We start from the raw sequence: 144,179 nt of genomic DNA, 5'->3' as shown, positions 1-144,179 counted from the left end.
ACTTACCTCTTGTACAAGGTGGTCTCCACCCCAGCCAGAAACAGGTCCTTCTTGAAGAAATACAGCGACTCAGCGTTCTCTGCATGAATTGGCATTCCACAGGAGAAAAATAGAAACTAGTTCTGTCATTATATAGCTTGTAATCATGACCACTGATCCTCCCTAACCTATCCAGTTGAAATAATTAGTCCACATGAACACAATCTAGCCCTTCTTGGTTTCATAAACCTCAGTCATAATCGAGCCTGAGTCTACACTTTACTAATATATACAGGCCCAGCTCTTGCAGCCCACCTGGGTAACCAAGGTGTTTTAGACTGGGAATTAATCTTGTGTCTGACCTCTATACTCTCTGTAACCTCCCTACAACTCCCCGCGATCCCTGCACTCCTCCAACTCTGGCCTCTTGCGCATGCCTGATTTTAATCGCTCCACCATTGGCGGCCATGCCTTCAGCTGCCTGGGTATGGAATTCCCTCCCTCAGCCTTTCTGCCTCTTTACCACTCTCTCTGTCTTTAAGATACTCCTTAAAACCTACCTCTTTTATCAAGCATTTGGTCATCTCTCTTAATATCTCCTTATGTGGCTTGGGGACAAATTTTGTTTTGATAACACTCGACGTTTTACTACGATAATGATGCTATATAAATGAAAGTTGTTGTTGTTTCGAAAGCATCAATATTCCCTACCATGTGAGGAGACCAAAACTGGACACAGTGTTCTAACTGAGGCCTAACCAAGGTCTTGTACAGGGACAAAATCGTATGCTTTACTTTGTAGTGAACTGCCCTGTGAATACAACCGAGAACACTGTTTACTATCGCATTGGTCATATAGCAACACCCAGATCTCTCTCCTTCACCACTAGCTTCAATTCTGTTTCCTGCAGAGTGTATGTACATTAAGCATTAGACCTGCCCACGTGTAAAACACTACATTTTCTAAGTTAAACATAATTTGCCAAACACTGGCTCAATCCGCCAGCAGAGAGAATCTGCTTGCAGTTGTTGAGCATCATCTACAGTCCTAACACTCACATACATCTTGGTATCGTTCTCAAACTTGTGGATCATTCCCCCAACACTGACATCTAGGACATTAATGAAAATAGTAAATAGCAAGGGGTCCTTTGCGCTTCCTGTTAGTGCCTCCGGGGGGCGATACTGGGGTGCTACCGGCTCTGCGACCGGGTGCAGCGAGAGTACCGACACCTGCGAACTTCCCTTGCAGGTTAGCGGCGGTGGTAAACCTTAACGCCACGATCTCCTGCACCCCGGATAGCGTGACGTTATCCGATGCACCGTGCCCCGGTACCGCCTCAGATGCGAACTTCAGTTCTGCCCCCTGCAGTGTCGCTGAGCGTCAGAACAGCAGCTGCAGGAGGCCTATGAGGGATTGCTCCACCTCACTGTCAACAAGCTCCCCGCCAGAGTGGAACTAAACTACAGAACCAGTGGGCAGCTGTTTAACCTACGCTGCCTCCAGGCCAGGTCCAAGACCACCCCAACCTCTGTTGTTGAACTGCAGTATGCGGACGATGCCTACGTCTGCGCACATTCGGAGACTGAAGTCCAGGATATAGTCAATGTATTCACCGAGGCATATGAAAGCATGGGCCTTACGCTTAACATCCGTAAGACAAAGGTCCTACACCAACCTGTCCCCGCCACACAGCACTGCCCCCCAGTCATCAAGATTCACGGCGTGGCACTCGACAGCATGGACCACTTCCCATAACTCGGGAGCCTCTTGTCAACAAAGGCAGACATTGATGCGGAGATTCAACATCGCTTCCAGTGCGCCAGTGCAGCCTTCGGCCACCTGAGGAAAAGAGTGTTCGAAGACCAAGCCCTCAAACCTATCACCAAGCTCATGGTCTACAAGACTGTAATAATTCCCGCCCTCCTATATGGGTCAGAGACATGGACAACTTACTATGGGTCAGAGACATGGACAACTTACAGGAGACACATCAAGTCGCTGGAGATATATCACCAACGATGTCTCCACAAGATCCTGCAAATCCCCTGAGAGGACAGACGCACCAACATCAGTGTCCTCGCCCAGGCTAACATCCCCAGCATTGAAGCACTGACCACGCTAGATCAGCTTCGTTGGGCAGGCCACTTAGTTCACATGCCAGACACGAGACTCCCTAAACAACTGCTATATGCGGAGCTCCTTCATGGCAAATGAACCAAAGGTGGGCAGCGGAAATGATACAAGAACACCCTCAAAGCCTCCCTGGTGAAGTGCGACCTCACCACTGACGCCTGGGAGACCCTGGCCAAAGACCGCCCTGGGTGGCAAAAGTGCATCCGGGAGGGCGTTGAGCTCTTCGAATCTCAACGCTGCGAGCGTGAAGTGATCAGGTGCAGGCAGCGGAAGGAGCGTGTGGTAAATCAGTCCCACCCAACCCTTCCCCCGACAACTATCTGTCCCACCTGTGACAGAGTCTGTGGCTCTTGTGTTGGACTGTTCAGCCACCAAAGAACTCACTTTAGGAATGGAAGCAAGTCTTCCTCGATTTCGAGGGACTACCTATGATGATGAAGGATTGGTTAAAGGGATTGGTGGTTAGGTTGGCCAAAAGAGTTCTATCACCCCTCTCTGCTCGTTTTTTACATTTTCTGCTGCCGCGATTGATCAGCCTGCACTCGGTCAGAGTGCTTGGGCTGATTGTCACAGATCGCAGGAGCTGTCGCTGAGCAGTCGATCAGTTTCCTTGCAGCGCCCTCAGCAATGGCCCTTCCCTTTAAGGAAGGGAAGGAGCCTGTGATTCCGGCAGCGTTGCACGGGACATTGTGTAGCACTCTGCCGCTAACGCCCCTCTTGCCTGGTTTAGCACATCAAGGGAAGTAGTAGTAGCACTCCACTTCCCTCCTGGAACTCTAAACCAGAAATTCGCGTCCGCTGGAATTGGGTAGTGTCCAGCGGTACTTTTGCACTCCCCCAAAAGTTATCGCCCCAATACGCTGCGCTACGCAATTTCCATCCCCAAATATCCTAATACCAATCCCTGCGAGACACTATTGATAAGCAGTCTCCAAGCAGATCCAAATTTTTCTGCATAAGGGCATTCAGCCTGTTCTCAATCCACTGCAGCAGATTACCACTAATTCCACAAAATTCCATCCTGTAGAGAAGTCCCTTGAGAGGTACCTTACCAAACGCATTCCAAAAGTATAGCTGGACAACATTTCCCCTCATCCATTCAACAGGTGACTTATTCAAAAAATGTTATCTAATTTGAAAAATACAACCTTCTTTTTCAGATGCCATGTTGGGTGTCCCTGATTTTTTTTAAATTTGGTTATGGGATGTAGGTATCACTGGCAAGGCCGGCATTTATTGCCCATCCCTAATTGCCCTCGAGAAGGTGGTGGTGGTGATCCGCCTTCTTGAACCGCTGCAGTCCGTGTGGTGACCTTACTCTCAATGACTTTGTTGCAGCGGTTTGGTACAACGGAGCGGCTTACTCGGCCATTTCAGAGTCAACCACATTGCTGTGGGTCTGGGGTCACATATAGGCCGGACCGGGTAAGAACGGCAGGTTTCCTTCCCTAAAGGACATTAGTGGACTAGTTGGGTTTTTACAACAAGCTTTTACATTCCAGATTTTTTTTTTAATTAACTGAATTTAAATCCCCCAGCTACAGTGGTGGGATTTGAACTCAAGTATCCAGATTATTACTCCAGACCTCTGGATTACTAGTCCAGTAACATAACCACTATGCTATCGATATACTCACATAAGGCATCTCTAATGTTAACTTCAAGCATCCTACATATTACTGAACTTAAGCTAATGGGCCTATAGTTACCCCGCTCTGCCTTATCAGCCTTTCTCCAGGGAGCGAGGGGTAAAAGACACCCAGCACCACTCCACCCCACCGCACTCCACCCGGTTACTTGCATTGGACATTCCGCCTTCTCCGCCATGGCAGGAACTCTAGATGCACACCTAGTGGAACAGACACCTGTCATTGGCAGAGTGATGAAAGGACTTCACCTTGACCTTGCAAACGTTAGTGGGCTCAACATCAGAGGTCTATGGATTCCCGGTGCCCGTGTGTTGTTTCCTGACCTAAGTGAGCTATTGGGAGCACTGCTCTTTAATTAAAACTTTTTAAATAATGTAACTGGACTTCACCTAATTAGTCTCCTAATTTCCCACATCTATCTTCATTGCAAACACAGTTCCCTTTATTCTCTCAGTATCTTTTGCAGATAACCTCAGCATATTGTTAAAAACACCTTGTCACTACCTACAGTTCTGAAACTAAACTTGACGGGATTTAAACCTCTCTGACAGCCTTGCTACCTGATTCTTTGTACTTCCTCTCGAGAAACCACTTTAAAAAGTTATGCCTCAGGTAATTAGATGCTCTTGTTCTTTAGGCATAGGCAGTAGTTAATCTACTTGTCAGCCGTAACCATACCCCATAGCTAGATTGGGTGGGAAGCGGTTTCTATCCCTGTAAATGATACATGAGCAGTACAGAATTTCTCAATCCCCTGTTCAACTCAGTGGTGATGGATGATGAGTAATTGTTCTCTGTAGCAGGGGAGCTTCTCAAATTATTTGGCAAACTGGATTCAGCTGAGTGACTCTCAAGGACACACAAGTCAATTAAAATGGATTCGCGGTAGGATGGTAGATGGTACAGAATGTTAGTGCTCCAAGCATATTGCATTCCATTTTTGAAGCATCTTTCTGTGCACTTTAAAAAATATGTTTTGCAATGGAACATGCTAAGCTGCAAATGATATGGAGGCTTAAGCTGATATCATTTTGAATTAACAGTCTGGGTAAGCTGAAAGAAAATATTTTGACACTTTCTGGTCTGGATAGGTTGATTGGCATTGCAGGAACATAAATCTCCTCATTCAAAAGGTACTTGCACTGGTAAGTACTAGCCCCAACTTTCTGTGGAAAGTTTAATGGGCAATTAATGTGCAAATGCACCAACTTCATGAAACGCACAGGGAGATTTAGAACGAGCTGCCGTTTCCACGAGGCTGACGGCAATTCACAGGGTATCTCTTCCTCGCCACAAGTTGCAGGTCGATTTATGCATTAATAACGCTCTGCACCATTAAACTTGCCGTTATTTTAGCAGCAAATTCTGGCCCATTATAGAATCAGAGAATCATAGAATGGTCACAGCACGGAAGAAGGCCATTCAGCCCGTCGAACCCAATGCCGGCTCTCTGCAAGAGCACTTCAGCTAGTCTCACTCCCCCACCCTTTCCCCGTAGCCCTTCATATTTTTTTCCTTCAGGTAATTATCCAATTCCCTTTTGAAAGCTGTGATTGAGTCTGCCTCCACCATCCTTTCAGGCAGTGCATTCCAGATCCTAACCACTCGCTGTGTAAAATAGTTTTTCCTCATGTCGCCTTTGGTTCTTTTGCCAAACACCTTAAATCCGTGTCCTCTGGTTCTTGACCCTTTTGCCAATGGGAACAGTTTCTCTCTATCTACTCTGTCTAGACCCCTCTATCAAATCTCCTCTCAGTCTTCTCTGCTCTAGGAGAACAATCCCAGCTTCTCCAGTCAATCCACATAACTGAAGTCCCTCATCCCTGGAATCATTCTTATAAATCTTTTCTGCACCCTCTCTAAGGCCTTCTCATCCTTCCTAAAGTGCGGTGCCCAGAATTGGACACAATAATCCAGTTGAGGCCGAACTAGTGTTTTATACAGGTTCATCATATCTTTCTTGTTTTTGTACTCTATGCTCCGATAATGAAGTCCAAGATCCCGTATGCTTTTTTAACCGCTTTCTCAACCTGTCCTGCCACCTTCACCAATATATTTAACATTTTGCAAATCATTGAGTGGAATTCTCGATCGATGGGTACCTTCTTGCCAGTGGTACTACTGTGAGTGGCAACTGAAGAATCTCATTCAGTCCCAGCTCAGAAATCATCTGTGTGCTTTTCAGACAGTCTTTAATACTGGCACATTTAATACTGGCACATTGTGCACTATTTGCAAGAGTTTGTTTATTCGTGCAGAATGGTGCAAATATTTACTCCTAAGACGACCAATGCATTCAATTGAAAAAGAAAAGATTGCATGGCTATGGGGAAAGAACAGGGGATTGGGACTAATTGGATAGCTCTTTCAAAGACCTGGCACAGATACGATAGGCCGAATGGCCTCCTTCTGTGCTGTATTATCCTATGGTTCTATGATATGCTCCATGGTGGCCCGCAATGCCAAGATGCCATCCTACAAAGGTACAATCAGTCAACTCCTGGCCATCAACTTCTGCACTGCTTTCCTTTGGGAAGGATGCCCTAGAGTGGTAACCAGGGAAACCCTCCAGGGATTTCAGTGGTTAGAAGGGGTAAGTAATGCAGGACTTCAATTTAACTTTGTGAAACTGATCGCGAACTGGCAGTTAACAGTCGTTAGTCTTATAATTAACTACTGTGTAGTTGGGCTGACTGAGCAGCTGAAATTGTTACCTAGTTTGATAGGAATATAAAGAGAGGTAGTAGTGAGAACGCACACCACATAGTGAGCTGGGGATTGAATGGAAATAATCCTTCTGTTAGAGCAGCCGGGTAAACTTTGCACTGCACCAGGTTTGTGGGGGTCGAGAAGCAACGCTGGAGGCATCTGCCTCAAACAGACGTCATTAATGTATGCATGTGGAGATGGTGATGTCCTGCAAGCCATTTTCTAATGCTCAGGTTTGCAGGACAGCGAGTCTGAAGGACATTCAAAGCTGCCACAGAATGGTCTGTGGCATTGGCTGATTTAAAAGAGCTGGGGTAAGTAATGTCATTCCTTAATATTGAAGTCATTGTTATCTGTTTGGTTCTACTAACACTTGGGTTCTCATGTTATCTGAGGTGTTTGGAAGGAGAGGATCGAGAGAAGGTTCTCAGGAAAGTCGCAAGAGATGCCACTTGCAGTGACTCTCACACCTACATCTGCCAATAAAGGTGGCCATACTACACTTTGACAGACAATCAGTGCCCGACTAACCACAATATTGTACTAACCATAGAAGCATCAGAATCACAGTAGATCATGCTTTCAGTGGCACAGGTTAAAGAACGGATGTCAGGCTGATCAACAGGCTAGCATACCTTGATTGGCTTCACCTCCTAAGTTTCCACCAACCAAATCTACAGACCCCAGTAATAACCCATGGTGAACTGGGTTCACAGGGTCAGGTTCAGCAGACAGCCCGATACAGAGCCGTAGCATTGGCTGCAAGGGCATCTGCAGGTACCATACAGCAGAGGGCCTTGCAGCCCATGGTGGTAACTCTCAGCTTAGGTCTGAAACTAGGCTCCATCTCCTTGCAGGTATGCTGCAATGCTGCCCTTTGGGGGATGGTGTCATGGAGTGGCACAGAGGGGCAACCTTCTGTGCAACCACCTCAAGTACCAATACCTTCACTTCTGAAGCCATCAAACAGGACCTCAGTTGTTGGGCTGCTCTATCACGTGCCTGCAGAATCGTGCTGTTTTCGTGGGCTTCCTTTCCCTTCATTTTTGAGCCCCATCCGCCGTTCTGTCTTGGCAAGGGCTGTTAATCTGTTGTGATGCCTCTGGGCCTTTCCGAAAGGCTTTTCAATTTCTTGCCGTTAGTTATCTTCGTCCTCTTAAGTTTAATTTACACACAATTTTCTGCTCCTACCCCCAATGTTCTTCCTGCAGCCATCCAAATCTTCAATGAAAGCTGTGCAAAATCAGCTCCACCATGGAAAACTGGGTTGAAGGATCACATTTCAATTTGAGTGAGCCTAAAGCACAGCACTAGCCACTCGGGTCGAAGCTACTCCACAGCAGAAAATCTAGGTTGCAATCTCTGAACCATAAAGCTTTCAGGTTTGATGTCTGGTCTGTGCTGATTTAGCTGTTCTCAGTCAGGGTGGTGGTGGGACCACTACAGTTGGCCACACTGCTTGTCAGTTAGGGAAGGTAGACAGAAACAAAAATGGCCAATGTTCCTGGTCGTTACACGGAATGTTGGTCTTTATTGCAAGGGGGGTGGAGTATAAAAGCAGGGAAGTCCTACTACAACTGTACAGGGCGTTGGTGAGGCCACACCTGGAGTACTGCGTACAGTTTTGGGTCTCCTTATTTAAGAAGGGATATATTTGCATTGGAGGCAGTTCTGAGAAGGTTCATGAGGTTGATACCTGAGATGAAGGGGTTGTCTTATGAAAAAAGGTTGAGCAGGTTGGGCCTATACTCCTTGGAGTTGAGAAGAATGAGAAATGATCTTATTGAAACATATAAGATTCTAAGGGGGCTTGACAAGGTAGATGCAGGGAGGATGTTTCCCCTCATGGGGAAATCTAGAACTGGGGGGCATAGTTTCCGAATAAGGGGTCGCCCATTTAAAAAGGAAATGAGGAGGAATTTCTTCTCCTCAAAGGGTTGCGAATCTTTGGAATTCCCTACCCCAGAGAGCTGTAGAGGCTGGGTCATTGAATATATTTAAGGTGAAGATAGGCAGATTTTTGAGCGATAAGGGAATAAAGGGTTATGGGGACCGGGCGGGAAAGTAGAGTTGAGTCCATGATCAGATGAGCCATGATCTTATTGAATGGTGGAACAGGCTCAAGGGGCCAAATGGCCGACTCCTGCTCCTATTTCTGATGTTCTATGTTCTTATGTATACAGTGACCCCTTTTGAAAGTGATCATGTGCGAACACCAGATGAAGGCAGGATCAGGCTCGGCTGTGTTGTTCTCAATGGCTGGATAGTTTGCCGACACTCACAGATGAATAATGGCACTTGGGTGAGGTACTGGAGGGGACTACCGTCCAAGTAACAATAATGGAGTCAATGTCTTCAGAAGGGGAGTGGTGGAAATTGGAGAGGAAAAAACCTATTATCTGATGTAAAAACCCTGAACCAAAACATTAACATAAGGCATACATTTTAATATCAATCTGATAATGAATGAAAAGCTTGAACCTAAATGATTACTTAATTTATGTAATTATTCAGGGTCAAGTTAATTTCAATATTAACAAATTCAAACCTGTGTGGGAGATAATTACAATGTACCTTTACAGAAGAGGAATTTTGCTGCAAGCTAAGTAACAACTCAATTGAATATATTTTCATATAATTTATAATTCATGATGTGGCTTTGTATGCACGACAGAGAATAATTAATTTTTGTCAACGTAACAAAAACTGATGTCGACTGTTTCTTCACCTCTGCTCATTTATTGATCATAAAGAGCATTTCATGGCTAATTAATGTTCATAATGGAGCAATCTCGAGGATTCAGTTCTGTTAATCTACCACTATGCCAAGCATCCATATTTTCTGCAAAGTGACAGTAAATTCGGCTTTTAAATCTTACTGCTACTGATAATTTAAGAGTTAGAACTGTTTTACTCTGGTTAGGAAGGGGCAGATTTTCTTAGTCAGCTGCCAAATGGGCATTAATCATGGTGATAGTTATTGTATTGACCTTGTCTTGTTTAGTACAGTCAGCTTCACTAATAAAGTTTGGGAAAACTCCCAGATTATACAGGGCCTGGCATTGGAGGTTTGGCAGAGGTGAATGGCTTACAAGGCATGGTGTGTTAATTTAAAGGGATACAACCACTATGGAGATAGGTTTGTAGGAATTACGAAGACTGCTGGTATTTCTTAATCGATTGTGTTGATTTCCCGTGACGTTGCACACAGAGAGTCAAGACCAAGTCAACAGGTCAAGCAGGGTTAATGGGTGAGGGATAATTGGATCCAGGCATGAGAGGGGAGAAGAGGAGGGAGATGGGATGGGGGAAGAGCAGAAAGGAGGAGGGAGGCACAAGGGCTGATAAGAGGAACAAGATGCAAGTGAGGAGAATTGGGGTGAGAGGGAGGGATGGGGGAAGAGAGGACAGATGGTGATGGAACAGAGAATGAGGAGGAGAATAAGGGCAGAGGGGGACAAGGGGAAGGAAAGCGGGGAGAGGCAGAAGGAAAGAGGAGGGTAGGGTAGGGGAGAGGAGAGGAGGAGGGGAACAGGAAAATAAGTTTGGGGGAAGGGCGTAGAGAGGGCAGGAGAAAGGATGTATGCAAATGATGGTTCAGAGATCAAAGACCAGGAAATGATTTGGGGAGGAGACCCTCCTGTGTGTTTGATGCTCAGTGATGGAGGCAGAGAACTACTAAGGGTAGTTCTGTTATTCAATTGGGTGGAGGTGGTGGGGAGCTTGTTGCAACAGGGGATATTTTGGAAATGAAGCCGTGGAATTGAAAATTGTGTGCTCTCTATATCAGGTGCTGCTCAGCAAAGTCTGCTTGACGCCCGGGCAGTAAGTTGAAAATCCGCCCGAATGTGTCACAAAATGGTTGGGCACAGTTTGCATCCACCAAACTCAGACATGGCATCACAGGGAGGCACCAAGTAGAGGCCATAATCTGCTCACAGGAACAGAGACAAATGCAAAGAAAAGTCCCCTCAAACTGCCCCTGTGAACTGATTTGTAACAGATCAGAAACAGCATTGGCAGTGGTGCTCAGTATAAAAACCTAAGGAGGGGAAAATGAGAACAGAATATCTTATTTTGTGTAGATGATGCTTATCCAATTTATGTTTATACAATAAAAAGTAATATAAATATTTTGATTTGCATTTTGCAAAAAAAATGTGAAATGTACATATAAGCATCTCATGCATGTACATGGAAACGCAGAAACTAATATAGACAAGAAAGCAAGTAATGGAAAAAATAGAGAGAGATTTCTGCAACTAAAGATTATCAGCGAAGTATTGCTCCAGTCACTATGTGTAGCAACATTTTAAATGTTTTAGTGTAGTCGTAAAGCTGGAAATTCCGTGGCGCTCTGTTTGGGACGATAACTTTTGAAATCTCGGGAAAGTAGTGCCAGGCAATAATGATTTTATGCTCCCTAGAAATTCAGCTTTAGTGCTCCAAGAGAAAAGTGGAGCGCTAACTCAAGTGCTAACCGGTTCTCTCAAGACGCTAAAGTCCTAGAGTGGGGCGATAGCAGCAGTGCTGAACAATGTGGAGTGCAAAGCTACCAACACCAGAAGTTGCTTCACTCGCTTAAAGGGAAAGGCCAATGATGGTGCACAACATAATTCTTGGGATTTCTGCATTGAAAGGGGGCCTGCGCGACTGCCATTACAGCCCCGATCATTCTCAGAAAGTGGAGGACTTGGGCATCTTGCAGCAATGCAGTATGGAAAACTTTCAGCAGGCACCAGACTGGAGCAAAGAATAAAGTTCGGCCTACCCGAAAACCACTGCCTTTAATTAGCGCTCCCCAAGCGGCCAGCTCAGTTCACAATGCCTCCTCTTCCTGCCATTGTTGACACCCAGCGATAGAGCAGGGGGGGGCGAGAGGCAATTTCACATCCGGGGCGGTACCGGGATGCTGCACATTTTCTGATGTCACGATCTGCGAGGCGCTAGAGGCCAAGGTGGTAAGTGTTAGCGCCAGCGCTAAACGGGCACTGAAGTTCGCGGGCATCGCTGAATTCGCCGCGCCTGGACTCTAAACCCTTAGTGCCCTGTTACTGCCCCCCCCCCCCGCAAGCGCTAACGGGAGGCGCAATGCAGCCAAATTCCTCCCCCGTTCTTTCTTGACCAGAGCAAATCTTAATGAAAGCATTTAAGAAGTCAATACAGTTAGCGACCAGATCAATCCTTCTCCCATAAGAGTAAAAGTACTAAAAAACATACTTAAAGAATGGTTATACTACTCCCTATCAAATTGCAAAATAAAACTTCATATCATTTAAGCCTGAGTCGGAGAGCGTAAGTGTAAACTCCATGAGCTACACGCCCCCAAATAAACAGCTACTCTTCTGACAAGAAACATTTAATTCAGTTTATAATTATGTATATTTTAATAAAGAATAATAAATATGTATGACTTTATTTAAACATTGTAATATTTTCTGATAATTAACCATTGGCCTTTAATTAATCCATTTGTAGTGATAGTAGTGATGCAGTTGTCATCAGCTATGAATTATAAGGGATACATTGGCCATTGGTACTGAGGCCCGTGCCAGCAAAACAACTGGTCCAGACTGAACAGTGCCAATGAACTTTGGTATATGTAAGCACTACAAAAAAAAATCAATGCACTGCAACAATTTTAAGTCTGTAATCTCACTGACAGGATCAAATGATGGTTATAAAGCTCCCCTGCTTGCTCTTGTGGTTACTGATATTGTCTGAACATCTTAATCCGAATATAGACTTAAAATCATTTCTAATATCAGTTATTGTGCACAGAGCTGCAAATAATGGCCTTTGTGTTGCGACGTAATACCAATAGGTCTGTGCGTGATAAAAACAAATTTATGAATTCAAATGAGAAGTTCCTAAAAGAACAAAATTAAAAACTATCAAGATCATTTTTTACCATTTTTTAAGAAAAGCATTTATAGTTACCTGGTCCATTACATATTTTGTGAATGTCTATAACCACTTAGAAGAATGAGTAGCAAGTACTTGCTTGATGGGCTTGAAATCCATCTTGATGCAGCCCATATCCTGGTGAACCTGAAGGCTCAATAACTTGTCCCTTGCAATCTAAGTAATAAAAGCCAGATTCAGTTTTATTGGCTTAACAGAGACAAGCTGCTATTAATTTTCTATATACAATTAAGTTAATGCAGTCAAGACATAAGCTATACTGCTATGATACACGCCAGATGCCCAAGAGTACCGAGTGTATAAAATCATGCATTTTCCATCTCTCAGTCCTCACACCAATGGATTTACTATCCACTTTGAAGAAAAATGGTGGTAACTTATGTGGAATAAATAATAATTATAGATGCTAGTTGTACTGAATATGATGTAGAGGGTATACTATTCTCCTGCTAAATGCAGTGAAATAAAGTCTGATACCACCACAGTTCAAGTCATCTCAAATGCTCAATGTGTTAAGGCTTCACAACACACCGCAGGCAATGTTAGCTTTTATATTCGATATTTATTCGATGTTCTTCTGTGTTTAAACATATATGTCTCATTACTCAATATTAACTGCAATTTTTAAAAGAACTCTACTACAAGTGTGTATGCAAGGCTTTGTCTCCTTTTTATCCCCGATGTAGGTTTTTTTAATAATATTGCGATAAATTACAGAAATTCGTTATCTATTGAAAAATCTACCCATTGCAAATGATATTACGGAGATCTGTTTTAATGCACAAGTGTTCATTTCATTAATAATAATGATAAGCCCGCACTTCCACTCCGCAGAAAAGATGTCAAGAGCTGCCGAGCTGGTCTCCCATTTCATACTGTTCCTGTCTGAATGAGGGAAAATCGAGTAGGTTCGGTAAGTTGATTTGTTGAGGGCACGGTTACCAGCTGATGACAGATGGGGTAGAAATGGATATGGGTGGTGGCCGTTCTCCGAGCACAAAGCATACCAATTTAGCAGTGGGACATCCTTCACCCAATCTGCGGGTGAGGTAGCCAGACTGACATTGATGCATTGGCTTGAGCGAGCTGCCTGCACATGGGCCCACAGCTCGTGCCGGTGTATGCTGATGAGACTCGTGGACCGATTCCCATCTGCTGTGCCTTCAGCTGCCTGGGCCCTAAGCTCTGGCACTCCCTCCCTAAACCTCTCCGCCTCTCTTTCCTCCTTTAAGACGCTCCTTAAAACCTCCCTCTTTGACCAAGCTTTTGGTGTCAAATTTATCTGTTTTCTCTTATAACACAGCTGTGAAGCGCCTTGGGACATTTTACTATGTTAAAGGCACTATATAAATACAGGTTGTTGTTGTTGTTGATCCTTGGGCCCCTCAGTTCGGGCATGCGCTGGTCACGCAGTGTCGATTCTGAGCCTGATAATGGGGCCCAGACCAAAATCTACTCCCCTTGCATCTTAAGTTGTGTTTTTTGTCATCTCACCAGCTCCTTTGGATTAGAGAAATTTTCTCTCTGATTCTGAGACTGAACCACAGCTAATACTATTATTATGCATAATCGGCTTCAGCCTTGCATCAAATTTAACAGCTCCAACATTAATTGCCAGATATTTATTTTTCACCGCAGGAATCAGAATGCATTTTTTGATCTGATAACAGTAATCTTTTAAATCTCCAACAGGGTCACGGTCACAAGTGATGACAGGATTCAAAGAAAAGTCTATTATGGCACTAGCCATTTTTCCTGTGCACCTAAAAAACAAAATGGATCAATGAATGAGATCACAGTTGTGAACAGTATTAATATTGAATGAAGATGCACAAATAAGCTCCATTATATCTTAAAATTGGCTTGCCATTACTCAAGTGTACACAAAATATGCACTTTTATTACACGAGTGTAAAAACCAAAGCAGTTTTAATATAACTTCAACTGACTGTCTTTCGGTGAAGTCATTTCCTGATCAGAAACCTTGCAGCGGGCCTGCTTAGCTAATAATTAACTTCGGGCAGGGAAGATTACTGTAATTCAGTGACTGCATTTCTGTCCATCTTATGCATCCAATTTGCTTTACCAGCTGGCTTATAATTTTATTTGAAAAATTATTTTGGTCTTAAGACTAACCTGAGCCCAATTTTCAGCGACATCATCTAATTTTATAATTTTTTTAGTATTTATTCGTTCATGGGATGTGGGCATCGCCAGCAAGGCCAGTATTTATTGCCCATGAGAAGATCCACTGTTCTTTTTGTAGCAGTTTGGTACAACTGCGTAGCTCGCTGGGGCATTTCAGAGGTCAGTTAAGAGTCAACGACCTTGTTGGACATTCAGCAAACCAGGTAAGGACAGCAGATTTCCTTCTCTAAAGGAGTGAGCCAGATGGGGTATTAATGTTCATCATTACCAGCACTAGCTTTTTTTATTCCAGATTTATTTTATTAAATTCCCCAGCTGCCATGGTGGGATTTGAACTCATGTCTCTGGATCACCCATCCAAGCTCCTGGATTACTAGTCCAGTAACATAACCATTATGCTAGCGTATCTGATTATAAATTCACTGAAAAGTAGCTGACAGTTCCTAACTCAAGTCTGCTTCACAATTGGAAATTGCAACAAAAAAGAATTTAGAAAACATTTTATTTCTTCGCCAATCGAAAGGAGTACAAAAAGCGAAAATAAAAATGTTTAGAGATAAATTTAGAAAAAGTCCTCCAGAGATAGGAACAGAGGAACAGGAGTAGGCTATTCAGCTCCTTGACCCTTTTTCACCATTCAATTAGATCATGGCTGCTCTGTATCTTAAATCCATCTACACGCATTGGCTCCATAACCCCCAATACACTTGCCTAACAAAAATTGATCAATCTCAGTTTTGAATTTTTCAATTGGCCCCCAGCCTCAACAGCTTTGTGGGGAGAGAGTTCCAGATTTGCACTACCCTTGAAGAAGTGTTTTCTGATATCACCCCTGAATGTTCTCGAATTGTTCTGGATTCCCCCACCAAAGGAAATAGTTTCTCTCTGTCTACCCTATCAACTCTTTTGATCATCTTAAACATCTCAAATGGATCATCCCTTAATCTTCTATATTCAAGGGAATACCCACCTGTTGGTATAGCACCAGCCTATAGCAGCACAAACTGCTATCACGTGGATTAGTCCCTATAATTTTCCCACTGTAGCTCCTAATTTCAATCAGGACAAGTCAGTGTGCAGTATGTAAACCAGAGGTGGGGACAAAAGACTGGCACAAGGCAGTATTAGTGAACTCTGGGAGGATAAATGCTACCATCTTTCAGTCAGAGAATTATGCATGACACAGGGGAACCGAAAAGAATGGTGGAAATAATATACAGATGGGGCGTAGCTAGCCACTGTTGGAGATGAAGGAAAGCGGTTTCGGTACTAGAATGGACTTGCGCAAGGAAACGGAGCTCTGGGTCAAGCAGAATACCAAGCGTCTGCACATTTTGATTCAGCTTGAGATGATACCTAGGGAAGTTAATGGAATCCAGACCTGAGACATGGAGGTGCTAAAGTTGAGTGGCAGAGTGCAGAGTTCGATTGAGGAAAAGAAATAGGTGGGATTGAGGGGCACAGAGAATGTGGGGCAGTTTGCTGGGGAGAGCTTTGTGTGTATAGAAGCAAAATGCTAGCAAGGGGGTGAAAGATGGGGAGGCAGCACAGCACAGGAAGGAGATGGAAATAGGAACAGGAGTGCTCGGTTTCAGGGCATCTATTATACACCATTCATTTCTGCATGGAAACATGACAGAGCAATGCACTTTTTTTTGTGTCACAGGTTTCCTTGAGACAATAACAAGGTAAGGATTGAAAAGCAAAGGATACCAGCCATGAGTGGAGGATGGCCCCTTCCCTGTAATGAATGCACCTGTGCGTATGCTCAAACAGTTTGTAGAACTGTTGCCTGTCTCTCTTCCGCGGTTACATCCGAGCCAGGGTATCCTTGGAGATGGAGCACGCGGTGTCCACCGGTACACTCGCGGCCTTCCGCGGGAGGTGGGCGCTGGAGGGACTGGAGAGCATCATCACCACCGGCAACCAAATTTTAATTCGATTTTATATGTTTTAACGTTCAATTTGTTTTATTGCCAGGTTTTTTTAGTGTCCCCCAAGTCAGGGAGGCACTTGTATAATTTGCCTCTCGGTGCCCTAAAAATAACCACAAAAAAAAACACAAAAAAGGGCACTTGAAAAATGTTTGGAGCGTCCCCCCCAAAGGGGGCACTTGATTTATTGGTTAATCGTGTACAACCAAAAGAGTTGTAGAGCTGCTGCCTGCCTCTCTTCTGCGGTTACATCCGAGCCAGGGTATCCCTGGAGATGGAGCACGCAGTGTCCACCTGTACACTCGCGGCCTTCCGCGAGAGGTGGGCACCAGGGGGACTGGAGTGCATCATCACCCCAGCAAACAAATTTTAATTTGAACCACGTAATGTCTAAAGTTTAATTTGTTTAGGTTTGCCCCCCGCCCCCTTTAATCAGGGGGCACTTGATTTAATGATTTATTGTTTTACAGATACAACAAAATAGTTGTAGAGCTGTTGTATTATGAGTGGCTTAGCCAGTCACGTGATGTTCACAAGACTCAATAAAACCCCAGTCAGTTGGGTCTAGGTCATTCACGATGCGGTATGCAGTTGTGAGCCTAGTGGATGAACTGGTAATGTGTAGTGTGATTGTTAAACCTTTGTTAATAAACCATTAATTCTTAAGCAAAAAATCCATGAAGCAAATACATTACATTCCCCACATCTTGAATTGCCTTGACTCTCATAATCTCCATGGCTCTCTTCTCAAAAGGAGTCAAGCTTCACAGCTTTAGTGATCCCACTTCTGTCTACACATGATGCCTCTTGTTATTTGTTGGCCTTCTCCTACAAGCAAATATAAATAGCACATATGGCAGAAGGAGGCATGTGAGAGATCTGTGCCACTCAAATGGCCAGCCAACTTCTGTGTGTAAACATGCAGTATTCGGATACCTTGTGCTGGCACCATAGTTAATGTTTGTTGCTTGCTACATGGACAATACATTGATATTGTGACATTACCTGATGCCCTGCTGCCACTCTGTCTTTTTCCATTCTGTTATGGTATTTTTATTTCATGGTGAGCCTCATCTCAAAATAGCTACCATCCTTTGAAAGACCTCCAAAGCAATGTCAATGAATGGTACAGTTCTCTGCACTTGTCTGCCTCCGACCATGTGTTCCTCTTAATTGCTGGACAAGTTAAGGGCAACCAGCAGCCTTTAAGAGATTTTGTTCCAGATAATCCATGCCCTGCCCCCCAACACCCGTGTTGCTCCAGGCGAATCATTCATTGTGCACTGAAAAGTAATATTTATTATAATGTGCTGATCTCGCATTATAGAGCAGGGACTTCAGAGGCGAGCTCAATACCTGAAGGGAAACAGACCTGGTGCCACTGCACCAGCACCGCAACATCCATCTTTATTACCTTTTCCCCTCCAGTGGACTCCACATGTGGGCTGGACCTTGGCCAAGAAAGGTTTTTTTTAAAAAAAAAAGCAAGCTATAACTGTAAACAGACTGTAAAGAACAATCAATGTCCACTAGAGAATTCAAAGCAATAATTCAATCTTGGGCTCTGCTTATCTGGGTTCATATACTGCTTGAGCTTTGTTCTTATGATTTATGATTTCATCAAAACCAGTCCATTAATATACAGCTTTTTATTTGACACATGCGGACTGGAAGCTAATGTTTTACTTGTAGTCATTTACTTTTCACTGGTGCTGTTTTCCAATCCTCATGGCAACAAGAATGGTCAGGCCTCTCAGTGTCGAACTGTTCAAATGTTCATATCAATGCAGGAGGTGAGTAGACACAACATATTCTCAACTATTTCCTTTTTACCATGAGCACAACATTTTGTATTGTTTAAAAAAAATCCTCAAATTGAAATCCCAATTCCATGCAACGAAAACAAGATTGACAGCAGAGCTGATTTTATACAGCTCGGCTGGAAGCGTAGAACTTCAGTAGACACGAGTTCGGGGCACACACAGGCTACGGCATTCCAGTAGGCCGCATTTTGCAAAGGAAAAAAGGACATTTTTAATGCTGCTCAGGTGACCAGCACAAGCTTCATTAAAGGCTCCAAATTGTATTTAAATAGGTCCTACTCTGAATCTAGTAACTTGCTCACCAGCAATACTACCGATTTATTTGAATTGTGCACAGCAACATATGGACGGCTAGCCTAGGGGTGTAGGCATCTCAAATGTCAGCATCACTTTTTGAGTTTTAGTTGTCAAGTTTGTTTTTTTTACTTAGTATATTGCTTTAGTTGCATTTTCATTACTACATTAACTGTTATTGCTGCTTCCAGCTACCACTTCATTTGCAGCAACCAAAGTGGTGGTATGTGAGTTCCAAAGCCACTTCTAGATCTAGAAAAGGAAGAACAGTTCTTTACGGAAGAAGTGACTGCCAAATGCATTATGTATGCACCTATCCTTACTCTCGAGTCTGTACCTATTCACCCAGACAAGTCCATCCTGGGCATGCCAGAGGAGATCTGTCTTTAGCACTTTTAGTTCATAAAGAAGCTGTCATACAGCTTTGTCATCTCTTGGAGGCCAATATGCAGACAACTTGTACCATAGGGATGAATTCTGGTGACACATGCCAAATCAGGCAATGCGTTGTCAACAGGTGCATCATGTAAATGACTGAGGCTTTGTTTCCAAAGGGACATATTTTCATCACTTTCCCTGTGAGAAAGCTTAAAATGACAGAATGTTTGCCAGGTTCCAAAATTCCCAAGAGTACAGAGAATAGTAGATGGCAGCCATTTACTGTACAAGACCATCAAGTCTGGTCTCCTCACAGGCAAAGTGCATCTTGCAAACTGATAAATTCCCCTACATGTGGAAATGTCAACGTCAAAATCCTTTACCAATGGCACATTCAGATTTTTATCTTTCTCCTCCTTAGGCATAACAAATGACCATTCAGACTGCATCAGAAATGTGCTCCAAGATTCCACATTTTTCATATTGAGGGATCAAATAAATGATCATGGGCAGTTAGGAAATGTTGTGTCTTTGAGCTTTGTTTATTTTCACTTTATGCCGCTGATGAAATTTCAGCAGTACATGTTAACTCCCAACATGAACTGGTACTAGACGTATAAGATACCAATCGACTCTAAATCTGGTAAGTTATTCATAGTCACTAAACACTATACGTATGTTGCTGCAGAACAAAGAAGTTCAATATCTGAAAATGTTTATACTACCTGTTAAATAATTCAGATAAAAATGTTTTAAATAAAAAGATTCTGCTCTCATCGACCTGTACAATAATAAAACCAGACCCCCCCCAAAAAACTACTCGAATAAAAAATATCTTTCAAGAACAGATTTCATTTTCCCAATTTATAAAAATATTTTCTCTCCCTCTTTGAGATCTCGACAATGTAGCAACAAAAAGACTGTCCAACTTGCTCCACCACTTCGATCTATTCTCGGGACCCAATCTGACAATTTTCTATCTTTTTCAAACCTGAAGCAGCACCCTTCTGCTCATTGTTAAATTAGAAATCTAGTCACATTTCTTTCAAGTGTGTCCCAAGTCACCATTTACTATGCCATATAGGAACCTAGGAACAGGAGTAGGCCGTTCAACCCCTCGAGCCTGCTCAGTCATTCAATGTGAACATGGCTGATCTGCGGCCTAACTTCATATGCCCACATTTGGTCCATCTCCCTGAATACCTTTGGTTAAAAGAAAGCTATTCATCTCCAACTTAAAATTAACAATTGATCTAGCATCAATTGCCATTTGTGGAAGACAGTTCCAAACTTCTACCACCTTTTGTGTGTAGAAGTGTTTCCTAATTGCACTACTGTAAGGTCTGCCTCTAAATTTTAGACTATGTCCCTAGTCCTCGAATTCCCAACCAGCGGGAATAGTTTCTCTCTATCTACCCTATCTGTTCTCCTTCATATCTTGAAAACTTCAATCAGATTACTCCTTAACCTTCTGAATTCTAGGGAACACAACCCTAATTTGTGTAATCTCTCCTTGAAGTCCAGGTATCATTTCTGTAAACCTACGCTGCACTCCCCTGGGCCAATATATCCTTCCTAAGGCGTGGTGCCCAGAACTGCTCACAATGCTCCAGGTGTGGTCTAGCCACCGTTTTGTACAGCTGCAGCATAACTTCTACCCTCCTTTTTTTCTAGCCCTCTAGATATAAAGGCCAGCATGCCATTACCTTTTTGATTATTTTCTGTACCTGTTCATGACATGTACCTATGTACCCAAATCTCTTTGGACACCCAATGTTTTTAACTTTTTACCATTTAGAAAGTACCTGATCTATGCTTTTTAGGTCCAAAGTGGATAACCTCACATTTGCTTGCATTGAAATCCATTTGCCACAGTTTTGCCCATTCACTTCAACTATCAATAGCCCTTTGTAATTTTATGCCTTCGTCTACACAGCCTACAATACCGCCAATCTTTATGACATCGGCAAATTTGGATATATGACTTTGTATGCGATCATCTAAGTCGTTAATAAATATTGTAAATAGTTAAGGTCCAAACTCAGATCCCTGCGAGATACTACTAGTCACATCCTGCAAATTTGTGTACCTACCCATTATCTACCCAATTTCAGTACCTACTCATATGACTGTTCAGTCCACAAGTGAACAGATTTAAATTCCTCAGCAACTGCCTGGGTCTCTTCTTTCAAAACCCTCATCCATTCACCCCATATCCCTCATGGTCTCTCACCCCCACCGCCTCCTCCTATTGCAACACACACCTTTGCAACTTCAAATCCAAAGGGCACAAACTTAAGTGTATATGGTCCATGACTGACCTGATCATTCACTTGCCACATTTGGCTCAGCCACTTTAAGCACAACTGTCTTGCTGCTTTCCCTGACAGCGTCACCTGGTGTGGTTGTTGCAGCAGAAGCCCCATTCAGGAGTGGGTTCAAATGCAAACTGGGGTCCCTTGTACGCCGTGGGACCCCGCTTCGCATTTATTAATGAGACTCCCTCCCGCCGAAATCTCCAGCGTTAAACCATGGAATTAGGCAGGAACAGAACACAAAATGGAGCACTCCATTTTAAATGTTGCCCCTCTGCTTTCCGACCGATTGTGAGGGGTTAAAATTCCATCCGTTATACATCACCCATGCACCCCGACAGGAAGAGCAGGAGGCAACTGATAATGCCAAGCCCGTGAAAATTCTGGATTGTAACTGGGCATTATGTGAATATAACTCAGGGTGGCTCACTCTCCATTTTTCTCTCCTGACTAGCTTCTGCATAGCAAATATCGGGACAGTTAATCCAACATATTGTGCCAAAATTAAACAGCAACACATTTAAAAAGCAACGGTTAATAAGCAGCTATGTTATTTGAAGAACATGCATCTGTTCAATGCATATGTTTCCTACGAATCTCTGCCATGGTGTTTCCCATTGCAGTAAACACATTCAGCAAAGTGATAAAGTGAGTCCACAATTCTTACAACAGTATTAGCAAGATCATTAGAAATTTATGTGATTATATTTGTAGCCAAGTTTTGTTGCAGATTCAACGAGAAAGCAAATGTCAGTAAATAAAGCATGTAAGTCAAATGTATAATGCCACTGCTGTCAATTTCAAGCACATTTAACATAGTAGATTCATAAACCGAACACCATAAAAGGTCACCAAAAGATTCACCAAGGCACTTTTCATTCAGCATTTCATAGAAAAATTCTACTTAACTTGCACTGGATTACATGTGTCTAGACACGATTTATGCACGTTTTAGATATTATTCAATCATATTAACTCTTTACAAGCAGTTATTTTGCATGTAAAATATTAATATAAATGAATAGCTAAAAAGTGCACGTAACTATTTTTGTCACTTTAAATTGATAAGAACTTGTTATTGCACAAAGTGAAAGTGAAAGGGCAAAGTAAAGAAAACAAATTATCAGCATTATTTTTGTGAATAATATCCACTGTAATAAATATGCTCATAGAAACATAGAAGCATAGAAACATAGAAAATAGGTGCAGGAGTAGGCCATTCGGCCCTTCGAGCCTGCACCACCATTCAATAAGATCATGGCTGATCATTCCCTCAGTACCCCTTTCCTGCTTTCTCTCCATACCCCTTGATCCCTTTAGCCGTAAGAGCCATATCAAACTCCCTCTTGAATATATCCAATGAACTGGCATCAACAACTCTCTGCGGCAGGGAATTCCACAGGTTAACAACTCTCTGAGTGAAGAAATTTCTCCTCATCTCAGTCCTAAATGGCCTACCCCTTATCCTAAGACTGTGTCCCCTGGTTCTGCATTTCCCCAACATCGGGAACATTCTTCCTGCATCCAACCTGACCAGTCCCGTCAGAATCTTATATGTTTCTATGAGATCCCCTCTCATCCTTCTAAACGCCAGTGAATAAAGGCCCAGTTGATCCAGTCTCTCCTCATATGTCAGTCCAGCCATCCCGCGAATCAGTCTGTTGAACCTTCGCTGCACTCCCTCAATAGCAAGAACGTCCTTCCTCAGATTAGGAGACCAAAACTGAACATAATATTGCAGGTGAAGCCTCACTAAGGCCCTGTACAACTGCACTAAGACCTCCCTGCTCCTATACTCAAATCCCCTAGCTATGAAGGCCAACATATCATTTGCCTTCTTCACCGCCTGCTGTACCTGCATGCTAACTTTCAATGACTGATGTACCATGACACCCAGGTCTCGTTGCATCTTCCCTTTTCCTAATCTGCCGCCATTCAGATAATATTCTGCCTTCGTGTTTTTGCCCCCAAAATGGATAACCCCACATTTATCCACATTATACTGCATCTGCCATGCATTTGCTCATTCACCTAACCTGTCCAAGTCACCCTGCAGCCTCTTGGCATCCTCCTCACAGCTCACACTGCCACCCAGTTTGATGTCACCTGCAAACTTGGAGATATTACACTCAATTCCTTCATCTAAATCGTTAATGTATATTGTAAATAGCTGGGGACCCAGCACTGAGCCCTGCGGCACTCCACTAGTCACTGCCTGCCATTCTAAAAAGGACCCGTTTATCCCAACTCTCTGCTTCCTGTCTGCCAACCAGTTCTCCATCCACGTCAGTACATTAGCCCCCAATACCATGCGCTTTGAGTTTGTACACCAATCTCTTGTGCGGGATCTTGTCAAAAGCCTTTTGAAAGTCCAAATACACCACATCCACTGGTTCTCCCTTGTCCACTCTGCTAGTTATCTCCTCAAAAAATTCTAGATTCGTCAAGCATGATTTCCCTTTCATGAATCCATGCTGACTTGGACCGATCCTGTCACTGTTTTCCAAATGCGCTGCTATTTCATCCTTAATGATTGATTCCAACATTTTCCCCACTACTGATGTCAGGCTAACCGGTCTATAATTACCAATTTTCTCTCTCCCTCCTTTTTTAAAAAGTGGTGTTACATTAGCTACCCTCCAGTCCATAGGAACTGATCCAGAGTCGATAGACTGTTGGAAAATGACCACCAGTGCACCCACTATTTCTAGGTTCACTTCCTTAAGTACTCTGGGATGCAAACTATCAGGCCCCGGGGATTTATCGGCCTTCAATCCTATCAATTTCCCTAACACAATTCCCCGCCTAATAATGATATCTTTCAGTTCCTCCTTCTCACTAGACCCATTGACCACTAGTACATTCGGAAGGTTATTTGTGTCTTCCTTCGTGAAGACAGAACTGAAGTATTTGTACAATTGGTTTGCCATTTCTTTGTTCCCCATTATAAATTCACCTGAATCCGACTGCAAGGGACCGACGTTTGTCTTCACTAATCTTTTTCTCTTCACATATTTATAGAAGCTTTTGCAGTCAGTTTTTATGTTCCCTGCAAGCTTCCTCTCATACTCTATTTTCCCCCTCTTAATTAAACCCTTAGCCCTCCTCTGTTGAATTCTAAATTTATCCCAGTCCTCAGGTTTGTTGCTTTTTCTTAGCCAATTTATATGCCTCTACCTTGGATTTAACACTATCCTTAATTTCCTTTGTTAGCCACGGTTGAGCCACCTTCCCCATTTTATTTTTACTCCAGACAGGGATGTATAATTGCTGAAGTTCATCCATGTGATCTTTAAATGTTTGCCATTGCTTATCCACTGTCAACCCTTTAAGTATTATTTGCCAGTCTATTCTAGCCAATTCACGCCTCATACCGTCAAAGTTACCTTTCCGTAAGTTCAGGTCCCTAGTTTCTGAATTAACTGTGTCACTCTCCATCTTAATAAAGAATTCAACCATATTATGGTCACTCTTCCCCAAGGGGCCTCGCACAACAAGATTGCTAATTAGTCTCTTCTCATTACACATCACCCAGTCTAGGATGGCCAGCTCCCTAGTTGTTTCCTCGACATATTGGTCTAGAAAACCATCCCTAATACACTCTAGGAAATCCTCTTCCACCGCATTGCTACCAGTTTGGTTAGCCCAATCAATATGTAGATTAAAGTCACTCATGATAACTGCTGTACCTTTATTGCACACATCCCTTATTTCCCCAACCTCACTACTACTGTTTGGTGGTCAGTACACAACTCCCACTAGCGTTTTCTGCCCTTTGGTATTCCGCAGCTCCACCCATACCGATTCCACATCATCCAGGCTAATGTCCCTCCTTACTATTGCATTAATTTCCTCTTTAACCAGCAACGCCACCCCGCCTCTTTTTCCTCCCTGCCTATTCTTCCTCAATGTTGAATATCCCTGGATGTTGAGTTCCCAGCCTTGGTCACCCTGGAGCCATGTCTCCGTGATGCCAATCACATCATATCCGTTAACTGCTGTCTGCGCAGTTAATTCGTCCACCTTATTCCGAATACTCCTCGCATTGAGGCACAGAGCCTTCAGGCTTGTCTTTTTAACACACTTTGCCCCTTTAGAATCTTGCTGTAATGTGGCCCTTTTTGTTTTTTGCCTTGGGTTTCTCTGCCCTCCACTTTTACTATTCTCCTTTCTATCTTTTGCTCCTGCCTCCATTTTATTTCCCTCTGTCTCTCTGCATAGGTTCCCATCCCCCTGCCATGTTAGTTTAACTCCTCCCCAACAGCACTAGCAAACACTCCCCCTAGGACATTGATTCCGGTCCTGCCCAGGTGCAGACCGTCCGGTTTGTACTGGTCCCACCTCCCCCAGAACCGGTTCCAATGTCCCAGGAATTTGAATCCCTCCCTTCTGCACCACTCCTCAAGCCACGGATTCATCTGAGCTATCCTGCGATTCCTACTCTGACTAGCACGTGGCACTTGTAGCAATCCTGAGATTACTATTTTTGAGGTCCTACTTTTTAATTTAGCTCCCTAAATTCGTCTCGTAGGACCTCATGCCGTTTTTTACCTATATCGTTGGTACCTATGTGCACCACGACAACTGGCTGTTCACCCTCCCTTTTCAGAATGCCCTGTACCCACTCCGAGACATCCTTGACCCTTGCACCAGGGAGGCAACATACCATCCTGGAGTCTCGGTTGCGGCCACAGAAACGCCTATCTATTTCCTTTACAATTGAATCCCCTATCACTATCGCTCTCCCAGTCTTTTTCCTGCCCTCCTGTGCAGCAGAGCCAGCCACGGTGCCATGAACTTGGCTACTGCTGCTCCCCCCTGATGAGTCATCCCCCTCAACAGTAACCAAAGTGGTGTATACCCTGTATTCCACAAATGTTGTGAAAATGGGACCCAACAGCATGCTATTTAAGGTACTCCCTTATCCGGACCCACCCCTCATCTGGAACCATATCCGGCCACCGGGTGGCACATGCGCAGAACTCCGACAAGACCAAATTGATATCCTTCCCCGCTGCCGACTCCCGCAATTGCTGGCCTGACTCTTTGATCCACCACCCCCTCCATGGATTTCTTTTCTGCACTCCCAGCCCCAAGCCAGCCAGCTCCGAAATCCCCTTGCTCAGTACCTGTACCATCCAATTTAACGTGACCACCACTTGTACAGAAATACTCCTTATCCAGAACAGGCCAGGTCCTGAGGGTTCCGGCTAAGGGAGGTTCAACCTAGTACTGGCTAATGCATACATCGGTTACTCATTTTTGTATATTACTTCAGGTCCCAGATCTTTCACTGGAAGGAGTGTTTTGCCAAAGTGCAGAGTTTCACACTCAGGAAAACCAAGCGTATATATCGCTCTTAGTTAAGAGATAAACACTGGCTTCAGAAGTTGGTGACCGTGAAGTAGAAAAAAGACACTTAAAGATCAAGCTGCAAGGTAACGAAAGAGAAAGTGAAAAATTGCTAAAGGCAATTTAGAACATTTTGTCCCAAAAACACTTAACAGGTCAGGTAGCATCTGTGAAGAAACATAGGGTTAATGCTCCAGGTCAATCCCCTTTCGTAAGAACACAGTATATCTTTTAAATGTGCTGATTTCTTTTTATACCTGATTCTTTTCATAGTCTGGCCTACATGTGACTCCAGTTTCTTTTAATTATTCATTCACGGGATGTGGGCGTCGCTGACAAGGCCAGCATTTATTGCCCATCTCTAATTGCCCCAACTAAGAAGGTGGTGGTGAGCTGCCTTCTTGAACCACAGTAGTCCATGTGGCAAAGGTACTCTCACCGTGCTATTAGGGAGCGAGTTCCAGGATTTTGACCCAGCGATGATGAAGGAACAGCGCTATATTTCCAAGTCAGGATGGTGTGTGACTTAGAGGGGAACTTGGAGGTGGTGGTGCTCCCATGCACCTGCTGCCCTTGTCCTTCTGAGTGGTAGAGGTCGCGGGTTTGGGAGGTACTGTTCTACATCCACATGGTGGACTATTAATGCCCTCAGGGCACCTAGGGATGGCAATAAATACAGCATTGCCAGTGATGCCCACATCTCAAGAATACATTTTTAAAAACAAGCATAATCTGCCATGTATTCTAAACAAAAAATTTAACTTATTGACTTGAACCAAGTTTATCAAACAAAAAATAGACTTTTGTCAACTTGAAGGACACAGCTCCACCTCAGCAGAATAGTAAACTGGATATTTTTTATTTTTTTTAATTTTTATTAAAATTCATAGCCAATCGTTCCAATTCTTTGTCAAATCACAAATGCCAGAGGTCACCTTGCACACATCAAGGATCACTCTGCGCCAATGCTCTTAGCCAAAAGGCCTAGAGCCACTGCACCGTTCCTGGAAGTACTGCAATACCAGGTTCGTGCCATGGAGATGGGTGTGTGACCCCCACACACCTCCATGGAGGTGGATGGGTCAAGCCACCCCACCCACCTCCTATTTCCAAAAAGCAAGCATATACCTTCCTGATCCAGGGAGAACCACCTTGGGGTCATGGTGGCTACTCCCCTGTCAGGTCAGTTGCGCATGATCTTAGCCAAAAGGCCGAGAAGCGATAAGAAGCGATAGTAAACTGGATATTGCCCAGTAATAATCCAATTTACTGTGAACACCATGGGAGATCTGATAATGTACAAGAATTTATTTTACATTTACCTCGCACCCATCACACTGCAGACGTCATACATCAGAGGTCACATGCCAGATGCAATATAGTCTTTAAAAAGTGAAAAAAAGCACTTCATCCTGGGTTCTGATCTGGAACCAGAAACACACAAGCAACTTACTGACCTCTAGGTATTTACAATTGCTATCAGAACCTGGATTTCCAGGGGGTCTTAACCTGTAGCCTTAAAGAGGTAGTGAGTCCATGAGTTAAACATCATAATTGTGCCTCAGACTACCCAAGGGAGATGTGCTAATACAACCATAAATTCATTGTCTAAATTTGATTTACCACTACTGTCAAGTTTGTGCAATTCACATTCTAAAATTTGCAGAATAATTTATAATCACTTTAAAACTGCAAATTTAACTTCCATTGGTCTGAACTGTGATCAAGACCAAACCAGTAGTGCAGCCAATTAGGTTGCCAGAATGTATTTTCCACTTTACAATACTTTAAGCATAGTCAGTTTGGAAAAAAATACAAAATCTCTCCCTTTTTAAAAATTAGTAAGATCACACATATTGCAAGTGTTTAAAAGATCACAGCAGAATTCATTTCATGAAGTAAGACTGACCTCTAATGGTCATTTTGATTAATTCAAGATGCAGCGCTTTTTTTACTGCAGAGACTGCAACACCTTCCTAAAAACGATTCTGACAATTTCAATCAGTCGATTTATAAAATTGATCGCTTTGAGAAAAAATTAGGGTGTAATGAACTACAAATCTACTACACCGTGTTAATATATCTCTCTCCTAAAATGGCAATTTTCCATTATATGTTCAATTTTTCTGGTCCACATGGAAATTTTAAATGCCATTTATGAACCTTCAGGAGGTGTGGCATTGAGGCAGACAGATTACAAAGGTCCAAGTTTTAATTCCTGGCCTGGACTGAGCCACCCAATTGCAGGCAAGGTGTCAGTGGTTGCAGTACAGTTGGCCTCGCTGTTCCTGGACTAATGAGGGAATAAGGCATCCATCAAGTCTGCTGTTCTTGATTGTTATGCAATGACTCCTTCAGCAGATGAGTGTCTAGAGATACCAGGAGCAAACATAAACAGGCTTGTGTGTGATGGGTTCCATTTTCAAGTAGCCTTCCAAGGCTCAAGTAAATTTTGACTCTGTCTGCCCAGTGGAAACTGGGCGGAACGAGAGTTAAAATTGAACAGCTCTATTTGCCCCTCTATTCCCACCTTGGTTTAACCTTGATGTTTCTGCAGATGACAGAGGTGTCCACCTGACCCATATCACACCCATGTCACTTCCTTTCTTGTCAAGACAGGAAAACTCTTTGAAATCTTTTCACAAAAGGGTTCATCACTGATTACATTGCAAACCATACAATTTATAGCACAGTGGAGACCATTTGGCCCCATCGCACCTGATCTGCTGATAGTTCTTCAACTGGATCCACATACTCTATCCTCCAGTAAGGTTGCCATGTTCTCCTTCTCCTCTCTTCCACACTCACCTCTGATCTTCCTTTCATTCCTTAGCATCTCCAACTTGTCCAACACAGTTCCCTGCGTGTACCCATTTCCCTCTAGATTCTACTTTTTAAAATTCATAGCCATTTCCATTTGAAATGATGTTCTCAGAATAAGGGGCCACCCATTTAAAACTGAGATGAGGAGTAATTTCTTCTCTCAGAGGATTGTAAATCTATGGAATTCTCTGCCCCAGAGAGTTGTGCAAGCTGGATCATTGAATATATTTAAGGTGGAGATAGACAGATTTTTGAACGATAATGGAATAAAGGGTTATAGGGAACGGGAAGGGAAGTGGAGCCGAGTCCATGATCAGATCAGCCATGATCTTATTGAATGGCGGAGCAGGCTCGAAGGGCCAAATGACCTACTCCTGCTCCTATTTCTTATGTTCTTATCGCTGCAGGAATCCTCAGGGCAGTGTACTGGCCAATATTTATCCCTCAATCAACATCACTAAACAAATTATCTGGTCATTACCATATTTCTGTTTGTGGGAGCTTGCTGTGCGCAAATTGGCTGCCGCATTTCCTACATTGCAACAGTGACTACACTTCAAAAAGTACTTCATTGGCTGTAAAGTGCTTCGGGACATCCAATGGTCATGAAAGGTGCTATATAAATGCAAGTCTTTCTTTTTTCTTTATGATTGCAGTGTTCAGTTCCATTCCCATTATTAACAGCCATGAGGAGTCTGACAGGACTTGGCAGATTGTTTACGAGGATGAAGACCGACAAGTGTAAAACACCTCAGATGGATGCTGGAACTTCAAACGCCTCCTTTGCCAAGGTTCTTCTTTTATACTTTCATTTTTTGCTCATCAGTTGGGGGCGGGGGGGAGGGGGGCAGGGCGGGAATTACATTTTCTGGTGGCTTTCCAGGAGTGTTTGTAGATCAGTAAATGAATGGGTGAACTCCATTGCAATGTTTGAAGATCAACTCTGATAAGATTTCTTTGATCTTTATGAAAGCATCACCAGAACGTCACCCCTGAGCAAATTTGGACTCAACTGCTTATAATTGTATGAAAATATAATTGATTTATTTAAAATTCCATAACCAATTATTTATCAAATAATTATTTTGTGTCGAGCAGAGAAACATAGAAACATAGAAAATAAGTGCAGGAATAGGCCATTCTGCCCTTCGAGCCTGCACCATCATTCAATATGATCATGGCTGATCATGCAACTTCAGTACCCCCTTCCTGCCTTCTCTCCACACTCCCTGATCGCTTTAGCCGTAAGGGCCACATCCAACTCCCTTTTGAATACATCCAAAGAACTGGACTCAACACCTTTCTGTGCTAGAGAATTCCATAGGTTCACAATTCTCTGGGTGAAAAAGTTTCTCCTTATCTCGGTCCTAGATGGCTTACCCCTTATCCTTAGATTGTGACCCCTGGTTCTGGACTTCCCCAACATCAGGAACATTCTTCCTGCGTCTAACCTGTCCAGTCCCGTCAGAATTTTATATGCTTGTATGAGATCCCCTTTCATTCTTCTAAATTCCAGTGAATATAAGCCTAGTCGATCCAGTCTTTCTTTATATGTCAGTCCTGCCATCCCGGGAATCAGTCTGGTGAACCTTCGCTGCACTCCCTCAATAGCAAGAATGTCCTTCCTCCGATTAGGAGACCAAAACTGCACACAATACTCAAGGTGTGGTCTCACCAAGGCCCTGTACAACTGTAGTAAGACCTCCCTGCTTCTATACTCAAATCCTCTCGTTATGAAGGCCAACATGCCATTTGCTTTCTTAACTGCCTGCTGTACCTGCATGCCTACTTTCAATGACTGATGTACCATGACACCCAGGTCTCGTTGCACCTCCCTTTTACTAATCTGTCACCATTCAGATAATAATCTGCCTTCCTGTTTTTGCCACCAAAGTGGATAACCTCACACTTATCCACATTATACTGCATTTGCCATGCATTTGCCCACTCACCTAACCTGTCCAAGTCCCCCTGCAGCCTCTTAGCATCCTCCTCACAGCTCACACTGCCACCCAGCTTAGTGTCATCTGCAAACTTGGAGATATTACATTCAATTTCTTCATCTAAATCATTAATATATATTGTAAATAGCTGGGGTCCCAGCATTGAAACTTGCGGTACCCCACTAGTCACTGCCTGCAATTCTGAAAAGGACCTGTTTATTTCCACTCTTTGCTTCCTGTCTGCCAACCAGTTCTCTATCCACGTCAATATATTACCCCCAATCCCATGTGTCTTAATTTTGTTCGCTAATCTCTTGTGTGGGACCTTGTCAAAAGCCTTTTGAAAGTCTAAATACACCACATCCACTGGTTCTCGCTTATCCACTTTACTAGTTACATCCTAAAAAAATTCGAGAAGATTTGTCAAGCATGATTTCCCTTTCATAAATCCATGCTGACTTGGACTGATCCTGTCACTGCTTTCAAATGCACTGCTATTAAATCTTTAATAATTGATTCCAGCATTTTCCCCACTACCGATGTCAGGCTGACCGGTCTATAATTCCCTGTTTTCTCTCTCCCTCTTTTTTTAAAAAGTGGGGTTATCTTAGCTACCCTCCAATCCATAGGAACTGATCCAGAGTCCATGGAATGTTGGAAAATGACCACCAATGCATCTACTATTTCTAGGGCTACTCCCTTAAGTACTCTGGGATGCAGACTATCAGGCCCTGGGGATTTATCGGCCTTCAATCCCATCAATTTCCCTAACACCATTTCCTGACTAGTAAGGATTTCCCTTAGATCCTTCAGTTCCTCCTTCTCGCTAGACCCTCGGTCCCCTAGTATTTTCGGGAGGTTATTTGTGTTTTCCTTACTGAAGACAGAACCAAAGTATTTGTTCAATTGGTCTGTCATTTCCTTGTTATGAATTCACCCCTGATTCTGACTGCAAGGGACCTACATTAGTCTTCACTAATCTTTTTCTCTTCACATATCTATAGAAGCTTTTCCAGTCAGTTTTTATGTTCCCGGCAAGCTTACTCTCATACTCTATTTTCCCCCTTCTAATTAAACCCTTAGTCCTCCTCTGCTGAATTCTAAATTTCTCCCAGTCCTCAGGTTTGCTGCTTTTTCTGGCCAATTTATATGCCTCTTCTTTGGATTTAACACTATCCCTAATTTCCCTTGTTAACCACAGCTGAGCCACCTTCCCCATTTAATTTTTACGCCAGACAGGGATGCACTAAAAGCTGGCACGATTACTACACAGTTAAACACTTTCAAGAGTAACCATTCAGGAAAGATTAGTGTTACAGAGAACGCAGATACATTCATTTCATGAACTATTAAAGAATCAACAAACACCGGGTAGCTGGTAATATTTTTGCAGCAATTACGGCAACTGTTCCGTACATGACCCACTGGTACGCTCCTTTCTTCCCCGTTCCCCTTCACTGCAAGCGGGAGGCAGACGTAGCCTTTCACCTCCTGCTGAGCTTAGCGCGAGAAAGAGCGCATTACCAGAAAATCAACACCACGCTGATGTTAATGAGCAGGCAACAGCGGAAGCCGTTATATTGGCCGCCGCTGTTATCAGCAGATTTCCAGCGTTCTCGTATTTCTAGGCCTGTGTTTGTATATCATAGCAAATCCACTTTAATAATGATCAAGTTGATCACATTCGAGCTAACCCGCTCTAGCTTTCTCCCCATTGTGCCGGCACCATTAGTGGCCATGCCTTCTGCTGCCCAGACCCTAAGCTCTGGAATTCCCTCCATAAACCTCTCCACCTCGCTTCCTCATTCTCCTCCTTCAGGTCACTCCTAAGACACCTAATATCTCCTTATGTGGCTCAGTGTCAAATTTTGTCTGTTAACACTCCTGTGAAGTGCCTTGGGACACTTTACTACATTAAAGGTGCTATATAATGCAAGTTGTTGTTGAGTAGCTGCAAGGCTAAGTGCACATTCTTACGCATACCTTTGTAAATAAATTGTGGCTCATTAACAGTGCAAGGCAAAGCTGCTGCTGCCCTTAGCAGGGAGATGGGTTTTTTTCCAAGTTAATGGTGTAAAAATGGAATTCTGTTAAAGTATAATCAGTTGAACATTCAAACATTTTCAACAAAATGAAACCAAAAATCAGTTGATTTTGTGGCACAGCACATTAGAACACCAATACGTGGCATCAGGAAGTAGAGGAATGTTGCTCACACCAGAAGCCTTCTCTTGCACAGTAGGAAAGCGCTGACTGGGTGTAAGGGTCTTAGGGGAGGGAAAATCAAAGGAATGGCATCTGCAGGCCACTCTTCTGCTTGTTTTAGTGGCTTGCATTGACAGTAAGCTGCAAACTGGTTGTCCAGCTGCCCTTGTGGTCAGAGTTGGTGCTTGGCCTGCGTGTTCGAGAAATGGTAAAGAACAACTTGGAAAAAAAATGATTCGAAACCTGATGAAAAAGTTTCAAATTAATCATGTTTTTACCTCATCAATTGTGGTTAGCTTGCTTTCAAACAGAGCCCTCTCATAATTACTGATTGCTTTCACAACCTCATTATACTTGCAAACAATAGTCTCCGACCTGGTAGCTAAAGTTCTCATTCTGGATGCACCGGCATCCCTCAAGAGAGCCTTTGTGTATTCCGGCAACTATATAATTAAAATAACAAGACACGGCTAACAAAGATTCTGGATAATTAAGAAAAATAATTACATGTATTTGAAGTTGTAAAGACCTACCTAGTAATCACACAAAGAATACAAAGACATCTCTTCCTTACTGTTACATGTCATTGGTAAAGAAAGTTACTTATATTGCTGTTTGCTTGCTGTTGGCCTCAGTGAAATGTGTACATAGTACTCAAACTAGTATCTTAAAAAAAATATTGTTTAAAACAATACAAACATTCTCCATAACGACGTACTTTTCTTCTCCTCCCCCATTCTACATGTTTTTCTCCTCTTGTCCTTATGGTTCTTCCCAAGACAAGGCTCTGTATTGAATATCATTAATATTAAAATAGATAGTAATGGATTACATTTGCACATACTAAAAGAACTAGGGAAGAGATAGTACAGGCACTATTATATATTTATAAGGATTCATTAGAAAACAGTATTGTGCCAGAGGTCTGGAGGAGAGCTAATGTTATTCCGATATTTAAAAAGGGAGCTAGAACAAATCCAGAGAACTATCGACTATAGACTACTTCATGCATAATGGATCATCTAGAAAATATATTTCTTATATGGTACAATTCTCAATAAAAGACCATCTCTTGAAGTACTTCACAAATGTTGTGTTGTCTAACTAGAATGCGTCGGCCCAGAAAACGAATTCCAGACCTAATAGGCTTTCCCTAGAGGCCAATTCAGCCAGACTTTGGCAAAGTCATTTGATGGAGGAGAAACAAACATAGGCGCATTTCTTCCTGTACCATTACCGAATACAAGACAATTCTACACCCATAAGCAATAAGCTTAATAATGGAAGCATTCCTGCCAGCAAGAGCTGAGGCACAGCTCATTAGTATATTAGAACACAGCACTATGGCATGATAAAATATGAATTCGCACCCGTGCTGTGAGTTTGAGACCCTGGGGGTATATATTTCTCCTTTTGCTTAAAAGGAGTTAAATACTCTTTGGGCAGTATTTATCAGCCATGTCAAAATGACAGATACTCTTAATTTTAATTTTGGCACAAATTTAAAAACATTGGAAAAGAAACCATGCAATCTTAACATACCTATACTAATGCTTATTTCACACTTCTCAAGTACCTAAACTGGGACATAACCAAAATAAATGCCAATTATTTCATTCAGCCGTGAAGCACATAAAGGTTAGTCACAAGAACACAACGCTGATTTAGCCAAGCCCATTTTAAAGATGGGAACATAGTGGTGTTTTTCTATACATTGAGAGAAATGATTGGTGCCCTCTGGCAAACCTGACCTAGCTCCATCTAACCCATCCTTGCTAGCTGCTTACACACTCATATGCTTAAAGGTACAGCTGAAAAGTCAGCCGTGTTGAATATGGAGACAATGACATGTATAACAATGACATTGGGCTAGACTTTTATCTTCAGTTTTCTCGGCGGTACAGCTGTTTTTTGATGAAAAACCACCCGGCGAAAGTTTCCTCTTTATTTATTGTTTTTAAAAGAGTTCCGCTCACATTTTGAAAAGACCACCGGGGAGCAAACCGCTCACGTGCATCTGCGTGCACTGCCGAGAAAACCACCAGGAAGGGGAAAATAGAGTATGAGAGTAAGCTTGCAGGGAACATAAAAACTGACTGCAAAAGCTTCTATAGATATGTGAAGAGAAAAAGATTAGTGAAGACTAATGTAAGTTCCTTGCAGTCAGAATCAGGTGAATTCATAATGGGGAAGAAGGTAATGGCAGACCAATTGAACAAATACTTTGGTTCTGTTTTCACTAAAGAAGACTTGAATAACCTCCCGAAAATACTAGGGGACCCAAGGTCTAGCGAGAAGGGGAAACTGAGGGAAATCCTTATTAGTCAGGAAATGGTATTGGGGAAATTGAAGGGCCTGAAGGCCGATAAATTCCTAGGACCTGATAGTCTGCATCCCAGAGTACTTAAGGAAGTGGCCCTAGAAATAGTTGATGCATTGGTGGTCATTTTCCAACATTCCTTGGGCTCAGGATCAGTTCCTATGGATTGGAGGGTAGCTAATGTAACCCCACTTTTTAAAAAAGGAGGGAGAGAGAAAACGGGGAATTATAGAACTGTTAGCCTGACATCAATGGTGGGGAAAATGCTGGAATCAATTATTAAAGATGTAATAGCGCATTTGGAAAGCAGTGACCGGACCGGTCCAAGTCAGCATGGGTTTATGAAAGGGATATCATGCTTGACAAATCTAGAATTTTTTGAGAATGTAACTAGTAGAGGGGTGAGGGAGAACCAGTAGATGTGGTGTATTTGGACTTTCAAAAGGCTTTTGACAAGGTCCCACACAAGAGATTAGTGTGCAAAATTAAGGCACATGGTATTGGGGGTTATGTATTGACGTGGATAGAGAAATCGTTGGCAGAAAGGAAGCAAAGAGTGGGAATAAACGATCCTTTTCAGAATGGCAGGCAGTGACTAGTGGGGTGGCGCTGGGTTCAGTGCTGGGACCTCAGCTATTTACAATATACATTAATGATTTAGACGAAGGAATTGAATGTAATATCTCCAAGTTTACAGATGACACTAAGCTGGGTGGCAGGGCGAGCTGCGAGGAGGATGCTAAGAGGCTGCAGGGGGACTTGGACAGGTTAGGTGAATGGGCAAATGCATGGTAGATGCAGTATAATTTGGATAAATGTGAGGTTATCCACTTTGGTGGCAAAAACAGGAAGGCAGATTATTATCTGAATGGTGACAGATTAGAAACAGGGGAGGTGCAATGAGACCTGGGTGTCATGGTACATCAGTCATTGAAGGTAGGCACAGCAGGCAGTTAAGAAAGCAAATGGCATGCTGGCCTTCATAGCGAAGGGATTTGAGTATAGGAGCAGGGAGGTCTTGCTACAGTTGTACAGGGTCTTGGTGAGACTACACCTTGAGTATTGTGTGCAGTTTTGGTCTCCTAATCTGAGGAAGAATGTGCTTGCTATTGAGGGAGTGCAGCGAAGGTTCACCAGATTGATTCCTGGGATGGCAGGACTGACATACGAGGAGAGACTGGATCGGCTAGGCTTTATACTCACTGGAATTTAGAAGAATGAAAGGGGATCTCAAAAATATAAAATTCTGACTGGGCTGGACAGATTAGATTTAGGAAGAATGTTCTCGATGTTGGGGAAGTCCAGAACCAGGAGATACAGTCGAAGGATAAGGGGTAAGCTATATAGGACTGAGATGAGGAGAAACTTTTTCACCCAGAGAGTTGTGAACCTGTGGAATTCTCTGCCACAGAAAGTTGTGGAGTCCAGTTCATTGGACATATTCAAAAGGGAGTTAGATGTGGCCCTTACGGCTAAAGGGATCAGAGGGTATGGAGAGAAGGCCGGGGTGGGGTACTGAGGTTGCATGATCAGCCATGATCATATTGAATGGCGGTGCAGGCTCGAAGGGCTGAATGGCCTGCTCCTGCACCTATTTTCTATGTTTCTATGTTTCTATGTTTTTATCCAAGTGTTGCCTCAACGGGGACCCATACACACCGCCGAGGAAACCGTCCATGAAAAGCTGCCGGAAACAGGGTGGTAGGTGAGTACCCTGCAAAGAAAGGTTACTTAAAGGTTTCTTATAATTATTTTTAAAATTCTATAACGGCGATTACGTTAAAATATGTCTTGAGAATGTTTTATAACTTTTTATGTTTTGTTTAATTGAAAAAATATTTTTTGAGTTTCCCCCCTCCCTAGGCCCAACCACAGCCTCGGACTAAATTTTAAGTACTTACCGTCCATTCCGGTAAGAACCGCCCGTTTTACCTAGTTTCGCCTTCAGAGAATCTTGGTGCAAGATCCATTTTCTTGCCGGGCGATATTTTTTACCTTTATTATGGAAATTTTCGCCAGTGTTAGTTGCAAAACGTTAGCGGTGTTTCTGGGCAGCAATCGGGTGATGAGGGGCTTTAGGGAAAGTCTAGCCCATTATAAGTATACCAGGATTTTTGACTATTTAATCAAAGTGGAAATTTGGATAATTTATATTAAAATGTTGTTATAAAGTTAAACCTTTCCCAAGGGATAAAATGCCCAGAATACAAATTAGAGCTTGTTGAAGCATGTATGCAGGATGATGTTTCTAACTTACCATATCAGTGTGATGCCAAAGGTGGACAGCGGAAACTTTACAAGGACACCCTTAAAGCCTCCCTGGTAAAGTGTGACATCACCACTGACACCTGGGAGTCCCTGGCTGAAGACCGTTCTAGGTGGAGAAAGTGCATCCGCGAGGGCGTTGAGCTCTTCGAATCTCAACACCGAGAGTGTGAAGAGGTCAAGCGCAGGCAGCGGAAGGAGCATGTGGCAAACCAGTCCCACCCACCCCTTCCCTCGACGAATGTCTGTCCCACCTGTGACAGAGTCTGTGGCTCTCGTATCGGACTGTTCAGCCACCAAAGAATTCACTTCAGGAGTGGAAGCAAGTCTTCCTCAATTCCGAGGGACTGCTTATGATGATGTAATGTGGTTCATTAACACATTCCAAAGAACAAACTGGGATGTAATACGTTGGAATTGGTGCATTCATTTAAGCCCAGCAGGGGACTGCTCTCGGGAAAGTTCTTGCCTAGAAGCACAATGTTCAGCTTGATTGGTAACTCAGCTGACCAACTCCCAAACATGAAGAGCTCGGGGAAGGTCAGAGGTCAATTTTTTGGTTTCATATCTAGCTGGTACAAGCTGACACACGGCCAAGAGAAATCTGGTATGGAAGTCTGTCACAGAGGCTGAGATCGTTCTTCTTAAATGTAGTGGAGACTAATTAGAGAATTGCTAGTCGGAAAAGTATATTTAGCCCACTAACAGGGTTAATGTGGCATCCTATGCGAATGTGACTGTGGTAAACTATCCCTCCTCATCCTCCTCGAACCCAAAGTGTGCAATACTGTTTACATTGCTACTATTCAATATAATTCAGGAGTGCATTTATTTCATCAGCTCTTGGTCTCAGTGAAAAAGAAATCCTTGTTTCAAGCCACAATAATAATTCATCCACTGTAAACCTCCCCGCACCCCCCCCCCCCCGCCGCACCCCCCCCCCCCCCAAGAGAACGAACCGAAGAATCCTGTGAAAATAAAAACAAATGTCAACATCTTTTGGGACATGCCTTACAAGTGAGGAACTCAACCCATCCATGAATAAAACGTGTCGTGTATTTCATAGTCATCTACCTTGACAATGTTATAATTTCATGCTTCCAGAGAATGTCTCCGTTCTGCAAAATACAAATGAAGTTCAATGCTTTAAATGTCTTTCAGCTAAAAACAACTTGTGTCATATACTATTCTTGTACAATAATTTATGCTCCAAAAAAAAAAATGATTTGAAAATTAGGGACAGAAATTATTTGACAAATACCTTTGTACAAATGCTAAATTAAGGTTTCAAGGTACGTTTTCAAGATACAGTAATGGGAAGTCCTCTCATGTGACAAGTTAACATGCACAACAAAAACTGGTTATTCCAGACTTGCAATCTAACAGCACAGAACCATGTAAGGACCAAATCGAGCAATTAATGTCAAAAACGTATCAGGCTTTGAAGTCTGTGCAGTGAAATATGTGAAGTGCACTATTCTCCCAGCATCAAAATTAATTTTGTAAATGAAGTGTTGGAAATTAATCTTAGAAATCAGTCAGGGCAAAAAATATATAGAACAAATTTGAATTGTACTAAGCTCAACAGCTCAGAAAACAGCTGGAAGCTACATATTTTACATGCATATTTTGTATCAACTTGACAATTAGAGGAAGAAGAACTTTAAAGACGGGCAGAAAGAAACAGTGTTGTTGAGAGTTGATGCGTGAGGGAGTTGTCCAGGTATGACCTGTCCACAATTAGGACAAATCCAATCTGGCCAATTAAGGACGCATTTATTTGTAACACCTAAAGCCCTGATTGGGTCCCCTTGATCACATGACTGATTGTTGATTGGTCCCCTTGGAGGATAAGCCACACCCAGCAGTTTTTCTGGAATGTGCAACGAGAACCACCCTGCCTATGTAATCAGTGACTTTGCATAGTGTAATTCAAACCATTTTGACTGCCGACTCCGGACAGAACAGAGCTCACTTGGAACTGACACTCTCATGGGTTAAGACCATCTACCACCCCCCAAACAAGTTCCTTCCCCCATCCCCCACCGTCCAAGTGCCGACCTTCCCTCCTAGCCCAAGTTCCTGACCTTCTTCCCCACCGCCCCCCACCCCCAAGTTTCTGACCTCCTCCCCCTGCCCAGGTTCTTCACCTTCGCCCACCCCCCCCACCCAGGTTCCTGAACTTCTCCCCCTGCCCAGGTTCTTGACCTTCGCCCACCCCCCCCACCACCCAGGTTCCTGAACTTCTCCCCCTGCCCAAGTTCACCTCCCCCACTGATTCATGACCTTCTCCCCACAATAAGTTCCTGACCTTACCCTCCTTCTCCTGCCCCCCCTCCCCCCCGCCATAGATGGGGCATTTTGTGTGGGTCACGGATTGTTAATAGGTTTATTGGGTATGAAGTGAAAGCAACCAGGTGTAGGAGGAGAGAGAGAATGTGGTGTGGGTGTAAAAGGGGTGGGGTTGGAAGAACGTGATCCATCTTACCATCTGGATCACATTCTCACTCTCAACCCCACCCCCACCCCCTCTCTCCCCCTTAGACCTGGATCATGTTTTTTCCCCATCCCCACTTGCTCTCCGTGCTCTTTACCCACCCCTGCACTGAGTTCCTGAACTCTGATTTCCCTTTCTGCCTCCTCCCAGTCTCTCTGCCCCGCTCATCACCACTCTTGTCTCTGTTTCTGCACCATTCTCTCTCTCTCCCACCCCCACTTTCTCTCCCCCTCACCCCGTCTCTCTCTCCCACCCCCACTTTCTCTCCCCCCCACCCCGTCTCTCTCTCCCGCCCCCATTTTCTCTCCCCCCACCCCGTCTCTCTCTCCCGCCCCCATTTTCTCTCCCCCCCACCCCGTCTCTCTCTCCCGCCCCCATTTTCTCTCCCCCCCACCCCGTCTCTCTCTCCCGCCCCCACTTTCTCTCCCCCCCCCACCCCGTCTCTCTCTCCCGCCCCCACTTTCTCTCCCCCCCACCCAATCTCTCTCTCCCTCCCCCACTCTCTCTCCACCCAAGTCTTTCTACCCCGCCCCCACCCCCCTCCAGTCTCTCTCCCCCCTTCCCAGACACGCTCTCTCTCTCTCCCCGCCCTGGTCACTCTCTCTTCCACCACCCCCCAGTCTCTCTTTCACTACCCTCCCCACCCCCACCCCCACTCTCTCTTCCACCTCCCTCCTCCTCTCTCTCACAGAAGGCCACAAAATTGTTTGTGTAGATAATCACAGCGATATTCTAGGCAAAAGTCCCAGAGGCTCCTTTAGTGTAGTCTTTGATTTGCGAAAGATAACCCAAAAGCCCTAGGAGCAGGCTATGGCTCGAGCAGCAGCTCCAGGCTTAGCAATATGGTTTGAAACCACTTCCAACTCCCTCATATATCGCACTGCGTATGTGCAACCAGATCTAGCACGCTTGCTCAAAAGGATGCAGAGTCCACGGCGTGCATGCGCAGAAAGACACAAAAATATTTGTGCACATAATCACTCGGCCAATTACCGCCCCATCAATCTACTCTCAATCATCAGCAAAGTGATGGAAGGTGGCGTCGACAGTGCTATCAAGTGGCACTTACCAATAACCTGCTCACCAAAGCTCAGTTTGGGTTCTGCCAGGACCACTTGGCTCCAGACCTCATTACAGCCTTGGTCCAAACATGGATAAAAGAGCTGAATTCCAGAGGTGAGGTGTGAGTGACTGCCCCTTGACATCAAGGCAGCATTTCACTGAGTGTAGCATCAAGGAGCCCTAGTAAAATTGAAGTCAATGGGAATCGGGGGAAAACTCTCCATTGGCTGAAATCATACCTAGCACAAAGGAAGGTGGTTGTGGTGGTCGGAGGCCTGTCATGACATCGCTGCAGGAGTTCCTCAGGGCAGTGTCCTCGGCCCAACCATCTTCAACTGCTTCATCAGTGACCTTCCCTCCATCATAAGGTCAGAAATGGGAATTGTTAAGCTCATAATAAAGTGATGCAACTGAGTACTGTAGACAATGAGTAAGTGTGACCTTAGCTCCTTTATTCAAACTCCAGAGTGCCGGTACAGCATGGGAGGCCTGCTTATATATAATACTCCCAAGGGATGCTGGGATCCCTTGGGACTCCAACAGGTAAGCCCTCTGGTGGCAGTATGATACAAGTTGCCTAAGGTTGCATACATAACAGGAATGTTCGTTGAGGATTGTACAGTGGTCAGTTTCATTCGCAACTCCTCATATATTGAAGCAGTCCATGCTTGCATGTAGCAAGACCTGGACAACACTTAGGCTTGGGCTAATAAGTGTCAAATAACATTCACACCACGCAAGTGCTAGGTAATATCCATCTCCAACAAGGTAATGTCTAATCCCCACCTCTTGACATTCAATGGCATTACTATCGTCAAATCCCACACCATCAACATGCTTGGGGAGGGGGGAGGAGGGGGGCGTCACCATTGAGCAGAAACCTAACTGGACCAGCCACATAAATACTGTGGCTACAAGAGTACGCCAGAGGCTGGGTATTCTACAGCAAGTAACTCACCTCCTGACTCCCCAAAGCCTTTCCACCATCTACAAGGCACAAGTCAGGAGTCTGATGGAATATGCTCCACTTGCTTGGATGAGCTCCAACAACACTCAAGAAGCTCGAGAACATCCAAGATAAAGAAGCTCGGTTGATTAACACCCCATCTATCACCTTAAACATTCACTCCCTCCACCATCAGCACACCGTGGCTGCAGTGTATACAACCTACAAGATGTACTGCAGCAACTCGCCAAGGTTTCTTCGACAGCACCTCCCAAACCAATGACCTCTACCACCAAGAAGGACAAGGGCAGCAGGTGCATGTGATCCACCACCTCCAAGTTCCCCTACAAGTCAAACACTATCCTGACTTGGAAATATATTGCCGGCCTTCATATTCAGTGCGTCAAAATCCTGGAACTCCCTACTGATCAGTATTGTGAGAGTACCTTCACCACACGGACTGCAGTTCAAGGCGAAAGCTCACTACCACCTACTCAAGGGCAATTAGGGATGGGCAATAAATGCTGGCATTGCCATCAATGCCCACATACTATCGATCAATAAATAATTGGAGTAGTACGGAGCAGAAATCCCTAGCACCTGAATCTGGAAGAAGAAAGTTGATATTAGAAGTCAAATTAAAAACAAAAAACAGTTGCCACATTCAGAAATCTAGGCTGACACTCCCGTGCAGTGCTGAGGAAGTGCTGCACTGTCGGAGGTGCCGTCTTTCGGATGAGATGTTAAACCAAGGCCCTGTCTGCTCTCTCAACTGGACGTAAAAGATCTCATGGCACTATTTCAAAGAAGAGCAGGGGAGTTATCCCTGGTGTCGTGGCCAATATTTATCCCTCAATTAACATGACAAAAAAAATTATCTGGTCATTATCATATTGCTATTTGTGGGAGCTTGCTTGTGTGAAAATTGGCTGCCGCGTTTCCTACATTACAACAGTGACTACACTCCAAAAGTACTTCATTAGCCGTAAAGCGCTTTGAGACGTCTGGTAGTTGTGAAAGGCGCTATATAAATCCAAGTCTTTCTTTTTTTCATTGGATCAATGGAAAAACACAGCATTGCAGCAGCATCAGTCTGTCTTCTCATTCAGGATACCATTTTATCCAGTTGAAAGGAAAACTTCAGACAAGCTTTACTGGACAATACAAAAACTAACGGAGACAGCCACAATAGTAAGGATTACGTCAAGCACAAAGTAAGCTCAAGTTTACAGTCTTTTGATTCCTGCAATCCCCTAATATCAAATACTACACTTGCTCAGAAGATGGGAACAAAATTCTAATATCTCTTGGTCTTTGTTTATTTGGCTCGACCTGTATCTCTGTAGGAATTAAAATTTGCATATTTATTAGACTTGTATCTTCTGGATCTGAATTGATAATGTTCCACCTGCTGTGATTATACGGTTTGATTCTCCTATTTCTTCTGACTTTATTGTGTCTTTGCATTCATTTAAATGATTCAATTATCAAATATGTTTTACTGTATTTTCTGCTGGCATGATGGCATTCCATTCCCCTACATCTAAAAAACAAAGTACTGCATGTGGGGCATCATTTTAGGTTTACAAAGTCTATTCCCATCTCCTGACCTGTGCCAGCAATCTCCAGTAAAAGGAGAAACTATAGTCCAGTTTCCCAACAGAGATCACAAATATAACAAGTCCATTAGCTTTAATGTGTTATTACTAACCATTTTACAACCATTCTTTAAATGTGTAATGGAAGGTAAAATAGATCATTACCTATTTTGGAAATTTCATCAACAAATAATCAGTAATAAATGTTATTTTTTGCAATCAAAACCTTCACTAATTATCACTTGATGGACCATCATACTTCGCAGTATTTCTTCAAAATTATTTGTAACATTAAAATGGCCAGCAACATAAATAGTTATAAAGAATAAATTCAAATCACTAATCTGCCCTATTGTAATCATTTATTAACAGACATTTGATATACTACAGGACTAAATAGTTCTATAACAATTTTAGATCTTAATACTAAACCATACAAAATGAAATGGGCTCAAGTTTACGGGCTGGATTCTCGGGTCTCCTGCGTGGTGTTTTTCACCCCAGAGCAGCGGCAATGGCGGCGGTGAGGTGTTTTGGCTGGGTGGTCAGCCTCCAGCGCCCCGCGGCGATCCTCGGATCCGGTTTTGTGGCGGTGCAGAGCAGCACCGCCCGTAAGAGCTGCACTGGTGTGCAACACTCCTGGTTGCGACACCGGCACGAGTTTGAACTCCTGCCCGACCCGTCCGCCTCGAAGCGCGCCTCGCAATGATCGCCTGGGAAATCAGGGTGGCCCAACTATTCCCAGGCACTAACTCGCTCGCCCCGCCACCATTATCGCCCCAAAAACATAAAAGCTGAACATCCAGCCCAACACTTCAGATCGACTATCTACATCATTTTCATACAGTCACCAACATAATTTTCTACACAATTCTGAATATAAATTACAAATTAAAGAACTATATTGAACAGTGGACAAGTGTTGTCAGTAAGCTTATTTAATGTGCTGGTGCCAATAAACCATTGAAAAAACATTGCATAATAACGACTTCAACTTCTTCGCATCACCAGTGATAGGCCCGTAACCACGCGTACTTCACCCAGTTTCACACATTTCAAAATGCTCTCTTCAGTCACAATCCAGATGTAGAGGATAAATGCCGTAATAGTACTGCTGACTGTTTTTCACAATTCAAGTTGGCTTAGTAGGACACCCATCATTGCACTTTACTGAAATGAAATGTTGTGAGTTTTCTCTGGCCGGTCAATGCGATAAAGGTGTTCTGCTGGCAAGAAGTAGCCCACGTATTCCACCGTGTCTGGGGTAGTGTCACAGTGATAGTGCCCACCCTCTCCATGATGGCTGAAACAATGTGTATGCTCCACTCGAAGGTCAAATCCCTTGTGAAAAAAAAAACAGGTCAGCTTTTGTTAGCGAATACATTTTAAAAATGTGGCCACCAATAAAAATGACATAGCAGGCCAAAGATTAGAGAATTGCAAAATGAACACAAGTGTGTTACTTGATGATATCATCTTTGGTTAAAGCCGAGAGCGAAATGCCAACATGTTGCCATTTTTGTATCTGTTTTATCATCCTGGAGAAGTGTAAGGAAAATAGCATCAAGTACTGAAAATAAAGTATTTTAATCTTGAGTGATATTATTGTTGCAGTTTCTGGGACTGAAATTGTCCTGGCCCCGTTTCGGGCGCACAATTTGAATTAAATGAATATTTAGCGCCCGGTGAGATGGGCCGCCAAATGTCGCTGAATTGGGGTCGTTGTCTGAAAAAAAATGTGCGGGATGGTCGCGGGGTGCAAGGCTTAACGCCGCATCGACCGCATCAGCGCGGCGCTGATGATGTCAGCGCTGGTGCGTCACAACGCCCCTCCCCTTCTTTTAAAGTGGTGGCCGCAGCGAACTCTGCAGCCGCTTTCCTGGCACCCACTGGGCCACCAGCAAGGGTTTCGGCCAGGAGGGAGTGCCGGGCTACATTTTGGCAGCCTGGCCGAACCAGCAGCTGCCCGTCAGCCAACAAAAAAAATGGCAGCCATGGCGCAAGGCTCTCCCCTTTAAGGGCGGCTGGGGCGACCAAGCCACGCCAATCTCGCGGCCCACGGGGCGATAAGGGGTCGGCACGCACCATCGCCGTGTGTGCCCCCGCCTGGGACGAAAAGGAAAGGGTGCAGCACAAACCTGTTTTCTCCTGCGGCATCCCAGGGACAATTCCAGCCAGGTCGCTTCCCCCGGGCAATAAATCATTAGTGTCTCCCGGAGGTGCTAACAGGGCTATATAAACGGGCAATTTTGGCACCTTTATCTCTAATAAAATATACCCAACTGTTCGGAAGGAGCCAGATCAGCTAGAAACCCATTCGCAGGTGGATCTCAATCTAAAGACCAAAATATAATTCCAATAACTGTTTATTTAAGTGGGTTATGATTATACAAGAGTTTGGAGTCCCAACTTTTCTCCGACTGTTTGCAAAGTGATTAATCAGGTTATACATTTAATCAGTCCTGACTTATCCTCACCACACAACTTCCCTTTTGTTCTTTCCTTCCCTCCCCCCTTTCCCTGCCTCTGCACTTACTTAAAACCTGTCACATCTCTAACTTTTTCCAGTTCCAATGAAAGGTCATCGCCCTGAAGCGTTAACTCTTTTCTTAAATGCTGCCTGACCTGCTGAGTGTTTCCAGCATTTTCTGTTTTTGTCAGATTCGAGCATGCGCAGTATTTTGTTTTTATACTTTTAAATGCTGCATATTACAGCAAATCTAGGTTACTGCAGCACAAAGTTCAAGTTTCCCAAAGTTGCAATTATTAGAATGTTAGTAAAAAAATACTTTCCCCCCTTTTTAATTGCAGGGAGCCTCCCCCCAACCCGCCCCCACCACGTTTTGTTGCATCCTCTCAGGAAGGCACCAACTCTTGCTGACATATCACAAGCACCACCAGCACTAGCAGCCCCGAGGTACCGCCATCTACTCTTGTACACATTTCAGCAGAAGTCGCTGTATGGCTATAAGGAGCTGGAACACTGACTCCACAGCCCCTAGGGCACTTGCACAAACTGTCGTACACTAACTGCTGCCTCGGCTGATCTCAGCTAATTCGGCAGAGCAATGTATTGAGCTCCTCGAGTATCGTCGCCGAGAGCATGCAGAAATCAACGGAAGGAGCGTGCGGCCAACCAGGTTCCCTGCTCACCCTTTCCCTCAACGACTATCTGTGACACAGACTGTGGTTCTCGTATTGGACTGTACAGCTACCAAAGAGCTCATGCTAAGAGTGGAAGCAAGTCTTCCTCAATTCCGAGGGACTGCCTATGATGATGATTGTATTGAGCCAGGCATCTTCTGATCTGTATTGCATTGTGCTACACCTATTGCTGCATTTACCTATCAAAGGCCTCCTAAAAGAAAGTGTAAAAAGTATATTCATTTCAAAATGGTTGCGTCCCATTAAAATTCTATAATCAAGATAATCACTGAAAATAAAATATAAATCAGGTTTAAGTATAATTCTGTGTTAAACATTGAATTAAATTATTGAAATCAAGTAGCAAATGGTATTTAAATTTGAATGTTTACTTTAAAAGAGTGCTTGATGTGCATAGAATACCTAAAATATTGTAAATGTTGGTCAGGCTTTCTTACTTACCAGGTCCCGGGATACAAACACTGACTGACAGATGAGAGGAGCACTCATGTCAAAGAATTTCAGCCAATTTTTTACAGCCTCGTCACTGTCCAGAGGACAAGGAGAAAACTCAGGCTAGAAAAAAACTCAACAACTTTAAAATCAAAGAAATACCAATCACAGCAATAGATAGCTCTTAAAACTAAAACGGTATCTGGTTATATTTGTACACCTTCCAATGATTTAAAACAAATAATAGATTTTCTCTCAAAGTTGCTCTCAATATCTGCTCGAGATCCAGCAACTAACAAGATGCCTGCACCCACAAAAAATGGCTCCCAATACAGGAAGTATTCATGGCAGATTCAAGGGTATTTCTCAGTCCAAGCAACAAGTCCAATTTTGGGAGTAACACTGGTTAGCAGCAGTCCCTCTCAACATTGGTACAGCCTACCCAGTGGGAAAAGGGCCAGCTGGCAAGGATAAGGTCAGCTTTTTACTGAACATTCAAGCAACAGATTTTTTTCAGAAATGTGTTGCCCTGTAGTCATTGCTTCTACAGGGCAGCTTGGCAGCACTTTGAAAATGTTTATCGATGAGGCGAACTCCTGGCACAAGGCTGGCATGGATAGGCTTCTCCAGAGCGGCACGTAGTTGAAATTGGGTCAAAAGGGAAGGGACTCGACTCTAGATATCCTGACAGCACTCTGATGAGGATCTCAACACATATTCCACCAATCCAATGCATCTAGCACCAGGACCTCAAAAGATCCTGTTTAAGATTTGGGCAGGGAAGGAAATGGAAATGTGTGAGTAATGTGTACAAGGAAATTAGCACTGAGCAAGTATGGTACGTGCATTCTCCCAAGTATCATTTTGGTCAGCAATCATCATTGGGCAGACATCGACGACAAGGTTCAACACCGCCTCCAGTGCATCAGCGCAGCCTTCGGCCACCTGAGGAAGAGAGTGTTCCAAGTTCAGGCCCTCAAATCTGGCATCAAGCTCATGGTCTACAGGGCAGTAGTGATACCCGCCCTCATATATGACTCAGAGACATGGACCATATACAGTAGACACCTCAAATCGCTGGAGAAATACCACCAATGATGTCAGCAATCACTCTATTAATGATTCCCCTCAGATTCTCTTTTACTACCTGAAATTGCAGCTCATTGGTGGCAAGGCGGCAGAAATTGTACTTCTCCTTTCACAGGAATGGATTTGGGTCCTTGCCAAAACAAGCAGCACGTGGAATGGTCAATTGCTAAAATTTAACATTCTACCTACAGACCCAGATAAAAACAGTATCTGGTGTGGTTCTGATCGCTGACCAAGTCCCACTTGCAGTGGAAGCTAGAGTGTCCACAGCTAATCTGGACTGGGTAAAGATACTCTTTAAAGCCTTGGCTTGTGTAATCCAGCTACACTCCCCTGAAGCTGCATGGCACTGAGCAGTGGAGGATCCAGAGGACTGTAGGTGCGTTTCTGGATAGCCTTGTGCAATGTTTTCACAACAGCCCATTGCTCCTCATTGAAATTCTGTTAGGTCCAGTGTTTTAAAAGGTGGTGTAAATCGCTCCAGTAATGGTGCTTTCTGCACACTTTCTAGGATTCACCAAATATGCTGCATTGGTATGGGCTCCAGAGAAGCAAGGCGGTTCTGACGAGATGTCAAAACGCTAACTCTGTTTTTTTCTCCACAGATGCCTGATGCGCTGAGATTTCCAGCATTTTCTGTTTTTATTTTCTATCAACTGCGTAGTTGTTAATAGCTTGACATGTCGTTTCCGTTCCAACTACATTGTTCACCATCGCTAAAAACCTTGGAACATTGGCCAGAGCTACCTTCTTAATCAAAAGGAAAGTTCTCTTAGCTGTTTTGGGCAACATACTGACCTCAAGGCAGAAGCTGATTGCCAAGTCAGAGCGGCTGACAGCTTTTGTGTTGCGAGCACTCAGGTCCAGTTGCTCAGCGACAAGAGAGATATTGGTTATCATGAAGCTTGGGACCCAGTCTATGTGACAGCTGACAAGGGCAGACCCGTCAGCAGATAATGTGGCCAATGATTTCCTGTCTTAGCAGCTGAAGTTACAAGCAAATGCAAGCAAAATCCTGCTGGCTGCTCATCCACTAAACAAGGTCCGGTTTGTTGATGATCAAGACCGATATGTGGCATTGGACTTGGACATCGAGAACATCAAGGGAGTTGGCACGACACAAACTGCCTTATTTAGGACTTCAACCAAACTGAGAACAGATGTCAATCACATAGCTCTTCAGAATACTTTGAGATTCGGGAAAGAGATACTTGGCGGCAGGTAGGAAAACATGCCTTCATGTACACAGGGTTCGGTGCCTACTATGATCGATGCTGCTGAAGCTATTCACCGCCAACTGGTGAAACCATTGTTCAAATATGATGTGTGTCCAATGATATGATCATGAGGCCAGTGGTAATTTTATGGTGAATTGCACTGCTCGCCTTACTACTTGTGAGGAATTCCTGGTACTTGCTGTCTACCCAGCGAGAGCTGAAAGCTGCACTTGTCAATTGTCTGACACCGCCTTGGGAAGTATGAGGGGGGGGGGGGGAGGGTCTCTTTGGGGTCAAGGTGGCTGCAAGGTGAAGCATGCGGTGATGGAAATTCAGAACCATGTCAGCCCCTGCGATAGACCTGGTTATCCCATTTCTGAACCAGGCAAGTCCACACTACTGCAGGGGATGGTAATGATGAGCCAGAATGCTAGAGGAGCAAATTGGTTGCGAGGGCTCGGGGTTCTTCCCACACAGCTACAGATAAGCCACTGCCCCGATAGGGAGTGTGATCTAGGCTGGACAAGCAGCAGAAAGCAGCTCTGGTAAGCTGTGTGATTTTAGATGGGTAACCTCCAGCAATAGCCCAGCACACACTTGGAGACCCAAATACTAGCTCTGCCAACCTGCACCCAAGCTCTCCCAATTTGAGCAAGTAAGATGCGTCCCTATGGGGAAAGAGTCTGTACTCCCTATTCGGCAAACAGAAACTCTATAGGTAGAAGATGTATCTGTAGCTTGATTTGGAAGCTCCTAAACATAGTGATGGGTTTCTGTGCATGTCAGGCACTCGGCTGACCAATAAATAAATATTTACAACCTTTTAAATCAATTAGCTTCATTATTGGAAAACAGATAATTGTGTTTAAAAAAAAATCATACAAGTCATTTGTAACTCCAACCGATATATAAGGAGTGAAAGACTCACCTGAAAAATAAAGGAGCTTCAATAGAGATAATCACTTTCAGTTAACTAGAGTAACTGGTAAGAGATGTGAATGAGAGCTACCTTGAATGCAAGCAATTCACGCGTATAATAACGTAAACCATCAGGGTTCACCTCAGCAATTCAACAATTTAGTAAATTAAACCTTCAGGGGTAGATGTTCCTCTCTTTGATCAACTTGTGCCCAAATTTCCAATAAGAACTCTGTCCCACCAAATTCTTATGTCTTGGCCCTGAATCGGAAAATGTACCCCTCAATGTCTCTGCAGTATTCTTGCCCCCACCTCTCTCACACAACTGCAGTTCTGAGTGTGTAAAAAAAACACCACATGCATTGGGACTCACCATAACATGAATCTTAGCTTTTCCTTTCTGAATTAGGAAAGTCCCTCCCATTCCTACAGCTTTATCTCCATAGTGTTTTTCAAGTGTTTGCCTCATGCAGTTCACAAAGTCACTCTGTCCTGTTCTTCTGCTGCTTCTGACTTCAACAACCTAGTTAACAACAGCATCAATCTGGTTATAGTACAAGTCAAATATCAGTCTGAAGAATCTGTGTAGACACGTTCCATTATAAACCCATTAATATACTTTAAATACATGCATTGAAAGTGCATTATTCAATATTAACCACAAATGCATTAACCAATTTCTTATTATATCACAGAGTATTTCAAACCCACAAAGAACTCGTTAATACATCAACTTGGCCACCATAAAGGAATAAGTAGAGTAAATACACTTCTAAACGGTGATGCATGACGAAACGCATTAAAATACAGGAAAAAAATACAATGTAATAGTTATTGGCTGTCCAGTGCAAGATACAGACTTGAGTACAAATGGAAAAGTCTGTGGCAAAAATCACAGAAAGTCAATGAACTTTATCACAAAGTAACCCTTTCGAGGCAATATTTTATTTCCATATACATAAAAACTCAACTATAAAGCAGCCATTGGGACTTTTGAGAGTGATGTTGTCATGGACGTGCCATTCCCTGCCCATCTTCTGAATCTCTTTCCCCTCAAATAATCACTTCAACCTAATCTCCAAACTCTGACACAAAGACACATATGGCCTGCAAGTCATTTACACCTACACATTTTGCTTCCCAGATTATGTGGTGGGAGGCATTAAAGAGGACAGTGCAGCCTGCCGCCACAATGGCTTCTCTTCCCACTCCCGCATCGTTACCTCTGGTGTCCCCCGAGGATCTGTCCTTGGCCCCCTCTTATTGCTCATCTATATGCTGCCCCTTGGAGATATCATCCGAAAACATGGAGTCAGTTTCCACATGTACGCTGACGACACCCAGCTCTACATTTCCACCACTTCTCTCGACCCGTACTTGGTATCGAAATTGTCAGATTGCTTGTCCAACATCCAGTACTGGATGAGCAGAAATTTTCTCCAATTAAATATTGGGAAGACTGAAGCCATTATCTTTGGTCCCCGCCACAAACTGCGTTCCCTAATCACTGCCTCCATCCCTCTACCTAGCATCAGTCTGAGGGCGAAGAAGACTGTTCACAACCTCGGCATCATATTCGACCCTGAAATGAGTTTCCAGCCACATATCCGCAGCATAACTAAAGCTGCCTTTTTTCACCTCCATAACATTGCCCGCCTCCGCCTCAGATCTTCTGCTGCTGAAACCCTCATTCATGCCCGTTACCTCTAGACTTAACTTCTCCAACACACTCCTGGCTGGCCTCCCACATTCTACAAAACATAAACTTGAGGTCATCCAAAACTCAGCAGCCTGGGTACTAACTCGCACCAAGTCACGATCACCCATCACCCCTGTGCTTTCTGACCTATATTGGCTCCCGGTTAAACAACGCCTCGGTTTCAAAATTCTCATCCTTGTTCACAAATCACTCCATGACCTTTGCCCCTCCTCATCTCTGTAATCTTTTCAGCCTCACAATTCCACAAGATATCTGCACTCCTTAAATTCTGGCCTCTTGAACATCCCTCATTATAACTACTCAACCATTGGTGGCCATGTCTTCAGCTATTTGGGCCCTAAGCTCTGGAACTCCCTCCCTAAACCTCTCCGCCTCTCTTTCCTCCTTTAAGACACTCCTTAAAACCTACATCTTTAAACAAGCTTTTGGTCATCTGCCTTAATTTCTTCTTTTGTGGCTCGGTGTCAAAATTATCTGTTTGGTCTTGTAACACTGCTGTGAAGCGCCTTGGGACGTTTTACTACGTTAAAGGCGCTATATAAATAAGTTATTATATTGTTATTTCCATGGGTAGAAGAAATTGCGAATTCTCGGAAAACCAGCTTGGGTCGGATTTCAGGAATGCAAACATGCATCATTGAACCGGTTGCATTTTGGAGATGTAAAGCTCAGTTGTGGTTGCTTTTAACAGGTCACAGGAAAGCTACCCAACTTTCTAACATATCCAGGGAGTATAGAAATGTTGGACACTGCTATACTACATAGGATATACGGCACAGAAATAGGCTATTCGGCCCAACCATGCCGGCGTTCCTCATCTAAATCTATCAGTATAACCCTCTATTCCCTTCTCCCTCACATGCTTATCTAGCCTCCCCTTAAATGCATCGCTACTATTCGCTTCAACCACTCCTTGTGGTAGCAAGTTCCCCATTTTCACCACTCTTTGGGTAAACAAGTTTTTTTCTGAATTCCCTATTGGATTTCTTGATGACTATCTTATATTGATGGCCTCTAGTTATGCTCTTCCCCACAAGTGGAAACATTCTCTCTGCATCCTCTCTATCAAAACCTCTCTTAATTTTAAAGACCTTTATTAGGTCTTACAGAAAAGCAACCAAGCCCGTTCATCCTTTCCTGATATGTATACCCTCGCATTTCTGGTATCATCCTTGTTAATCTTCTTTGCACCCTCTCTGGTGCATCTATATCCTTTATATGGCGACCAGAGCTGCACGCAGTACTCCAAGTGTGGTCTAACCAAGGTTTGATACCGGTTTACCATAACTTCCCTACTTTTCAATTCTATGGGCTCAATTTTGCCCAAGCCCATCTTCTGGCGTATTGCCAGAGTTACGCCTGTTTTTCTAGGCCAGAAATATTTTGCCAAAGTTTCCCCAATGTAAAATTCAAAGTTGGCGCCGCGCAGCGTGTCCATTGGCCTCCGAGGATGGAGCCTGCTGTCTGCGACGAAAAAACGTGCTGCACCTTCTGCGCATGCGAGGGGGGGAAAAAAAGTGACGTTTTTGACGTTATTTCAATGGATGCGCATACGCAGTACAACTCTGAGTTGGCAGTTGGCCATTTTTAAAGAGCCAGTTGTGTGTGCAACAACATCGAGTGATTTGTGAGAGCATTGGAACAATCGGAGCTGCAGCAATACAAGATGCAACGCGGTGCAAGGACCAAAAATTTCTTACAGGATGAAGTGGAGGCACGAGTTACTGTAATTGAGACCAGGTGGCAGGAGCTGGACACCAGCTGAGGTCACATAAAAGTTCCACCTAAGGTAGGGGCACAGCCTCAAAATACGGGGGGAGCCAATTTAAAATCGAGTTGAGAAGGAATTTCTTCTCCCAGAGGGTTGTGAATCTGTGGAATTCTCTGCCCAATGAAGCAGTTGAGGCTAGCTCATTGAATGTATTCAAATCACAGATAGATAGATTTTTAACCAATAAGGGAATTAAGGGTTATGGGGAGCGGGCGGGTAAGTGGAGTTGAGTCCACGGCCAGATCAGCCATGATCTTGTTGAATGGCGGAGCAGGCTCGAGGGGCTAGATGGCCTACTCCTGTTCCTAATTCTTATGTTCTTATGTTCTTATGTAGGTATGAACGCCTGTCTCGATATACCCGAGATGGGTAAGGTCTCCTGCCCAGCACCCTACGGGCTTCGATGTTCCTCATGCGATGACATCAAATCAGTTGTCTCCTACGTAGCACCATCATGCAGAAGGCTCGCACAAGGTATGGCATTGTCAGTCTTGCCCCCATGGTTAAATTTTACCTTTGCAAGAAGCTCAAAATGGCAGGAAGGCAGGCAGGACAGATTCGTTGTTCTTTCTTCCCAAGGTCTATATGGATGGACCACTACCAGGTCTTGTGACTTCTCTTCCCCACCCCCCACTACCAAACTCATTACAGTCTTGTGACTTCTCCCCTTCTCTTTCCGCCCAACCCCGCCTCATTTCAGTCTTGTGCCGAGTGCAGCAGCCTTCCAATTGCCACCTCCCTCCGCGGGCTCAGTGCAGAAGCCTTCCGATCGCCACCTCCCTCTCGCTTCCCCTACCCCCCCCCACCCCGGGCTTGTTTTCCAGCTGAGCCCCGAACCTGTGTCTGGCTGCGGGGCTGATTCTGACGGCCGCGCTACCACCCTCCAGCCCTACTTGAAGACGTTCAGCGGTGGCATGTGAGTAAAAACAAAATGAAAAATTCAGAAATCCAAGAAACTTCCATGTACCCTGTTGAAAGGTAAAAAAAAGTTGAACTTTATTATAGATATTTAGAGTGTTCTTAACTCTCTCCAAAATCTTCAATGAAAAATAATGGCGCCTTTCAGCACCGATTTCTCAATGTGCGCTGCTTTCTGTTAACTCACCAGAAGGTTTTTCGGGAGTGGCCCGATATGCTGACCTGGGATTAACATTTTTTGGACAAACTGCGAAAAATGATGAAAACCGACGCAGACATGTGGGAACATTATGATGTCAAAAAAACCTAATCTAGAAAAATCGTAACTAGAGCAATTACGCCAGCGCAGATTCCAGGGGGAAACTTTGAATTAAATACTTACGCCAGAAAAAACGGCGCACATCAAGAAAACGGTGCAAATGACATGGGAAAATTGAGCCCTATAGCTCTAGAAATAAACCCCAGTGCTTGGTTTGGTTTTTACAGCCTTGCTATTCTTCTACATAAATCTCAACCATGGTGGCGTCCTCATAAGCACATGGAGAGCTTCCAGAAAAACTGCTAAAAATAGTACTTTATTCTGTCAGAAATTTCACTACATGAGGCACTACATAAATGCATGTGTTATATTTTTAAGTGGCCATGTTGATGTTACATCCTGCACTTGCATGTGTCACAATTTCTTCCAGCTACACATCAAGAAAACCAAAGCTATTATTTAAGGTCCCTGCCACAAATGTAATTCCCTTATCACGGATTCCATCCCCTTACTCGGCCCCTCTCTCAGGTTGAACCAGACCATCTATTATCTTGGCATCACTCTGGATTCTGGCAAAGCTTTAAACCCCACATCCTATCACCAAGACTGCTGACCTCCACCTCTGCAAGATTCCCCCAAACCACCCCTACTTCAGTTTTTCCACCACGGACACCCTTATTCATACCTTTTTCCTGGTCTCCTATCCTCCATTAACTCCAACTTATCAAAAACTTCGCTCCGTGTAGTCTAGCCATACTAAGTCTCACTCACCCATCACTCCTTCATTGATCTATACTGACTCTCAGTCTCCCAGCACATTACATTTAGAACCCTTGTGCTCATTTTCGAATCCTTCCATGGCCCTTCCTTCCATGAGATCTTTGCAATCTCCTCCAGCCTTAGATCTCCAACCAAATGCTCGGATTCCCTAATTCTTGCCTTCTGCGTATCCTCTCCCCTCCCTTTATCCCACCATTGCTGTTAGAGCATTCAGCTGCCTTAATCCTACTTTTTGGAATTGCCTATCAAAACAGCTGAAGGGCTTTTTCCTTTGACTGAGTTTTTGGTCACTTCTTCTATGTCCTTTCTGGCTTAACATCCATTTAAGCAGCGCCTTGGGGCATTTTCTCACATTAAAGGCACTTTATAAATTTGTTGGTGTGCTTCCCTTACCTCAAAACCAATATTTGGAATCTATAAAAATAGCATTGTGGATTTCCCCTTCTATTAGAAAAAGTAAATTCTGAATTTGGTAAATATTTAACGGAATGCTTGTGTTTCAATATTGTAAAGACACACTGATATGGAACTTACATCCAACATAAAATACTATATTCAGAAAATATCAAGGGGATTCTATTCACCTTTCCTGGTTTCCCCTCACTAATGTACAAGTTTGCCAGCAGTGCAAAATCACAGGTCTTGTACTTTTCGCCATATTTCTCCAGGACACACCCACCGGTAGCAGGGTTTATTTTGGCACTGTAACTGTGATTCACCTCAGGTTTGCCATCTCCTTTGGTAGAGACATTGGGCATAAGCTAAAGTAAAAAAAACACACAAATTGCCAAGTAGAACATCTTACACATCACATCGGGTGATTTATATACAGTACTCCAGCTGTGCTAAGTAACAAGTAAACTGCATTTATCACAGAAATTTACGGCACAGAAGGAAGTCATTCAGCCCATCATGTCTGTGCCGGCCTAAAAAGAACTCCAGTCTAATCCCACTTTGCAGCTCTTGGTCAGTAGCCCTGTAGGTTTCGGCATTTCAAGTACTGAAAAGTTCTCAATATGAACATAACTCCTTAGTCATCAGTGCTTCGATGCTGGGGATGCCGGCCTGGTCGAGGACACTAACGTTGGTGTGTCTGTCCTCCCAGGGATTTGTAGGATCTTACGGAGACATCGTTAGTATTATTTCTCCAGCGACTTGAGGTGTCTACTGTACATGGTCCATGTCTCTGAGCCATACAGGAGGGTGGGTATTACTACAGCCCTGTAGACCATGAGCATGGTGGCAGTTTTGAGGGCCTGGTCTTCAAACACTCTTGATATGAACATAACTCCTTAGTCATCAGGAACCTACAGTGACTAATTTCCTCAGTGTTGTTACAAATGTGTATTCCGGGGTCCTGTCATCTTATGCACAAAAATACTGGTGTCCTTTGGTATAAAGCTGACAACTGCATAAGTATCTACAAGTTTTAATGATTTTCAAGTTAGGGCATTACATATTTGCAACACGTCAAGAAACATTTGGTTGACGATGTCAGGTAGGAATGGTGGCAGCCAATGCCCACAAAAGAGAAATTAGTTCTGCTCAGCTGAGATGGGCTAAGTCAGTGATCATATTTGGGACCTGCCTGGTCTATCTGGCTTAGCACCACACCAGGTAGTGCAATATCTACCAAGTCACTGGATGTTTACATCACACTGAACTTCTGAAATAATTTGGAGCCTAAACTGAATTGTGTTAATATCATGCATTCTTTTCAATGGTCACCTAATATACAAGGATGCAATCACTAGCTTGGAAGGAACATTTATAATTTATACCTCTGCATTCACACCCACAGCTTTAAATGATGCTGCTCCAGCTCCAAGAATGAAGGCACCAGGCAGTTCCACATCCTTAGCGACAGTATTGAGATTATAGATCTGTAATGAGAAATAAAAATATACATGTTCCCTTTAGATTATAGCAAACCTCCTGTGGTGGTGCTTGCAGTAAGTTGAAGGATGCATGTTTTATAAGATCGGGAACATTACACCATGTGAAGTGGAGGTTTGTGTCTCCTCAAGGCTACTAAACGATTGGGTTCAGAGAGATCAATTAAGAATCTACTGCTGTTACACCTTGGAACCTTTTCCTATGTTAAAAAGTGTTACATAAAGGCAAGTTGTTGTTGTAGTAGAGTGCTCCTGCCTGATCACTTTGCGTACTATGCCCATGGGTGTCACTGTGAAAAAAATGGAACAAAGCCTTAAGGATGATCCTGAGCACCAGAGGACTGAGTTATTAGGAAAGACTGGACAGCTCTTCAACTTTGAAAGGAGACAACTGGAGGTTTTTTAGTGACATACAAGATAGTAAACAATATAGGGAAAGTAAATCGAGACTATTACTTCAAGTTGAATTGTAACAAAACTCACACAAGACAAATTTGTGACTGATGTCAGGAAGTCCTTTTTCACAGAGATCAACATTTATTATGGTGGCCTGGATAGGTAGTGGTGGCATAAGCCCAGGAATCATTTAAGAGACAGTTGGATGTTTTAATGGGGGTGGGGGGGGGGGGGGGGGCGCACCATATATGTTTCTAAATGACCAAATAACCTTCCTCATCAATATTTATCCTGTATCCTTAGGGAAGTGTGTTGGGGGTTTACTGTGTAGTGGTTAGATCTGGAAGGTCCACATTAAGTCTCCAAGTGCCAAACCCCAAGAATGGGATTTAGCAAAAGGAAATCCAACTCACCTTCTCGGTTTGTGGAAGCGGCACTAGGTAAGGAACTCCTCCCACATCTGCTATTCGAGGTTTCCCACATAGCCCTGTGAAATACAAACACGCCATAGTAAAGGTTAACTAATAGGTCAAATAACCTTTAATGTGAATGAAATGCTCACCCTTGTGCAAAGTAAAACAAGTCATTTTAGCGCAGCAAGAAATCTAATTTGTCTTACGGTGTTTGGAAGCCCCATATTAACTGAATTCGTAAACAAATATACTATTGCAGGTAATAAGCGATCGACTTCATGGGTTTTGTTCTGCACCATTTCCCACTCCTTCAACACTGGTATATTCTTCAGCTGCTGCTCCACCATAAGCACCAAATCTTTCTCCCACTATGCACCACCCTCAGGAACTTTCTCCCTAAATGTCTCAGCCTACTCACTTTTCTGCTTGTTTTCAAAAGCCTCCTAAAATGCAGCCTTCGAACTCTTTTCCCATTTGCCCTCTGCTCCATAAAGTGTTTCAAGAGATCGTTCTGTACTAAAGAATGTACTTATAAACTGGTACTGGAGATAGAAAAGAGTATTACAAAGTAACTGCATTTGAATTGGAGTTTGCTCCTTTGCTCTTTTTCATCTTTTCCCCAGTACAAAGCATCATAGGCCATGTCATGTATCTTACATTATTATATATAACTGTATCCTAACATGCTATACATGACTGTAATAAGATATGACCTGTAACCACCAGCATACCTTACCACCAGGGGTGCACTTGCAATAGACAGGTATACAAGGACAGGTCTCAGGCAAGTGCAGCATTGCAGAGTTGTGAAATAAAGGTGCAGGTCCAGAGTGACCTTGACTTCACTACATGCCTCGTGTGAATCTGTACTGAGGGGACAGGACTTTACAGTGGTGACGAGTTACAGGATTACAGAATCCACAGAATGGCGAACAACGGATCAGATGAAAAGTACAATGCGGGCGACAATTGGGAGGACTTTATAGAAAGGCTCCAGCAAAGCTTTGTAACCAAAGACTGGTTAGGCAACGATAAGGCAGACAAGAGAAGAGCCCATCTCTTGACCAGCTGTGGCTTGAAAACATACGCTTTAATGAAGGATTTGTTGGCATCCGAGAAACCAGCAAGCAAGTCATTTGAAGAATTGAGCACACTGGTAAGAGACCACCTGAAGCCAGCGAGCAGCCTACACATGGCCAGACACAGGTTCTACAACTACAGACGCTGTGTGGGCCAAAGCATACCCGACTTCGTGGCGGAACTTCGGAGGTTGGTTAGTTTATGTGATTTCTCCGATGAACTGAGGAGAGAAATGCTGAGAGACTTTTTCATTGAAGGAATAGGCCACACAGGCATATTCCAAAAGCTCATAGAGACCAAGAACCTGACCTTAGAGGCAGCAGCACTGGTTGCACAGACATTCTTGGTAGGGGAAGAAGAAACGAGGTTGATTTACAATGCAGGTACGACAACTATCGAAATATCGGAACAAGAAGTTCACAGTACTAAACAAGCTGCTACCCCCACACACAGACAAAACCGGGAGAACAGGCTCTCAACAGCAGGCAGAAGCCATCAAGGGCCACAGGAACGGCCGCTCACACCTCATCAACCCACAATGTGAGCAATCAACTACAAACTGAGAGAAGCTCAAGAGAGATCAGTCAGACGCAGCTCATTCTTTGGAAATACTTTGAACAATGGAACAGGTCTGTGCTGGAGGTGTGGGGGTGGGCACTCGTCAAGGGGATGTTGATTTCAGCAGGCTGTTTGCAGAAATTGTGAATATACAGGGCATTTGGCCCGAATGTGCAAATAAACGGCAGCTCGGCTGGTATACGAATCGGATGGGTCGGAAAGCGGACCAGAAGATGGTGGGGACAGTACCCGGGACACCGATGTACAGCGGGTCAACACGATCAATGGCCGCTGTTCCTACAACAGGACGCTTCCTATAATGATGAGGGTCCTACTCAACGGGATATCTGTCAACATGGAGCTGGATACGGGAGCGAGTCAATCTCTCATGGGCGCTCAACAATTTGAACAACTGTGGCCGCATAAAAGAGACAGACCAAAACTCACAAGGGTCGACACCAAACTAGGACCTATACCAAAGAAATCGTACCAGTCCTCAGCAGCGCCATGCTCTCTGTCACACACAAAGGGACAGTGAACAGACTTCCCCTGTGGATTGTCCCCAGAGACCCCTCAGCACTGCTGGGGAGAAGCTGGCTGGCAAAACTAAACTGGAAATGGGATGATGTCCATGCCAGGTCATTAGAGGAACAGACCTCCTGCTCAACAGTTAGGACCGAGATGCGGAGGAACTTCTTCACCCAGAGAGTGGTGAACCTGTGGAATTCTCTACCACAGAAAGTTGTTGAGGCCAATTCACTAAATATATTCAAAAAGGAGTTAGATGAGGTCCTTACTGCTAGGGGGATCAAGGGGTATGGCGAGAAAGCAGGAATGGGGTACTGAAGTTGAATGTTCAGCCATGAACTCATTGAATGGCGGTGCAGGCTAGAAGGGCCGAATGGCCTACTCCTGCACCTATTTTCTATGTTTCTATGTTTCTAAAGCAATTTGAACATCTCTTTCAGCCAGGTGTGGGCACTTTCAAAGGGGCCAAAGTCAAAATCTACATCACACAGGATGCTAGACCGGTCAATCACAAGGCCAGAGCTGTACCCGATGTGATGAGGGAAAAGATTGAACACGAACTAGACAGGCTTCTGCGGGAAGGCATTATATCACCTGTGGAATTTAGCGACTGGGCAAGTCCCATCGTCCCAGTCATGAAGCCTGATGGACCCGTACGAATCTGTGGGGACTACATAGAAACATAGAAAATAGGTGCAGGAGTAGGCCATTCAGCCCTTCTAGCCTGCACCGCCATTCAATGAGTTCATGGCTGAACATGAAACTTCAGTACCCCATTCCTGCTTTCTCGCCATAACCCTTGATCCCCCGAGTAGTATGGACTTCATCTAACTCCCTTTTGAATATATTTAGTGAATTGGCCTCAACAACTTTCTGTGGTAGAGAATTCCACAAGTTCACCACTCTCTGGGTGAAGAATTTTCTCCTCATCTCGGTCCTAAATGGCTTACCCCTTATCCTCAGACTGTGACCCCTGGTTCTGGACTTCCCCAACATTGGGAACATTCTTCCTGCATCTAACCTGTCTAAACCCGTCAGAATTTTAAACGTTTCTATGAGGTCCCCTCTCATTCTTCTGAACTCCAGTGAATACAAGCCCAGTTGATCCAGTCTTTCTTGATAGGTCAGTCCCGCCATCCCGGGAATCAGTCTGGTGAATCTTCGCTGAACTCCCTCAATAGCAAGAATGTCCTTCCTCAAGTTAGGAGACCAAAACTGTACACAATACTCCAGGTGTGGCCTCACCAAGGCCCTGTACAACTGTAGCAACACCTCCCTGCCCCTGTACTTAAATCCCCTCGCTTTGAAGGCCAACATGCCATTTGCTTTCTTAACCGCCTGCTGCACCTGCATGCCAACCTTCAATGACTGATGTACCATGACACCCAGGTCTCGTTGCACCTCCCCTTTTCCTAATCTGTCACCATTCAGATAATAGTCTGTCTCTCTGTTTTTACCACCAAAGTGGATAACCTCACATTTATCCACATTATACTTCATCTGCCATGCATTTGCCCACTCACCTAACCTATCCAAGTCACTCTGCAGCCTAATAGCATCCTCCTCGCAGCTCACACTGCCACCCAACTTAGTGTCATCCGCAAATTTGGAGATACTGCATTTAATCCCCTCGTCTAAATCATTAATGTACAATGTAAACAGCTGGGGCCCCAGCACAGAACCTTGCGGCACCCCACTAGTCACTGCCTGCCATTCTGAAAAGTACCCGTTTACTCCTACTCTTTGCTTCCTGTCTGACAACCAGTTCTCAATCCACGTCAGCACACTACCCCCAATCCCATGTGCTTTAACTTTGCACATTAATCTCTTGTGTGGGACCTTGTCGAAAGCCTTCTGAAAGTCCAAATATACCACATCAACTGGTTCTCCTTTGTCCACTTTACTGGAAACATCCTCAAAAAATTCCAGAAGATTTGTCAAGCATGATTTCCCTTTCACAAATCCATGCTGACTTGGACCTATCATGTCACCATTTTCCAGATGCACTGCTATGACATCCTTAATAATTGATTCCATCATTTTACCCACTACTGAGGTCAGGCTGACCGGTCTATAATTCCCTGTTTTCTCTCTCCCTCCTTTTTTAAAAAGTGGGGTTACATTGGCTACCCTCCACTCCATAGGAACTGATCCAGAGTCAATGGAATGTTGGAAAATGACTGTCAATGCATCCGCTATTTCCAAGGCCACCTCCTTAAGTACTCTGGGATGCAGTCCATCAGGCCCTGGGGATTTATCGGCCTTCAATCCCATCAATTTCCCCAACACAATTTCCCGACTAATAAAGATTTCCCTCAGTTCCCCCTCCTTACTAGACCCTCTGACCCCTTTTATATCCGGAAGGTTGTTTGTATCCTCCTTAGTGAATACTGAACCAAAGTACTTGTTCAATTGGTCTGCCATTTCTTTGTTCCCCGTTATGACTTCCCCTGATTCTGACTGCAGGGGACCTACATTTGTCTTTACTAACCTTTTTCTCTTTACATACCTATAGAAACTTTTGCAATCCACCTTAATGTTCCCTGCAAGCTTCTTCTCGTACTCCATTTTCCCTGCCCTAATCAAACCCTTTGTCCTCCTCTGCTGAGTTCTAAATTTCTCCCAGTCCCCAGGTTCGCTGCTATTTCTGGCCAATTTGTATGCCACTTCCTTGGCTTTAATACTATCCCTGATTTCCCTAGATAGCCACGGTTGAGCCACCTTCCCTTTTTTATTTTTACGCCAGACAGGAATGTACAATTGTTGTAGTTCATCCATGCGGTCTCTAAATGTCTGCCATTGCCCATCCACAGTCAACCCCCTAAGTATCATTCGCCAATCTATCCTAGCCAATTCACGCCTCATACCTTCAAAGTTACCCTTCTTTAAGTTCTGGACCATGGTCTCTGAATTTACTGTTTCATTCTCCATCCTAATGCAGAATTCCACCATATTATGGTCACTCTTCCCCAAGGGGCCTCGCACAATGAGATTGCTAATTAATCCTCTCTCATTACACAACACCCAGTCTAAGATGGCCTCCCCCCTAGTTGGTTCCTCAACATATTGGTCGAGAAAACCATCCCTTATGCACTCCAGGAAATCCTCCTCCACCGTATTGCTTCCAGTTTGGCTAGCCCAATCTATGTGCATATTAAAGTCACCCATTATAACTGCTACACCTTTATTGCATGCACCCCTAACTTTCTGTTTGATGCCCTCCCCAACATCCCTATTACTGTTTGGAGGTCTGTACACAACTCCTACTAACGTTTTTTGCCCTTTGGTGTTCTGCAGCTCTACCCATATAGATTCCACATCATCCAAGCTAATGTCTTTCCTAACTATTGCATTAATCTCCTCTTTAACCAACAATGCTACCCCACCTCCTTTTCCTTTTATTCTATCCTTCCTGAATGTTGAATACCCCTGAATGTTGAGTTCCCAGCCCTGATCATCCTGGAGCCACGTCTCCGTAATCCCAATCACATCATATTTATTAACATCTATTTGCACAATTAATTCATCCACCTTATTGCGGATACTCCTTGCATTAAGACACAAAGCCTTCAGGCTTGTTTTTTTAACACCCTTTGTCCTTTTAGAATTTTGCTGTACAGTGGCCCTTTTTGTTCTTTGCCTTGGGTTTCTCTGCCCTCCACTTTTCCTCATCTCCTTTCTGTCTTTTGCTTTTGCCTCCTTTTTGTTTCCCTCTGTCTCCCTGCATTGGTTCCCATCCCCCTGCCATATTAGTTTAAATCCTCCCCAACAGCACTAGCAAACACTCCCCCTAGGACATTGGTTCCGGTCCTGCCCAGGTACAGACCGTCCAGTTTGTACTGGTCCCACCTCCCCCAGAACCGGTCCCAATGCCCCAGGAATTTGAATCCCTCCCTGCTGCACCACTGCTCAAGCCACGTATTCATCTGCGCTATCCTGCGATTCCTACAAATCTACCATAAACAGAGTCTCCCTACAGGACTAGTACCCGCTGCCCAGAGCGGAGGACTTATTTGCCACATTGGCTGGAGGTAAACTTTTCTCAAAATTAGAGAAGGAGGCACTCGTGTGCGTGTACGGTGTCAAAAAGATGCACCAATAGCTTTTCAGGGCCAAGTTTGTGTTAGAAACCGACCACAAGCCCCTCACGTCCCTCCTATCCGAGAGCAAGGCAATAAACGCCAACCCCTCGGCGCGAATTCAATGGTGGGCACACATGCTGGCATCCTACGACTATACCATAAGGCACAGACCAGGCACAGACAACTGTGCCAACGCGCTCAGCAGGCTATCCCTGGCGACCACGGAAGGGTCTGGCGAACAGGACTGTGAGATAGTCATGGCAACCAATGCCTTTGAGTCCACAGGTTCGCCCATGACGGCTCGCCAAATCAGAGCCTGGATGGCCAGCGACCCCACGTTATCCTTAGTAAAAAGATGTGTCCTAACCGGTGACTGGGCAGAGGCTCGCGATGCCTGCCCCGAGGAATTAAAACCCTTTTACAGGCGCATGCATGAGCTATCACTACAAGCAGACTGCCTGATGTGGGGCAGCCGAGTAGTCATGCCTCTGCGAGGCAGAGAGGCATTTGTCTGGGAGCTCCACCGCGAGCACCCGGGGATCGTTCTCATGAAGGCCATAGCCAGATTTTACGTCTGGTGGCCTGGTATTGACGCGGACTTGGAGCTCTGCGTCCGAAGGTGCACCATTTGTGCCCAACTCAGCAATGCCCCCAAGGAGGCTCCACTGAGCCCCTGGCCCTGGCCTACCAAACCGTGGTCGCGGGTGCACCATTCATGGGCAAAATGTTCCTCATAGTTGTAGATGCATTTTCAAAGTGGATTGAATGCACCATTTTAAACTCGAGCACAACCTCCACCACGGTGGAGAGCCTCGCAACCATGTTTTCAATGCACAGAATCCCTGACATATTGGTCAGTGACAATGGTGCGTGCTTCACCAGCGCAGAATTCCAAGACTTTATAATTGACCACGGCATAAATCACGTCAAGACGGCACCGTTCAAGCCGGCCTCCAACGGCCAGACGGAGAGAGCAGTGCAAATCATTAAACAAGGCATGCTTAAAATCCAAGATCCCACGCTGCAGGGTCGCCTGTCGTGACTACTGCTGGCATACAGATCTCGTCCGCACTCACTGACTGGGATTCCCCCCGCGCAACTGTTGATGAAAAGGACTTTAAAAACAAGGCTCTCATTAATCCTCCCAGACATGCACGAAATCGTTGAGGCAAAGCGCCGTAAGCTGACTGAGTACCATGACAGAAATTCGAGAGGGAGATGGAATGAGATAGGGGACAAAGTGTTTGTACTAAACTATGGCAGGGGTCCCAAATGGTTTGCAGGGACAGTAACGGGCAAGGAAGGAAACAGGCTACTGGTAGTACAAATGGACAATGGCAAAACCTGCCGGAGGCATGTAGACCAAGTCAAAAGCAGATTTACCAACAACACTGCGGAACCAGAGGCAGACTACAATGTGGAACTCGCACCACACCTGGTGAACAGACAGAGGGAACAACCTGAGGAAAGGGCAATCCCAACAGACAGCCCAGGCGAGTCAACAACAATCACACCAATCAAAACAGACAGCCCAGGTGAGATACCAGCAACCACACCCAAAGAAAAACAAACACCAAGGCAAACAACTGAACCACAACTCAGACGCTCCACGCGAGAGCGTAGACCACCCGAGAGACTGAACCTATAAGACATTAAGACCTTGGGGGAGGGTGATGTCATGTATCTTACATTATTATATATAACTGTATCCTTACATGCTATACATGACTGTAATAAGATATGACCTGTAACCACCAACATACCTTACCACCAGGGGTGCACTTGCAAGAGACAGATAGATAAGGACAAGTCTCAGGCAAGTGCAGCATTCCAGAGCTGTGAAATAAAGGTGCAGGTCCAGAGTGACCTTGACTTCACTATATGCCTCGTGTGAATCTGTACTGAGGGGACAGGACTTTACAGTCCAGCTGACAAGGTACAGACATCCTGCTCACACTGCATGCAATGATTAACAGTTTACTGAAACAGATGGCCAGTTCTCAAATCAAACACATCAAAGGGCATGCAATTCAAAGACCTTTTTCATGAGTCAGCAATACATTAATTTGAGAAACATGGCCAATGCAAAACAGCAGCAGATATACAGTAACTACATGTCGGAACAAGAGATTCTCAACTGGCAGAGCAGAATTCAAATTGCAGCCCCAATTTGCCATGTCTACTCATGCATTCCCTGGGGAGTAAGACAGTCTTTGATAGGCCAAATACAAGTGGGAATGGTCTCTTCCAGGACTCGTCAACCATACCTCAGAGCAGATTGACCTTTAATAGTGTCCCTGGGAACACCTGTCAATTGTAATTTTCTACAATTCAGACTTTGAGAGCAGACATTAAATGTAGAAGAAAAATAGGATAGATTTAGGAAAATATTTAATAGTTTGTTGTTTTCACAAATACACCTTTATATGCACTAACTATTATTTGAGCTTTACTCTCTGCTGCAAATAAAAATAAAACATGTGACTGTCAAGGTGACCAAACACAATACAGATTAATTTTTGGGGGAAGGTAGGGGGAGTAAGAGAAATTCTTGTGTGTGCTACTTGTAACAAATTGGTGACCCCTTCTGCTGAAATTCCTCTGTTCACTATTTTAACAAAATGTAATAATGTGTTTAAAATAAACAGATTGACAACTGTTAAAATAAAAAGGAGGAATTTATACCCATTAGTGTTTTGTGTTATTGTATCCATTTTATCTATAATTCAATGTTTCACAGAATTATGATTCAAACTAGATTTGCCATCCAAGTGACATTCTGTCCCAACGTATACAATAGTTTTTTTCTCTCAGCAAAAGGGCTCATGGTGCTTTGCTATCTGCATCCTGCATCTAAAGTTAAGAATTTTATAAAGTTTCATCTCTTTCAAACCCACTGACAGTAGGGAGCAATACTTAACCTGCAGCAGCAAAAGTGAACGGTTCCTGTGTAAGATCTGGGCAGTCCACTACTGACACCTGAACTTCTGCAAAGTTTCTCTTCAACCCATCTTGCAGCACTGAAAGAGAAACAACAGATTTGAAAAGACATATTTTACCTCAAAAGTATTTTTCCAGTACATCTGCCGTAATCTAGGAAATAATGATCCCATTTTGCATCCATCTTCCTCTCTTCTCCTGAAAGTACTGACTCCTTGCTGGGGTAGTTTCTTGAGCGCCACACTTTGCTTGAGTGGCTAATATTCACGTATGTGTCTTAGTAGTGAGTGTTGGGAGTCTGGTCTACTCCATGGGGTATCACTGCTGAATCCACTTCTATTTCACCCAACAGCCACCACATGAAACTGCCAGCAGGATCACTGATAATCAGGTATGTGAATCCTGGCCAATTTTCCCCATTATAATCCAATGGAACGAAGGCAAATTGTAGTGACCCACCACTGTCCCAGCTAAGATCATCTAACTGAGCACAGACCAGGGGTGAAAACGGAAACCTTTCTGGGCTCAGCTATCATTGGATAAACTTGTTGAGCCATCAGGAGAGCTCGCAACTATTTCAAAGTGGCTATTGACGGTTCCAATCAAATTTAGGATTGTTTCGCTTGATGTCCTACCAACATATCTGTCAATTGAGTAGCCTCAGCAGAGCTGTCGCTGCCAGTTATTTATAATTGCCATTTGTTGGAAAGGTGCATAATAATGAATTAAATCACACTTAAAATGGCCACAGTGGTAAACTTACACGCAGTTTGGCAGGTTTAGAAATCTGTGGAGCTACAATGCCAGAACAGCAGTGGTGTTCAAACTGCAGCCCTCAAAGCCCATGCTACTCAGTCCTATTTGCACCACAGGTAGAACCAGCGAGTTTCCTCATTCATCACCACTGGCACAACCACAAATGGTTAAAAGACATCGCATTGTATTTCTAACACCTGGAACTCCGGGATTTTGACTGGTGTTTTATACACCCAGTCTATTCAGTCCATTGACCCCTGGACCCCCAGTGCCATGTAACTCACTGTCACATTCAGTTTATACTCCGAGCCCCATCCCCATTAACAATTCTGTACTTTTACTGGGAGTTTTCTGGCGACTTTACACACCGCAAGTGGTGCAGGTGGCCGCTCTGCAACAGCTCCATGTTTTACCTTCACAAAGTTCCTCCAAACTTGGGGCATGAAATGCGGACTTCTCAACCCGCACAGCCATTGCACTCAATCCTGTCCGACTATGGGACTTCCCAGCAACCGCAGAGCACGTCTTCTTCGACTCTGGTTACTCATCGCTAGGAACTGGTCACACTTCACTTGGTGAAATGTCCAAAGTCTTGGTCAAACGTCATTGGGATAAAATCACAATGGGCAGGGGAATATAATAATCGGACCTTAATGGAAGCGAGGGAATGGATCTGGTGCAGGGGTGAGAGGAAGAGCTCTTTGGGTAGATCGGATAGAAGAGGATGAGCTGATTGGAGAAAATGCCCAAAGTGGAAAATTGAGAGGGAGCAATGGCTTCAAATGGGGCGAACTTTGTTTTGTCCAGAAATCTGATCGCTCGTGGCGTTACATGAAAGTAGAAAAAAATACTTGCACTTATATAGCGCCTTTCACGACCACAGGACGTCTCAAAGCGCTTTGCAGCCAATGAAGTACTTTTGGAGTGTAGTCACTGTTGTAATGTAATGCATCAATCTTGGGATCTGATGTACATACTAGCCCCAATTTTAACCCAATCCGCCCAGCAGCAATAGGGCAGGTTCGAATTGGATGCCCATTTTACACCCCGTCCAAAGTTACTCTCCATCCATTTCAGCGGAGAGCAAAATCAGATAGGTCGTAATACACAGACGAAAAAACAGGCGCAACACATGTCAATTTCTACTCCCTTAGTCCCAAGCTTAGCTGTCCCCTCTCCTTCCCTAGCCCTGAACTCGCCTCTTTCTCTAGTTTCTCTCCTATCTCTCCTCATGCCCAGTTCTCTCTCACTCCTACCTTTCTCAATCCCTCTCCTTCCTCCATTAAGATGCTCCTTAAAACTTACCTCTTTGGTCAAGCTTTTAGTAACCTATCCTAATGTCTCCTTCTTTGGCTTGGTGTCAATTTTGTCTGATTAAGCACCTTGGGATGTTGACTACATTAAAGGCACTATATAAATACCAGTTGTGGACTATCATCATCATCATAGGCAGTCCCTCGAAATCGAGGAAGACTTGCTTCCACTCTAAAAGTGAGTTCTCAGGTGACTGTACAGTCCAATACGGGAATCACAGTCTCTGTCACAGGTGGGACAGACAGTGGTTGTAGGAAAGGGTGGGTGAGGAGTCTGGTTTGTCGCACGCTCCTTTTACTGCCTGCGCTTGTTTACTGCATGCTTTCGGCGATGAGACTCGAGGTGCTCCCGAATGACTATACCCCAGCAACAAAGGATTTTAGGTTACAGAAGTTTGATACATTTGCTTTTCAAGTAACAACAAAGGAGGACGATGTCAATGGAGGAAGGAAGCAGCAAGTATTGCACTTTACTGCCAACGAAGCATTTTTGAAGTGAAATCACTGTTGCAATGTAGAAAATGTGGCAGCCAATTTGCTCACAGCAAGGTGCCAAAAACAACAATGAGATAATGACCAGATAATCTGCTTTAGTGGTGTTGGTTGAGAGAAAAAGGTTGACCAGAGCAAAGGAGACAACTCCCCGACTCTTCTTCGAAGTAGTGCTGTGGGATCTTTTACATCTACCTGAGGGGTCAGGAGGGTGCCTCGGATTAAACGTCTCATCCGTAAACACGAGCTCAATTTAACAAGAACGTGAAAGATTTGAAAAAGTTTTCCCAAACCTTGTTAACATTGCAAAGATGAAATGGGGCATATCAGCAAACTAATTTCCTCGTTTATTTCACAAACTTTCTGACTGGGGTGAAAAAGCTCTGCTTGTTATTTTGTTCTGATGATGTGTCCAAGAGTCTAAGTTTGCAACAAACAAAAAATTCAATGGAGACGATTACTCTTTATTAAAGTGTATTAAATCTTATTAACAAATCTTATTAACAAATAAGATTGTTTCCCCCCACCCCTTGGCGTTCACTTGTAAATGCTGAAAAATCCAGTGAGTCAAATGTGAACAATACTCTCAGTGCAGCAGCAGCAGTGCTGACTGAGTCGATGCTGTTGGAGCACGTTCCCGAGTGAACCGTCGGGCAACGTTTCGGTCGGTCATCTTCCTCGGAGCGGCCGAGCTGCAGGTGAAGCGGGGCCGGGAGGGACAGGGACAGAGGTAGCGGCACCGCTCATCACCCCCTCAAGCTCGGCTTTCGGCCACGCAATCCTCGGTGGGTCAGCCCTGCTGTTGCTCTTGGATCTTTGCTTTCCCTCCCTCGTCTGTGGCTACAACCACAACAAACAACTTGCATTGAAATAGCGCCTTAAACGTCCCAAGGCGCTTCACAGGAGTATTGAGATTTTTTATTTTAAATTGACACCAAGCCACATAAGGAGAAATCAGGGCACTTGGTCAAAGAGGTAGGTTTTAAGGAGTGTTTTGAAGGAGGAAAGAGGCAGAGAGGTTTCGGCAGGGAGTTCCAGGGCTTGGGGCCTAGGCAACAGAAGGCACGGCCACCAATGGTTGATTGATTGATTATGAGCAGGGATGGTCAAGAGGGCAGAATTGGAGGAGTGCAGACATTTCCGCGGGGGGGGCTGTGGGGCTGGAGGAGATTGCAGAGATAGGGAGGGGGCGAGGCCATGGAGGGATTTGAAAATAAGGATGAGAATTTTGAAATCGAGGCGTTGCTTAACCGGAAGCCAATGTAGGTCAGCGAGCACAGGGCTAATGGGTGAGTGGGACTTAGTGCGAGTTAGGACACGGGCAGCTAAGTTTTGCATCACTAGTTTACGTAGGGTAGAATGTGGGAGGCCAGCCAGGAGTGTGTTGGAATTATCAAGTTGAGCGGTAACAAAGGCATGGATGAGGGCTTCAGCTGCGGATGAGGTGAGGCAAGGGCGCAGACGACGATGTTACAGAGGTAGAAATAGGCGGTCTTAGTTATGCTGAGGCTATGTGGTCGAAAGCTCATTTCAGGGTCAAATATGACACCAAGATTGCGAACAGTCTGGTTCAGCCTCAGACGGAAGTTGGGGAGGGGGATAGAGACAATAGCTAGGGAATGGAGTTTGTGACAGGGGCCGAAAACAATGGCTTCCGTCTTCCCAATATTCATATGTATGTATGCATATGTATGTGTATATTTGAGAACATTTCTGCTCATCCAGAATTGGATGTCGGACAAGCAGTCTGATAATTTAGAAACCATGGAGGGGTCAATAGAAGTGGTAATGAGGTAGAGCTTGGTGTCGTCAGCATACATGTGGAAACTGATGCTGCATTTTCGGATGATGTCGCCAAGGGGTAACATATAGATGAGAAATAGGAGGGAGCCAAGGATAGATCCTTGGGGATACCAGAGGTAACGATGCGAGGGTGGGAAGAGAAGCCATTGCAGGTGATTCTCTGGCCACAATTAAATAGATAAGAATGGAACCGGTGAGTGCAGTTTCACCCAGCTGGATGACGGTGGGGAGGCGTTGGAGAAGGATAGAGTGGTCAACTGTGTCAAAGGCTGCAGACAAGTCAAGAAGGATGAAGAGGGATCATTTACCTTTGTCACAGTCACAAAGGATGTCATTTGTGACTTTGATGAGAGCCGTTTCAGTACCGTGGCAGGCGCTGAAACCGGATTAGAGGGATTTAAACATGGAATTGCGGGAAAGATGGGCTCGGATTTGGGAGGCGACAACACGTTCAAGGACTTTGGAGAGGAAAGGGAGATTATAGATGGAGCGTTAGTTTGCAAGGATGGAGGGGTCGTGGGTGGTTTTTTGAGGAGAGGGGTGATGACAGCCAATTTGAGGGATAAACATGCCCAACTTTTTATTAAGTTTAATTTGGCGTTAACTTGTTTTGAACCGCCCTTGTTAAAGAAAGAGAAGGATTTTTATTTATATAGTGCCTTTGACCACCTCAGGACATCACAAAGCACTTTACAGCCAATGAAGTACTTTTTTTTAATGTAATGTCGGAAACGTGGCAGCCAATTTGCGTACAGCTAGCTCCCACAAACAGCAATGTGATAATGACCAGATAAGTTTTTTTGTAATGTTGATAGAGGGATATATATTGGCAAGGACACTGGATAACCCTCCCCTGCCCTCCCCTCCCCAGCCCTTCTTCAAAATTGTGCCATGGGATCTTTTACTTCCACCTAATAGAACAGACGGGGCCTTGGTTTAACTTCACATTCGAAAGACGGCACCTTCGACAGTGCAGCTCTCCCTCTGCACTGCACCAGAGTGTCTGTTGTGAACTAAAACTGATTTAGCCACGTTTATTTTTGTTCTAGCTCGTATGCACAGGATAGTGAATATTAAAAGAAAATATGGGAACTACCTTCCTTTATCATAGGGTTCAATGACATTTAACTTTTTGTAAAAGTCACAGTTCCTGTAGTTGAAGCTATGCAGTGAAGTGTGGTGATAACGAAAATGAGAAAACACGAAACTTGCAAAATATGGTATTGTTAAAAATGAATTTAAAGCCTTATTGCTGGAGTAGAGCTGGCATGTCTCAGTAATTTCAAGTGACACTCATTTTAATTTAAAAATTGTTAACTTATTTTGACTAACTCATGAAATGAAAACACAACTTCACATGTTTTCAATGTGTTCCCTCTTTGTGACTGTAAATCTCACTTTGAACATTTGACAGATTTGCATTTAGATTATTACAGGGCCCAATTACATAAATCAAAATTATATTACAATTACTCAATGTGGTTATAGCATTTGAAGGAATATTAACTATTTTCCACAGATATGCCATCATTACAAGTATTATAATAGAATGCAGCATGATCAGATATTGGTCAACAACCAATGGGAATAGATTTAAAGTATGTGGTAGGAGGTTTTGAGGGGATTTTGTTTTCATCCAGAGGGGTGGGGGTCTGGAAATCACTGAAGGGGTGGTAGAGACAGAAACCCTCGTAGCATTTAAAAAGTACTTAGATATGCACTTAAAGTGCCATAACCTACAAGGCTACGGACCAAGAGCTGGAAAGTGGGATTAGGCTGGATAGCTCTTTATCGGCCAGCACGGACACGATGGACCGAATGGCCTCCTGTGCTGCAAATTTCTATGATTCTATTCTATGATTGTGCTAAAATCATCTCCGCATTCTGACATCTGCACCTTGTATGTAACACGCTCCCAGTAACGGGGAGATTACAGGTCTAACCCTTCCGTCTTGTTGCTGCATTGCACCCTGTAATTTTTTAAATAGAGATTGTTAGCTGTACCATTTCAACCAGGCTAGTTCCAACTTAAAACATTGCAAGTCAAATACTGGGGCGACCACAAGATCCACACTGGTGTCATTCATGTTGGAAAAATACCAAACCAGCTGTAAATTGCTACACAAAACCACCAAAAATTGCTCTGAATAATAACACTACATATTGGGATAAGAAAATGGATTGGAGTGCATGGGTTGTTGGTAGAAGAATCACAGGTTGAGTGTAAAGATGTAAATTATATACTTTCACATTAAATACAGATTTGTGCTGATAATTAGAATTTATTTTTCTTTATTTGACCAGGTCCAGTACAACAGGAAAGGAGTGCATCTGCGATACCACTCAATCATTCCATGAAACAGCAGTGAACAATTAGAACAATCCAATCTTTTCTGCACGAATATTATCCTTATCTACCTACCACTGTGCAGTATATTTTAGATATCTATATCATCCTTCGTCACTCTATGTTACTGATAGCCATTTATTGCGTTATTTTAAATTAGAATTATCTGATCGGATTTGCACAGAAAAGCTGAAGAACATTAATGGAAGGCTCAAAGAAAGATAAGTGTTTGTTGGGTGAAAATGATGAGAGTGAAAATGATGAGAGTGAAAATAGTGTTTTGCTATTTTCGAATGAAGAGGATGAGAGTGAGCAGTTGCTGCAGAAAATGAGCAATAAGCGAATGAAAACCGTTACTGAGAAAGTGGACTCAGCTAGCTCCATACACAGCTCAGAAGGAGACCACGTTCCTGGTATTATTCAAAATGAACTTCAGCAGAATGTATTGAGTTGTCAACCTATATGCACCTCTTTGTTTTCTCTATCTGCCAGCAACAGAAGAAATGCAAAGGAGTTATCAAAGCGGTAAGGTACTCGGTACTTAAAATAATTTAACTCTTAGTTATGCACAAAAGTATTGTTAGCTAGTGAGCAATTAAGTAAGTTTTTTTGATTTGATTCTTTGTTGTGAATATTTTTCCGGCTGCGTCTATTTGTACTCTGTCTGACTCTCCATTTTCACATGAGCTATTGCTGATTGGTCACCTTGGAGGAAAAGCCAACCCTGAAGTTCCTCTGGAATGTGTAACTGGAACCGCCCAGCTCAAGTTCTGACTGACTTTCCAATTTGTAATTCGATCCATTTTGACTTCAGAAGCCACAAAGGATAGATCTCCCCAAAAGCCATCAAGTTCCAGCCAAAGTACCTTACCCCAGTGCAAGTGCTGCCTCCGCCAGCTGAAGACCCTTACCCCAGCACATGTGCTGCCTCCCACAGCCGAAGTCCCTTGTACCCGCGCAAGTTCATCCCTCCCCCAGCCAAAGTCCCTTACCCAAGCGCAAGACCTCCCCCACCCCCATAGATGGGTCTTTGTGTGCGGATTGTTCTCCTGTTTACTGGGTATGAAGTGAATAGTGACAGTGTCGTGACTTCTGGATTTCATCCACCCCAACGATTTCCCTTGTAACACACACATCAGGGGGTTGGAAGAACATGATCCATCTCCTCTGCGCCGACCGCACCCTTCACTCAAACTGCAAGTCGAACTGGTCCTGTCCGCCCGCTACCTGGTCGGAGGCTCGGGACTGCTGATGGATCGGAGGCAGTGGAGGCAACGTGTGGGGCCGGTTTCGGATCGGGGGGAGGGCGGACTCAGTGACATTTGTCCTGACTCTCGCTTCTGCGCGTGCGTCTCGCGATGCACAGAAGTGGGAAAGCGGGTTGTGTAGAGGACACAGAGAGGCTGCAAAGAGATTTAGATAGGTTAAGCGAATGCGCTAAGGTTTGGCAGATGGTTTACAATGTCGGAAAGTGTGAGGTCATCCACCTTGGGGGGGGAAAAAAACAGTAAAAGGGAATATTATTTGAATGGGGAGAAATTACAACATGCTGTGGTGCAGAGGGACCTGGGGGTCCTTCTGCATGAATCCCAAAAAGTTAGTTTGCAGGTGCAGCAGGTAATCAGGAAGGCAAATGGAATGTTGGCCTTCATTGCGAGAGGGATGGAGTACAAAAGCAGGGAGGTCCTGCTGCAACTGTACAGAGTATTGGTGAGGCTGCACCTGGAGTACTGCGTGCAGTTTTGGTCACCTTACTTAAGGAAGGATATACTAGCTCTGGAAGGGGTACAGAGACGATTCACTAGGCTGATTCCGGAGATGAGGGGGTTACCTTATAATAGATTGAGTAGACTGGGTCTTTACTCGTTGGAGTTCAGAAGGATGAGGGATGATCTTATAGAAACATTTAAAATAATGAAAGGGATAGACAAGATAGAGGCAGAGAGGTTGTTTCCACTGGTCGGGGAGACTAGAACTAGGGGGCACAGCCTCAAAATACGGGGGAGCCAATTTAAAACCGAGTTGAGAAGGAATTTCTTCTCCCAGAGGGTTGTGAATCTGTGGAATTCTCTGCCCAAGGAAGCAGTTGAGGCTAGCTCATTGAATGTATTCAAGCCACAGATAGATAGATTTTTAACCAATAAGGGAATTAAGGGTTATGGGGAGCGAACGGGTAAGTGGAGCTGAGTCCATGGCCAGATCAGCCATGATCTTGTTGAATGGCGGAGCAGGCTCGAGGGACTAGATGGCCTACTCCTGTTCCTAATTCTTATGTTCTTATGACTTAGTACAAATAGTTACTCCGTATTTAACCAGGGTTGAAGTGCCGCGTGTAATTTCCATTGTGGCCCCGATGCCAGTGCAATTGAAGGATCACTAAGCACAATACTGAGTTCAAACAGAACCAGAATTTATGATGAGTATTAGCGATAGCTATCAAGTTAAAAATCTATATACATAGGAACCGAAGTAGGCCATTTTGCACCTCGAGCCTTTTCCTCTATTCAGTCAGATCATGGCTGATAGATACCTCAACTCCATTTATCTGCCTTTGTTCCATATCCCTTGATACCCATACCTTTCCTATATTACAACAATGACTACATTTCAAAAGTGCTTGATTTGACTGTAAAGCCCTCTGCGATGTCCTGAGGTTGTGAAAGGTATATAAATGGAAGTTTTTCTAACAAAAATCTGTCATTCTCTGTTTCAAATTTCAGTTGACCCAGCATCCATGGCCTTTTGGGGAGAGTAATTTGAGCATGTGCACCAAAATCCCTTGATCACATGATCAGGATATTTCCGTTTCTGTGAGGGACGTAAAATGCACTGCCTCTAAGTGCACCAGACTGGAGAGATTTTGTCGGGTTATCAATGTCAGTTTTGATAAATATGATTGAGACACTAGGGTCATTGAAAGTTTAAACGAAAGCTTTTCTTCCTCTAATTTTCTCCCCTCTTTTGAAGGCAATCTAATTTTGAAGACAGTTTTTCACTACCTCAGCTAGCCATTATTCATTCTTGCCAAGCTTCATAGCTGAGCTTGATTTGTTGCTGGCCCAAATTCCACACACACACTTTCCATCAGGAGTCACTAATGATTGGGGGAGGGGAGAATCTGACTCTTTCCCTATCCACTGGCAGTGCCGACAGCTGCCTCCGTATAACTCACACTTTCCCAGTCCTTGAAACCACGTAATGTATGTACCCACTGAATTTTCATAGTGGTTCACTGTTAACAGGGAAAAATAAGCTTCCAGCTATTCTGGACTGGAGAATTGTAGCTATGAGGAAAGATTGTATAGGCTGGGGTTGTTTTCTTTGGAACAGAGGAGACTGAGGGGAGACCTTTATTGAGATGTATAAAATTATGAGGAGCCTAAATAGAGTGGATAGGAAGGACCTATTTTCCCCTAGCGCAGAGGTCAATAACCAAGGGGCATAAATTTAACGTTAATAGAAGGATTAGAGTGGAGTTGAGGAGAACCTTTTTCACCCAGAGGGTGGTGTGAGCCTGGAACTCACTGCCTGAAAGGGTGGTAGAGGCAGAAACCCTCACCACATTTAAAAAGTACCTGGATATGCACTTGAAGTGCCATAACCTACAAGGCTGTGGACCAATAGCTGGAAAGTGGGATTAGACTAAATAGCTCTTTGTCGGCCAGCACGGACACAATGGGCCGAAATGGCCTCCTTCCATGCTGTAAATTTCTATGATTTCTAAAGTTTCAATTGTTTATTGGACACTGCAACTATAGCACTGCAATATAATTCTCTCTGTAGTTGCATGTATGCATTTAACACGTAATTATTCTGAGTCTGATCAGTATAACTACTAGCAATTGTGCTAACTGCTTTGGAACTAGTACAAAAGCAAAATACTGCCGATGCTGGAATCTGGACAAAGGGTCATCAACCCAAAACGTTAACTCTGCATCCTTTCCACAGATGCTGCCTGACCTGAGATTTCCAGCAATTTCTGTTTTTATATTGTTAGAACTAGGACAGAATCAAAATGTTGCTTCATCACCCATTCCAGAAGTTAAAGTAACAAAGGTATTTAAGCAAGGAGAGAACAGAATCCAGGGCGAATTCATTTCAAATCTGAATTGAAAGATCGCATTATACACCAGAGTGTACAGAATCTGAGAGCTCCGATTATTGCAACACAAAGTGTCATATGCAAATATCCTCTGGATCACAAGATGGTAGAGTGGACAGGGAGAACCAGTGGATGTGGTGTATTTGGACTTTCAAAAGGCTTTTGACAAGGTCCCACACGAGATTAGTGTGCAAAATTAAAGCACATAGTATTGGGGGTAATGTATTAACGTGGATAGAGAACTTGTTGGCAGACAGGAAGCAAATAGTAGGAATAAACTGGTCCTTTTCAGAATGGTAGGCAGTGACTAGTGGGGTACCGCAAGGTTCAGTGCTGGGACATCAGCTATTTACAATATACATTAATGATTCGGACGAAGGAATTGAATGTAATATCTCCAAGTTTGCAGATGACACTAAGCTGGGTGGCGGTGTGAGCTGTGAGGAGGATGCTAAGAGGCTGCAGGGTGACTTGGACAGGTTAGGTGAGTGGGCAAATGCATGGCAGATGCAGTATAATGTGGATAAGTGTGAGGTTATCCACTTTGGTGGCAAAAACAGAAAGGCAGAATATTATCTGAATGGTGACAGATTAGGAAAAGGGGAGGTGCAACGAGATCTGGGTGTCATGGTACATCAGTCATTGAAAGTTGGCATGCAGGTACAGCAGGCGGTGAAGAAGGCAAATAGCATGTTGGCCTTCATAGCGAGAGGATTTGAGTACAGGGGCAGGGAGGTCTTACTGCAGTGGTACAGGGCCTTGGTGAGGCCACACCTTGAATATTGTGTACAGTTTTGATCTCTTAATCTAAGGAAGGACGTTCTTGCTATTGAGGGAGTGCAGCGAAGGTTCACTAGACTGATTCCCGCGCTGGCAGGACTGATATATGAAGAAAGACTGGATCGACTAGGCTTATATTCACTGGAATTTAGAAGAATGAAAGGGGATCTCATAGAAACATATAACATTCTGACGGGATTGGACAGGTTAGATGCAGGAAGAATGTTCCCCGTGCAAAGAGATTTAGATAGGTTAAGCGAATGGGCTAAGGTTTGGCAGATGGTATACAATGTCGGAAAATGTGAGGTCATCCACCTTGGGGAAAAAAAACAGTAAAAGGGAATATTATTTGAATGGGGAGAAATTACAACATGCTGCGGTGCAGAGGGACCTGGGGGTCTTTGTGCATGAATCCCAAAAAGTTAGTTTGCAGGTGCAGCAGGTAATCAGGAAGGCAAATGGAATGTTGGCCTTCATTGCGAGAGGGATGGAGTACAAAAGCAGGGAAGTTCTGCTGCAACTGTACAGGGTATTGGTGAGGCCGCACCTGGAGTACTGCGTGCAGTTTTGGTCATCTTACTTAAGGAAGGATATACTAGCTTTGGAGGGGGTACAGAGATGATTCACTAGGCTGATTCTGGAGATGAGGGGGTTACCTTATGATGATAGATTGAGTAGACTGGGTCTTTACTCGTTGGAGTTCAGAAGGATGAGGGGTGATCTTATAGAAACATTTAAAATAATGAAAGGGATAGACAAGATAGAGGCAGAGAGGTTGTTTCCACTGGTCGGGGAGACTAGAACTAGGGGGCACAGCCTCAAAATATGGGGGAACCAATTTGAAACCGAGTTGAGAAGGAATTTTTTCTCCCAGAGGGTTGTGAATCTGTGGAATTCTCTGCCCAGGGAAGCAGTTGAGGCTAGCTCATTGAATGTATTCAAATCACAGATAGATAGATTTTTAACCAATAAGGGAATTAAGGGTTATGGGGAGCGGGCGGGTAAGTGGAGTTGAGTCCACGGCCAGATCAGCCATGATTTTGAGTGGCGGAGCAGGCTCGAGGGGCTAGATGGCCTACTCCTGTTCCTAATTCTTATGTTCTTATGTTTGGGAAGTCCAGAACCAGGGGTCACAGTCTATGGATAAGGGGTAAGCCATTTAGGACTGAGATGAGGAGAAACTTCTTCACTCAGAGAATCGTGAACCTGTGGAATTCTCTACGCAGAAAGTTGTTGAGGCCAGTTCGTTAGATATATTCAAAATGGAGTTAGAGCTAAAAGGATCAAGGGGTATGGAAAGAAAGCAGGAATGGGGTACTGAAGTTTCATGATCAGCCATGATCATATTGAATGGTGGTGCAGACTCCAAGGGCCGAATGGCCTACTCCTGCACCTATTTTCTAAGTTTCTATGTCTCAGTCTTGAGGTGGATTGTAGAGCACTGGTAGCATTTTGGGACTTTTACCTATATGGTCTTTATGGGATTTGTTTTAATTTTTATCTACAGGTTAGAGTTGGCTTACAAAGGGTTAACTCCTTCAGCATTTTTTTGATTTAACATTTAAGCCAGAAGACGTTTAGCAATGTCTGGTAGAGGCCTGGATGATTGGAGGTGTTAATGTGCCAGCCATACAGCTGTTTACTTTTGAATATTACTTCAGCTTTAAGACAATGCAGATTGTTACGTTTATTTCTAAGCATTTTTTGTCCTTTATGATAGAATGGTTTACATTCTGTGCACATGTCAGAGGTCTAGACTAAACTATCCACTACATCAAAAGGATGGCAGGGCGATAACTGGCAGCTTGGTGCACACAGGGACCTCTGTCTTTCATTCTTCCTCTTTCAGTTTCCACATGTACGCTGCCAACACCCAGCTCTACCTCACTACCACTTCTCTCGACCCCCTCAAATTGTCTGACTGCTTGTCCGCCATCCAGTTCTGGATGAGCAGAAATTTTCTCCAATTGAATATTGGGAAGACCGAAGCCATTGTTTACAGTCCCCGCCACAACTCTTGTTTCCTAGACACTGACTCTATCCCTCTTCCCAACTCCTGGTTGGGGCTGAACCCGACTGTTCGCAACCATAGTGTCATATTTGACTCTGAAATGAGCTTTCAACCACATATCTGCAGCATAACTAAGACTGCCTATTTCCACCTCCGTAACATCACCCGTCTCCGCCCCTGCATCAGCTCATCCGCTGCTGAAGCCTTCATCCGTGCCTTTGTTACCTCTAGACTTTCCAACGCACATTCTACCCTACGTAAACTAGAGGTGATCCAAAACTCGGCTGCCCATTCCTAACTCGCACCAAGTCCCGCTCACCCATCACCCCTGTGCTCGCTGACCTAAATTGGCTTGCCTCAATTTCAAAATTCTCATCCTGATTTTCAAATCCCTCCATGGCCTCGCCCCTCCCTATCTCTGTAATCTCCTTCAGCCACACAACCCACAAGATGTCTGCGCTCCTCTAATTCTGCCCTCCTGAGCATCCCTGATTATAATCATTCAACCATTGGTGGCCAAGCCTTCTGTTGCCTCGACCCCAAGCTCTGGAACTCCCTGCCTAAACCTCTCTGCCTCTCTACCTCTCTTTCCTCCTTCAAGATGCTCCTTAAAACATACCTCTTTGACCAAGCATTTGGCCACCTGCGCAAATTTCTACAAATGCGGCTCGGTGTCAAATTTTTATCACATAATACTCCTGTGAAGCACCTTGGGATGTTTCAAAGTGCTATATAAATACAAATTGTTGTTGATTCTGGAAAAGGAGACTTGAGGTGGGCAGATCCAGCCTGTAATAGAACATGGCCACTTAGCTTGGTAACAGCTTGAAAGCCAACAGTGGCAGAGTTGTACTTTATTATGTTTATGACATGAGCGGTAGAAAACGAATGAACCTCAACTGTGAAAACCATAAAGTAAAGAAAGACTTGCATTTATATAGCGCCTTTCACAACCATCGGATGTCTCAAAGCACTTTATAGCCAATAAAGTGTTCATTTGTGCATGTAAGTCAGTTTGTTGATTTGCCTTTTCCCACTCGAGTGCTTTTCAGCCTGCCTTCCAGAAAGTGAGGAAAATGCATGGGGTGAGAGATACGAGATTACAGTTGCCGGTATACGCAACAAGAGTTCCATGTTACACCTTCAGATCATGCAATTGTTAAATTAGATATTGGGTAGTAAAAGTATACTCCAGCTCATAGAGGATGCAAGGTGTGCATATGGGGATAGCTACTGATACTGAACTTAAAGGAATATCAAGAGCTAAACCAGTGGAATGTGTAACCGTGACCATAGTCAGATTTTCTGAAGTGGAATTACATTACTCTTAAAACCTCTTTGTAATGGGCTGTTGTGTGATGTATACTTGCAGGTCAGCTGTGGCTCAGTGGGTAGCACTATTGCCTCGAGTCGGAAGGTTCTGAGTTCAAGTCCCACTCTTGATCACATCAAACTAGGCTGACAGTGCAGTGCTGAGGGAGTGCTGCACTGTCGGATGTGTTGTCTTTCGGATGAGACATTAAACCGAGGCCCAGTCTGCCCCCTCAGGTGGACGTAAAAGATCCCATGGCACTTTTTTTTAAAAAAAGGAGGCAGACAGAAAGCAGAAAACTATAGACCAGTTCGCCTAGCATCTGTCATTCGGAAAATGCTGGAGTCCATTATTAAGGAAGCAGTAGTAGGACAATAGGAGAAGCATAATTCAATCAAGCAGAGTCAGCATGGTTTTATGAAAGGGAAATTATGTTTGTCAAATTTGCTGGAGTTCTTTGAGGATGTAACAAGCAGGATGGATGAGGGTGACCCAGTGGATGTGGTGTATTTGGATTTCCAGAAGGCATTTGATAAGGTGCCACATAAAAGGTTACTGCACAAGATAAAAGTTCACAGGGTTGGGGGTAAGATATTAGCATGGATAGAGGATTGGCTAACTAACAGAAAACAGAGAGTTGGGATAAATGGGTCATTTTCCAGTTGGCAAACAATAACTAGTAGGGTGCTGCAGGGATCGGTGCTGGGGCCTCAACTATTTACAATTTATATTAATGACTTGGATGAAGGGACCGAGTGTAATGTAGCCAAATTTGCTGATACAAAGATGGGTGGGCAACAAGTTGTGAGGAGGACACAAACAATCTGCAAAGGGATATAGACAGGCTAATTGAGTGGGCAAGAATTTGGTAGAAGGAGTATAAAGTGTGAGGTTATCCATTTTGGTAGGAAAAATAAAAAAGCAAATTATAATTTAAATAGAGAAAATTGCAAAGTGCTGCAGTACAGAGGGACCTGGTGGGTCTTTGTGCGTGAAACACAAAAAGTTAGTATGCAGGTACAGCAAGTAATCAGGAAGGCATGGAATGTTGGCCTTTATTGCAAGGGGGATAGAGTATAAAAGCAGAGAAGTTCTGCTACAACTGTACAGGGTATTGGTGAGGCCACACCTGGAGAACTGCATACAGTTTTGGTCTCCGTATTTAAGGAAGGATATACTTGCAATGGAGGCTGTTCAGAGAAGGTTCACTGGGTTGATTCCGGAGTTGATGGGGTTGACATATGAAGATGGGTTGAGTAGGATAGGCCTATACTCCATTGGAGTTCAGAAGAATGAGAGGTGTTCTTATCGAAACATCTAAGATAATGAGGGGTCTCAACAAGGTGGATGCAGAGAGAATATTTCCACTCATAGGGGAAACTAAAACTAAGGGACATCGGGCTAGAATTTCCACTGCATCATCACCCGGTTTCTTGGCGGTATCGGTTGTTTTGGGCAAGAACCGGGTCGCCGCAAATTTTCACAGCTGAGTTCCGCTGGCGGTTTCAAAATACCGCTGGGGAGAGGACCACCGGCGTGCACCGTCCATAGATTGCTATCGCCTGATTTTTGGCTCAGCGGTGACCCGTAGATAAGTTGAAAGAAAACTGCACACGCAAAACAGCGGTGCTGTGCGGTAGGCGAGTAATCCTTCCAAAAAAAGGTAAGTAAATTGGTTTTTTGCTAATTATTTTTAAATTCTCTTGCAGTGATTAAAATGAAAAAAGCCCTGAGAGTTTTTCTGTTTTTTTTTATTTTAATCTGTTTTTTGAAAAAGTATTTTGTGTTTTTCTCCTCCTAGGCCTAACCCACAGCCTCAGTGTAAATTTTAGTAATTAGCGCCCATTTTTTTTTTAAAGAACTGCCCAAGGTTCCATTTTCCGCTGAGAATCGGGGTGTAAGGTCCATTTTTTTTCGCTGGGCGGATTTTTTTTTCTTTTTTTATGGCATTTTTCTGCGGCGATAATTTGAGAATCTTAGCGGTATTTTGGGCAGCAATCCGGCGCTGGCGGATTTTTTGGAAATTCTAGCCCATAGTTTCAGAATAAGGAGCAGCCCATTTAAAACTGAGATAAGGAGGCATTTCTTCTTTGAGGGTTGTAAATCTGTGGAATTCTCTGCCCCAGAGAGCTGTAGCGGCTGAGTCATTGAATATATTTAAGGTGGAGATGGACAGAGTTTTGAGCAATAAGGGAATAAAGGGTTATGGGGAGCGAGCAGGGAAGTGGAGCTGAGTCCATGATCAGATCAGCCATGATCTTATTAAATGGCGGAGCAGGCTCGATGGGCCAAATGGCCTACTCCTGCTCCTATTTCTTATGTTCTTATTTTGAAGAAGAGCCGAGGAGTTATCCCCGGTGTCCTGGCCAATATTTATCCCTCAATCAACATAACAAAACCAGATTATCTGGTCATTATCAATTTGCTGTTTGTGGGAGCTTGCTGTGCGCAAATTAGCTGCTGCATTTCCCACATTGCAACAGTGACTACACTCAAAGTACTTCATTGGCTGTAAAGTGCTTTGAGACGCCCAGTGGTCGTGAAAGGCGCTATATATATGCAAGTTTTTCTTTATAGTGAAGATCTTTGCGCAGTGCATATCGTTTAATGTATTTATTTATATTTCTAGGGATAGCTCAGATTCAGTTAGCAGTTTATTTAAAACACAGTGTCCATCCATACCAGTAAGAAAGGCAAGAAGACGGGGTTCAAGAAAACTCCAAACCAGATCAGCCATCCACAATCAAACTGCAGAAGATACCGAGAGCTCAACTGATTCAGATGAGTTCCTAGGCCGTGCATGTTTTGTGAAGGTTGGTGAAACAAGAAGGCGGCAGCTACGCAAGAGATGCAAAAACAGTTGCATCAATAAGAAATCTGGGGGTCCAAGGGGAAGGCCTCAATCATCCACAGCTGTAGCAGAGAAGCGGAGGAGGTTGCGAGAACGAGGCCTGCAGTTTCCATTTGTGCGAAAGGAGTATGGAAGGAAGCATTTGCCATTTAAGATGATTTTTACATATGAGGTAAATAATGAGCCCATAGTATGTTAAGTAATAGTCATACAGCCTATTAAAGTATTTTCTCCGTAAAATACTTTGGAAATATTGATTCACAACAGCTTTTCACATCTTTTTTCCACCTTTTTCAGGTGGTTCAAGTGCCACTCCAGGAACTTGAGCACATAAATCAAGGCTGACACTTCAGAAACATAGAAACATAGAAATTAGATGCAGAAGTAGGCCATTCGGTCCTTCGAGCCTGCATCGCCATTCAATAAGATCATGGCTGATCATTCAACCTCAGTACCCCTTTCCTGCTTTCTCTCCATACCCCTTGATCCCTTTGACTGTAAGGGCCATTTCTAACTCCCTTTTGAATATGTCTCAACAACTTTCTGCGGTAGAGAATTCCACAGGTTAACAACTCTCTGAGTGAAGAAGTTTCTCCTCATCTTGGTCCTAAGTGACTTGCCTCTTATTCTTAGACTCTGACCCCTGGTTCTGGAACTCCCCAGTAATGGGAACATTCTTCCTGCCTCTAACCTGTCCAATCTCGTCAGAATTTGATATGTTTCTATGAGATCCTCTCTCATTCTTCTAAACTCCAGTGGGTACAAGCCCAGTTGATCCAGTCTCTCCTCATATGTCAGTCCTGCCATCCCGGGAATCAATCTGGTGAACTCCCTCAATAGCAAGAACATCCTTCCTCCGACTAGGAGGCCAAAACTGAACACAATATTCCAGGTGTGACCTCACCAAGGCTCTGTACAACTGCAGTAAGACATCCCTGCTTCTATATTCAAATCCTCTAGCTATGAAGGCCAACATGCCATTTGCCACCTTCACTGCCTGCTGTACCTGCATGCCAAACTTCAATTACTGATGTACCATGGCACCCAGGTCTCGCTGCACCTCCCCTTTTCCTAATCTGTCCCTATTCAGATAATATTCTGCCTTCCTGTTTTTGCCATCAAAGTGGATAACCTCACATTTATCCACATTATACTGCATCTGCCATGCATTTGCCCACTCATCTAACCTGTCCAAGTCACCCTGCAGCCACTTAGCATTCCTCCTCACAGCTCACACCGCCAACCAGCTTAGTGTCATCTGCAAACTTGGAGATATTACATTCAATTCCTTCATCTAAATCATTGATGTATATTCTAAATAGCTGGGGTCACAGCACTGAACCCTGCAACACCCCACTGGTCACTGCCTGCCATTCTGAAAAGGACCCGTTTATTCTGACTCTCTGCTTCCTGTCTGCCAACCATTTCTCTATCCACGTCAGTGCATTACCCCCAATACCATGTGCTTTAATTTTGCACACTAATCTCTTGTGTGGGACCTTGTCAAAACCCTTTTGAAAGTCCAAATACACCACATCCACTGGTTCTCCCTTGTCCACTCTACTAGTTACATCCTCAAAAAATTCGAGAAGATTTGTCGAGCATGATTTCCCTTTCATAAATCCATGCTGACTAGGACCAATCCTGACACTGCTTTCCAAATGCGCTGCTATTTCATCTTTAATAATTGATTCCAACATTTTCCCCACCATCGATATCAGGCTAACCGGTCTATAATTCCCTGTTTTCTCTCTCCCTCCTTTTTTTAAAAAGTGGTGTTACATTAGCTAGCCTCCAGTCCATAGGCACTGATCCAGAGTCAATCGGCTGTTGGAAAATGATCACCAATGCATCCACTATTTCTAGGGCCACTTCCTTAAGTACTCTGGGATGAAGCCTATTAGGCCCTGGGGATTTATCGGCCTTCAATCCCATCAATTTCCCTAACACAATTTCCTGACTAATAAGGATTTCCTTCAGTTCGAGACAATCGAACCCCGAGTATTTCCGGAAGGTTATTTGTGTCTTCCTTAGTGCAGTGCTGAGGGAGTGCTGCACTGTCAGAGATGCCGTCTTTCAGATGAGACATTAAACCGATGTTCCGTCTGCTCCCTCAGGTGAACGTAAACAATCTCTTGGCACTATTTCGAAGAAGAGCAGGGGAGTTATCCCCAGTGTCCTGGCCAATATTTATCCCTCAATCAATGTAAGAAAAACAAATTATCTGGTCATTATCACATTGCTGTTTGTGGGAACTTGCTGTGCACAAGTTCGCTGCCACATTTCCCACATTACAACAGTGACTATGCTCCAAAAGTACTTCATTGGCTGTAAAGTGCCTTGAGACGTCCGGTGGTCTTGAAAGGCGCTATATAAATACACGTCTTTCTTTTATTTGTATTCTTATTTATACTGTAATGTATTTGTGGTTAATTTTGTTGTATGCAAGGCATGTATGGTATTTGAAAGTCTTTGGCTCCCTCGATTATTTCGCTGGGTGAGACAGTGAGTAGCTTAACTATAAATACCACATTGAATCTCCAGTCTGTGCTAAATTAGCTGCTGTCAGCAAGGTAACACTCGCTTGAATGTCCTCAGGTTAAAGAGGGGAAATTTGACCAGGGCTCCTGCTCCATATTGCTGTCCAGCTAGCCCTACTTGAGTTCACAAGTATACATGTTTCATGAGGACAGGCTGAGGTTCTGCTGTGATGTTTCTGCAATAATTAACCTGACAACAGTCACTGTTTGGGTTTACGCATGATTGGTCTCGAGCAAAATAACCCGTGGAACCAGGTTCTCTTCCCAAATTAACACACTGGTGTTATAACCCTCATCTGGAAATGCCATCTTCTTCTGTCCCTTATTTCTCTCCCACCTCTCTTTTGGGCATGTTTTTGTGTCTCCGTAAAGTCCTGCTTGTCTGCTACCCTCCCAAGTACACAGGTGTTTTCCTTCCTGAAATCTTTCCCCTTTTCACCACACCCAGGCACTACACAATGTGACCATATTCATCCTATGTAATTTCGCCCATCACCTTCATTCCCTTGTCCCTTCTGATCTCTCTGCCCTCCTGTCCTCATTCAAGTTCATTTGCATATAACCTACCCTCCCTGACGTAGCTGTCGTGCACGGCCATGCCACTACCGAGGTCACAATCACTGACTGGGCCATTTCAATCAGTTCTTTATTTCCTTCATCATCCACCTCGCCATGCCTATCACGAACTCCACTGCCCTTACACTGTTTCCCAAGAAGAGAAAGGTGTACTCCAGATCGTAGAGAATGCTTATGGGAATGACCGCTGACCCTGAATCCAAGACACTATTTAGCACAAAACCAGTGGCATTTTTAATAAATTACCTTCCATTTCCTTCACATGCACATTCTCCACCTCCTACTCTATCACTATCCTGAACTCTTGCTATGCTGACCAAAATCAAGTTGGAGATGACCTTGCATTTTCTCCAGTTCAATACCAGCAAAACAAAAGCATTCATTTTCGAAAGAAACTTTGCACCTTAGCCCGCTCTGTCTCTCTCATGACTCTTCCCTCAGGCTAAACCCAGTGGTACAGAGCCTCGGTGCGCTATTCAATCCTGATCTGACTTGGCGTCCAGTTCATCGAGATTGTTTACTTCCACACCTCTCATACTTCTGCCATTCATCCGACCACTACTACCACTGAGACCCTCATTCATGCCTTTGGCATCTCCAGGCTTGGTTCCTCCAATGGTCTTCTTGTTGGCCTCCCACGCTCCACCTTATAGTAAAGCCCAACTCATCCAGAGCTTCACTACCTGCATCCAATCTTGCAGTAAGTCCCACTCACCTACCACTCCTGTCATTCGCTGATTCCCAATGCTTTCCCAGCTCCCAACTTCCTTTAAATAATACAACTCAATTGTGTACCCCCTTATTAAAGTGGGCACAACCACTAGAACACGCAAATTAACAAATAAACGTTAAAGGGAACCATAACGAATCAAATTAAAATTCTGTTCCCTGTTGTAATGATGCACTCCAGTCTATCTAGTGCCCACCGGTCGGGGAAGGCCTTGTGGTGTCAACCGGCACGCTCGTGCTCCATCTCCAAGGACACCCAGGCGCGAACGTAGCCGCGGAAGAGAGGCAGACAGTCGGGCTGAACGACCACCTTCTGCCTGGACCTGTTGATGGTCACCTTGGCCATCAAAGCCTACTGCACCTGGTATTATCAGGCGGTCTCCCATCCAAGTACCAACCAGGCCTGACTCTGCTTAGTTTCCCAGATCGGTCGTTTTCAGACTAGTATGGCAGTCCGCATTTGCCAACTCCAAATTCTTTTGCATCTTTTTAAAACCGGCATTAGCAGGCTAACAAGTGGTTAACACTTTGTTAAATAATGGATAAAAGGATTTCACACACAATGACCATATTCATTACTAATATATCAATCAGAGTGTCTATTTGTACTGTCCTTTTTCTATCCTTCTGCACCTGTGTCCTCTCAACTCCGCCCGGATACCTCCCAGAATTGGGGCCCCGCAATGGATAGACCACGTTGTTCCTTAGAGCCTGTGGGCGGCGGAGAGAGAAGCGGTGGGGGAAGGACATCGTTGGAGTGGATGAAATCCAGAAGTCACAATATTGTCACTATTCCCAATAAATCTGTTAACAATCCGTGACCCACACACAATGCCCCATCTATGCCTGTGGGCGGCGGAGAAGGCAGCACATGTGCTGGTGTAAGGGACTTCGGCTGGAACTTGGTGGCTTTTGGGGATCTATCCTCTGTGGCTTCTGAAATCAAAATGGATAGCATTACAATTTGCGCAGTCAGTCAGAACTTGCGCTGGACGATTCCAGAGAAACTTCAGGGTGTGGCTGGTCCCCTTAGAGGATAAATCAGCAATAGGTCATGTGATGGAGAGCCAATCAAAGACAAGGCAGCCATTTTGGCAGTACAAATAAACTCATCCTGTATCAATCTCCCAGCTCACTGATTTCAAAATTCACTGATTTCATAGTTGTCTATAAATTGCTTCATAGCTTTGTACCAGCTTACCTCTGCAACTCTCAAATCCTATGTCCCGGTTTGTACCCTCTGTTCTATTTGCTCTGGCTTATGCACTTGCAAACTTTTGATGTGTTCATGCATTCGTATGAAATTCTTTTGTTTCTTTTTTTTTAAAAACCAGCATTAGCAGGCTAACAATACTTTGTTAAATAATGGACAAAAGGATTTCTCACACAATTACCGTATTCATTACTAATCTATCAATATCACACTATGCAATTGTAAAGCATGTAAAATAACAGATTCCTGTAACTCGAATGTTATTTTGGTAAATTTTCTAACACTTAAATTCTCTGAATTTATAGCAAGCAGCTTTGTGTGGATTATTTAATTACATGAAGGAGTTAAAATGTCAAAACCACCTCATAACGTCCTTAAAGAAAATAAATGTGGACTGCACAGAGAGAGTCAGTGGCCCAGTAACACAATACAAGTACTTGGATGAGAAAAGACCAATTTCACCCTTACCGGAAAGCAGGTAGGTCGGTACTTTGAAATGTAAAATCTCACCTAGTTTCCCTGCTTGTGTTTATATATAGATTGTGTTAATGCTAGCCTGTGCCCTGTCATTTAGCCAGCAGATCAGGAGAGGTACTTCGGCTAGTCTTAATTATCTCGGGGTCTGACTCACTTGCTGGAGGCACTGGCCAGTATGAAATTAAATCGGGCAGAGCCGGAATGTCCCAGCTCTGTGCTAGTCTGTGCTAAATTAACTGATTTTAGCCATGGAGATGATGGCAGCATTACAGTTGGTCTCAATGCTCTGGGTCAGATTCCTGCTTGGAAATGCACATATATAGATGTCGGGTGAGAACAGGATTAGGCTCTGTTGTGCTGCCACCACAGTTGAATAGCTCGCTGACACCATCTAACTTTACAAGTAAAAAATGGCTCTTGGGTGAGCTATTAGAGCCACTACACCTGTTCAAACTTACTTCAGTGTAACCCAATGGTTTCTGGAGAGGAGTGGAGTAAAGTGGCTCGGAAGACTCTTAATTTGGTGGCACATTTAGTCGAACACCAACACAGTGGAGGATGCACCTTCAGTCTTCCATGCATTTAACACTACATTATGGGCAAGTACCAAGCACAGGGGGGGGGAGGAAGGAAAGGGAAGAGAAGAGGATCTGGAAAAGTATTTTCCGCAAGGTTAGCTCAGACCAGTATTGCTAGAAGCTCAGGAGCAGGTTGGTTATCTATCCACTGTCTCGGAGATGAATGGAACTGTGGGGGTGGCGGGGTGGGGAGGGCTTAATGCTTCTACCAAAAGGGGGGTATTCCCGTTCATACTTAGGGGGTTTCTGTACATACAAAATCCCCATGAGCATGAATGAGGATTCCCTTCTATCATTCGTTGGGCCAGCCCATGTGATCCCAGGGGCGCTTGCGAAACTCCTGTGCCCCCGGGATATGTGGGCATTTGCCCACGTGTACCAGGAGAGGCCTAGGACTGCAAATCTCCGTACCTCCAGGTACGCGGGCATTTTATTTGCGGATCGGAGGCATTTCCCCGCGGGAACCTTCCGCCCACAAATTCAGGGCCGCTATTTCTCTTCGCTTTAAATGTGTGTTTAAAAAAAAGTTCTCTGCAATGATGGCACTTCCGTTTTGAGTAGCAGAAAAATTTGGACAGGTTGCTACAAGAGTATGTCAGTATGTGCAGGGGTGCATAGACGCCTATGGGTATTTGCAAGGAATAACTCATGTAATGACACATTTGAAGCTGTTTCCAGTTTAAAGCATTAAATGTCAGTTCACTGATTAAATCTTTGAATTATATAATTTTAAATATATCCATTATAGTTCAATAAGGATTACATCCCCTTTATGGTTATAGGGTCTGGTTTACTTGGAGAGAATCCTGAATTGTGACACTTCCTCAGCTTGACACAGGAATTCAGTTTCAGGCTAACTTTTTTTTAAGCACTCATTGTTCACCCCTGTCAATAAAGTAGCAGGGCTCAAAGTTAAAGGAACATTTTTCTGTCATTTAACATGTACTTTATAAACTGGGTAACAGTAATGTTTTTAATGTTATAGTGATGAAACCTGCATTGAAGACTCTGAAAATGAAGACACGTTTGATGTGAAAATTGTGGTAACTAAATTATTTATATTGGACACATAATCTCTGGGTATTAAGTTTAATAACTAAAGACAAATTGGGGGAGAAATTCACTATCGCCCTATTTGGGGCGCTAATTTTTAACAGTTTGAAGCCAGGCGCTCACGATTTCAAACTTCTAAAAAACTCGCCATTTGCGCTCCAAGAAGGAAGCAGTGTGCTATATCAAGCCACCTCGCCGTTGATCATCGCCCCCGAAGCGGCAGGCCGCCCGATACACGCCTCCTGTAGCTGTCTGTGCTTTCGCCCGCGCTGCTGCAGGGAGCGAAAGTCAATTTCGAGTCCGGTGCGCTGCCAGGGCGATGATGTCACGATATCTCGGTGAAGGAGATCGGGGGGGGGCAATGCCGTAGCGTCACTGCAAAAATATGGCGGGAGTCATTGTCAGCGCCCCGTCCGGTCGCAAAGCCCTGTTAACTCCCCAATTTCGCCCCCATTGTATTTAAAAATCAAGTAGAGTAATAACTGATCATATTCTCAAACCAAAGGCACCTACAAGATTTATGAATGAAGTGCATTAGATCACAAAGTGTATCTGTCTGCAATTTAGTTTCATGGTCGACTTTTTAAAAATTCGCAAACTTATTGAAGAACATTTACTTAAATGTTTATACCAAGATAGAAGGCATCAAATAAACACTCAAATATTAGCAGTTCTAAGACCTTCAACTGTGACAGTTTCCGCTAACATAATCTGAGCGAGCTCTGCACTGTCGTCCTTCTACATTGGCCCAAATTAAGCCAGACAAAACAGTTTTGTATTTGAAGTAAAAACAGAAAATGCTGGAAATACTCAGCAGATCAGGCAGCATATGTGAAGAGAGAAATCCAGTTAACGTTTCCGGTCGATGAACCTTTGTCAGAACTGGAAAAAGTTTGCGATGTAACAGGTTTTTAAGCAAGTGTCGGGGCAGGGAAAGGGGGAGGAAAGAACAAAAGGGACAGTCTGTGATCGGGGGAGAAAGGAGCAGCAAGAGTTTGTAGAGGGAAGTGACCGGGGCCCAGGAGAGGCGTGAATCTGGGGCCCAGAAGAGGTGAGGGTCCAGGGGCAGCACGGGCCAGCCCACACTGTGATATGAGTGCGCGCTCGGTCTGTGCAGCAGAGCAGGTCTCCAGTTAGCCTTGGGTAATCCTTGCCACTGGACCAAGACCTAGCTCTGTCAAGCCCGTGTGGTGGCCGTTGCACACCAGCCACCACACGTTAAAAAAATCCAAGCACAGGCATCTTCCACTCTTCACGATGTAGTTCGGGATCTGGAATATTAGGTCCTTCATTGAAACACCTGTAAACTCATCCCTTTTTTGGCGTGGAAGCAAGTCATCCTCGCTTTGAGGGACTGCTTATGATGATCATGATGGAAGGTAGAAAGATTAAGAGACAAAAGGGATAATGATGCGAGGCAAAAGGGGGTGGTAATTGGCATGTTAAGAAACAAAAGATGAGTCTAGATAGGGTGCAAATGGAAATAGCAGAATCATTAACAGCTGCCGTGGGAAAGAGAAAAAAACAGGAAAAATAAATTATGGGGCGGAGGTTATAGTCTGAAATTGTTGAACTCGATGTTGAGTCCAGAAGGCTGTAAAGTGCCTAAGCGAAAGATGAGGTGATGTTCCTTGAGCTTGCCTTGAACTTCATTGGAACAGTATAAGAGGCCGAGAACGGAGAGGTCAGAGTGGGAGTGGAGTGGGGAATTAAAGTGAATTGTGTATTTGAAGTACTGTCCCACTGTCTTTTGACTTCTCTCTTTTTTTTTCTCCATCCCATTTCCTTTAAGTCTAAGATCATTCAGTTGATCCCAAACTCTGCTGCCCAGTTCCCATCCTGCACTAAGTCTTGTTTGCCCATTATCCTTGTACTCACTGACCAACATTGGCATCCGTTCCCCTCACGTTTAAATTACTCCTCCTTGAGTTTAAATCCTGCCTTGGCTGCCCCCCGCTATCTTTGTAACCTCCTCTAGCACTACAATTTCCCACTGCATCTTGGGTGGGGGATGGGGTGGCTGGTGCAAGATGCAGAGGACAGTGAACAAAATTGATTTTGAAATGCGTTTGTTATGGAAGCCGAGCCTAATACTCCAATTACTGGAGCTGTAAAAATCAGCTAGAGTGAGACGAGGTAGCATCTTAAATCATAAGTTTTCAAACTGGGTTCCACGTAATCATAAGACTTCTGTCTATCTGGACTGGATATGTCTTGAATTCTATATCTTACATTGTTTTTTCTTTTCCTATGCATGTTGACTTACTAGTACATTTATTTTGCTGTACACTAAAAAATAGATTTCCTTCACTGTTTAACATTGCTTGGGTGGCTGACTCTTGGGGTAAGCGGTCCCTGGGAGTGTATAATTACATATAAGGAGTCCCTAGGAGTGTTGCAAGAGGCACCCCCATATACAGAACTTTGCAAACTATTGCCTTAAGCTATATCTGAAAATGTATTTCTCAGAACTTAAGAGTAATAACGAACTTCAGACATGTTATCACCATCTACAGAATGTACTACTTAATAGATGCATAATTGAGTTTATAACTAAAAATGTAACCAAAGATTTCTTTTGTCACGTCAAATTAAAAATGTATGTAGAAAATATTGGATTAGATTTTGCTGCACTTTTTCATTGGCACTGATTGCAAACTTTTACTCATGAATCGTGATTTGAACTGAAGAAATCTTGGATTTTATTCCACTGAATGTTAGAGGAGTATGTAAATATTTAATAGATGATTTAGAAACATTTAAATTTAGGTGTATCATACACACAACATTGTGGCAATCTTTGGTGCCTTGAGATTTAATTATTGTGGAGCTTTGAAACTCATGAATTAAAAAGTTTGTAGCATGTTCTGATTCCTGATCCACTGGCCTGATACTCTTGTCTATCCCTAGCTGCCTAATGTCTCATTAACACCTCAAATTTTAATGTTTATAGATAATAATTAAGAAAATGTAGGTGTGCAGCTATTTTATTCATTCTTTGGTCGTAATGTTTGTTTAATTTGTAGGATAACAGCTGCTTCATAATAGAAAAGAGGTTTGAAAAAAAGAAAAAGTGCCTTCAGAAAAAGAACTCCAATGACAAAAATAAAGACAAACGTGTAACCAATGGCAAAAAAAAAGACAATGTTCAAAATAAACAGGTAACAGTTGAACAAAAGAACCAGCCAATGCAAAATCTTCCTCCACTTAAGCATTTCAGACACAAAACTAGACACATCGTGGCAGACCAGACAACCCCAGGCAGTCCATTGCGTAACCCAGCCAGTCTCCAAAATACCTGTGTGCTATCACATGAACGAGAAGATGAGAGAACACAGCCTACCGCTTGCCCGAAGAATCCCAAGACCAATAAACACTCAAAAAGAATGGCAGAGCAGAACGGAGAACACATGCCATTATCGCAAGAAGAAAAATTTCTAGAGAGAATGGAATGTGAATCAATGATACACCAAGTCCTTTGCAACAGTATCTCTCCAAGAAATGTTTCCCTAGAGCAGGATGACCAAATGGAACAAGTCAACAAAATGTTGTCAACGCCATTACCTCAGAAGAAGAAGAAGAAAAATAAAAAACTCTATAATGGGAATGGTTATTTCACTAGCACACCATCATAAGCTAGTATTTAAACATGAACAGAATAGCTGCTGGACTGGAGAAGTTTATAAATGCACGTCATGTTTGCACTTGGTTATCATTCAGGCCAGAGATGGCTTGTCGCTCCAATGTTCATAATTAAGATCAATAACTTCTAGTCATTTAGACCGTCAGGAAAAAATATGTTTGTATTGATTTTGAGGATATTCTGATGTCAGGAGCGTATTAGTAGTACGAATATTGTGCAACTGAAGTATATAATTGTCATGCTGTGAGTGAACCTTGTGCAAGATGGAGAATGTACTCATACTCTGCACAAGTATGGTGATGCTGTGCAAATTAGAGGTAGCACTTAAAACTATGTCCTAAAACGAATATCTCAAAGCAAACATTTAAATCTACAGAATATGACATTTAATTGCTTAATTTTTACCTTGCATTTAATATTTGACCAATAATTTCAAAAAGAGGTTTATTTTGGCAGAAGTTGAATTGAAAATTGGCACTGAATATTAGAGCAAAAGCAAAATACTGCAGAGGCTGGAAATCTGAAATAAAAACAGAAAATGCTGGAAATACTCAGCAGGTCAGGCAGCATCTGTGGAGAGAGAAACAGAATTAACGTTTCAGGTCGATAATCTTTCATTTCATGCTGTCTGACTTGCTGAGTATTTCCAGCATTTTCTGCTTTTATTATTGAAAATTAGAGATTGCATTAGATTTGGCTGAAAGTTGTTTTTTTGTTGGCATTGGGCATTGTGTTGGACTGCAATAGCTAGCGGGCTCCTGTTACTGATTTACTAATTTTGAACTCCAGTGACGCTGCAATTTATTTTGTTGAACGTTAGAGGAGCACCATACCTAGTCTATTAATAACAGATGAATTATTAACTTCAAAACTTTACGGATTTTATTTGTGTGTGTGTGTATATCATACACTTAACATGGTTGAGGCCATTCTTTTCTACCTCGAGACATCATTTTTTATAATGTGGATTTGAAGCTCGAGGGTGGAAGAGTGGTAGTACTTTTAAATCTGAAGACGCCAGCTGAATATATTTCTCCTTTAGTTGTTTACTTTACAGTGCAGTATATAGGACAACATTGTCCAAATTTTTGATTTGGGATTGTGACATTTGAATAATGCCATATCAGGTTGTAGTGTCAGAATGTTGTTAAAATGCTGCATGTAATAATGTCATAATAAGTGACAGTTACTTTAAAATGCTTTATTTTTGCACAGACAACTATAAAGCATATATACTCTTAAACAACCTTCAGTTTCCATTTTGCCCCTTGGATGAGCTATGTTGTTTTATGTTTATACTGGTTAGCATTATGTACTTATTTAATTTACATATTAAGGTTGTATGTTTGCTTGTGATTCTATGACATCCGTTACCTATGCATAAAGCATTCTTGTGTTAAAATATTCGTAAGAAAACATGAGAAATTAATGGAATGAGAAAAGATCATTTATTCCATCAAACCTATTCTTTCCACAAAATATATTCAATCTGCTTTAGATTGTATCTACTGTAATTCTATGGCATCAACTCCCCAACTCATTTAATCACCTCAGAAAATGTTCTGTAAATTGAATGAAACAGCTGTGAGCACATCTGACACACAGTTTCTGCTGCCCTTGATATTTAATTAATCCAGAAACCATTCACTTTGAGCCTCAAGTCCATCAACCTTCCAGCCTGCCATTTCAAGCTGAGTCAGGAAATGCTTTTTTCCAACTCTCAAAACAGTGCCTCACTCCACCCATCTCTCTCCTTATTCCACCAAAACCCTACTGTCATCTTCACCCCAAAGCTTGACTTCTCCAATACTCTTTGTGCTGGTCTTCCACCATCAACCCTGTATTACAAAGGTTGGAATTTCTTCCGAACCTGTGAAAATCTCAGCAGCATTTATGCATAAGAATTTGGATCTCTTGTGTCTCATCTACTAAAGCCTTGGATTATGAAGATCAATCAAGAGTCAACACCGGCTTTAAAACCAGTAATCTCAATGAGGATAAGTCTTAAATGCTAAATCTCTCTTATCCTGTTACTACTCCTCACTCCGATGTCATGTCCAGTACATCAGGATTCACTGAATAGCCATTTCATCCTTTTGTGTGTGGGGGGGGTGGGAATATTGAGACTGTCACCCACCGGTGTTGAGGTTCACTAAAGGAATGTGCAAAATCAGTTTTTTTTTGTTGGATCATTATTGGATCATAATCTCTCCATATACCTCCATGTGCTAACAAACCTAGATCATTGTGCAGTCTTATAAGATTAACACTTCTAATTTTAAATTACAAATATTATCCAAGAATTTCTACCTCCGCATGTCAATCACCTTGTTGGCTTTGAAATTTAATGACATGGCTGGTTTCATAGATGTACGACTGGCTATTCTACTCCGCGCCCCACCCCCCCATATATATACAAATGCAACAGCTTGGTCATATATTTCAAGGACTTTGTGCCTATTGTCAGATTTCGATTATTTTACTTATTTAAATTCCCTCCAGTTTGCAGAATGCAGTTAGCAATAACAATGCCAGCTTAGCCCAGCAATAGCACACTTGTCACTGAGTCAGAAGCTTTTGTAGCTTCAAGCCCCACTCCTGGGGTTGAGCACGTGATCTCGGCTAACACTTTCATGTAGAACTAAGGGAGTGGTGCACTGTCAGAGGTGCTATCTTTTGAATGAGATTTTCAACTGAGGCTCTATCTACCTGTACAGGTAAATGTCAAAGATCCTATAGTACTACTATTCCTCAAAAACAGATTAATTGGTCAATTACCTTGCTATTATGCGGGGACCTTGCTGTGCGCAAACTGGCTGCTGTTTTGCCTTTTTAAAAAAAACTATCACTCTACTTCAAAAGCAATTTACTGACTATAAAGTTCTTTGGGATATTCTAAAAATGTGAATGGTGCTATATAAATGCAGATTATTTTGATATTAATCCCTTGCGTATACTATGGCCATCAATAAAAAATATGAAAAATAATCTCAGACAAAAATACTTTGTATTTTGTCACAATTCCTTTGATTACTGCTCCACATCTGGAAAATAATATATCACCAACCATGATTGGCTGAGATCAAACGAGTTTTACTGAAGGTAGGTGCTCGTTAGTGATCCACATTTCTGTGAATAAAGGCTTGAGCCCCAGGAGTTGCATCAACTTGACAGAGATTTTATTGGACAGAACATGTGTAATACAAGCAAGCGATACATTTATACACTCATTAACAAGAGACTCATTGGGGGTTAGGAGCATCACTAATCCAGGCTATTTCTAATGTGGATTTTGCCTAGTTAAGGATTTCATGCTATATTTATACCTTTTTTTCTTGAAATAAACCTACTTGTACAGTTTCTTTTTCTGCAACTTATTCACCTTATGACTAAATCTAATTCTAAGATTATCTGCCATTCATCTAACCCTATCTAACACATTCAAGTTAATTATACTTGGATTTAGCTACCCTTTACACCAACTGCCTTTGTGCTGTTTCATCTCAATCTCCCCATCAGCGATTCTTTGTGCCCCATTGCACGTATGAACTTTGTTCCTTCATATTATAAGTTAACTATCCCATAATCCTTTATGTCTGTGTTAAGCCATTTAGCCTGTACATTATCCTGCAGTTGGTACAATATCCAAAGATTATTTAATGTTATTCTGCTTTGTAGGGACTTGGTTGATCTTGACTTCGTCATCATCATTTCCTTTGATCCCGAATAACCCTTTTATGGAACATCACTTCCACAGACTGGAGAAATTTGAATTTGGATAATCAGGCTCATTTTAAACAATTAATTCTAACTCGTGCACAATCATTCATAAGAACATAAGAAATAGGAGCAGGAGTAGGTCATTCGGCCCCTGGAGCCTGCTCCGCCATTCAAAGAGATCATGGCTGATCTTCTATCTCAACTCCCCCACCACTCAGAACCATGTAATATGGGAGAGGCAAAAAAACAAGAAAAGCCCAGGGTTAATAAGGGGAAAATACACTGGAAAATTCCTCTCCGGCCCTCTCGGGAGCTCAAAGCCAGTCCAGAAGATCACTTGGACCATGTGTGATCTGTAAAATAACTTGCCTTCTAGATGATGTGATCTCTGCCTCAGTCAAGAACCGGTCCAGCTCCCTCTTGAAGGGATGGAGAGTCAACACCCACCGCGTCAGCCGGCAACACATTCTAGAAACTCGCTAATCTGGGAAAAGAAATGCTGCTTAACATCCAGCCCATGCCTACTCTTGCGCAGTTCAAACGTATGTCCCCTGATCCTCTCCAATCTGTCAAACTGGAATAATCTATCAATTGACATGCTACCCAGCCATTTCATTATTTAATAAACATGTGTCAACTAGCATATATATCAGAAAATCAAATAAAAATATGGCTTTTCCACTGGGATTGCAGATTATTAGTATCAATCAGATCACTCGGCAGGCAGGACAAGAGCCTGTCAGAACCAAGCAGATCAGATGGAGCGAAGCTCTGGATGCTGGCAGAGCTGAATTTGTTCGAGTTTGGGACTGAAGGTTATTCGAACCAAACAAAGAAGTTGGACAGCAGTACTGAAGGCTTTCAGGACCTGATATTTTGTTGCATTGTTGGCTGCACAAACCTGAAGCAGAAAGGTTTTATGGTTAGTGATTGTGGTGTGTTGATCTAATGTTTGTCCCCAAAGATGTTATGCATAACAAATAAGTATTGAACATTTTTCCCCCTTCAATTAACTTAGACGTTCTGCAGAGTTTTCTTTCCCCTGAGTTTTCATTCCAACAACCTCCACAAATCCGGCCATGTGAATTTATTATTCCATTCATCAATTCGTCCAGATTGTACACACTTGGTTCTCACCACCTCTTGCATGCTCATTGTCCAAGCCATGCTGTTTAATAGGACACTTAAACAAGTATTACTTTCAGCATAAAGTGCAGCTTATAAGAACACTTTTATTTCCCTCCCGAGAGGAACTTTATGGGGCCAGCACCATTATCCTTTTTGTAGGTTTAATTTCTCTCCATCATCATCATCATCATCATCATAGGCAGTCCCTCGGAGTCGAGGATGACTTGCTTCCATACTAGAAATTAGTTTTCAGGTGACTAAAGAGTCCAATGTGGGACCTACAGTCTCTGTCACAGGTGGGGCAAACAGTGGTTGGAGGAATGAGGGGGTGGGGTGCCTGGGTTGCTACGCGCTCCTTCCGCTGTCGACGCTTGGCTTCAACTTGCTCTCGGCGAAGAGACTCTGAGTGTTCAGCGCCTTCCCGGATGCTTTTCCTCCACTTTGCGTGGTCTTGGGCCAGGGATTTCCAGGTGTCGGTGGGGATGTTACATTTTTTCAAGGAGGCTTTGAGGGTGTCCTTGAAGCATTTCCTCTGCCCACCTGGGGCTCGCTTGCCGTGTCAAAGCTCCAAGTAGAGCGTTTGCTTTGGGTGTCTCTTGTCAGGAATGTGGACGATGTGGCCCGTCCAGCAGAGCTGATTGCGTGTGGTCAGTGCTTCGATGCTGGGGATGTTGACCTGAGCGAGGACACTGACATTGGTGCGCCTATCCTGCCAATGGATTTGCAGGATCTTGCAGAGGCAGCGTTGGTGATACTTCTCCAGTGTTTTGAGGTGCCTGCTGTACACAGTCCATGTCCCTGAGCCATATAGGATTGCGGGTATCACCACTGCTCTATAGACCATGAGCTTGGTGTCGCGTTTGAGGCCCTGGTCTTCAAACACTCTGTTCCTCAGGCGACCGAAGGCTGCACTGGCACACTGAAGGTGGTGTTGGACCTAGTCGTTGATGTCTTGTTGACAGTAGGCTCCCGAGGTATGGAAAATGGTCCACGTTGTCCAAGGCCTCTTCATCGATTTTGATAACCGGGGGGCCGTGCTGTTTGGTGGGGGCAGGTTGGTAGAGAACCTTTGTCTTATGGATGTTTAGTGTAAGGCCCATGCTCTTGTATGCCTCGGTGAAAATGTTGACGATGGCTTGGAGTTCGGCCTCCAAGTGTGCGCAGACACAGGCATTGTCTGCGTACTGTCGTTCGATGACGGAGGATGGGACGACCTTGGATCTGGCCTGGAGGTGGCAGAGGTTAAACAGATTCCAGTTTGTCCTATAATTTAACTCCACTCCAGCGGGGAGCTTGCTGAGGGTGAGATGGAGCATTTCAGCAAGGAAGATCAAGAAGAGCATTGGTGCGATGACACAGCCCTGCTTGACCCCGGTCCGAATGCGGTCTGCGGTGGATCCATTGGTCAGGATCACGGCTTGCATGTCATCGTGGAGTAGGCAGAGAATGGTGGCAAACTTTTCCCGATACTGGGGAAGTCCAGAACCAGGGGTCACAGTCTAAGGATAAGGGGTAAGCCATTTAGGACCAAGATGAGGAGAAACTTCTTCACTCAGAGAGTTGTTAACCTGTGGAATTCTCTACCGCAGAAAGCTGTTGAGGCCAGTTCGTTAGATATATTCAAGAGGGAGTTAGATATGGCCCTTAGGGCTAAAGGGATTAAGGGGTATGGAGAGAAAGCAGGAAAGGGGTACGGAGGTGAATGATCAGCCATAATCTTATTGAAAGGTGGTGCAGGCTCAAAGGGCCGAATGGCCTACTCCTGCACCTATTTTCTACGTTTCTGTTTTCAGGGTAGCCAAATCTGAGGAGGACGCTCCATAATCTCTTATGGTTGCCAGTGTTGAAGGCTTTTGTGAGGTCGAAGACGGCCATGTACAAAGGTTGGTGCTGTTCCCTGCATTTCTCTTGAATCTGCCGCTCTGTGAAGATCATGTCCATTGTGCGCCTTAGTGGGCGGAATCCGCATTGTGACTCTGGGAGGAGTTCTTCAGCCATAGGAAGAAAGCTATTCAGGAGGATTCTTGCGATGACTTTCCCGGTGGTCAACAGCAGGAAGATTCCTCTGTAGTTACCGCAGCCGGACTTGTCACCTTTCTTGAAGATGGTCACGATTACAGCGTCTCTGGCATGATCTCCTCCTTCCAGATAAGAGAGATGAGGTCATGGATCGTGCCAGTAGTGCTTCTCCGCCATATTTTAGTGCTTCAGCGAGAATTCCATCTGCTTCTGATGACTTGTTTTTCAGTTGTCGGATGGTCTTATCAACCTTGGGTCGGGCTGGGGTTGTGCTGAGATGGTGGTGGGTGGCATGCTGTGGGATGGAGTCCAGGACACTCGTGTCGAGGACAGAGTCTGGGTTGAGGAGATCCTCAAAGTGCTCCTTCCAGCGGGCACTGACTACCTCTCTGTCCTTGATGAGCACCTCTTCATTCTTAGCCAGTAGTGGGGTAGGGCCTTGGGTGCTTGGGCCGTTTTGATTGCGCTGAAGAATCCTCGCATGCCGTGGTTGTCGGCTAGCTGCTGGATTTCTTGAGCTTTCTCCACCCATTTCTCTAAGGTTGCTGAAGCTGCTTTTTTGAAATGGGTGTGTTTCCTGGAGAGAATGTATTAATTATCTGTATTCCTCTCACTGCACTTGCAAAATTGCCAGTGCAGTATTTTCAGTTTGGAAATAAAATAAGGATATAATAAATTACACTGACAACCCCTTATTTGGAATTTTATTCAATGGTGTTAGAACATAACTGGGTGTGACAACTATAACTTTGAAAGCTATTTTCAGTTTGTGGAGAGAGCCCTAAATATCTGTTTAGAGTGGTTAACCTCCATGGGCTTATGGGAGGGCTGATATTAATCATAAAGAGTATGATAGATTGTAGATCACAGATTGGAATCTATGCATGAGTATAGATTCAATTCTGGGCCTGTTCCTGAACTTTGTGCACTTTTCCTTTTTTTTTTAATTACAGTGTATAATGATTTTTATTTCCAGTTCAAGAAAATAACAAGTCAAAAGAGCAATGCGTGCTAGAAATCACTGTCCTTGATCATTACACAGAAATTACAACACATAAATAGGCCATTTGACCCAACCAGTCCATTTTGGCTTTTGTAAGTAATTTCTCTTTCTGTTATTTTAACAGATATTGACTGGCTATTATTCTAACCTCCATAAGTGTTTTAATACAAAAATTATTGTTTCTCCTGGAAGGTTTTCAAATATTTCAAACATGGAAATAAAAGTATTTGTAGGGACTCTAATATAGTAATTGCTAACCTTGTTTTTTAAACTCTTAAGAAATGTCTGAAATGCACAGCAAATTAATCAATCAATGTTTAGTGATTTATTATTAGAACTTGATTATAAAGTTTTGCTTCACTTGCATTAACTCATTCCTTATCTCTCCTAAAGCTACTGAAAAATAAAAAATATTGAAAATAGTTAAATCAGCATAACACAAACAAATTAACCACGTGAAACTAACCAGTTTGGATTATTGTGGATATGTGTTGTGAAAGATTTCAGTTCAGAAATTAATAATGCTTTTGCAGGAGGTGTGGGAGGGAGTTAGCCAACCAATGAGAGGAATTGGATCCTGCAAATTTGCATTGAATCTCAACAACTGCATTTAGTTTAAAATAATGGCAACACTTCCAGGAGAGTATTTTGAAATGAAAGACATTACTACATTGGCATCCAAATCAGAAAAAGCTCAAAATGGATCAAAAATAATTTTTTTCTGACATTAAGCATGCCTTCAGTACTACATATTTCACTAATTTAGAAATGCATCAATGTTGGATACTATGAGGGAGAAATTGGCCTCCGTTGCGCCTCTCGTTAGCGCCTCCGGGGCGGGGGCGCGAGTTCCGATGCCAGTGAACTTGCCGTGGAGGTTTGCGATAGTGGTGACTGCTAACGCCACAATCTCCTGCGCCCCGCATGATGTCATCCAATGCGTCCCGGTACCACCTTAAATCCAAACTTCAGTTCCGCTCCCTGCAGCATTGTTGGGTATCAACACTGGCAGCTGCAGGAGACATTGTGAGGTAGGCCGGCTACCTGGGGTGCGGTATTTAAGGCGATCGTCGGTGAGGTAAGTGCAACATTTTTCTGGAGTCCTCTGTGCATTTGTTTTACCTTTTCTTTGCCTGCGATTGATCAGCCCTGCACTCTGCTCGAGTGCTTGGGGCTGATCATCGCAGATCGAGACTGCCGTTGGCAAGGAGGGAAATCGATTTAATGCAGGGCCTGCAACAATGGCCCTTCCCTATAAGGGAGGGAAGAAGCCTCCGATCCCGGCATCACTGCACTGAACATTGTGCAGCGCTGTAACACTGCTGGCCCTCTTGCCAGCTTTAGCGCTCCAAGGGAAATGGCAGAACTTGCTTTAGCACTGCCCTTCCTTCCTGGAGCGCTAAACCTTACCTTCGCGTCAGCTTCACTTTAAGAACATAAGAAATAGGAGCAGGAGTAGGCCATCTGGTCCCTCAAGCTTGCTCCGCTATTTAATAAGATCATGGGCTCAGCTCCACTTCCCTGCCTGCTCCCCATAACCTTTCACTCCCTTATCATTTAAAAAATCTGTCTATCTCCACCTAAAATATATTTGATGACCCAACCTCCACGGCTCTCTGGGGCAGAGAATTCCATAGATTTATGACTATCTGAGAGAAGAAATTCCTCCTCATCTCAGTTCTAAATGGGCAACCCCTTATTCTGAAACTATGCCCCCTAATTCTAGATTCCCCCACGAGGGAAAATATCCTCTCTGCATCTATCTTGTCGAGCCCCCTCGGTATCTTATATGTTTCAATAAGATCACCTCTCATTCTTCTAAACTCCAATGTGTGTAGGCCCAACCTGCTCAATCTTTCTTCATAAGTCAACCCCTTCATCTCAGGAATCAACCTAGTTAACTTTCTCTGAACTGCCTCCAATGCAAGAATATCCCTTCTTAAATAAGGTGACCAAAACTGTACACAGTACTCTAGGTGTGGCCCCACCAATACCCTATACTGTTGCAGCAGGACTTCCCTGCTTTTATACTCCATCCCCTTTACAATAAAGGCCAACATTCCATTTGCCTTCGTGATTACTTGCTGTACCTGCATACTATCATTAGATATATTCAAAAAGGAGTTACATGTGGCCCTTACGGCTAAATGGATCAAGGGGTAGGGAGAGAAAGCAGGAATGGGGTACTAAAGTTGCAAAAATGATCAGCCATGATCATATTGAATGGTGGCGCAGGCTCGAAGGGCCAAATGGCCTGCTCCTGCACTTATTTTCTATGTTTCTAATGTTTTGTGTTTCATGCACAAGGACCCCCAGGTCTGTCTGCACTACAGCATTTTGTAAATGCTCCATTTAAATAATAATTTGCTTTTTTATTTTTCCTGCCAAAGTGGATAACCTCACACTTTCCCACATTATACTCCATCTGCCAAATTTTTGCCCACTCACTTAGCCTGTCTATATCCCTTTACAGATTTTTTGTGTCCTCCTCACAACTTGCTTTCCCACCCATCTTTGTATCATCAGCAAACTTGGCTACATTACACTCTGTCCCTTCATCCAAGTCATTAATATAGATTGTAAATATTTGAGGCCCCAGCACCGATCCCTGTGGCACCCCACTGGTTACTGTTTGCCAACCGGAAAGTGACCCATTTATCCCAACCCTTTGTTTTCTGTTAGTTAACCAATCCGCTATCCATGCTAGTATATTAACCTCAACCCCGTTAGCTTTTATCTTGTACAGTATGAGGCACCTTATCGAATGCCTTCTGGAAATCCAAATACACTACATCCACTGGTTCCCCCTTATCTACCCTGCTCATTATATCCTCAAAGAACTCCAGTAAATTTGTTAAACATGATTTCCCTTTCATAAAACCATGTTGACTGTTTGACTGTGTTTTGTTTTTCCAAATGTCCTGCTACTGCTTCCTTAATAATGGACTCCAGCATTTTCCCAATGACAGATGTTCAGCTAACTGGCCTATAGTTTCCTATTTTCTGTTTGCCTCCTTTTTTAAATAGGGGTTACATTTGTAGTTTTCCAATCCACTGGGACCTCATCAGAATCCAGGGAATTTTGGTATTCAACATTTCCAAGGGTATTCAACATTTAGGAAGGATAGACAGAAAGGAAACAGAGGCGGGGTGGCATTGCTGGTTAAAGAGGAAATTAATGCAATAGTAAGGAAGGACATTAGCTTGGATGATGTGGAATCGGTATGGGTGGAGCTACGGAATACCAAAGGGCAGAAAACACTAGTGGGAGTTGTGTACAGACCACCAAACAGTAGTAGTGAGGTTGGGGACAGCATCAAATAAGAAATTAGGGATGCATGCAATAAAGGTACAGCAGTTATCATGGGTGACTTTAATCTACATATTGATTGGGCTAACCAAACTGGTAGCAATGCAGTGGAGGAGGATTTCCTGGAGTGTATTAGGGATAGTTTTCTAGACCAATATGTCGAGGAACCAACTAGGGAGCTGGCCATCCTAGACTGGGTGATGTATAATGAGAAAGGACTAATTAGCAATCTTGTTGTGCGAGGCCCCTTGGGGAAGAGTGACCATAACATGGTAGAATTCTTTATTAAGATGGAGAGTGACACAGTTAATTCAGAAACTAGGGTCCTGAACTTAAGGAAAGGTAACTTTGATGGTTTGAGGTGTGACTTGGCTAGAATAGACTGGCAAATAATACTTAAAGGGTTGACGGCGGATAGGCAATGGCAAACATTTAAGGATCACATGGATGAACTTCAGCAATTGTACATCCCTGTCTGGAGTAATAATAAAATGGGGAAAGTGGCTCAACTGTGGCTAACAAGGGAAATTAAGGATAGTGTTAAATCCAAGGAAGAGGCATATAAATTTGCCAGAAAAAGCAGAAAACCTGAGGACTGGGAGAAATTTAGAATTCAGCAGAGGAGAACAAAGGGGTTAATTAAGATGGGGAAAATAGAGTACAGGAGGAAGCTTGCCGGGAACATAAAAACTGACTGCAAAAGCTTCTATAGATATGTGAAGAGAAAAAGATTAATAAAGACAAACGTAGGTCCCTTGCAGTTGGATTCAGGTAAATTTATAATGGGGAACAAAGAAATGGCAGACGAATTGAACAAATACTTTGGTTCTTTCATGAAGGAAGACACAAATAATCTTCCAGAAGTACTAGGGGACCGAGTGTCTAGTGAGAAGGAGGAACTGAAGGAAATCCTTATTAGGCAGGAAATTGTGTTAGAGAAATTGATGGGATTAAAGGCCGATAAATCCCCGAGGCCTGATAGTCTGCATCCCAGAGTACTTAAGGAAGTAGCCCTAGAAATAGTAGATTCATTGGTGATCATTTTCCAACAGTCTATCGACTCTGGATCAGTTCCTATGGACTGGAGGGTAGCTAATGTAACACCACTTTTTAAAAAGGGAGGGAGAGAGAAAGCGGGTAATTATAGATCGGTTAGCCTGACATCAATAGTGGGGAAAATGTTGGAATTAATTATTAAGGATGAAATAGCAGCGCATTTGGAAAGCAGTGACAGGATCAGTCCAAGTCAACATGGATTTATGAAAGGGAAATCATGCTTGACAAATCTTCTGGAATTTTTTGAGGATGTAACTAGTAGAGTGGACAAGGGAGAACCAGTGGATGTGCTGTATTTGGACTTTCAAAAGGCTTTTGACAAGATCCCACACAAGAGATTGGTGTACAAAATCAAAGCACATGGTATTGGGGGTAATATACTGACGTGGATAGAGAACTGATTGGAAGACAGGAAGCAGAGAGTCGGGATAAACGGGTCCTTTTCAGAATGGCAGGCAGTGACTAGTGGTGTGCCGCAGGGCTCAGTGCTGGGACCCCAGCTCTTTACAATATACATCATGATTTAGATGAAGGAATTGAGTGTAATATCTCCAAGTTTGCAGATGACACTAAACTGGGTGGCGGTGTCAGCTGTGAGGGGGATGCTAAGAGGCTGCAGGGTGACTTGGACAGGTTAGGTGAGTGGGCAAATGCATAGCAGATGCAGTATAATGTGGATAATTGTGAGGTTCTCCACTTTGGGGGCAAAAACACAAAGACAGAATATTATCTGAATGACGGCAGATTAGGAAAAGGGGAGGTGCAACGAGACCTGGGTGTCATGGTTCATCAGTCATTGAAAGTTGGCATACAGGTGCAGCAGGCGGCGAAGAAGGCAAATGGTATGTTGGCCTTCATAGCTAGGGGATTTGAGTATAGGAGCAGGGAGGTCTTACTGCAGTTGTACAGGGCCTTGGTGAGGCCTCACTTGGAATATTGTGTTCAGTTTTGGTCTCCTAATCTGAGGAAGGACGTTCTTGCTTTTGAGGGAGTGCAGCGAAGGTTCACCAGACTGATTCGCGGGATGGCTGGACTGACATTTGAGGAGAGACTGGATCAACTGGGCCTTTATACATTGGAATTTAGAAGGGTGAGAGGGGATCTCATAGAAACATATAAGATTCTGATGGGACTGGACGGGTTAGATGCAGGAAGAATGTTCCCGATGTTGGAGAAGTTCAGAACCAGAGGACACAGTCTAAGGATAAGGGGTAAACCATTTAGGACTGAGATGAGGAGAAATTTCTTCACTCAGAGAGAGCTGTTAACCTGTGGAATTCCTTGCCGCAGAGAGTTGTTGATGCCAGTTCATTGGATATATTCAAGACGGAGTTAGATATGGCCCTTACGGCTAAGGGGATCAAGGGGTATGGAGAAAGGGGTACTGAGGGAATGATCAGTCATGATCTTATTGAATGGTGGTGCAGGCTCGAAGGGCCGAATGGCCTACTCCTGCACCTGTTTTCTATGTTTCTACCAATGCATCCACTATCTCTGTAGCCACCTCTTTTAAGACCCTAGGATGGAAGCCATCAGGTCCAGGGGAGTTGTCCACCTTTAGTCCCATTATTTTACCGAGTACTTTTTCTTTAGTGATTGTGATTGTTTTAAGTCCCTCCCTATAGCCCCTTGATTATCCATAATTGGGATATTTTTAGTGTCTTCTACCGTGAAGACTGATACAAAATGTTTGTTCACTTGCGTAGCATCCGCCGATATTTTTGCACTCCCGCAAAAGTTATTGCTGCACTCGGGGCATCACGCAACTTCTAGCCCTATGTGTTTTTGGATACTTTTAGGTTTCCTTGTCTGCATTAAAGTATCCAAATGTTGGGCTGTGCTGTACCTGCGACTTAAGTAATGACAGACTCCTGTCTCACCTCACAGTTTAACAATGGCATAAGGGTTATTTTTGAGTATGAGTCTTGGGGGCTCTGTGTTACCTTCTTTTGCTAGTTGTTTTCTAAGGTTGGCATATGTGTGATGATGCATTATTTTAAAATAAATTCAAGCTGCACAAGAATGATTGTCTGAATTCAGCCTACTGCGGCTGCGCGGGAAAGGGGCGGCGGGAATATCGCGCAAGGCGCCATGGTTTTTGGGGGAAAACAATAAATCGAGTTTAAACTAGAAATAGTGCGGACTGGGCCTGGGTGACTTTAATTGTAAGACAGTGAAATACTGGCGCTGGGCAGCGCAGTTTGGCGGCGGATTGTGTGTGAGCCCATGCGGCTATAAAAGGGCCGGACCCGCCAGCGCTCGCTCTCAGTCCTGGCGGCGGCGGAGGAGGTAGAGAGGTAGGTTGTTGGTCAGGCCCTGCGGCACGGCCCGGTGCAAGTACAAGGCCTCGGTGTTTATAACAGGGAGGGAAGGGTTTTTCCCACAGCGGTACACTGGTTGGTGAATCCGCCGTGTCGCGGGACAGGGCTTGGGGCCGCACTGCCATCCCTGCAGCGGCCATCTTGTCGTTCGCTGAGGCCGCGCCGAGAGGGTGGAGGGTGAGTGTGTAGCGGGAGGGGGAAAGCGACGGTAATTTATCTCCTTTAAACTCGGCCGCGTCTCGCTCTGGTACAAGGGCGCGTCTGTCGCTTCAGTCCCCGAGACACGGCTACAGTAACACAGGCAATGCTTCCACCTCTCGCACACTGCCCGTTGTATTGGTGACAATGAGGCCTGTGACAGATCGACAGCGCTGTGGGGCGGTGTTTATCTGCCGCCCATAGAGGGAGCAGGGTGACACCAGAAATGCGAATGTATAGATTTGGGAAAGGATGAACAGGGTGGGGGTCTTTTTTTGAGAAGGCTGAAGGGTGACCTAATAGAGGTCTTTCAAATAATGATAGGTTTTGATAGAGTAGATAATGTTTCCACTTGTGCGGAGGAGCATAACTAGAGGCCATCAATATAAGTTCGTCATCAAGAAATCAAATAGGTTTTCCGAAGACGGCTTTGTCTAGAGAGTGGTGAAAATGTGGAACTTACTGCCACTGGGAGTAATTGAGGTCAATAGTATAGATGCATTTAAAGGGAGGCTAGGTTAGCATATGAGGGAGAAGGGAATAGAGGGTTATAATATTCAGATGAGGAAAGACTGGAGAGTGCTCGAGTGGAGCATAAATGTTGGCATGGACTGGTTGGGCCGAATGTACCATAGACATTTACAACACGGAAGGAAGCCATTTTGGCCCATCGTGTCCATGCCTTTCCAGCTCGTGGTCTGTAGCCCTGCAGTTTATGACACTTTTAATTGCACATCTAAGTATTTTTAAATATAATGACGGTTTCTGCCTCTACCACCCTTTCAGGCAGTGTGTTCCAGACCCCCTCCCCTCTGGATGAAGAAATATTCCCTCTAAACCTCCCCCTGCCCCCATTACTTTAAATTCTATGTAATCTAGTTCAAACTACAAGGATGGAAATTGGTTTATACTATCGATCCAGTTGCTTTAATGTTTCCATATTGTTGGGCGCTACATTTTATTTGATATAGACCGTCCTTGGCATTTGATTAAGCAGTCCTATAAATGCAAGTCTTTGGTATTGGTACTGATTGCAAATGATTCTCCATTACTGTATCTGCCTTCAGTAAGCAGTGTTTTCTTTTTGTGCAAAATGTTTTTTAAAGTTGATTCAGGATTCTCAAAGTGCTCCTATACCTGGGGAAGGTTCTTCAAGTACTCCAGGATAAGAAAAATCTGGTCATGATCTCCCTTTCATTCCATAGCCTCACATTTTTTTTTAGTATCTAGTCAGTGCTTTGAGATACAACAAATCCAAATTAAATTAAAATTGTATGACGACTCTTCCTGCAATGGGTAATTTCAACCAAGCATAATTTAGAAAAATCTCATTGCCTTTAAAAGACTCCTTTTGTTTCTTGTGAATCCTGTAATTTATTTCAACATTTTTTGGAAGAGGTTAGGATGGTTTTGGGCTCTGTAATGAAAGAGTCTTGAAGAAATCTTTTCAATTTTTAATATAGGGTTGTTGGGCTTGAGCCTGCTCTGCCATTCAATAAGATCATGGCTCATCATCCACCTCAACTCTACTTTCCTGTCCTATGCCTGATATAGAAACATAGAAAATAGGTGCAGGAGCAGGCCATTTGGCCCTTTGAGCCTGCACCACCATTCAATATGATCATGGCTGATGCAATTTCAGTACCCCACTCCTGCCTTCTCTCCATACCCCCTGATCCCTTTAGCCTTAAGGGCCACATCTAACCCACTTTTGAATATATCCAATGAACTGGATTCAACAACTTTCTGTGGTAAAGAATTCCATGGGTTCACAATTCTCTGGGTGAAAAAGTTTCTCTTCATCTCGGTCCTATATGGCCGACCCCTTATTCTGAGACTGGACCCTGGTTCTAGACTCTCCAGCCAGGGAAAGCATCCTCCCTGCATCTACCCTGTCAAGGCCTGTAAGAATTTTGTTTGTTTAGAAGAATGAGGTGTGATCTAATTTAAACTGGAGATAATATAAGCCTAGTCTACTCAATCTCTCCTCGCCCCCAATCCCAGGAATCAGTCTGGTGAACTTTCGTTGCACTCCCTCTATGGCAAGTATATCCTTCCTTGGGTAAGGAGACCAAAACTGTACACGATGCTCCAGGTGTGGTCTCACCAGGGCCCTATATAAATGCAGTAAGACATCTTTACTCTTATACTCAAATCCTCTTGTAACAAAGGCCGACATACCATTTGCTTTCTTAATTGCTTGCTGTACCTGCATGTTAACTTTGTGATTTGTGTACAAGGGCACGCAGGTCCCTCTGAACACCATTTCCCAATCTCTCCATTTAAAAAAAAACTCTTGTTTTCTTTCCTGCCAAAGTGGATAACTTCACATTTCTCCATCCTCACAACTTGCATTCCCATCTAGCTTTGGATCATCAGCAAACTTGGATATACAGGTATTACAAAAGCAAAATGCTGCGGATGCTGGAATCTGGAATAAAAAGAGATCTCAGCAGGTCAGGCAGCATCTGTGGAGAGAAAACAGTTAACATTTTGGGTCGATAATCCTTCGCAACATTTGGTCCCCTCATCCAACCAAATCATTAATGTATATTGTGAATAGCTGGCATCCAAGCACTAATCCCTGTGCTACTCCACTACAGTTACAGCCTGTCAACCTGAAAATGGTCTGTTTATTCCTACTGTTTCTGACCATTAAAAACAAGCCCTAATTTTGTTCAATAACCTCTTGTGTGGCACCTTATCGAATGCCTTCTGAATATCCCATCGCACCACATCCACTGGTTTCCCCCTTATTGATTCTGCTAGTTCCAACCTCAAAAAATTCTTAGATTTGTCAAACATGCTATCCCTTTCATAATGCATGTTGACTGGCCAATCCTATTACTGTTTTCTAAGTGCCCTGTTACCATGTCCTTAATACTAGATACTAGCATTTTCCCTACTAATATTGATATATGTAACATACCCTTTTTTTTTTAAATTAAACTGGCCTGAGGTCCTGGAGAGACTCTTGTTATAACTTGGCTTCTGTTAAAACTGCTGATTTGAATACAGGCAGTTTTGGTTTGGAATTTTTATTGGTGGCTTTGCGATTTGCATTTTGTAATTCTGCCATTTGTAATTGGGGAGCCTTTGTATGGTGGCTGAATACATTTATTGAGAGTTGCTGTATTTTCTGGAAATTTTACTAGATTGAGTGCGCTTTAAATTCCATACATCTGAAAACTACAAATAGTGGCCTTCGAAGGACCATCAAGCATATATAGCAGAGATCTGAAATAGCAGTTGCAGACCCTAAAATATTGAGGGATTGGGTCCAAGATGGCTGCTTTGTTTCTTGTGCAAGATTAATCCTACTTAAACATTGTATGTTACTAAGATGGTGGGGGTTGTACCTTTCTTTTCAGATTGCTGTAATTTACTTCAATTCTTAGCGAGATATGGCTGGATTCAAATGCCTGAATAGAGATCCATTTCTGTTTAAGGAGCTGAGCTATGGCAATGGCCAATGTGCAGGTGAGAAGTTTTGCATTTTGTGATTAGCACGTGGTTCAGAGTTTTGTCTTTATTTAAGTAGACAGAAATCTGGAACTGAGTGCTGAAAGTAAACTCTTCTTTGCAACCCACGGCTGGTCACTACCTACTAGTTGTGTTACTTTTATGAAGGGACAGACACTGGTATTCTTATAAAGTATTTCCAAGTTTTTTATGAAAACATTTTTGGCATTCTAGTTCATGAGAAACCATTGTCTAAAATTGGAAGATCTTAAACTGCTGCCGAGTGTGGTTAAACATACAAATGCTGCATAAAACTTACTGTTTTTTTTCCCCCTCTATTTTTAAAAGCAGAAGATGGGCTCTTGTGCAAAAGTGACTGGTCTTGCTGCAAGACCAAATAAAGGTGAATATTTCTATCCTGCCCAATCACAAGGACGGCATTTTTATTTGTATCTGCATTTTGTACTGAAAAACAGTGGAGCAAGAAGCCAAATATGATGATAAATATGATGGTAGTGTAAATATTTTTAAGCTGTCGAGGACTGTAGTCTTTGAACTCTTGTCAAGGTGGATTTAGTTGCAGTGCAAGTGTTAGCTGCACCCTTATTAAAGATTGCAGATTTGACAACTATAACATAGCACCTGATTTTAAATTGCTGATGCTCTTTTTATTTATGTATGAATTGTTTGTGGCTTTATTGGTGCTCGTAAAGCTATAAACTTAACAAGTGTGCAGAAATGTAGTAGTGCAATAAAATAAAATTAACTCATTAATTTTAGAAATGAGTTGCCTCCCAAAATCACACCTTGGTCACTGCTTTTCCTTAATTGATGATGTATTGTGAATAAATGTGATTAGTGAGAGACTCTCATTTACAGTTCAGGTTCTCCTTGAAATTGTAACTGGGTTCAATTTGTATCTTTGACATATTTCCCTTCTGCAATTAACCTGTTGTGATGAATGCTAAAACGTTCAACTGCTCTGATTGATGGTGAATGACACGGCTTTCTGAACACTCTGCAGGCTACCTTCTCAACACTAATGCCTGTCAGCTTCTTAATAATGCAAAATCATATTTATAAAGTCACGGTTTTGGTTGTGATGCCATAAGTACCTCCTAACAAAATGTTGTTTTTTCTGCCATCAGAAATTTCTGGTGAGATGGCTTCATGTGGACATTGGCATTGTGTTGCCATTCCAGGGCAGCTTGGCTACTGAGGTGAGTTCCTCAAATTAGTCCAGACATACTGAATTACTTTCTACCTGAATTAAAATGGCTTTGTGGTAATTTACAACATGTATTTTTAGTGCCTTTAAAGTCAAAAATGTCCCATAGTGCTATTTGGAAATGAGGGAAAAAGTGGGTGCTGAAAGACTTAACGGCTGTCACTAGTGTTAGTGGGCTGTGATCTAGTTAGAAGAAGAAAAGGATGCGGGGGGCCATAGATTTCAGAGATTGTGTAGGTGGGGAAAGGGTGTGGAGGAATGAGGATTTAAAATTTGGTGTAGGAGACGAGGAATCAATACAAGTCGGTCAGGATAGATGAATGGGAATTAGTATGGATATGATCTGGCTGCATTTCTTTGAGGCTTTGTGGCAGAGAAGAGGGGGTGGAACCCTGATATTGCCAGTGGATGTGAGGAGCAACTCTGGCAGAACTGCTAGAGGGAGATGAGGGGGAAGGCAAGTGTTGCCGGGGCAGTGGGATTGAAGAAAGGCAAGAAGCTGAAGTAGTTGGATGATCTCATTGGTAATTCCAGCTGTGGATTTGGAGACGATGTAAGATGGTAAGATTGAGGGGGTACTGTGGGTGGATATTTGAGACGGGTAGAAGTAGGTGCACATTTCAGGTGAAGCTAAGGGAGATCTCAGTAAGTAAGTTGATTTGGGTCTTTGGAGTAGGAGGGATTGGTATGGGTGAAGTCAAAATGGGATTTGATGATGCTGTCTAATCGTTTCACTTCATTATGTATACAAAATGTCAATTTGGTTAATTCTAAAATCACTACATATAGAAGCTGAGGTATCATTTCTATTTACATTTATGAACCTTATTGCAATGCAAGAAAAAGTGCCTACTTGAACCTCAAGTATGCCAATGTGGGGACCAGTTCAGTTTCTTTCTAAGCGGGACTTTTGATGCTTGTAACATTGGGGAAATGAGGTCTATCCCAACTGAACCTTTACAATAGATTTGTGTTGTTGGAAATGCCTCAAAGAGAAATCTTGTAGTTTTCGCTTTACCCACTGGATTATTGCTGTTAGACCAGTGGGATTAAACTACAAACAAAGAATTGTTTACTGGGTCTCAAGTTCACCATCCCATGCAGGATAGAACTAAACTGAAATGTGGGTATTTCAAAAAGCAAAGTGGAACCTGGTTGCTGAATCCATCTCTCTTTAAATGAAGGTCTCTTGATCTGTGAAGATGAATTTAGAACAATGTTCAGCCCACATTCGATGCATTTCTGACTACTTTTCTATCCAGGTAAGGAGGTTGAAGCCTTTGCTCTAGAAATAAGTTTGCTGCTATCCTATCCTCTTGAGGGTGTGAGGCCCTTTCGGAAGTAACTGTCACTGCCCATTTGCAATTTACTGCTCCCAGGGCTACTGATTATATACTGGAAAAATGCTACTGTGCAATTAATCATTTAGTCAGTCAGTCATGGTGGTCCCTCATATCAAGGATGACTTGCTTCCATGCCAAAAAGGATGAGTTCACAGATATTTCAATGAAGGACCTCCTATTCCAGGTCCTGAACTACATGCTGCCTGTGCGTAGATTTTTTTAAAAGTGTGGTGGCCGTTGCACACCAGCTACCGAACTAGATCTTGGTCCAATGGCAAGGATTAACCAAGATGACGGGATTAGTACTGAATGAGCTAGTAACGAAGCTTAGTTTGGTCTTCATCTGATGAAATCAAAACATTCAATGTAAAATTAGGATAGATTGCAGCACTATTTACAGAATGATGGAGCACAAAAGGTCATTCAGCCGATTGTACCTGTGCTTTGAAAGAGCTATTCTTTTAGCCCCGCTCCTGCTGCTCTTTCCCCATAGCCCTACAAATTAGTTATGCCAGTTCTGTAATGATGATTGATTCTGTTCAACTGCTGTGTGAAAAAGAATGAGCATGACATGTTTGTTCTGAGCAGGACTGTTTCAGTAGGTGATCTAGCAACTTTCTTGGGTTGTTCAAGCTTTTGAATGCCTTCTAGTTTTGTTGTACATTTTGGATCTAATGTGGCTTCTCTCTCTAAAGCTGTCAAGACTGTTGAGGAGTAGATCCCTTCGCATTTTGTATTTACACGAGGTATGTGTGTTTGTTCTTTGGCACACTGGAAAATGCCTTCAAAAGGTGTAAAATTGTTTGTATGTTACTGAATATAAAATGGTAATTGCATGCTCAGTTTCAATTTTTTGGCAAATGCAATTAAAGTAGTTAATTTCTATAATTTTTTTTGATTTAAGTTGGGTATCTGCCAGTAAATATTAAAGATGGTAGCTGCTTTCTGTCTTAACGTACATCGAACATTCTTATGTTGGATACAACTTGTTAATGGCATTTAGAAAATTGATCAAACAATGATTTGTGATGAATATTAGTAAGCTTGTATATGGGCTTCCCGGATAATTTCTTGGGTACTCTGGTTAAATTGCACTGTAGTATCTGCACCCCCACAGTACCTCCTGATGGGGTGTTCATAAAACAGTTCTACACTAATTCAGCACATGGCATCGTTGGTTAGCATGCTGATTATGCTTGTTAACCTGGTATTTTTGCTGATACATGCAACACTACATTTAAACTGATGGCATGGGGGGGTTTAACATAGTACACTTCCATAATACTAATAGAACCATTTGCTGCCGAACATTTTTACTTTGTAGGTGTTTCTGAACAACTTGCATCAGCGGAGCTAGAGGATCCAGGGATCGCTGCTAAATGCTTGGACAGGTATGGCAGTTCTTGTGGAAAGTGGTCTTGGTACAAGTGGTGTTTTTTATTATGTTCATAGTTACAAAGTAACTGGTAGTTACTGTCAACCTATTGTACACCCATCTTTCCAAAATAAATATTTCCTTGATGCCACTTTAAAGTTGTGTGCTGAAGCTAAATATACAACTTCATTTGGCAAAATGACAATTTGTAATGTTAACATTGCTGGTCACTTACCAAGGCTATCAGAATTACAGTTTCTGGTTTGCTGTGGAGATGACCATAAAGTAAAAACCATCCCAGCTGGTTGTAGTTGCTATTGGTAACGCAATTGGCTGGGAACACCTGTGTAGTTTCCAAATAAGCTCACTCTCTAGGGTTTCTGCCTCTACCACCCTTTCAGCTTTCACAATCATTGCAATTAAAGAAGGGACACACTGCCCTTTTTGATGTATCAGATTCTTCGGTGTCTAGATGGTCAGAGCAGGGATAATATTTATAGCTCCATGCCAATCTTCTGTCTTCAGCGGAGGGAGGTGTATGCATATTTTCCATTAGATGTGGCAAGGCATCAGTTGGGGAGCAAATAATGTGGCTTGCCTCACCAAGGTTGCTGAGATCCTATGATATACTTGCTGCTTCTGAGTTGGCTGAAATCAATTTAAGCTGGAATTGAACTAGCGACCTTCTTGGTTTTGTGGTTTATATTTTGTAACCTGTCGGTGAGAACCAGTACTCCTTACATTGGTTGCTGTCAATTCTTGCAAATTGGTGTTGTGCATAATTCCACTTTGGATCTCCCATGTAGGTTGGTGACGCCCTCAAGAGTGGAAGACTTGATGACAAATATGAAAGACCGTTGAAAATATTTTAGTTGAAGAAATGGTTTCAATCTGGGTCACTTGTTCAGGTAACTTTTTATTAATGCCTAGGAATCTTGTAGCTGTTTTGGATTTAAATTGTGTACTTGTGCTTGTTGATGGCAGTGTAACATTCTGTTACACTAAATGTATTCAAAAAGGAGTTAGATGTAGTCCTAACTACTGGGGGATCAAGGAGTATGGCGAGAAAGCAGGAATGGGGTACTGAAGTTGCATGTTCAGCCATGAACTCATTGAATGGCGGTGCAGACTCGAATGGCCTAATCCTGCACCTATTTTCTATGTCTGTCTGTTGTGCTTACAAAAGCGTGGGTTCAATCTCGGTCATTTTCAAAGAGGGTTTTCTGGCAAAAATCCAACAACTCTTACGCAATGACCAAAAAGTATAATCCTGTGTTTAGTTACTGCAGGCATATGTTTTGCAGTCTATGCTCATAGGGTACACTTTTTATAAAACTTCAAAAATATCGGTGAAAAAATGAATACAGTCCCACCACTTGAATGTTTAAAAATTGTCAGTTGCTTATCTGCCAAAAAGCAGTAGCCTTTAGCCATTTACATTAATGCCAATTTCAAAGTTGGCCAGTTATAGCATCAGTTTATTTTGGGCAGAAACAGCTATGCTTGCTTTACTCACTTATCACATTAAATTTAGAAGGAAGGATCCTTTCTGCTTCCCCCAACTATTTGGGTTATTTGTGGTAATATTTTCCTGGTCAGGCTGCCTTTTGAGCACTCTTGTAATAGACTTGGTTGCAGTCAGGCTAGATATGCTCCCCTATGTTTTAGGCTGACTTTTGAGCACTCTTGTAATAGACCTGGTTGCAGTCAGGCTAGACCTGCTCCCCTATGTTGAGCTGGGTGAAGAGACCTACTTGATCTAATGGCTGACTCAAGGCACTTATTTTTTTGGTCTGCATGCCCTCCCTGTTCATAGAATCCTCAAAATTTACAGATGGAAGGAGGCCATTTCATGTCCGTGCTGGACGACATAAAGCTAACCAGCCTAATTCCACTTTCCAGCTCTTGATCTGTAGGTTACGGCACTTCCAAGTGCCTATCCAAGTACTTTTAAAATGTGAGGGTTTCTGCCTCTGCCACCCTTTCAGGAAGTTAGTTCCAGACCCACACCACCCTCTGGGTGAGAAAATTCCCCACATTCTCTCCAAATCTATCAATTACTTTAAATCTATGCACCTTGGTGTTAACCCCTCTGCCAAGGGAAATACGTCTGTCCTATCCACGCTATCTAGGGCTCTCAATTTTATACACTTCTAAGGTCTCCCCTCAGTCTCCTGTTCCAAAGAAAACAAACCCCAGCCTGTCCAATCTTTCCTCATAGCTAAAATTCTCCAGTCCAGGCAACATCCTCAAATCTCCTCTGTACCATCTCGTGTTCCCTGCAGGTTTTGATTTATTTACTGTGCACTTGTATGTGGAGAAAGCTAGTGTGCATTCTCTGGGTTTCAATCCTTTGATGGATATCCTCTCCATGAGTCAGTGTTACAGGTACACAAATACTGTTGTGGGAGTGTCAGGTCTATGGCACAGAAACTGAAATGATTTTTGATTTTTATTACAAATGCACATGCATTAAATGGTGGGGATTGTTTTCGATTTAGTCTGGCAAAAGAGCAATTTGATGTGATGTCTGTCTGCTTGGTGCAGAATTCTTGGTCTTGTCTGTAAAATTATTTCTTGTATTCTTTTTAGGGAGTGTTCGAAGCCTGGAAGGTGATCAGTCGGACTAAAAACAGCCAATTATCAGGACCAGTATTTTACAGCAGCTAAATTAAATACTGTTGCAGTTTTTACGAGCATTTTGCATACATAATTTTTGACCCAGTCTGCAAATTGAATCCATGGCTTCGGATTGCTACATTGGGGATCATTCACTGACCATGGAGGAAGGAAATTCTATTTTGAGTTCAGTAAAACTTTCTGTATAAATATCTGGTTCTTACAAATGTTGTGCTATTGCATTCTTTGTGTGTGCACTTCAGTGATACAGAATAAAGGAATTACTGCAGACTATGCTGCCTGCAGCCTCTTAACTTGCATTTCTTTATTGCCTTTTAATGTTGTAAAACTCCTTGGGATGTTTTACCAACATAAATTGATACCGAGCCCCAAGGAAATATCACCAAAGGTAGGAGTTTAGATAGTTTGGGGCCTAAACAGCTGAAGGCACAGGAGCCAGTAGTGGAGCAAAGGAAATCCAGGATGTGCAAGAGGATGGAGCGAGGCCAGGGCCATGGAGGAATTTGGAAAAACTAGGTGTTGCTGATGTGAGCAGTCTGTTTCAACCTCTTAATTTTATATGGGCAGTAGTTTATAAATGGGGACCTGTTTTGGTAGCTAATTCTTGAATTGTGACAATCACTTGGTCCAACAGGTATAAAGTCCATTGTAAACCTCCTCTAGCATATAAGGCTGCTGCCTTGCAATTTCATTTAAAAAAATTTCAGTCACTTAATTTGAACTTGAGTACTGGTAATGTAATCAGTTTCAATTATTTGTCATGGTGCAGTATGACTAATTCCTTAACGCGGCATTATTGCAGATGTATATTTTACAATGTAAACCAATTTGGCCACTTTAGCAATATCTTTGTTGCCAATATTAAATTTAAATTGCCGACCAGGATTGTGCAGTGTTCTAATGCACCAGTCAGATGGTGGTTTTAGTGCTGAAGTAGAAATCCAGAGATGATCTTCAACTGCTGGCTGCCTGTTTCTTAATTGTAGGACCTCATTGCAAGTTTCAGGTACAATGGGTGGAGTTTGCTGTGTAACTGCCCATTTGAACCAGGCATTGAATGGCATAGCCAGTGATCCTTAAAGGGAGGCTCTCAAAAAAAAAAAAATAAACCTGCTGTTTGTCCATTTGAGCATCCTAACCAGCTGGTCTGCCCAGCATACAGGTTGCCCCCTCAACCAGTGAGCTGCAGCAGGACGGCTGTGACACTTCAATGTGTAGCTAACTGAAGAGGGCTGCAAGCAACTGGTGGAGGACATGCATGTTAGTGGATTAGGCAGTTAGATACTTAAATTTAATCTGGAAATACATTTTGGGATGAGGAGTATATGGTAAATTTTAAACTTAAGTTTTTATTAAATATATAGATAAATGTAAATTGCATGGTTTCATGGGCTAGATTCCCAGGTTCTGGCTATAGTTTGGGCATCATCATAGAAAATAGGTGCAGGAGTAGGCCATTCGGCCCTTCTAGCCTGCACCGCCATTCAATGAGTTCATGGCTGAACATGCAACTTCAGTACCCCATTCCTGCTTTCTCATCATACCCTTTGATTCCCCCTAGTAGTAAGGATGTCATCTAACTCCTTTTTGAATATATTTAGTGAATTGGCCTCAACAACTTTCTGGTAGAGAATTCCACAGGTTCACCACTCTCTCTGGGTGAAGAAATTCCTCCTCATCTCGGTCCTAAATGGCTTACCCCTTATCCTTGGACTGTGTCCCCTGGTTCTGGACTTCCCCAACATTGGGAAAATTTTTCCTGCATCTAACCTGTCCAACCCCGTCAAAATTTTAAACGTTTCTATGAGGCCCCCTCTCATTCATCTGAACTCCAGTGAATACAAGCCCAGTTGATCCAGTCTTTCTTGATAGGTCAGTCCCGCCATCCCGGGAATCAGTCTGGTGAACCTTCGCTGCACTCCCTCAATAGCAAGAATGTCCTTCCTCAGGTTAGGAGACCAAAACTGTACACAATACTCCAGGTGTGGCCTCACCAAGGCCCTGTACAACTGTAGCAACACCCCCCTGCCCTTGTACTCAAATCCCCTCGCTATGAAGGCCAGCATGACATTTGCTTTCTTAACTGCCTGCTGTACCTGCATGCCAACCTTCAATGACTGATGTACCATGACACCCAGGTCTCTTTGCAGCTCCCCTTTTCCTAATCTGTCGCCATTCAGATAATAGTCTGTCTCTCTGTTTTTAACCACCAAAGTGGATAACCTCACATTTATCTACATTATACTTCATCTGCCATGCATTTGCCCACTCACCTAACCTATCCAAGTCGCTCTGCAGCCTCATAGCATCCTCCTTGCAGCTCACACTGCCACCCAACTTAGTGTCATCCGCAAATTTGGAGATACTACATTTAATCCCCTCGTCTAAATCATTAATGTACAATGTAAACAGCTGGGGCCCCAGCACAGAACCCTGCGGTACCCCACTAGTCACTGCCTGCCATTCTGAAAAGTCCCCATTTATTCCTACTCTTTGCTTCCTGTCTGACAACCAGTTCTCAATCCATGTCAGCACACTACCCCCAATCCCATGTGCTTTAACTTTGCACATTAATCTCTTGTGTGGGACCTTGTCGAAAGCCTTCTGAAAGTTCAAATATACCACATCAACTGGTTCTCCCTTGTCCACTCTACTGGAAACAGCCTCAAAAAATTCCAGAAGATTTGTCAAGCATGATTTCCCGTTCACAAATCCATGCTGACTTGGACCTATCATGTCGCCTCTTTCCAAATGCACTGCTAGGACATCCTTAATAATTGATTCCATCATTTTACCCACTACCGATGTCAGGCTGACCGGTCTATAATTCCCTGTTATCTCTCCTTTTTTAAAAAGTGGGGTTACATTGGCTACCCTCCACTCCATAGGAACTGATCCAGAGTCAATGGAATGTTGGAAAATGACTGTCAATGCATCCAATATTTCCAAGGCCACCTCCTTAAGTACTCTGGGATGCAGTCCATCAGGCCCTGGGGATTTATCGGCCTTCAATCCCATCAATTTCCCCAACACAATTTCCCGACTAATAAGGATTTCCCTCAGTTCCTCCTTACTAGACCCTCCGCCCCCTTTTATATCCGGAATGTTGTTAGTGTCCTCCTTAGTGAATACCGAACCAAAGTACTTGTTCAATTGGTCTGCCATTTCTTTGTTCCCCGTTATGACTTCCCCTGATTCTGACTGCAGGGGACCTACGTTTGTCTTTACTAACCTTTTTCTCTTTACATATCTAGAAACTTTTGCAATCCGTCCTAATGTTCCCTGCAAGCCTCTTCTCGTACTCCATTTTCCCTGCCCTAATCAAACCCTTTGTCCTCCTCTGCTGAGTTCTAAATCTCTCCCAGTCCCCGGGTTCGCTGCTATTTCTGGCCAATTTGTATGCCACTTCCTTGGCTTTAATACTATCCCTGATTTCCCTTGATAGCCACCTTCCCTTTTTTATTTTTACGCCAGACAGGAATGTACAATTGTAGTTCATCCATGCGGTCTCTAAATGTCTGCCATTGCCCATCCACAGTCAACCCCTTCAGTATCATTTGCCAATCTATCCTAGCCAATTCACGCCTCATACCTTCAAAGTTACCCTTCTTTAAGTTCTGGACCATGGTCTCTGAATTAACTGTTTCATTCTCCATCCTAATGCACAATTCCACCATATTATGGTCACTATTCCCCAAGGGGCCTCGCACAACGAGATTGCTAATTAATCCTCTCATTACACAACACCCAGTCTAAGATGGCCTCCCCCCCTAGTTGGATCCTCGACATATTGGTCTAGAAAACCATCCCTTATGCACTCCAGGAAATCCTCCTCCACCGCATTGCTTCCAGTTTGGTTAACCCAATCTATGTGCATATTAAAGTCACCCATTATAACTGCTGCACCTTTATTGCACACACCCCTAATTTCATGTTTGATGCCCTCCCCAACATCACTACTACTGTTTGGAGGTCTGTACACAACTCCCACTAACGTTTTTTGCCCTTTGGTGTTCTGCAGCTCTACCCATATAGATTCCACATCATCCAAGCTAATGTCCTTCCGAACTTATTGCCTTAATTTCCTCAACCAGCAATGCTACCCCACCTCCTTTTCCTTTTATTCTATCCTTCCTGAATGTTGAATACCTCTGGATGTTGAGTTCCCAGCCCTGATCATCCTGGAGCCACGTCTCTGTAATCCCAATCACATCATATTTGTTAACATCTATTTGCACAGTTAATTCATCCACCTTATTGCGGATACTCCTTGCATTAAGGCACAAAGCCTTCAGGCTTGTTTTTTTAACACCCTTTGTCCTTTTAGAATTTTGCTGTCCAATAGCCCATTTTGTTCTTTGCCTTGGGTTTCTCTGCCCTCCACTTTTCCTCATCTCCTTTCTGTCTTTTGCTTTTGCCTCCTTTTTGTTTCCCTCTGTCTCCCTGCATTGGTTCCCATCCCCCTGCCATATTAGTTTAACTCCTCCCCAACAGCACTAGCAAACACTCCCCCTAGGACATTGGTTCAGGTCCTGCCCAGGTGCTGACCGTCCGGTTTGTACTGGTCCCACCTCCCCCAGAACCGGTTCCAATGCCCCAGGAATTTGATTCTCTCCCTGCTGCACCACTGCTCAAGCCACGTATTCATCTGCGCTATCCTGCGATTCCTACTCTGACTAGCACGTGGCACTGGTAGCAATCCCGAGATTACTACTTTTGAGGTCCTACTTTTTAATTTAGCTCCTTAAATTCGTTTCGTAGGACCTCATCCCTTTTTTTTTTACCTATGTCGTTGGTACCAATGTGCACCACGACAACTGGTTGATCTCCCTCCCTTTTTAGAATGTCCTGCACCCGCTCCGAGACATCCTTGACCCTTGCACCAGGGAGGCAACATACCATCCTGGAGTCTCAGTTGCGGCCGCAGAAACGCCTATCTATTCCCCTTACAATTGAATCACTATCGCTTTCCCACTCTTTTTCCTGCCCTCCTGTGCAACAGAGCCAGCCACGGTGCCAGGAACTTGGCTGCTGCTGCCCTCCCCCGATGAGTCATCCCCCCCCCCCCCCCCCCCCCCCCCCCAAAGTACCCAAAGCAGTGTATCTGTTTTGCAGGGGGATGACCACGGGACTCCTGCACTACCTTCCCTGCACTGCTCTTCCTGTTGGTCTTCCATTCCCCATCTGGCTGTGGACCCTTTCTCTGCGGTACGACCAACTCGCTACACGTGATACTCACGTCATTCTCAGCATCGTGGATGCTCCAGAGTGAATCCACCCTCGGCTCCAACTCCGCAAAGCGGACCGTCAGGAGCTGGAGGTGGATACACTTCCCGCACACATAGTCGTCAGGGACACTGGAGTCGTCCCTGAGTTCCCACATGGTACAGGAGGAGCATAACACCCGACCGAGCTCTCCTGCCATGACTTAACCCTTAGATGCACTTAAATTGGCAACAACAATGTTAAAGTTTACTCACTGTTATAGAAGAGAAAAAATAAAAACTACTCATCAATCACTTTACCCCCTTGGCTGTGACGTCACCTTTTGATTTCTTTCTACTTTTTTGCCTTCTCTCCCCGCTGCAGCTGCACAGGTACGCCTCTCACTGCCGCTGGGCCTTTATAGGCCTCACCAACGTCAGGAACTCCCGCCTCTCGGACTGCCGCTGCCTCTCGCTACCGCTGAGCCTTTATAGGCCTCACCAACGCCAGGAACTCCCGCCTCTCATAGGGCAGTTCCTCAAAATTGAGGAAGACTTGCTTCTGCACAAAGTGAGTTCTCGGGTGACTACAGTCCAATACAGGAATTAGTCTCAAGACAGTGGTTGAAGGAATGGGTGGTGGGGAGCCTGGTTTGCTGCACACCTTCCGCTGTCTGCATTTGATTTCTGCATGCTCTCTGCGACAAGACTCGTGCTCAGCGCCCTCCCAGATGCTCTTCCTCCACTTAGGGCTGACTTGGGCCAGGGATTCCCAGGTGCCGGTGAGGATGTTGCACTGAAGTTTGCACTCAAGACTTTGAGCGTGTCCTTGAAACGTTTGGGCACCCCTGTAATAATGGACTTTTTACATTTGGCACATTGGAGAAGTAGTCCACTAGAGGGCAGCAGCGCACAATCTCTTCCATAGATCCAAAATTATCTTGTTTGGCAGTAACCGGAGAACATGTCTCATTTATAAAACAGCAAATCTTTGGTGTTTAATGTTTAACATAGTTTAAGATTCCTTTTTATGATTAAAATAAAGACCTGGGTAGTTTTAAATATAACTTATGGAAGGTGTGGGAAAAGAGGAATGGGAGAAGACAGGATTCTTTTGTTGGACTCTGTTCTCTGCCTGTGAAGTCAAGTGCAAGTGGGTGGGGAAGGACAGGAAAATTCAGCTCGCTGGAGGGGATGCTGAGGAAGGAGAATTCAGATAAGTGGCGTGGGGAGGGAAGGTGAGGCAGCTTAGCCAAAGCTGTCCCTTGCTGTTCTGCCGTATAATGGATGACCTGTCCTTATGTTACATGGTAGCTGCAAGTGTCCATGCAGCAGATGGCACAACTCTGTACCTGGCTACTTATGGAAAGAGTTACCCTCGTTTGGTCAGTTGGGTGTGCTAGGGCTAGCAGTTACAGTTCATCTTGATGGATGTGGTCAATCAGCTTGGCATGTCTTGTGAAAAAAAAAGGATTGCATTTATATAATTCCATTTATGTCCTGAAAACATTCATATCAGAATGGATACAGCACAGAGGGAGGCCATTCGGCCTGTCAAGCACCCTTTAATGTCTTCACATCCTTCCTAAAGTGTGATGCCCACAATTGGACACAGTACTTCAGCTAGTCCCACCCTTTCTCTTACCCCAACCCCCCACCCACCCTTTTTTCCTTCCAGTACTTATCCAATTCTCTTTTGAAAGATACAATTGAATCTGCCTCTATCTCCCTTTCAGGCAGTGCATTCTAGATCCGAGCCATTCACTGCATAGAACTGTTTTCCTCATGTCGCCTTTGGCAAAAAAATCAATCACCTTAAATCTGTGTCCTCTGGTTCTCGACCCTTCTGCCAATAGGAACCGGCTCTATCTACTCTGTCTAGGCCCCTCATGATTTTGAACACAATCAAATCTCTCAACCTCTAAGGAGGACAACCCCAAGCTTTTCCAGTCTAGCCATATAACTGAAGTCCTTCATCCCTAAAATTATTCTGGTAAATCTTTTCTGCACCCTCCAATGTCTTCACATCCTTCCTAAAGTGTGATGCCCACAATTGGACACAGTACTCCAGTTGAGGCTGAACCAGTGTATTTTAAGGTTCATAACTTCCTTACGTTTGTACTATGCTTTTATTTATGAAACCTGTATGCTTTATTAACTGCTTTCTCAACCTGCCCTGCCGCCAACCATTTGTGTACACCCCACCCTCCAAAGAATTTTACAGCCAATTAATAAGTTTAGTCACTGATGTATGCAAATGGGTTGCACACAGTGTAGTTCCTCGAGCAGCAATGAACCGATCACTGGATAATATGTTTCTGGGAGTTTTGGTTGAGGTAAGATCGCAGGCCAGGAGAACTCTTCGTTCTTAGTAGTTCCATGGGATCTTCAACATCCACCTGAGCAGGTAGACAGGACATCAGTTTAACATCTCTGAAAGATGGCATCTCCAACATTGTAGCACTCCCTCAGTATGCCATTCAAGTGCCAGTTTAGGTAATGTGCTAAAGTCGATTGTAGTACTTTGAACACAAACTTCTAACTCAGAGGTGAGTCAATGTGACATTTCAATGCTACTGAAAGCATAGCTCTCTGTTACCCAGCATTACAGTTAGCCAGGCATTCCTATATCTCATTAGTGCCATTGCATTTACTGTCCCAAGTTCCTTTGGGAATAGTAGCCACATCATGCACTGATCAACTAAGAAAGAGGTATGTTCACTTTTGTATGTGTAGGATTGGCACAGCGCATCATCATAGGCAGTCCCTCAAAATCGAGGAAGACTTGCTTCCATTCCAAAAGTCAGTTCTCAGGTGACTGAACAGTCCAATGCAGGAATTAGTCTCTGTCGCAGGTTGGAGGAAGGGGTGGGGCGTCTGGTTTGCCACACGCTCCTTCCGCTGCCTGTGCTTGTTTTTTGCATGTTCTCGGCGACAAGACTCGAGGTGCTCAGCGCCCTCTCGGATGCTGTTCCTCCACTTAGTGTGGTCTTTGGCCAGATTGATTCCCGGGATGGCAGGACTGACATATGAGGAGAGACTGGATCAACTGGGCTTGTATCCACTGTAGTTTAGAAGAACGAGAGGGGATCTCATAGAAACATAAAATTCTGACGTGATTGGACAGGTTAGAGGCAGGAAGAATGTTTCTGTTGCTGGGGAGTTCCAGAACCAGGGGTCACAGTCTAAAATAAGAGGAAAGTCATTTAGGACCGAGATGAGAAACTTCTTCACTCAGTGGTTAACCTGTGGAATTCTCTACCGCAGAAAGTTGTTTAGGCCAGATCGTTAGATATATTCAAAGGGGAGTTAGATATGGCCCTTACGGCCAAAGGGATCAAGGGGTATGGAGAGAAAGCAGGAAAGGGGTACTGAGGTTGAATGATCAGCCGTGATCTTATTGAATGGCGGTGCAGGCTCGAAGGGCCGAATGGCCTACTCCTGCACCTAATTTCTATGTTTCTATGAACTCCCAGGTGTTGGTGGGGATGTTGCACTTTACTAAGGAGGCTTTAAGGGTATCTTTGAAATGTTTTCTCTGCCCACCTGGTGCTTGCTTGCCGTGTAGGAGTTCTGAGTAGAGTGCTTGCTTTGGGAGTCTTCTGTCCAGCATGTGGACAAGGTGGCCCGCCCAACGGAGCTGGTAGAGTGTGGCCTGGTCGAGAACATGGTCAAAACTGAAGTCGTGTCACACCTCCTTTCCGATCGTGGCCAACGTGAGACTCTTCCATTTTACTCAAGGTGATCACCTTCTCGTCATTGGGAGAGAACTGAACGTGCTCAATCTCACTGCCATCTTTCTTCTCAGAGTCCAGAAATAGGCGCATACGGTAGGGGATGTTGGCCTGGTCGAGAACACTGACGGTGCGTCTGTCCTCCCAGGGGATTTGCAGCATCTTGCAGAGGCATCGGTGGTATTTCTCCAGCGATTTGACATGTCTATTGTATATGGTCCACGTCTCTGAGCCATATAGGAGGGCGGGTATCACTACAGCCCTGTAGATCATAAGCTTGGTGCCAGATTTGAGGGCCTGATCTTCGAGCATTCTCTTCCTCGGGCAGCCAAAGGCTACACAGGCGCACTGGAAGGCAGTGTTGAAACTTGTCGTCAATGTCTGCCCTTGCTGATAATAGGCTCCCGAGGTATGGAAAGTGGTCCACGTTGTCCAGGGCCATGCTGTGGATCTTGATGACTGGGGGGCAGTGCTGTGTGGCGGGGTCAGGTTGGTGGAGTACGTTTGTCTTACAGATGTCTAGTGTAAGGCCCATGCTTTCGTACACCTCGGTGCAGATGTTGACGATGACTTGGAGTTCAGCCTCTGAATGTGCGCAGACGCAGGTGTCGTCCGTGTACTGTAGCTCGACGACAGAGGATGGGACGGTCTTGGATCTGCCCTGGAGGCAACGAAGGTTGAACAGGTTCCCTCTGGTTCTATAACTTCCCCATGTTATTGATAACTTCCTCCAGTTATTGACAACATGCCTGTTCGAATATTACTAGTTAACCTTGGTGACATCAAATCCATTTGCCCCCTTCGCAGCCGTCGTCCTCCTGCAGCAGATCGCGCTGCTCCCTGCAGTGGCATGCTGCCGCACGTTGCTCCCTCTAATGGCCCTGTCACCAAGATCCAGGTCGCTGACTGCAGTGCGAGCAGGTACAGCAGGAGTGGTGAGGTCAGGTGAAGGAGCGGCGAGAGACTGCAGAGCGACGTGATCGGGGTCCAGGAGAGGCGTGAGTTCAGGGCCCAGGAGAGGCGAGGGCCCAGGTGCAGCACGGGCCAGCCCACACTGCGATATGTGCGCGCGCTCAGTCTGTGCAGCGGAGCTGGTCTCCAGTCGTCTTGGTTAATCTTTGCCACTGGACCAAGACCTAGCTCTGTCAAGCCCGTGTGGTGGCTGGTGTGCAACGGCCACCACACGATAAAAAAAATCCACGCAAAGGCATCTTCCACCCTTCAACATGTAGTTCGGGATCTTGAATATTAGGTCCTTCATTGAAACAGCTGTGAACTCATCCCTTTTTGGCGTGGAAGCAAGTCATCCTCGTTTCGAGGGACTGCCTAAGATGATGATGAGTTTAGTTCCGCCCCAGCGGGGAGTTTGTTGAGTGCGAGGTGGAGCTTTGCAGTGAGGAAAATCGAGAAGAAGGTTGGCACGATGACGCAGTCCTGCTTGACCCCGGGTCAGACGTTGATTGGGTCTGTGGTGGATCCGTTGGTCAGGATAACGGCTTGCCTGCCATCGTGGAGCAGGTGGAGGATGGCAACAAACTTTTGGGGGCAGCCAAAACGGAAGAGGACGCTCCATAGTCCCTTGCGGTTAACAGTGTCAAAGATCTTTTGTATGTGTAGGATTGGCACAGAGCACCTCTCATACAGCATGATCTGCCTGGGATCCCCCATTGACAGTTCTCTTTGTCGGGGAAGTGGAGTTGCATCCCAAGATCAGATCAGCCATGATATTGAATGGCAGAGCAGGCTCGAGGGGCCAAATGGCCTGCTCCTATTTCTTATGTTATGTTCTTAAAACACCTCAGAAAGGGATATTCCCATTAGTGCCAATAACAGTGTTGGGGATACATAAGAACCTAAATACCAGCATAAAAAAAGTGGGAAACAATACAGAAATGGCATTAAAACATCAGAAACTGCCCTTCAAATAACTAAACGCCCACAGCTGATTTCCTAGCATCTCTGGATGTCCATTAGTTATAGGCAGAAACAAATTTAAGCCCTCCATGCTTCATTTCAGGAAATAGCATGCCGGGCACTCATAGCCCCGTTTTCCCTTCCCTTGGAAATGCATCTGATGTACAAAATGGGCAGCAGTCTGGACTTCAGAAAATAGAGGCAGAAGGCTATTCATTCACAAGAGGCATCACAGCTGAGCCTGGTGTGCTCACAGGTATACCTTACAGCAGGGGTCACTGTGTAGTGATCAGGACTGAACCCTGGCTGACTTTTTTTCCGCTCCTTGGCTCAGAGGCACTGAAGCCAATCACATACCCCTGCCTAGACTAGATAACTCAGAAAAGATTCTACATGGGACTTTGTTTGTATGGCTGTGTACGTTCCACCCAGGCATTTGTCCACTGAGTTATGGGTGCTCTGAAAATTTCCTTTGATAATAATCCTGTAAAATATTTCATGGAGGGGCGGCGAGAGATCGTGGCGGAGGTTTGGCGAATGACCGGGGCAGAGAAAGAGAGAGAGATCGGGCACACGAGCGACGTGATCGGGGCCCAGGAGAGGCGAGAGATTGTAGAGCGACGTGATCGGGGCCCAGAAGAGGCGAGGGCCCAGGGTCAGCACTGGGCCAGCCCACACTGTGATATGTGTGCGCACTAGGTCCATGCAACAAAGCTTGTCTCCAGTCATCTTGGTTAATCCTTGCCACTGGACCAAGACCTAGCTCTGTCAAGCCCGCGTGGTGGCTGGTGTGCAACAGCCACCACATGTTAAAAAAATCCACACACACGCATCTTCCACCCTTCAACATGTAGTTCGGGATCTGGAGTATTCGGTCCTTCATCAAAACACCTGTGAACTCATCCCTTTTTTGTGTGGAAGTGGGTCATCTTCGATACGAGGGACCATCTAAGAACAAGTGAGAAGAAAGAAAGACTTGCATTTATATAGGGCCTTTCATGACCTCGGGAGGTCCCAAAGCTCTTTACAGCCAACTAAAGTACTTTTAAAGTGTAGTCACTGTTGTACTGTATGCTGACAAAATGACCACATTGGGGGCACATATTGGCCGGGCAATTGCAGTGTCTCGAGGCTGCTTGCCCGATAACCCATTTATTGATGGCAGTGTTGTGACAGGAGTTCCAACAGTGCTGGCGGATTGTCTAACCCTTCCCTGCCAAAACAACCCTCGCTGGATTTCATGGCTTACAAGCCAACAAGAAAAAAACTTGTAAAGAAATAAATCAATTTATTTTTATGCTCTGACAGTTGGCATTGCTTACGGGACAATTACAGTAGTTTGTTTTTCGCGGATCTCCAATTGATTGGGAAAAAAAAATTCAATCCAATCAAAAGCCGAGGGGGGTTTGGGCAATGAGAAGAAGGTGTGTCCCTCGCATTGATTGTCTTTGAAAGGAATATCCCAAAGCATTAATGGGCTGCCCAGAAATTTACAGCATGATCACAGTAGATGGCACCATCTGGAAGCAATTACAGCTCAGTGCTTACACGGCCAACAAAGACCTCACCTCAGAAAAATCAGTGCAGAAAAAACAGGGTGTTACCTGATCTGAAATGGTCGTTTGTACCAAAATCAAACATTGATACTGTGTGTGTGTGGGTGGGGTGGGGGGGGGGTGTGTGGGTGGGGTGGGGTGGGGGTGTGTGGGTGGGGGGGGGTGTGTGTGTGTGGGTGGGGTGGGGGGGGGAAAGAATAAGAGAATAAAACGAATGTTAGTAACGACCAAGCTGTTTCACTTTTCCAAATAGTTTTGAACAAGTTGCAATATTGGTGTGGGAGAGAATTCTAGTTATTCCTGATTTGTGTTGAAATTTCACTCAGAAAGTTGTTATTTGAAGCTTGTGTTAGATGCAGCAGCACTCCATTTTGTATCTTTGGGATTATATTTGCTGTGGGAACTTTGATAATATCATGTGAGCTAGAAGATTTTAAAAGGAGTTTTAATGTATTTTACAGTTTAAAATAAGTTTTTCCTCGTGGGCTTTAATGTTTCAAGTCCCAGGCACCTCCTGGAATGCATATAGCTGGCAAAGGAGGAGAGTCAACTTGGTAAAATAATTGGCTCGTTATTTAGTCAGCGATGCAGTGTAATTAGTCTGCTCTAAACTATTTAATGAAAATCACTTACTATCCCCTCCCTTCTCCCCCAGTTTTTTTCTGTTTGCTCTCTCTCTTGCTGGAGAGTAGTTCAGCGGGTGCTTGTTACTATCTGGTACTTCACCCAAGTAGCCATTCTGCATGTGTGAGTCTAGAGACTGAAGCCTTGATTTTGTCAAGGTCTTGGCATCGCTGGCAAGGCCAGCATTTATTGCCCATCCCTAATTGCACTGCGAAATCACTGTAGTCCATAGGTGCAGCGGTTTGAAACAACTGAGTGGTTTGCTAGGCCACTTCAAAAGTTATTTAAGAGTCATCCACCTGGGTTTTAGCGATGCCCAGGTGTCATGAGCCACGACTGTAGAGGATAGCCTTCATCTCCCAGGAGCCACTGAGACACTTTCCCATTGGGTGGAAAGAATGGGGCCATGCCAGAAGGCCTTAAAATGAAGGCATCATCCAGCTGCCAAGAAAGTGGGCATTTACTTACTTGATGTGGTGCTGTTGGTTGGAAAAAGCTGGGCATTGAGCGAGTGCAATCCTTTCTTGTGATGTAGATAATTAGTTTGATGAAAAGAACACATGTGGCTTTGTGAATACAATCTGTGATTCCTGGTACTTTGGGAAATCCTGCCACTCAGTAGAATTGCAGGTTCGGAATGGTGGAGTCAGTTTTCCACGGGAAAGGGAGTAGATTGCTCTCTCCAATAAACAATGTATCTGTGACCTGTTTGATGAATCTGTGCATCGCTGATTGACTAACATCAGTGATGCCTCTTGAGGCATCCTAAAATAGCTCATAGCATAAACATTCAGGGCAGCGGTGAACTTGATAGGCACTGGCATTGCGGTGTCCACGGTGAAGGTCAGGTCAGATAGAAAGATGCGATAGAATTCATTGGTAGATGTACCAGCAGCTTGGTACATCTGGAGGGTGGTGCCAGCAGATGCTGTGGTACCTGACAAGCCTGTCTCTCCATTTCTCCTCTTTTTACTCCAGAAAAGATATAGCTACATGGGTATTCCCAAAGGAAAATCCATTGTGGTCTCTTTTGAATGGGTAAGGGCCAAAAATGGAGTAAAACAGTTTGAGTACAAAGGTTTTAGAAGACTTTTTATTGTTCCTGATATTGCCCTCTAAATTCAGTTCCACCTGAATTAACGATTAGCAACAATGGATGCCTGAGTCGAAAGTTTGAGAGTTCAGGAGTCCGAGAGTTCGGGAGTTCAGGAGTCCGAGAGTTCAGGAGTCCGAGAGTTCGGGAGTTCAGGAGTCCGAGCGTTCGGGAGTTCAGGAGTTCAGGAGTCCGAGAGTCGGGAGTTCAGGAGTCCGAGAGTTCGGGAGCTCAGGAATCCGAGCGTTCAGGAGTTCAGGAGTTCAGGAGTCCGAGAGTCGGGAGTTCAGGTGTCCGAGAGTCGGTAGTTCAGGAGTCCGAAATTTCGGAAGTTCAGGAGTCTGGGAGTTCAGGAGTCTGGGAGTTCAGGAGTCTGGGAGTTTGGGGGTTCGGGAGTCCGAGAGTTCGGGAGTTCAGGAGTCCGAGCATTCAGGAGTCCGAGAGTTTGGGAGTTCAGGAGTCCGAGCGTTCGGGAGTCCGAGAGTTTGGGAGTTCAGGAGTCCGAGAGTTTGGGAGTTCAGGAGTCCGAGCATTTGGGAGTTCAGGGGTCTGAGAGAGAGAGTTCAGGAGTCCGAGAGTCGGGAGTTCAGGAGTCCAAGAGTTCGGGGGTCCGAGAGTTTGGGAGTTCAGGGGTCTGAGAGAGAGAGTTCAGGAGTCCGAGGAGCAGGAGGTCCGAAGGTCGGCGGAGTTCACTTCTGGCGGGGGGCTCACAGGTAAGTGATTGGTTGGTTGATTGCTAAGTATCTCTCTTTCTCTTTTATAACAGATAAGTCTAAATTGAGGGATGGCAGGGAAGCTCAGTCCTGTGGCGTGCATGTTCTGCGGCATGTGGGAAGTCCTGGACGCTTTGCGTGGCCTAGACAACCATGTGTACAGGAAGTGTCTCCAGCTTCACCTACTCGAGCTCCGCGTTAGACATTGCTCCAGGATGGTATGGTCCCTTCCTGGTGCCAGGGTCAAGGATGTCACAGAGCGGACCCAGGACATTCTGGGGGGAGACGGTGAACAGCAAGAGGTCGTGGTCCATATCGGGACCAATGTCATAGGTAGAAAGAGGGATGAGGTCCTGCAGGCAGAATTTAGGGAGCTAGGAGAATAATTAAAGGGTAGGACCTCAAAGGTAGTAATCTCCGGGTTACTACCGGTGCCACGTGCTAATGAGTACAAGATAGAAGGATAGAGAGGATGAATGTGTGGCAGGAGAGTTGGTGTAGGAGGGAGGGCTTTAAATTCCTGAGGCATTGGGATCACTTCTGGGGCAGATGGGACCTGTACAAACCAAATGGGTTGCACCTCAACAGCGCCGGGAGCAATATCCTCACAGGGAGTTTTGCTAATGCTGTTGGGGAGAGTTTAAACAAGCTTGGCAGGGGGATGGGAACCTGAGAACAAATTCAATAGGGAAGAAAGTAAAGCTGGAATTGCAAAGCAAGAATCTAGAAAATGAATCTGTAAGACAGAGGAAACAAGGGTTAGTAAGTAGTAATCAAGGAGGTCTCCCTGTGCTAAATGGTATATATTTCAATGCAAGGAGTATAACGAATAAGGCGGATGAGCGGAGAGCACAGGTGGACACTTGGGAGTATGACATTATAGACATTACAGAGACATGGCTGAAAGAGGGGCTGGTTTGGTAGCTCAATATTCCTGGTTACAGGATTTTTAGACAGGACAGAGAGGGGGGTAAAAAAGACGGGGGGGGTGGGGGGGTTCGCGGTATTGATTAAATAAATTATTACAGCTGTGAGGAGGGATGATATCTTAGAGGGATCATGAAATGAGGCCGTATGGGTCGAACTGAAAATTAAAAAAGGGATGATCACACTGCTGGGCATGTATTATAGACCCCCAAACAGTGGGAGGGAGATAGAGGAGCAAATATGTAGGCAAATTTCTGTGAAGTCCAAAAACCATAGGGCAGTAATAGTAAAGGATTTCAACTATCCTAATATTGATTGGGATAAATATAGTGTGAAGGGTATAGAGGGTGCGGAATTCCTAAAATGCATTCAAGAGAACTTTTTTAGTCAGTATGTAACAAGCCCAACACAGGTGGGGGCGGTTCTGGATTTAGTTTTGAGGAATGAAGCTGGGCAGGTGGAAGGGATATCAGTGGGAGAGCACTTGGGTGCCAGTGACCATCATTCAGTCAGATTCAAGATAGTTATGGATAAGGACAAGGAACGACAAGGAATAAAAGTCCCAAATTATGGAAAAGCTAACTTTGTTAAATTGAGAAGTGGTTTGGCCACAGTGGGCTGGAAACAGCTGCTTGAAGGTAAATCAGTGTCGGAACAGTGGGAGGCATTCAAGGAGGACATCCGGAGGGCTCAGGCCCTTAAAGAAAAAGGGTGGAAATAACAATTCTAGAGCCCCCTGGCTGTCTAGGAACTTACAGGGGAGGATAAAGAAAAAAAAGGAAGCTTATGTCATATACCGATGGCTAAATACTGTAGAATCTCTGGAGGAATATAGAAAGTTCAGAGGTAAATTTAAAAAGGATATTAGGAATGCTAAGAGAGAGCATGAAAAATGCTTAGCAAGTAAAATTAAGGAAAACCCAAAGATGTTCTATAAATATATTAAGAGCAAGAGGATAACTAAAGAAAGGGTAGGGCCTATTAGAGACCATAAGGTTCTCTGTGTGTGGAGGCGGAAGATGTTAGTATGGTTCTTAATGAATACTTTGCATCTGTTTTCACAAAGGAAAGGGGCAATGCAGATACTGCTATCAAAGAGGAGTGTGAAATTCTGGACGAAATAAACATAGTGAGAGAGGAGGTGTAAAAGAGTTTAGCGGCTTTGAAAGTGGATAAGTCGAGAATCTCCTCAACTGAAACTCTGTCTTCGACGTGAGTGTCCTGGATTCCATCCCACAGCATGCCACCCGCCACCATCTCAGTACAACCCCAGCCCGGCATGAGGTTGAAAAGGCCATCCGACAACTGAAGAACAAGAAGTCATCAGGAGCAGATGGAATTCCCGCCGAAGCACTAAAACACGGCGGAGAAGCACTACTGGCGCGGATCCATGACCTCATCTCTCATCTGGAAGGAGGAGATTGTGCCAAGAAATCTCAGAGACGCTGTAATCGTGACCATCGTCAAGAAAGGTGACAAGTCCGGCTGCGGTAACTACAGAGGAATCTCTCTGTTGTTGACCACCAGGAAAGTCATCGCAAGAATCCTCCTGAATTGCCTTCTTCCTGTGGCTGAAGAACTCCTCCCAGAGTCGCAATGCGGATTCCACCCACTAAGGGGCACAACGGACATGATCTTCACAGAGCGGTAGATTCAAGAGAAATGCAGGGAACAGCACCAACCCTTGTACATGGCCTTCTTCGATCTCACAAAAGCCTTCGACACTGGCAACTGTGAGGGATTACGAAGCGTCCTCCTCAGATTCGGCTGCCCTGAAAAGTTTGTCACCATTCTCCGCCTACTCCACGATGCCATGCAAGCTGTGATCCTGACCAATAATCCACCACAGACCCATTCCACGTTTGGACTGGGATCAAGCAAGGCTGCGTCATCGCACTAACGCTTTTCTCGATCTTCCTTGCTGCGATGCTCCATCTCACCCTCAGCAAGCTCCCCACTGGAGTGGAGCTAAATTACAGGACAAAACGGAATCTGTTCAACCTCCGCCGCCTCCAGGCCAGATCCAAGGATATCCCATCCTCCGTCATCGAACTACAGTACGCAGACAACGCCTGCATCTGCGCACACTCGGAGGCCAAACTCCATGCCATTGTCAACACCTTCACCGAGGCATCTGTAAGATAAAGATCCTCTACCAACCTGCCCCCACTACACAGCACTGCCCCCCACCGGTTATCAAAATCCACGACGAGGCCTTGGACAACTTGGACCATTTCCATACCTCGGGAGCCTACTGTCAACAAGGGCAGACATCGACGACAAGGTCCAATACTGCCTTCAGTGTGTCAGTGCAGCCTTTGGTCGCCTGAGAAAGAGAGTGTTTGAAGACCAGGACCTCAAACCTGGCACCAAGCTCATGGTTTACAGAGCAGTGGTGATTCCCGCCCTCCTATATGGCTCAGAGACATGGACTATGTACAGCAAGCACCTCAAAACACTGGAGAAGTACCACCAATGCTGCCTCCGTAAGATCCTGCAAATCCATTGGCAGGACAGATGCACCAACATCAGTGCCCTCGTTCAGGGCAAAATTCCCAGCATCGAAGCACTGACCACACTCGATCAGCTCCACTGGACGAGCCACATCGTCTGCATGCCTGACACAAGACTCCCAAAACAAGCGCTCTACTCGGAGTTCCGACATGCTAAGCAGAGGAAATGCTTCAAGGACACCCTCAAAGCCTCCTTGAAAAAATGTAACATCCCCACCAACACCTGGAATCCCTGGCCCAAGACCGTCCAAAGTGGAGGAAAAGCATCCGGGAAGGCGCTGAACACCTCAAGTCTCTTTGCTGAGAGCAAGCTGAAGCCAAGCGTCGACAGCGGAAGGAACGCGCGGCAACCCAGGCACCCCACCCACCTGTTCCTTCAACTACTGTTTGCTCCACCTGTGACAGACTGTAGGTCCCGCATTGGACTTTTCAGTCACCTGAGACACATTTCTAGTGTGGAAGCAAGTCATCCTTGACTCCGAGGGACTACCGATGATGATGATAGATACGTCCCCAGGCCCAGATGAAATGCATCCCAGGCTGTTGAGCGAAGCAAAAGAGGAAATAGCAGAGGCCTTGACCATCATTTTCCAGTCCTCTTTGGATTCAGGCATGGTGTAAGAGGACTGGAGGACTACTCTTGTTTAAGAAGGGAGAAAGGGATAGGCCGAGTAATTACAGCCCTGTCAGCCTAACCTCAGTGCTGGGGAAATTATGAAAAATCTGAAGGACAGGATAAATCTACATTTAGAAAGGCAAGGATTAATCAGGGACAGTCAGCACGGATTTGTTAAGGGAAGATCGTGTCTGATTAACCTGATTGAATTTTTCGAGGAGGTAACCAGGAAGGTTGATGAGGGTAGTGCATATGTTGTAGTGTATATGGACTTTAGCAAAGCTTTTGATAAGGCCCCACTTGGCGGACTGGTCACGAAGGTAAAAGCCTATGGGATCCAGGGCAAAGTGGCAAGTTGGATCCAAAATTGGCTTAGAGGTAGGAAACAAAGTGTAATGGTTGATGGATGTTTTTGTGACTGGAAGGATGTTTCCAGTGGGGTTCTGCAGGGCTCAGTACTGGGTCCCCTGCTTTTTGTGGTATATATCAATGATCTAGATTTGAATATAGGGGGTATGATTAAGAAGCTTGCAGATGACGCTAAAATTGGCTGTGTGGTTGATAATGAAGAGGAAAGTCATGTACAGCAGGAAGATATCAATCTACTGGTCAGGTGGGCAGAGCAGTGACAAATGGAATTTAATTCGGAGAAGTGTGAGGTAATGCACTTGGGGAGTGTTAAGTCTTGAATAAAGAATCTGACCAGATACTGTGAGCTCAAAGCAATGTGTGACCGTAGTCCTTTATTACAGGTCTTCAGAGTGCCCCTCCAGCCTGTGAAGCCTCCTTACGTACCAGTGCTCCCAAGGGATTGTGGGATCCCTTGGGACTGCAGGGGATGAGCCCTCTGGTGGTTAAACAAGGTATTTACAGGTTTACATATATAACAACACTCCCCGCCGCGCCCCCCACCCAAAGTCAATATTGTAACTATTTACAATGTGAGTCGATCTGGGGCCTTCCTTGCCCTGGTTGATCGTCTCGGTTTTGGCGAGTCATTTGTTGGGCCCTCGCTGGGCTACTGCGCAGCTAGCCTTGCAGAGCTGCTGGGTGTGATGAGTCCTGCTGGGCTGCTGCAGGTGATGGGTTCTGCTTCGTGGTCAACCGCTGGGTCGGTTGCCATTTGTGTGTGTGTTGGGGGTTCGAAAAGGGTAGAGTCTATTGTTGGTTGTTTTAGATAGTGCGTGAATCTGAGTTTGGTTTGGTCCAAGTGTTTTCTGCAGCTGAGTCCATTTGAAAAATTGAACAGAAACACCCTACTCCCCTCCTTGGCCATGACAGTGCTGGGAAGCCACTTGGGACCTTGTCCATAGTTCAACACAAATACAGGATCATTAATCTCGATTTCGCGTGACACATTTGCGTGATCATGATATGTATTCTGTTCAAACCACCTACTCTCTACCTGTTCGTGTCGATCAGGGTGGACTAACGAGAGCCTTGTCTTAAGTGCCCTTTTCATGAGCAGTTCAGCGGGGGGAGCCCCAGTGAGCGAATGGAGTCTTGTGTGGTAACTAAGCAGGACTCGGGATAGGCGAGTCTTCAGTGACCCTCTTCAAGCTCTGCTTGATTGTTTGCACTGCTTGTTCTGCCTGACCATTGGATGTTGGTTTAAACGGGGCAGATGTGACATGTTTGATCCCATTGCGGGTCATGAATTCTTTGAACTCGGCACTGGTGAAACACGGCCCATTGTCACTCACAAGGACGTCAGGCAGGCCGTGCGTGTCAGCCATGGCCCGCAGGCTTTCAATGGTGGCAGCGGACGTGCTTGCCGACATTATCTCACATTCAATCCATTTGGAATACGCATCTACAACCACAAGGAACATTTTTCCCAAGAACGGGCCTGCATAGTCGACATGGACCCTGGACCACAGTTTGGAGGGCCAAGGCCATAAACTTAGTGGCGCCTCCCTGGGTGCATTGCTTAACTGTGAACATGTGTTACATTTGTGCATGCAGGACTCTAAGTCCGCATCGATACCGGGCCACCACACGTGGGATCTGGCTATCGCTTTCATCATTACAATGCCTGGGTGGGTACTGTGGAGTTCACTAATGAAAGTGTCCCTGCCCTTTTTTGGCACACTACCCAATTACCCATAGGAGGCAGTCTGCCTGTATGGACATTTCATCTCTGCGCCGCTGGTACGGCTTTATTTCTTTCTGCATCTCTAACGGGACACTAGACCAACTCCTGTGGAGCACACAGTTTTTTTACTAAGGACAGTAAGGGGTCCAGGTTCTAATCTGTCGGGCGGTAATAGGTGATAGGTGATTGCTCACTCTCGAATGCTTCCATTACAATAACTAAATCTGCAGGCTGTGCCATCTCCACCCCCATGGTGGGCAATGGCAGCCTACTGAGAGCATCGGCATAGTTTTCTGTGCCTGGCCTGTGCTGGATGGCGTAAGCGCTTATCTCTGGATGCGGGCCAATGCATTCGTATTTATCCCCTTATTTTCAGAAAAGAGGGATGTAAGTGGCTTATGGTCAGTTTCCAATTCAAATTTGAGCCCAAACAGATATTGATGCATTTTCTTTACCCCATGAACACACGCTAACACTTCTTTTTTGATCATGCTGTAGGCCCTCTCAGCCTTAGACAGACTTCTAGATGCATAAGCAACTGGTTGCAATTTCCCAGATTCATTAGCTTGTTGCAATACACACCCGACCCCATACGACGACGCATCACATGCTAGTACCAAACGCTTACATGGATCGTACAACACAAGCAATTTGTTTGAGCATAACAGTTTCCTAGCTTTCTCAAAGGCATTTTCTTGGCTTTTACCCCATACCCACTTATCTCCTTTACGCAGTAATGAGTGCAGTGGTTCTACCAGTGTGCTAAGACTCGGTAAGAAGTTACCAAAATAGTTCAGGAGTCCTAGAAACGACCGCAGCTCCGTCACGTTCTGTGGTCTCGGTGCGTTCTCGATTGCCTCCGTCTTCGAATCGGTGCGTCTGATGCCGTCCGCCGCGATTCTTCTCCCCAGGAACTCCACTTCAGGCGCCAGGAAAACGCACTTAGCGTTTTAACCTGAGCCCCACACGATTAAGCCGACTAAGAACCCCCTCCAGGTTCTGTAGATGCTCGACGGTGTCCCGACCTGTAACCAAAATGTCGTCCAGGACTGACTTCAGCAAGCTTTCCATGTTCCTCTGGAATATCGCCGCGGCTGATCGAATCCCAAACGGGCATCTGTTGTAAATGAAGAAACCTTTGTGCGTGTTGATGCAGGTGATTCCTCCAGCTCCTGCGTCATGTAGGCCGAGGTCAAATCCAGCTTCGTGAACATTTGTCTTCCCACCAGCGTCGCAAATAGATCGTCTGCTTTTGGTAGCGGGTATTGATCCTGCAGGGAGAAACGATTGATAATTACTTTGTAATCACCACAGATTCTGACGGTGCCGTCTTCCTTGAGGACTGGAA

At 44.1% G+C, this 144,179-nt stretch overlaps 2 protein-coding genes, 1 long non-coding RNA gene and 3 other non-coding genes across 9 annotated transcripts; 4 read left to right on the top strand and 2 right to left on the bottom strand.

Moving 5' to 3' along the window:
* Nucleotides 1-27,672: 27,672 nt before the first annotated feature.
* On the bottom strand, nt 27,673-27,866 carry LOC139227328 (U2 spliceosomal RNA). The gene has a single exon (XR_011587424.1). It is a non-coding gene; the product is annotated as a U2 spliceosomal RNA (small nuclear RNA).
* A 16,787-nt stretch (nt 27,867-44,653) lies between these two features.
* Nucleotides 44,654-69,703, bottom strand: c16h11orf54 (chromosome 16 C11orf54 homolog). The gene is made up of 8 exons (XM_070858102.1): nt 69,633-69,703; nt 68,445-68,543; nt 59,276-59,349; nt 58,353-58,454; nt 57,156-57,332; nt 51,497-51,646; nt 47,909-48,022; nt 44,654-45,643 (listed from the first exon to the last, which is right to left on the bottom strand). Exons 1-8 carry the CDS (start codon nt 69,691-69,693, stop codon nt 45,470-45,472), a joined length of 951 nt encoding a protein of 316 aa, XP_070714203.1. The 5' UTR covers nt 69,694-69,703; the 3' UTR covers nt 44,654-45,469.
* A 1,985-nt stretch (nt 69,704-71,688) lies between these two features.
* LOC139226439 (TATA box-binding protein-associated factor RNA polymerase I subunit D-like) lies at nt 71,689-100,379 on the top strand. Of its 2 annotated transcripts, none has more exons than XM_070857210.1 (6): nt 71,689-71,809; nt 75,132-75,699; nt 86,009-86,402; nt 91,594-91,766; nt 93,329-93,386; nt 96,423-100,379. In XM_070857210.1, the coding sequence occupies exons 2-6, from the start codon at nt 75,377-75,379 to the stop codon at nt 97,029-97,031; spliced, it is 1,557 nt and encodes a 518-aa protein (XP_070713311.1). In that variant the 5' UTR covers nt 71,689-71,809; nt 75,132-75,376; the 3' UTR covers nt 97,032-100,379. The 2 variants fall into 2 exon arrangements, with proteins under 2 accessions (XP_070713311.1, XP_070713310.1); XM_070857209.1 differs by having other exon boundaries at nt 71,689-71,999.
* A 10,964-nt stretch (nt 100,380-111,343) lies between these two features.
* Nucleotides 111,344-122,135, top strand: LOC139226438 (uncharacterized). Of its 3 annotated transcripts, none has more exons than XR_011587259.1 (9): nt 111,344-111,572; nt 115,166-115,274; nt 115,608-115,659; nt 116,405-116,476; nt 117,669-117,746; nt 118,523-118,573; nt 119,152-119,218; nt 120,009-120,110; nt 121,795-122,135. It is a non-coding gene; the product is annotated as an uncharacterized lncRNA (long non-coding RNA). The 3 variants fall into 3 exon arrangements; XR_011587258.1 differs by having other exon boundaries at nt 115,605-115,659; XR_011587260.1 differs by lacking the exon at nt 115,608-115,659.
* LOC139227351 (small nucleolar RNA SNORA18) lies at nt 117,417-117,551 on the top strand. The gene has a single exon (XR_011587434.1). It is a non-coding gene; the product is annotated as a small nucleolar RNA SNORA18 (small nucleolar RNA).
* Nucleotides 118,918-119,054, top strand: LOC139227348 (small nucleolar RNA SNORA8). Its single transcript, XR_011587431.1, has one exon. It is a non-coding gene; the product is annotated as a small nucleolar RNA SNORA8 (small nucleolar RNA).
* Nucleotides 122,136-144,179: the final 22,044 nt, after the last annotated feature.

The sequence above is a fragment of the Pristiophorus japonicus genome, chromosome 16 (assembly GCF_044704955.1).
Source record: "Pristiophorus japonicus isolate sPriJap1 chromosome 16, sPriJap1.hap1, whole genome shotgun sequence".
NCBI classification, from domain to species: Eukaryota; Metazoa; Chordata; class Chondrichthyes; family Pristiophoridae; genus Pristiophorus; species Pristiophorus japonicus.
The sequence above is the reverse complement of the archived record's forward strand: the minus strand, read 5'-3'. Positions and strand labels throughout refer to the sequence as shown.

Bases quoted from the DNA above. Each gene is read 5' to 3' on its own strand.
- LOC139226439 (XM_070857210.1), top strand. From the start codon at position 75,377: ATGGAAGGCTCAAAGAAAGATAAGTGTTTGTTGGGTGAAAATGATGAG. The intron at 86,403-91,593 runs GTAAATAATGAG...CTGAATTTATAG, and splicing joins AGATGATTTTTACATATGAG to CAAGCAGCTTTGTGTGGATT. The intron at 91,767-93,328 runs GTAGGTCGGTAC...TTAATGTTATAG, and splicing joins TCACCCTTACCGGAAAGCAG to TGATGAAACCTGCATTGAAG.
- c16h11orf54 (XM_070858102.1), bottom strand. From the start codon at position 69,693: ATGGCTGTGCGGGTTGAGAAGTCCGCATTTCATGCCCCAAGTTTGGAG. The intron at 59,350-68,444 runs GTTAAGTATTGC...TGTATTTCACAG, and splicing joins GTTCACTTTTGCTGCTGCAG to GGCTATGTGGGAAACCTCGA. The intron at 57,333-58,352 runs GTATAAATTATA...TTTTTACTTTAG, and splicing joins CTGTGGGTGTGAATGCAGAG to CTTATGCCCAATGTCTCTAC.